Below are 119,648 nucleotides of genomic sequence, written 5' to 3'. Positions count from 1 at the left end.
GGTTTAGACTGGATATTAGGAAAAATTTCTTTACTGAAAGAGTGGTCAGGCCTTGGAACAGGTTGCCCAGGGAAGTGGTGGAGTCACCATCCCTGGAAGTATTTAAAAGACGTGTAGATGAGGTGCTTAGGGATGGCGTTTAGTGGGCATGGTGGTGTTGGGTTGACCGTTGGACTGGATGACCTTAGAGGTCTTTTCCAACCTTAATGATTCTATGATTCTATGACATCTATAAAATCCAGCAGCACAGTAGCTGCGTATGGATCAATTGCTTACTTACTCTTCCAATAAGAGAAGCGTCATTTGAAGCCACGTTCAAAATGAAAAAGGTGACTTCTCATGCAACAGCCGATAGACCTGTGCAGTTCACTGCTAGATGATGGGTCCAGGGGAAGACTGGACAAGTATCATGAGGAGAAATCCACTGTCTTACTGAACAGGCAGAAAACCATATGCCATCAGCTGCAGATGGCTGGGGAATGCGAGAGCATTAGGAGGCATTCTCACACATGTCTAGCCTTACCTGCTGGTGGCTGCTCCTGGGGGCTGCAGGGTATCCGGCTTGGATATTATAAAAGAACAGCCATCTTGTTCTCATACAAAAGTATTCTCTGCATTTCACTTGAAATGTAGTATTGTTTTCTTAAGAAAAGGAGTATAATAATTCCCAAAATATTTCGCAATGCACAATTCAACTTTTATTCACTCAGCATTTGGCTGTTGCTAAACAATTTGTGTTGAAAGATCTTTATTTTACTGCATTTTCAGTTTTGAAATATGAAGGTGATGTAGCGTCCTAATTGCAGACGCAGTTACACCCACACGGGTGCTAGAACTGGTGTAATATTTCCCTGTATTTCTAAAGTATTTCATTACCGTAGCAATAGATATATACAAGTCCTGACTAATGACGGCATTTTATATTTTTGGTTATATCAGATGTAAGATGCTGCATGATTCAGGATACAATTAAGTTTAAGATTTTTTTTGTAAGTGGATGGAATTTGTTGTTGGATGGTAATTGTGCTACTGTCACCTGAATGGTCAGTCCTTCTGCCTCCAAACTCCCCTTTGCGTATTTCCTACATGAAATGTCTTAAAAATCCTGAGAACATCTTGCATCCTCATGAGGCTGTATAGCCTTGTTACCCAAAATGTATTGATGCAAACGGAATGAGACAGCACAGCAGACGAACCGCACAGCACATCATGCATTGAACGTAGCTAATGTAAAGCCCAGTATCCCAGCTTGTCAAAAGCAAACACCTTGCAGAAGGCCTAAAAGCAGGGCAGGCATGTATGCTGCACTTCTTTCTAATACTCTCCCAGTGTCCAGTAGGCAGGCTAGCAGGTAAGAAGAGATCACAAAGTCCATAATTATTATCTGAGAAATTCTGTCACAGTTATGTCTAGGAAGGCTTTGTATAATGGTCTTCAGAGAGACCTGGATTTCATGCATTTTACAGATACAGTCTGAATAATCTAAGTAGAGCTGAATAGTCCATCGCTCAGTGTTTTATGTAGAAAATCTCTCAAACCTTGTGCATCACCATATAAAGTCTCTGCAGTGGAGGCAAGGATAAAATCTGATTCTGCAGGGCAGCATCCCGTGGTCTGCTCAACATTGCACTTCCCTTTCTCTCCTACCAACCTCCTTTTCTAAACACCTTCCAGCTCTCACAACAGGTCAGCAGATCTCCCAAATTGTTGTTTCACTCCACAACGATGTTTTCCCAGGTTATATCTGATCCGGTGCCTGAAGCAGGACTCCACAGGACAGAACTCTCTCAGCACAACACAGTTACCTGTATCACTGCACCGTACCACACACGGCTGCTTCCCAATGCTTCCCTCCCTCCCCACCCAAACCCTGCCTCCAGCGCCTCACTCCGACCTTGCCGCCTCGCCCAGGCCCCTTTGCTCCACAGGCTTTGTTTTCGACTCCTTCTGTCCGCCCTGTCCCCATTCTCTCCTCATTTTAAGCTCTCCGGTTACTTCTGCTCCAGTCACTACACCAAGGCGCTTTGCTCAGGCTTTCCACTCCTGTTTCCCACTCCCGGTTTCGCCAGATTTTTGCTGCAATATCTTTTGTTGCAGATTTTTGTTGCCATGTCCTTTCCTCCCCTCCTTTCTCCCCACGCTCAATACCATCAAAATGCAAATATTCCTCGCAGGGAGTCACTGAAAGCACAAGAAGTGACATAACGGCGGCTGCCCTTACACAGGCGTCCCCAGCTGCAGCCCTCAAAAGTCCAGCTGCTCTGCGGCTGGGTCGCTTGGCACGCCGACAGGCAAAGCAGGGTGCTAAAACCTGAACCCCCAAGTCGGACGCAGCGGCTGCTCCATGAGCGGAGCCCCCGCCACCGCCGCGGCGGCCGCCCCCCCCCCGGGGCAGCTCAGCTCGGCTCGGCTCGGCTCGGCTCGGGCCGCCCCCTCGGCCGCAGCCGGGCGGGCCCGGGGCGGGCTCGGCGCTTACGACAGTTCCGGCGGAAGGCGGGCGGCAGGGCCGGGTCGCGGCGTGGGTCTTCCCGCAGGCATGGTGGAGGACCCGCGGGGACGGCTGGTGGCGGAGCTGCTGCTGCGGGCGGGGGCGGCCCGCAGCATCCTCTGCCTCTGCTCCCGCACCTTCGTCGAGTGAGTAGCGGCCTCGCCGCCGCCACCGGGCGGGCGTCCCCCGCGTGTCCGCGTCCCCCGCGTGTCCGCGTCCCCCGCGTGTCCGCGTCCCCCGTGGCCGGGGGAGGTTTCCGCTGGGGGGGGAGCGCGGAGCAGGGCCGTGCTGCTGCGGCCGCAAGTAGGGAGAGGTGCACGGAAGGGTGCCTGGAGGTTGTGTTTACTAAACGATATCAGCTATAGAAGGGGAAAGAAGGGGGAGGGCGCCCACCCAAACGCCGGTTCCCGCGGGGGCCCTTACCGGGGCGGGCGCAGGGGCGGCCCGGCGAGCAGCAGCGGCCGCGCCGGTGGGAGCCCGCGCCCTCCCGCGGAGCGCGGGCCGCGCTGCGTTGTCCCCGGCCGGGGCGGCGGCTGTGCGGGGCTCGGCCCGCAGCGCTCCCTCTCCCCCGCGCCGGGGCTCCGACGGGCGCCCCCCGTCCCCTTCCCCGAAGTGGTGCGGAGGGACCTGGAGCCTCCCCGAGCCAGAGAGGAGGAACGGGGCGGGAAAGGGAGATGCTGCTCACGGGCTGTCTGTCGCGGGTGCGTGATTTGGGAGAAGAAGTCGTGGCCGTTACCGGAGCTTTTGATGTTAAACACACTCAGCGCATAGCTGAGGCACTTGCAGAGATGAGGTGCCTTCAGCGCTGGGTGGTGGCTGAACTGTTTGCGGTTTTGGACTGAAGACACTAAATTCCACCTACTTAAGCAGAATGTTTTGTGGGCCAAAAATTTAGTTCCTGGGTATTCTTTGTCGCAGCAATGTTTTCTGAACATCTCTCGTGTAGGCTTTTCACATCAGGCTTTTAAGTGCTGCCGTTTTCATATTTTTCTTTGCTTCGTGTGTTTAGAATCACAGAGCAGCCCAGGTGAGAAGGGACCTCGAAAGATCATCTGGGCCAGCATTTCATGGCAAAGGGAGCCTAGATGAGGTTATCTAGCACCCTGTCCAATCGCATCTTGAAATCTCCAGCGATGGGGACTCTACCACATTCTTGGGGAGGTTGTTCCACTGAACTTGTTTTTATTGTAAAAAAATTCGTTTTAATTATGACCTTCTGTGTCAATGTCTCTCTTCATTTTTACAGAGATCGAAAATTATATAAACTGGGATTAAAAGGATTTTATGTCAAAGATGACAATGACAGTACAGGTAAGGTGATAAAATGTACTGTGCAATATGACGTGCAGTTATACTTAAAGTGAGTTATGTGTGGTTATTTAAGGTACAGTAGGACTGTATAACTGCTAACCCATAGTTTTGTTCTTATTTCTGGCTTGTTTTTCAGTACTTTTGTTATGGGGATGGATGTGAATAATAACTTAGCACTTGCATAACTTTCAAGTTACTATAATCGTGATGTGGAAGTTTGTGTCAAATCAGGTGCAATGCTTACTTCTGTTTGCACAGATTTACCAGCTCACATAATCTCCACCTGGTGCACAGAGCAGATTAGCTCACAAGTGCCTGACCTGCTCTCAAATCATAATTTCAATTTCCCTAGCTCAACATTAATTATATAACGGAGGTCTGCAAATCCTAGATGTTTGCCTGGGAGTAATACTGTCCTGCTGCCTCTACCCCAGTCTAGGACATTAGCTGTTGTTGATTCATCTGCTGGGCCAGAATTAGAGAAGAAGCGATAGCCCCTATGGGGGAAATTATGATTTGCATGTACATGAGGAATCGTATGAGGAGGACCGGAGGAGTAAGTCTCTCCCTACTTGCTTGTATTTTAGGAATAATCGTGGTGCATGCTCTGGTAAATTCAACACCAATCCCTTGCTCCATCCTCCTGAATTCCTCACACATGCCTATCTGAACATAATTCATTTGGTATCTGATTTTTCCATTGCTGTCTTGCTAGCTCCAGCATCATATAATAGCTTGATTTGAAAGGAAGGAGTCTGAATAGAAAGGAATGTCCATAGAAGCTGAGAATTAATAGCACCGGTTAGATGGAGGCAGTGTGAATGGAGTGAAGAAGGAGAATGTAAACCATGTTTTTGTGCATATATGACTGAATTGTGGTGAGAGTAATCAGTTAAAAACAGAAGTGTCTTGTGCTGTGTAATAATTTGGCAGTAAATACATCCTGACCAAAAAAAAAAATCTTTCCGTTTTATCAACTGTGTCAAGAGCTTATGTATTTCATAAGTTTCATCAATATACAGTTCCTACTTTCTCAGTGGTATTTGTCATTTTATACACATATGATGTTGCTTAAAAAATTGATAGATGTGCAAGCAGTGTTTTGATAGTTAATCAGTTATTTCTGAGATAATTATGTTCTGTAGTTCACACATTACATTTTTGTAAAATCGTATTATCTTTGTGAGTGTGTTTTTGAAAGATTTGTAACAAAACCAGCAGTTTCTTGTAATTTAAGCTTGCTCTGATACATGCCAAAATAACTCCTGTAAAGAATTTTCTTTTCCTAATACTAATTTTTCTATTGTTTGCTAGGTGTTATTGTAGTTTGCTCTGCAAGTTACTGAGGTGAATGTTTGTGGTGGGTTGACCCCAAGCACCCACGTCCTCTACCCCACTTTTTATTGCTGAGCATCACATTATACGGTATTGACTATCCCTTCAGCCAGTTTGGGTCAGCGGTCCCAGCTGTGTCCCCTCCCCATCTCTTGACCACCCCAGCCTACTTGCTGGGGAGGGCAGAGTGGGGAAAAGAGAAGGTTACCGTGCTGTGCAAGCACTGCTCAGCAATAGCCAAAACATCGGTGTGTTATCCACACTGTTTTAGCCGCAGATCCAAAACACAGCACCGTACAGACTGATATGAGGAAAGTTAACTCCATCCCAGCCAGACCCAGTGCAACGTTTTGGCTGCCGAAGTTAGATTTTGGTTCCTAGTGATAGTTATGCAGCAAATAGATGCTTATGACAAAAATTTTAAATGGGAAAGGAAGCTTAAGAGGCAGTTCTGCTAATTTTTGTAGGCCATGCTATTGCATTGAGGTATCAGAACCAGATGATATTCACTTAATATAATTTGTTGATAGGGGAGGAACAAGCGTCTGAGGAGGAGAACCGTTGTCCCAATGTGACATTAAAGGTGGATACTAATCATGCTCTCGACCTGGAAGAAGTTGAACTAGACTCGGAGGCTGAGCTTATGAAGAGTATGGGATTGCCTCTTCAGTTTGGTGGGCAGTCAGCCCACAGGGACTTTGTGGTAAATCTTTATTTCCTTTATTTGTTCTGTTTACCATGTTTCCAGAGGTAGGGGCATGTCTGCTCCTCAGTTATTTTTGAGACTGCAGTTCATGGAAATATATCCGAGCTGGCTTTAAGCTGCCTGCCTCGCATACTTGTAACAACATACAGCACCGTGGTCTGTGCAGTTTGTAAAGTCCACCTGCCAGTTTGACTAAACAGGGTCAGGCTGTGCTCTATGCTTCCATACCTGTATTTCTCTTACTACTAGAGAGAGCTAGTTTAAAACAGCCATGGTAACGTTGATGCTCTGCATCCGGACAACTAGTGTGCTCCAGTCTGAGCATGTGTGTTCTCACAGTCTGCTTTAACCATTTAGCTTTAGATACTAATATAAAAAGCTAGTTTCTCAGATCCCACTTGCAGCTGATAAAGCCAGGCTGTTCTGAAGGGCAGGAGTGAAGCTTGGGTGCTCTGCTTCCCATAGGGAGCATTTGGGCTTTAGAGGAAGACTGAAGTTGTTCACAGATGAGAAAAAGACAGTGGGATATCCACATTGTCCACTTTTTGGAATACAGACCTCCCTGACAGTGAGAGAGTACTTTTGTGCAGAGCATTCCATGGTTCTGACCTGATTAATTTGTAAATAAATAGGAGAAACTTGTACGTGATTTTAGTTGATGGCATGTAAATAGACCCTACAGGCATCCAACTTCAAGCCCACCGCATACTGCAATTTTTGTTGCTATGTAGTAATACTGCAAGTAAGTTGAATGAGAAAATAATGTATGTTTTTACTAGATTACTACTAAGCATTGTATTTGGCACTGTGTGTATTAACATGACATTATGAGTGATGTGGGTGAAAGATTAATGCCTGAACATAACTTCTTTGTAGTCCACCTTATGCGTTTGTCAATGCCACGAAACTAGGGATTGCAGTTGATGGGACATTTGGAGTAATATCTGTATGTTTGCAGTCTTTTGCCGGTGTGAGTTGTAGTCCCTCATCACCGCTGCCTTTTTACCTGCCAAACTTAATTTGGCAGTTTATGAAAAAAAATGGCAGATTTATCTGATAGAAAAACTTGCTTTTCTTGGATGTTTTTATCTTGTTTATATCTGTAAGCACAGGAAGCCCCACTGAAACAAGTGGAGTTGTATTTGATGAAACCAACAAGTTACCTTAGTGTTTCCTTTCAGTAACAGGTTTTTGTCTTCTGTTCCACTAGACAACTGTAGTAGTCTTGAGTTTGTTGTAACAAGTGAAATGGTTGTATTGCACAAATGAAAGGGCCACCTGTTTGGAGAGGAGGCTGTCTCCTTGTGTTTCTGTTAGCCAGCGTGGAGGTCAGTATAGGATGGGAAGAATATTACACCCCTCTTTTGGGTCAGTGTCTTCAGACATACAGAGATTCAGCTGCAGGAGTTACAGAGCTCACGAGTATAAAGCAATGATTTTTTGCTTAAAGCACCCAAAGATAGCAAGGATTTTACATTCTATTAGGCTGAGCGTTTTATGTCCGCTACCCTAATAAGACACCTGAACAGTGTTTGCTGGACAGGCAGATACCAGGCGACAGTAAGGGTCAGCCTCCACGGCCCCCTAAAACAGGTCCTTGATGTTACTGAGATACTGTTTTACTGTTGAGCTCAACCCAGTGACCCCTCAATTCCTGACCAACCTCCCTTAAGGATTTTATAGTGTTTCATGTTGATGTCTTTCCTTCTGAATCCTTGAGCTACTGATGACTTCCCTCTCAGCAGCCCCACTTCTGGCTGTAATTCTGCCTTTTTTTCTGTCTGTCTTTCTGTAGACTTTCTCACAACTCTTTCTCACAACTTCCTCAGAAATGTCAGCCAAGGTTATGCAGCGGGGCCCTGTCAGGCCCATAAACCCTACAACCTTTTGCAGGGAGAAAGCTAACAGCAGGGTTGAAGTGACAGGGAGGGTGACAACGGAAACAGAAATGTGCTTGGGGAGAGGAAAAGAAAAGACTGCATATGCGTTGTGGACTTCTAAGTATGTTTTTCCATTACGTTTTAGGCAACAGAAAATTACAGAAAGAGAAGTAACATGAAGATTATGAAAAAGAAAAAGAAGAAGAAAAAAGAGTTACAGCAAAAACACGAGGATAAAATGGGGCAGGAATGCCAAGATCGAGCTTGTGGTGGTCATATCCAGTCTGTTGCTGATGAGCTGGCCCTAGCTACAGAGCAATGTGAGAAGAGCAGCAAACCTCAGGCTGTAAGTGAAGGGAACTGTGAAAGTTCAGAAAGTCTTGCAAATGAGGCTTTACCCAACGAACTTAAAGAAAAATGGGAGAAGTACTGGAGTGAGTACGGAGAGGGCCTTCTTTGGCAAAGTTGGTTGGAGAAGCATCAAGAGGTCTCATCGTCTGAGGCCACCACAGCCTCTGAGCCTTGGAATAGTCCAGACACCAGGGAAGAGTGGGAGCAGCATTATAGCGAGCTGTACTGGTATTACTGGGAACAGTTTCAGTACTGGACAAGTCAAGGATGGACTACTGAGAGCTCACACGGGGGCAATGTGGAAGCTAATGGGGTTACCCAGGAGATGGGTGTTTCGGGAAGAATGGACTTGGTTAGCCCAGGGGCTGAATGCAGTGAAGTGCTGAGCTTGGAGCTGTCTCCCTCTAACACCAGAAGTGAGGAAACACTCCCTTCAAGTGCTGAGCCCCACACTGAAATAACCTCTGGGATTTGTAATTTAAATCTGAATTTGGAGGAAGCGGAGCAGAGCAGTGCAGCTCTAACGGTAGCTCACCAAAGTCCTCAAGAGCGTGGTTCGTCTGACAGTGAAAGCCAGAAGGAGCCCTGTGATGGAGGAACCAGGAAAAGGAGTGCATCTAGTGAAAATAAAAATATTAATCAGTCAGGTAATACAGAATCGGCTAAAATTGATTCTACCAGAATTTCTGTAGGTGGTTATATATAAGAAACAAGGGCATGTCTGTATTATGCCATTTTAAAAAAGTCAATCAAGTATTTTGTGGAATGGTTGTGTACTTGATACCTTTTTCTTCCCGCTGCTTCTCTGGACGATCTCTGTCCTCTCTAACCTGTATATTGAATGTGTTCTTCAGACAGAAGTGATTTTAACAGAACATATACTTCATAAATCTTCAAATGTACTACAGAAAGTGATGAGAGAGCACTGTTAGTGCGTATTTATTTATTTATCTTAATATTGGTATTGCAGCTGTGTCATTCAGCTGATGTGTCTTTTCTCACCAATAGTCTAAAATGAATGAAAACTCAGGTTGATGTTGTCATGAATCTGACAAATTTTAAGAACAGCTTTTTGAGGAAGAAAAATAGTTCTCCAGTTCTGGAGTTGGGGTTTTTTTTTGCCTTCTGTCTAAAAATATCATACTTGAAAATAAATTCTTGTTTTGTTGTACTGTATTACTGTGGACCAGATGTCTTCCAGAGGTCCTTCCCAGCATTAAGTTATCAGTTAGGCAGTGAGCTGCAGTCATCTTTACAACCCCAAATTCATACGTTCACAGCTAGTGCTAACAAGTGAAAGTGCCAGGTAATGTAGTAGCGTGGTGAAAGCCAGTGGCTGTGCCTTACGCTACTGGAAGAGCTTCTGTGAGGGAGGTACAAGAGTGGGCTGGAGATGTTTTTGCCAGCCAGTTCAGCATGCGGAGAAAGCAGACAGCCATCGCGTTTGCCTGCCGGTTCTTCCTGCCAGCATTCGCTGTAAGCAGCAGTGTATCGTCTTTCCTGACCGTTGTATGGTTTCTCCTGCTGAAGAGGAGGGATGAAGCACACGAGTTAAGCGTCAGCAGCTCGGGATGTCGGTTTGGTGGGAAACCTCTGAGTCCGCTGCTAGTGACTTTCTAAGGAAGGAAGAAGCAGGTGTAGTCGCATCTTGATCCTACAGTAGAGTTGGAATGGGAGAGGTGAAAGGAAAATCTCCTTTCCAACAAGAAATGAGTGTTGGAATCATCTCATTAAACGTATGTAAATATCTTTGCATAGCTAATGAAATGGAAACAAAATTTACACAGAAGGAAGAAACTGTTTTGAATTTATACCTTGTCGGCATTTTATTTTTCTTGGAGAGCTGAGATAATTTGAAGTTGGTCCTGCTTAAGATTATTAACTCTACAGTGTAACTAATACTGGAAGCTTGTATTGGTATGTTGTCCCTCAAACAAAGACAGGTAAAGATACATGTGTTTGGCACTTGTGCCTTATTTGTCAGATTCGGGTATGTATGGCAACCTAACTGTAGCTGCAGACTTACTTTGGGGACAGGAAGATAAGGAATTAATTTATGCAGAAGGAAAATATGATCTCATCTGTCTTTTTTAGGTTCAGAGGGGTCATGTAGCTCAAATTCAAATGACAAAGAACAGTTGCTGCTTCGTGACCAAGGTGAAGATGAGGATGAAGAGCCTCCTGAATACAGACATGCCAAAGTCAAGAGAAGGCGAGTCATGAAATTTAGACGAGCTTTTTTTTCAAGAAGCCCAGGTCCAAAAGACTCCTGATTTATAGTAACTATATGTTTGATTGAGATTGTGAGTTAAAACTTAAGTACAAAACCACATAGTCTTCCAGCACTGCTTATCTCTTTACCTGGCAACAAGCAGTGGATATTTCTTCTCTTCCGTTGCTTTATGAAAACAATGTATGGCCTCGATGACTGTGCAAGGTGACAGTACTATTCTTGTGCCACTGAAGCGTACAAGATTGTTAAATTGGATAGGACAACTTGCTTATCTAGGTCTAATTAGTGTAGACGATACAAGAACGATAGTAAATACTTTGTACTGTTTAACTGAATTCTGTGCTGCCACTAAAGTGCTCGGTGCTATGGCAATCATAAAATAGCTGATCCCTGCCTTGTCACAGTCTTTTTCTTTCTTCTCTAAAAATTTATAGCCTCAAAGATGATGAGATGGATCTTCCTCTCTAACAAATTGACAAACTCAAAGGTGAAAGGATGGATGGAATTATTATCTGCTAATCGTGTAGCTTTGGTTTTGTTCTAATATTTTGCTGTTGCCATAGCATTAATAATGGATAATAATATAAATAACATAACAGATGATGAAGGTAATTTGGAAATAGTGTGAAAAAACACTGTCTTCATCAGTTCCATGTAGGGCTTGATATTAAATATTTTAAGAGATCATTTGGAATAGTTGGAATATTATAGTCCCAATAGAAGGACATACGTCCCTAGAATTGTGTTAAAAAAAAATAGTAGTATGTGCTCATGCATATGAATAAGCTGATGTTATCTGTCTTGTTTGGTTTCACAGTATGTGGAAGAACTTACTGAAGCCCACATTTAAATGTTTTCAATATGTGAGTTTCTTACTGGTATATCTGTAAAATAAGAGTGTTTTCTGCAGTAACTAACTTTGTCATCTGCATTTTTTCCTAGCCATGAACTGGATGTGGATGAGAACCCAGTGGAAGATCCTGAGGAAACCTGCTCTGTTTTGGGTTTCAAGTGTGGCACAGGACAAAAGTAATTGCCTATGAGGAGCTCAGGGTTTCTTCATAGCAAGTCAGCTCTCTTGTTATTATTCAAATAGGCCATTCATCTCCATTCCCATTTTGTTAAACTTTTGAAGATGATTGCTTAAGTTAGTCTCTGCTCTTAATAAAACTGTCATTCTTTCGCTAGAGAGAGAGATGCAAAGTTACAGAGACTAATTAAAGAACAAGAGAAGTGCTTTGAAACAGAAGCGTAACTTGTAAGGTACTTGCAGTTGTGTAAATGTTAAATGGCTGGTCGGCTACTTAAATTAGAGCTTAAAAGGCTCTGACAGTAAGCGGTCCTCTCAGTTTGGAGTCCTGTAAGCTTAGGTCATAATTTATAGCTGTTTCATATTGGAATGAGGTTGCTTTATACTAGTAAAATGTTGCTATACTAATGAAGTAGTGCCAGGGTGTTGACCAGTGAAATTTCTTTTTTGGTGGTATGACCTAAAGATACGGTGGTCAGTGCTGCAGAAGTAACATCATAGGGCACAGGTGGACTGTAGCTTAGGTGTAGCGCTTCTGCAAGATGCAAATTGTTTCGTACATATGTGTGTGTGTGTATATATATATATGTCTCAAAGAGGAGCATGTTTTGTAGTTGACAATCTCTGTTCTACTTCATAAAAATTATTTAAGTGAATTGCCCATATTTCCCTTTTTTTTTTTTTTTTTTTTTTTTTAAATTGCCTTTGCCAGGAGACAAAAGTAGCTATTTTGGAGGTTCTTTACAGTCACCAAAAAGATGTTTCATTCTACTAATCAAGATATTTTTTCATTTCCTATTCTTCCAGCTGGTCTGGGAAATTATTTCCACCTAAAGTTATTTCTAGGAAAAAAAAAATTTAAAAATTTAAAACCAATTTGGGTAAACATTTTCAAATAAAAATATTCAAAAGTTTCATGAAGATACATTTTTTTGCAGCTACATCTAGTGACATATATTTTAAGAGTGGAGCAAATGTCTCATAAAGAAACAATTTAGTCTAAATCATTTTCTGTAGACATCAACATTCATGTTAAAGCTTCCAGATTGGAAACTAAGTCCTTTCCTTTTCTTCCCCTCCCCCCCCCCCCCTTTTTTTTTTTTATTTCAGGTATGGTGGAATTCCAGATTTCACCCACCGAAGTGTGCAGTACTTGGAGAAAAAAGCAAAACTCAAGTCCAAATTCTTGGATATGCGTAAACCAAGGAAGAGCAAAAACACACACATCTTCTTTACAGAGGAATCTGAAATGTCTTGCACAAAAAATAAAACGCTGAAGAAGGTAGGTTTAATTTTTAGTGTTGCTGTAATTCATAGATTTATCTGCTCCCTTAGCTGTTGTTGAATTATGAAAATTAAAAAAAAATTAATTGCCCAGAGTAGGTGGCATTTTTTAAGTGGCAGTCCACTGCTCTTTATTCTTCTTCCCCCGCCCCACCCCTGCTTAGGTGAAGAGTAGTTAGGTTAGGGTGGATATGGAAAGCATTGGTGGACTCTTGGCCATCTATTAAGAGGAATGTGAGCTTAATGACAAAGTTATGTGAAAGTCATTCCTAACATCTGGATGCATCATTCCTTTAGAGCTGTGTGTAGGTTTCTATAATTACTAAAAGTATCCTTGATTTTAAAATGCATGTGAGGGCATTGGTTTGTGCTGGCATTTCAGTAGTGAGAGAAAAATGTTCGTATAGGTTAGTGCATTTCATGTAACTCCATGTTCGTAGTGATTTGTATCAACATTTTTGCTTACAACTCTACCTGCATTTATTTTCCTTATGCTTCTATAACTTTATGCTTAATTTTTTTTAACTCAGAAATTAGTAACGAAAAACTTGTTCACTGTAGATTTTTCTTAGTTGAGTCTCTTTAAAATCTGTTACTCGGATTTTCAATGTTACTTTGCCTTCTTCTGGGATGCTTGGCATTCCCTAACACCCAAGTGCAAAACACTGTTTTCTGGTGGGGACAGCCCATATTGTATTGAACTCCAGTCCCATTGCTGTAATTTTTGATCAAAGGCTTGACCATTGCCATCTTCTACCTGAGGCCAGTATAGTTCAAGGGCAACTTTTAATTGTGTGAAGAAAAAAAAAGTTATAAATTTCCTCAGACTTTCTGGTAAGGAACTGTCCCGGGCCTGGTGCCACTCGGAGCAACCGTAAGGTAAAGGTGAGCATCCGCGTATGCCTTTGAAGAGTTTGGACTAGCCTCTGCACGTTGGTCAGGGGGTAATGCTGAGCTCTACTGTGCAGCAGAACCCTTTAGCACATGCACCGTTCGGTGCGTCTTGGAGATGAGGCAACTAAAGTATGAAGGTAATTTTACCTGTTTATGCTAACTTGAAGGGCAGAGTACAGCTTCTCTGAATGCAGATCAGAGAAAAGATAATTAATTAAAAAGTAGTAGTCTTGGTCACCTCTGCTGTGGCAAGTCTTGACTATTTGTATTTCAGATACTACTTGAGAATGATTTACTGTATTTATCAGTCAATTTTGTGGGGTTTCTCTTTTGCAAGTAGCTGGTGTCTAGTCCCCAAAGACAACTTGTTTCCAAATGTTGTAAAACGGGAGCACAGTTAAGGACTTCCTGAATGTTTTGACTCTGGGTATTTTACTTTTTTCAAAATACGTGCGGTAGAGAGCGCATGCGTGGCAGGTGCTTTTGAACTGTAAGGCTTTTAAGCTGTGCTCTTGGTAGCTGGCTAACAGCACCGTCTGATCGTCTGTGATCCTTGACAATTGCAGGTGGAAGAGTTCCTAAAGCGGGCTAATAAACCTGGGGAGGAGGCTGCCTCCCAGGCAGCCTCCCCCCGGGGCGGAGCGGAGGCATTGGCCGCGAGCTGCAACTCGGAGGATCAGGAAAGCGTGGCTGCCACGCAGACTGCGACGCTGAGCGCTGAAAACCAAAAGCCGCCGCCTTCCAGCGCGACCTTTGCAGAACCCGGAGGGAGAAACCCTGGGGAGGAGGCGGTGGCGAGCAGCTCCGAGGGCCAGGGTGCGGGGAGGCAGGAGCCTGGCTGCGGGCGGCAGCTCCTATCTCTGGATATTCCCGATTATCTCCGGGCAGAGACAGAGGATGTCAGCCAAGGTACATGAAGTTTCCTACAAACTGGAAATGAATTGGCAGTGGACTTAATACTGCCTTCCCAAATTACAGCTTTGTGTGGTATTTATTTATTCTGTTTATTCAAAGGGACTCGTTAGGTCCAAGGGGTAACGAGGCCGATTGAGAGCTGTGCTAGTGGAAGTAGCTTATTCCTAGAGCGCCAGAATCCCAGGTCTTGTCTTTAATATTGGCAGTATTTCCTTATAGATAAACAGTCATTGTTCATCCTAGACGTGATCTAACAGTCTAACAGTTCACACCCTTTTTCCCCTATAAGGATGAGGTAGATGTAACTTCAGGTAGATGCACAGACTGTCAGGTTTTGGGTTCTTAGATGCACATTGCTGAGCTTTGGGGAGCATGCGTTGTGAAAATTATTTTTCGGGGGGGGGGGGGGGGGAGCGGGGAGGGGAGGGGGATCTATATATCTATATTATGAACTTCTCTATTTAACACTGCAAACAAGGAGAACAGGATTATTCAGGTTTCTACATATAGTTTAATCCTCCCTACAGTAATTCAATTATGTTAGATTTCTACTGTAAAACTCATGTCTAGATTGGTTCTTATTCCTTATTTGTGTAAGGGAATTAAATTGGTCTCTGATCCACTTGTTTGCTCACTATGTAGAATTCATTGCCATCAGTTGAAGATGATGGCTAGCCTGTTAAGGCTTTTAAATAATGGATGAAGTGTTTATGATTTTTAGGACTGTGACTGATACCTGTCAGGTAACACTATTCCCTTGAAATATAGGACGCTCTTCTTTAACTTAAACCACTAATCTGCATAATCTGGCAAACAGTAATAGAGGACATTTAGCAGTGTTGTTAAACATGAGCATCTTATATCTTAACTCTCACCCACCTACCGATTACATTCCTAGCCTACAAGAACAGTGATTGTTAACTTTCGCAGTGTCTTCCAGCTGTAGATGAAAAAACTACCGCAAAGAAGAAGGAGAAAAAAAGGAGAAGGCGGCATAAAATTGCGCTGGGAGCTATACCTGCCGAGATTGCTGCTGATCCGGAGCTGGCCAAGTACTGGGCACAACGCTACCGGCTGTTCTCTCGGTTTGACGAGGGAATTAAACTAGACAGAGGTGTGTTTAGTGCAAAGCGCACTGACTTGGTTGTGTAAGATGTATCCAAACCCGTGCCCCTTCTCACAGTTTATTAGTGATTTTCTTGTATGAGGAGCATTACTGAGTGTGCGTTTGCACCTCTGGATAAATTCTATCCCCCAGCAGGCAGGCGAACAGAAGTCTTGGACTTCGGAAGAGCTTCTAGCGTGGGACACCCCTGTTTGCATTAGTCCTGATGTTTGCCAACAATCATATTGTACCCAAACCATGCTTGGTCAGGACTTTTTCAGAAACTCGATGACATTTTTCTATTTCTATATTTTATAAAATAATTTTGTGAAACTTCCATATACGCTGATGGATCTAGTTTTGATCTGTTTTGTTCTGACTTTCAGCAGTCACTTTCAAAGTTACTTTTTTCTATGTTTACATGGAAACAACTTCCAAATCATAAATTTATATGTAAATAAGGAATTAGGATTACTGCTTTTTTGTATCTTGGGTTTGTTGGTTTTGTAAGCCTTTGACTTTTAATGCTCTCCCACATAAACACGTAGATTATTTGGCAGACCAGACATTGCTATAAAGAAAATAACACGTCAAACAAGAGAGAATATATTTCTGGTTTTATTTGTTACAGAGCGTAATCATGATGTATAAAGTTTTTCGTGCTGTCTCTCAGTGGACTTGTCCTTGATAAGCCAGAATCCTCAGCACCAAGTTCAACAAAGCATTTACCGAGATTCAGGCATATCTGTTTGCTTCAGTGAGACTTTGTTTGCATAGCAGATCACCGGACTGACCAGAGTTTATCATCTTCAAAGCCTATATTTCCTGGTTGAATGTGCTAAGCCAAAATTGTTGGGATTAACGCTAAACCTTCACTTGTTGCAGGGGGTTGGTTGGTTGTTTTTAATTTAGGTGACCTTGAAATAAGAGGCGAAAATACACTTCTTCCCTTTCCTTTGCAGAGGGTTGGTTTTCTGTTACTCCTGAGAAAATAGCTGAGCATATTGCTGTCCGCGTTAGTCAGTCATTCAACTGCGATATCATAGTGGATGCGTTCTGTGGCGTTGGAGGAAACGCTATTCAGTTTGCATTGACCTCAAAAAGAGGTAAGCAGGTATTGTATATAGCACATTATTTTATTTCTTCAATCTTTTTCCCTAAAAATTTGGGTATGCACTTTGTTTGCTGATTTTTATTACTTTTTTTTCAGTGCTTCTGAAGCAACCAAATCTTTTTTGCTTCATCAGGCTCACAATATGAGCTTTCTGTTTTTAAAAAGGACCTATAAAACTGCTTTTTTATTTTAAGTCAGAGTTGGGTTTGTGTTGTACTAGTCAAAGTTATTGTTACGTGGCATAGTAACTAGCCTGTCGGATGCTCTGAAGATTGCTGGTGAAGGTTGAGTTCTGTTTGCAGTGCCGATCTGCAGAGACGCCACAAAGCTGCTGCTTTTCCCAATTGTTACGCCAAGTCTGCGTACTCAAAAGCGGGTTACGTGCAAATAGTACTTAAAACGCTTGAATGGGATCACCTGCAGGTGCAACAACCAAATACAGAAAACTGATGATAACTTAATATCAGTCTAAGTTCCTGTTACCAGCTAATGAAATTGCAGTGAAACATTGAGAATGCAATGACGTGAAGCTACAGTTCCTCAGAGGGGGAGGACCTACCCTTGTGTGACAGGTTCCACCAAGAGTGGAACATTGACTGCTTGTTATTCCTCTACTCATCAAACACTCTGGTAAAATACCGGTTCATCTAACGCTTCCGAGTAATTTCTGAGCAAGACAAATGGTGTTTTCTACTGCATTAGATTTGGTAGACTATGATCCATTCCATAAATATTTTCTAAATTTCACTTAGCTTTTAGTATTTCCTGGCTAAATTTTTATTTCTATGATTATGTACTGCCCTTGTATCCTTTCTTGTGCCGTGCTGGGTGGTTTTTTTAAACTCAATTTTCAGTACGATGTGATCAGCCACAGATGAATATTTACCTTTAACAAAGGAGAAGAGTAAATTTCTAACTGACACCGTTTAAGCTGTCAGGCTCCTGCCAAGATTGAAGCGAGGAGGACTTCCTCTCTTAGGCGGACAGCCTTACCTGTCCACTACTTGAGCTGAGATTGTCATGGTAGTAGATGTATGACTGCCAAAAGCTAAAGCTTCCCAGTTTTGCAACAGCAGCTGAGCCTTCCCAATCTTGGCTGCGTGGCTTCCCGTGCTGGTTTGTAAATGCAGCGGTTCTGCTCTTGGTGGAACCTCTGCTCCTGCCACGCAAGGGCAGGTCCTTTACCTCTGAGGAACTGTAGCTTCATGTCTACTATGACTGAAGTAGTTACTCACCACACAACAGTAGATTATAGATGTGACTTGTAGCTGGTGGCTGCAGAAGAACACCTTCCTTCTGAAACATCCTTTTGGTGGTCAGGTGGCATTCACAGTTCACATGGTGCGTTTGCTCTCTCTTTTGTTTGCAGTGATTGCTATTGATATTGATCCCGAGAAGCTCAGTCTCGCGCGCAACAACGCTGAGGTGTACGGCGTGGCGGATCAGATAGAATTTGTGTGCGGAGACTTCATGGTGCTGGCTGCCGACCTGCAAGCAGATGTTGTGTTCCTCAGCCCACCCTGGGGGGGGCCTGACTATGCTACTGCTGAAATCTTCGATATCCAAACCATGATTTGCCCAGACGGATATCCTTTCAAAGTTACGCATTGTTGTGATTTTCAGTCGTTTACGAGTGGTTTTCTCTCTTTCTTCTCCTCCCTCTCTTGACATGGGCTTTGCATGTCCAGTTGGCTGGCTGGGAATGGTATGACCAGCAGCTGAAGTCCCAGATGTGCCACATTTGTTTAGTCCTCCTCCTCCAACCTCAGCTATATGACTTTGACCACCTAAAATTAAATATTTTTATTATAATTGTTTATTTAAAAAAAAAAAGTCATAAAGAGTTATTCTTAAAAGTAAAAAATCCTTTAGAGAATTGTAGTAGCTTCTTAACTTAAAGCATTAATTCAGCAGTTTTAACACCTTTATATTATTTTATTAAAATACCCTGAAGTAATCAAGTAGTCATGTGGTGTGTATATATAGGCAATAATTAGTTATGTGAGCTATGACTTTTTCATTAATTCCACTTTTTAATTGATTTCTAAAAGGTATATCTTATTTAAAATATCTTACTGAAACTATTCTCAATCATAGCACCTGCCTATGACTTGGAAAATCACAGAAGAGTACAAGCAAAATATTAACCCTTTTAATTAATGTATAAAATTCCATGCTAACTTATTAACAGTGGTATTGAGCACTCACTCATCTGGGAAGGTAGTAGCATAATAGTTTCATCAAATATGAAGTGTGGTGGGTTTTTTTCCCCCAAAATAATCTCAGTTGCTTCCTTTTTGGCTAAAATGTAGCCATATTTTTAAGAGTAAGACAATCTTTGTATGCATGCATGAGAGAGATTCCACGAAATGGATTAGAAAACAAATATCAAACCAATGTACTAGCTATAAACTACACTCAAATTTCTCAAATACTTCTCTGTAGTTCAGTTAAATTTTCTTAAAAAGTGAGGTGTTGGGGTTTTTTTCTACTTTCTAGGGCAATGGTGAAATAGAGTTTCTGCCTTTCAGAAGACTACCTAACTCACACCCAGAAGACTAACTATAATTCAATTGCATAATAACTGAATTTGGGATATACTTTCAAAATGAATGAATATAAAGCAACTTCTCCTTCCCTATTCTTGTTTTTTTCCTTTACTGGCTTCTACATTTGAAATTTTCAGGCTTTCCAAGAAGATCACCAACAATATTGTGTATTTTCTACCTCGGAATGCAGACATTGACCAGGTGTGTTACTGGATAAGGGCTTGGTAATTACAAAAAGCTCAGCTGGCTTAAAACATAGGTGTTATAAGCACAAACTTAAGACTTTTAAGTCTGTTCAGCTGAATGTGGGGTTTTTTTTTTTTGTTTTAAGTTTGAACCTTATGTTAAGTGATTTCTGTGTTTGCAATACTTTTGATATATTTAGAAATGGGAGTAGTAGATTATTTCTGTGATTTTGATACTGTTCCTTCATAAAGCAACAGATTGGAGGTTCTTCTAGAAGATCCAAAGCCAGTAGATTTCTTGAGTGCCAGACAGATACATCATTATAAAAGAAAAAAAAAAAGATTTTAACCAGTTCTTACTATCTGATAAGTTGCTGAATCCTAAACTTTCATGGCTTTCAGTTTATGAAGGAGTTGCAGGAAATCACCGTACAGCCTGCCATCACTACTATCACTGATCAGCAGGTCAGAGACAAATGTCATGCCACCAGAGGTGGTACTGATGCTGTCCACGCAAGTGTGTGGTTCCGTATGGGCTGCTTGCATTGCAGTGATTAGATAGTTAGATGCACCACTGACTTGATAAACACAGAATTTGTTTCACTGGTGTGGGTTTTCTTCTATTAGAGATTTTTGTTAGAATTTTTTTTTTTAAGTAGTTAGATGACTGCAACAATTCCCCTGAGTGTCTGGTTTAGTTTCCTCTGTGTATTTTCTATGTTAATTATGCCTTGTAGCTTTTTGCAAAGAAGGGAGCATTGAGGCGTTCTCCCCACCTGCAACATGCCGCAGAACTTCCCAGGATTATTTCCTGCTTTTCCAAAAGCTGTGTCTGACTTAGAGCAGGCAAGGTCTCAAGCCACATGCTGGCTTGCAGAATCGTTGGTGGCAAACAGCTGGCTTGAGGAACAGGCTGAAATTCGCAGGGCCTGAGTATTAGCACCCTACGAGCCTGCGCTATGCACAGCACCATTTGTACGGGACGTGATGATTCAGTTGCGTTTTGCATTTCAGGCTGGTATAATGTCAAAGTGGCTTTTGAATCTTTGAACAGGGACCTTAATTTTAGGCACAGTTTCTCTAGTTTCAATTTCTAAACCACTGCATTTTATCAAATGTTTCATTCCCATGATGAAGAATGACCTTACCAGGTTTCTGCTCTGCTCATGAGCACTTTTTACCAGATTTATAAATGGGCAAAGGCATCTACATTTCACTTAAGTTCCCACAAAAGCATCTAAGAGTACTATCCACAGGCTTGCACCTATTCCTACAGAAAAGCTCGGCACCTCTACATGGTTGGGTTAGGTGTCTTGCCACCTCTACATCTTGGTCCAGTTGGCTCTGAATGTTGTCAATGTGCTCTGAGTGTTCCTTGATGTACATCCATGGGTTTGCCTTCACACAAATGGCTGAAGAGCAACTGCTGTTGCTCAAAAACATGGTTTTGTGGTCACAGCTTAGTTGTTAAAAGCATGTGGCTGGAGGCCGAGTTCAGTCATCCAGGCTATGGGCTGCTCTCAGGAAGAGAAATCGGCTCCTCATGCCTTTCTCTAGAGATTGTGCCAGTATAAGAAAAAAAACCTAAAGGTCGATGATCTGAGAGTGGGGAAAGAGAACGTGAATCTAGCCCATTTCCCTGTTTAGGGAAATGTAGTCTTAATCCTGTGTGGACGGAGGCGTGTCAAACATAACCATCCCAAACGTGACCTTAGTGGATGCTCTGGTCCATAGGAGACTGGTTATGGGTTTGGCTGCCATCATCTCTGACTGTATTTAAGAATGAAGTTTCTGAATTTACTGCCACTACACTTCCAGGGCAGTGAATCTCCAGAAAAAACAATTTATCGTTGAAGTTCCTTAATGGTTACTGTAGACAGTTGTCTTCTCAGTTTGGTTGTGGTTTTGCCCACAGTTCTGATCCATCTTACTTTCCTCATGGACCAGATAGGGTGACTTCTGCTGCAACAACTGCCTTGGCAAGGGCCTGGAGACACAGCTGCTGGGGTGTAGTGATGTAGCTTGTCTTGTGAATGTAGCCCATAAACTCTAGGGGCCTATAAAAGCTTGATGAAGTAAATCTTAAACATTTTTTGCAGGAGATTAATACCTGAAAACTGAATAATTTGGATAAGGCAATACTTGCTGAATACTATCTGATCCCTTAGATTTGAATGGAAATTTAACCTAAGTTTGATTTGTGATGATATTGCTCAGGCATGTAAGATTTGCCTCTTCTGTGTCCTCAAAAATTAACTCTGTGTGCTCATACACATATGTAGGAGATCGCTAAGCTCCTAGAATAGGTGGTCTAACATGCTTAATATGTAAGGTGGCCGTTGTTAAAACTTGAGTACTCTGCCTCTTGTCTCTCGTTGACTGGCTTGAATCTACAACCGAGGTGTGCTTGAGTGCTTTGTAAATTAAAATTTATTTAGAAGCTGACTTAATTGCCATTGCAAACCTCCATGAAGATGTTTATACTGACTGTAAGCCAGTGTATCAGTGCAGGTTTGCTTGTCTGACAGTGGATCTTAAGCAAAAATGGAAATAAATGCCCAGCAATTAAAAGCAACTTGACAATAAAAATACTGTTTAACCTTCAGTTAAGGTGGTGCAAATTTAGTGGAAAATACGTGCTTTTCTTTTATAGTTGGCTAGCTAACACAGAATAGGGATCCTGCCGCTGGTGTGAAAGGAGGTGGTAGCTGACCTAGCTGTGACTGAGGACTTGGTATTCATTGCCTTATTGGTAGACAAGACATCCAACCTTGTTCCACATGATTTTATTGCAAAAACAGTTCTTATTATGTCTGCAGGCATGGTCTTTTCTGTGTAGAGTTAGTCTTGTAGAGAGAGATGGGGTTCTCTGAATTCCCTTACAAAATTCACTGAGTTTAGGTGGAAGAGGAGAAATGAACTTCTGTACTTCTGCCTCGAGAGGGAGCAGCGAACCAGTGGAATATGGTTGGTGTGTTTACAAGAAATGTGAAACATTTCCCTTAATTGCATCAAATCTCCTTGTTTACAAGCATGTACTTGTTACAAAATTTGTAATGTATACAGTCCGTTTTTAGGTCGAATCAATCTTTCAAAATATTCCTTCTAGTTAAGGAATAATCAGGAATTATTATATATGTGTGTATGCATATATTTATAATATAATATTTATACATTAAAAATATATTTTTTTATTAATAGTGCCTATTATGTAGCTCATGTGTGACAATCTTGTTGATACCCATCTCTTTGCAGCATCTTTACTTTTGAGTCTTCTTTCTTTAAGTTTTTTTCACATCCCTTACGAAAAAAGAAAAAAGAGGGGGAGTTGTGGAAACTACCAGTCAGAAGTATATTAATATTGCTTCAGTTCTGGGGGGCTAAACTTGTATTTGGCTGCCAGTGGTGTTTTTGAAAAGCAAAACAAAAAGTTTGACCTACTTAGAATTCCCACAAAGTAGGAAAGAATTAGAAATCACTGTTTCAGATAGGCTTGCGTTTTTAAATCAAAATTAGACCCCAGCAAAGTGAAGTGAAAACACTTGATAAATACTTGGGTAGTTGAAAACTTTTCTTGCCTTGTATGAGAAGAATTCATGGTACTAATTTAAGTTGATATTATTTAAAAAAAAACAAAAGAGAGTGAATATGCATGCCTTGGCAAAATTTGGATGAAAATAAATTTCTTCCCCTTGCTCTGTTGTTGATTGGCTCTAGTGGCAGCAGGGAGCCTGCAGTCAGGGAATGCTCAACCTCCCCCAACATCCTTCCCCTTCTTGGCTGGTTCATTTCCACCAGATCAAGGGGAGGAAGGGTGATATCTGCAGGAGACCCTACATTTAGGTCTTAATACTCCAGCAAAATGTTACAGAAACTTCCACAAGTGACTTGAGAAGCAAGCTTGTTGAGACAGAATGATTAAATGTTGTTTATGAAGTGTTTAGCAAGCTGTGCTCTACCTCATTGTGCAGAGTGGGAAGTGTGTACTCGCCTCAGGGACCAGGACTTGCATCCAAGTAGCCCGATCTCTTGCACGGACTGTTTTCTATACCAGATAATACTTCTGTATCTTAATATTTGCAGCAAAGGAGGAGGAACCTGGGATTTGTTGCTGTAGGACCTTCTTCCTAATGGTGGGATAGCTTCTTTCCACCTCGTTGCAGAAGGCATACTTAGGTACATAAGATACCAAGATACATACTAACGTAGTGATGCTCCTGACCCTTCTTGTAAGCCGTGTGAGTGCTGCTGTTGAGGTATTCTTCTCTCACTGGTGGTCAGAACGGAGTCAGGCTACATGATGGCTCCCCCCAATAAACTGAGGAGCCTAAAATGTTGGTGACTTGGTATGTTGTGGGACAGATGACCACATCAGCATCTTTACCAGCCTAGCCAAGTTTGAGAGACGGAGTACTGAGGAATTGGGAGTTTGTTACTTATCCTGACGGTGGATGGTGAACTGCTCAGTTACTGCATTGTGCCTTAGTGATTATGCTAAACTTCTTCACTGTTCTTTGAAGACAGTCATATTGTACAAATTTACAGATGGTTTAATTCAGAAACAGATTTTTCACTTTTAGCAAAAAGACAATCTTACGCATTTATACGTTATTTACCATGGGATTATCTTTAAGTCTTTCTGATTTTTAGCTGCTGGAAATGTTGCATATTTAACATCTTAAGCATACAGTAGTGCAAGTTTTAATTTTCGGTTGCATGTTAGTGTATCAAAACAGCAGGATAATTGAGGCTAATTTTCAGATAATGTTTCAATCTTTGTGACCTTTATAGCGGAGCAAGCAAATTGATTAGAATAATACTGGTCTGCTCTTAAGACAGAATACAAGTGACTTTGCTAATTGAAAATGATTCTGAGAGTAAAATGCCTGATTATTATTCAGCTTGAGAGCTGTCTTTTTGAGTTAGAAAAGTTTTGGTCTATCCAAGATCCAGCCTGTCACAAAAGAAAAAACAACACAATTTGAGAAAGATTTGCCAGTGTCCAGAAGCCTTTCTCTCTGTGTAGGTGAGTTGAAGCTTAAATATAGATCCCTAGAAGGGATATGGCACTGTGGCTCTGCTCAGAGGGTTATAGCCACCATGTTGGGAAGTCACATTGTGGACCTTATTAACTTGCTCTACAGTTTTTGCACTATCAGGCTTCTTGGTGGTATGGGGTATGAGAAAAGATCTAATTTTTTTTAAAAAAAAAAAGGTGTCAAGAACTTTTTAGAAGTGGAATGACTGAAAAAGCAGCCCCTCTTCAAAATTTGAGTCTACTTCACAATCCAATGTTAATACCCAGTTTCATAAAAAGGAACTGTTTTCTTTATTGAAAATTATGCTTTCTCCTGTTAGAGTTGCTATTAAACTTCTGCAAAACGTCCCCTTTTTCAGCGAGCTATTTTTGGCCCTTACAATAGTGTAGGGTAACAGAGGGAGAGGAGCAATGCTGCTTTTTGGGTAATATATGTCAAATAATAATATTATTCTTTCTTTTAACCATTTTTGAGTAGTATTTCTTCATCAAACGATATACGAACTCTTACACTTCATAAAGTATTGGAGTAAATTCCTAACATAAACTTTATGATTAAGAGAACTGTTAATTGTTGATTGCTGTCCATGTCAACCATAATTCTGTAAATTTGACAGACCAAACAAGATACTTGTGTTTAAAAATATGAGTAGAAATGAATGACAGGCAAAACATTGTCAGGTTGATGGGGTTTTTTTTAGATGGCTGCAGATAACTCACTGCTCAGTATCTGCAGGAGGAGTTTTTCCCTGTCCTTAAAACTTTAGAGAGCACCTCAAGGATTTTAACGTAAGCCTGTGCAAAGGAAAATCCAGTTCTGTCTTTTAACTTTCAGTCAAGACTGGGTTTTTTCGAACATTAGTCAAGACCATAGCACTGCAGCCTACGTTCTCCATGACCACATCACTCTGATGGATGAAAGAGTTTTCAAGAATGTGTGTGTTCTTTGAACCTTGCTGAGAGGGGAAGCCGATCCAGCTTTTGAGGCGCACGGGCCCGTTGCAGGAGCACGGGAGAGTGGGTGCACTACTTGGGGACGCAACAGCAGCGGCACTGGGAGGAAGCGCTTCACGAGAGCAGCTGTGTGGTGGACGCGGTGCGACATTTCACAGATGTGTGGGAGATCCGGTGGGAAGTGATGAATGCTGTGCATTAGCAAGGTGTGTTCATAGGCGTATGCTCTCCTATCTATATTATTTATGGTATGCTCCTACGTGATTCCTACTGGCTGACTGAAACTATATAAACTGGGATCATAATGCAAATTGGCAGCCTCTCTCCACTTAAACTGGAGAGACTAGTGATTTATTTGTTACCAGCCGGTTGTAGTTCCGTCCATCATGAGCTTGACCGACCGGCAGTCTGCTTGCTGTTGCATAGGTTTGTAACACAGTCCCCGCTAGGAAGATCTTACGGGCTGCATTTATTCGCTCAAGATACTGTGTTTTTAAAAACTGAAGCAGGGTGGGAGGCAGGGAAAGGTTTATGTTAGTCTTTATGCACTGTTGATAATTCTCTTTTTTTTTTTTTTTTTTTTTTAAAACCAGTCACTTTTCAGACCTCTTCCTGTTTCTGTATTGAAAATTTTGTGTGCGTTTTTACTATTTGAAGATTTGATGACTGGTGCAAAAGTTTATAAATTGGGTAGATTCCTGGGTTTGGGATTTTTTGGCTTTTGGAGGCGGGTGTTTGGTTTTTTGTTGTTTGTGATAGCTATGCCTAATTTGGTGAAATTTCACTGTTGTTGGAACTTTTGCTGTCCTAAGTGTTAGTGTCTCAGACCTGGCTTATATTCCAAATACTGCCAGAAGATACGAATTACCTTTTGTTCCTTGGCTAGTGTATAGGGTGATTCCCTGAGCCCAGAATTAAGCAAAGTGCTCTTGACCTTGATAGTCATACAAAGAATACACATCATGCAGGTACTTTTCTTTTTTTCTTGGCTTTGTTCCCACCTCATCTTCATCATCCATTTTGAGAGAATCTAGAGTTAGACACCGAAGCCTTATTCTGTCTGCAAGTCTAGTGCTTGGACGAGAAGATGTTTGCTGTGTTTCTGGTTTTGAAAGTCCACTTGTTACAAATGACTGGTCAACGGAGGGAGTCTAAAGATGGGTAAAACTCATTTATTTATTTATCTCAATTATATCTTGTGTCATTCAGAGAACAGAAGATCATACCAGAGTGATCAGTTTAATAAAAGAATATATTCACATCTATGAATTAAGAAATTTGATGGGTGGCTGACTAGTAAAACTACCACTGGCCCCGTTCATTTAGCTATGATTTTAGACTGGAGACCTAGCCAAATGGGACCTGCCAAGCAATGTCACGGTTGTGTACGAATAAATATAACACAGAGCAAAGCAGGGAGTGAGAGGCCAGGAGATGAACTCAGATTAATTTGATTGTATTTTTAAAATGCTCAGGTATTAGGGGAGTTGGCAGGTAAAAGACTGTGGGTTGATGTGTTTTGCAGGCTGATCGTTTCTAAGTGAACGTAATTGCGTACAGTTCAGCTGTGACTATCATGTTAATAACGGCAGCTTTTGAGCAGCCCACTTTAAACTCACATCTGTTCTCTGTCCCTGATAAAAGATAAAGCCAGAAGATACTCCTAGCATACACCAAGCCAGAGTGGCACTTCTGGACTTCAATCTTCCTAAAGCTCATAGCACTTGAATACTGAATTGTAGTTTGCCCACTCAAGTTTAAAAAAAAAAAAAAAATCTGTGGCCTCTCAAAGGGTGGCAGCACCACTGTGGCAGTGGCATAATTCACCTGCAGACCTGTACCTTTTGAAAAGTGCTGCCTGAGAGCATTTTGTTTTATTACGTTCAGTGTAAAGAATACCATTGCCTTTTTTTTCCAGGTGGGTTGGTATTTTTTTTCCCCTAGCCTTTAGGTTGGTTGCAGGGGGAGGGGGTTCCTCTTTTTACTAGTGTTCTGTAAAATGAAATGAATCACAGTGTCCTTGTGTGACTGCCTATCAAGCCAAAAAGCTTGTATTTCTCATACCCCAGAAAAGTTTCTGGGGAGAGGGGAAATGACAATAAACTTTTTATCCACAGTTACCTTAGTTGGTGGCCGGAAGAGATAGAAGTTACTTTCCTAAAGGAATGATAAAAAAGAAACCTGCAAGGCCAGCAGGAAAACCTTTGAGTTCAAAAGTACATCTGAACAATATAAAGCAAGTTTGCACCTCAAGCAACTTGTCCTCCTGAAGTAATCTTCCATGATCGTTTCCCTTTTCATATTTCTTTTCTGATGTTTCCTATTTTAAACTTGAGACCAAACCTGCTGGCTACCTTTTTAATGCTCTGTAGCTGTGTCTGTAGCTGAGGACTATTTCCATCAGCAGTGGCTGAACTGAAGGATGAAGCATCCAGGTGAGAGGGATGCAGGGAGGTGTTAACCGAAGCTGCATCCTTTGCCTCTGCCGGGGGAGAGGCACGTGGCACGTGCAGAATTACCCAGCACAGCAGAAGAGGCAATACCTGCCCCCCCGAGTACGTGGGTTTGGGCTAAAGAACAAAGGAGGAGAGTTGCCAGCAGGGAATTGTCGTATTTGCACAGGAAAATGCAAAATAAACAAACTGTGGACTAGTCCAATTTTTAAAAGAAATTAAGAAGCCTTTCGGTACTCACCGTTGTAGTTCACTGCAAAAACAGGAGGTGCATGTCGGTATTTCTAAAAATAGGTGAGCATCTTTGTTTTCTCAAAGCATCGTTCCTCAATCTGCTGTTATTTTTAGAGAGTGTCCCTCAGCCAAGCTGGCACCTTTCTGAAGCTTGGTGTGTGGCAGCTTTCCCTCATTACGCCGTCAGGGTTGACTGAGCCCTTCCGAGGAAAACTTGGCAACTCCTACGTAATTAAATTTGCAACCTCCAGCAATTTACAAATAAGCTTCGTCGCAGAGGATTTGCGTTTCCCTCCTCTGAATATCAGGGGGGGTTGAGGAGCGTGCGGTGCCAGATCCGTCCCTGCGGAGCTTACGCCCATGTGCTTATTTAGATTTTTGTCACCTTTGGGTTTATCGAATACTTTTAGCAGTCGTTTGAAATTAGTCTTAGTTATCCTGGATTTAACACTTAGAGACTAGACACAGCGTATGTAACTTCTCGGGTGTCCTTCGGTGGATGCCACCCCTCAGTGGAGGAGCAGCATTTGCCTGTGTTACCGATGAAGCATTTTGCTTTACTTGGACTTCTAAGAGAAATATTTAGTAAACACTTGTGTTTAATATCAATGCATTAGTCATACTTAGATATGCTAGTGACACAAATTGTGCCCTGAAAGCAGGAGCACGTAACCCCGAGACAGTAATTTCAATATTCTTATATTAAGTTGACTAATCCAATTAATATTTTAGAATACTTAAGCAACATTAGCTATAAAGTGCAAAGACTCTAACGCTTTTTGGAAGGGAATTCCAGCTTTTGTTCGTAATAAATTAGAAGTACAAACTTAACGTCTTCCTAGAAAAAAAAAACGTGGATTGCCCCACAATGTTAACTGCTTTTAGGATTTCAAGTAAGAAAAGATAAGTCGTAAAATTAACATTCCTGATCGCTTGCCAATTTCAGATTCTTGTGCTATTTATAAGTCAGCCAGCTTCTGCTTTTTTACTTAAGTGGCAGGTTCCTTTTTGACAAGAACGTGGAGGTTTTTTTCCTATTACCATTAAATTGAAGGATGAAGAAACCGCTTATGCTTTTGTTTTTGTCTGCAGAAACAAAAAAAAAAAAAGAAAAGGGGGGAAAAAAACAAAACAGAAAAGTAAATGCTTGGTTTAGATAAATGTGGTAATTTTCTGGGCAAGTCAATAAAGGTTCAAAGTATAATTTAGATTAATCTGTTATTTCCTCCTGATAGTAGACTGTTTTTTAACTTACAGTAAAATAGAGGAAGTTCAGCATGTTTATATTTAAACCTGCACTACAGAGTCAAGTCTCAAAGGAGTTTACAAGTGTTAATAATGCAACCTGAACTTTAAGTTTCAGCTGCTAACATCACAAACTTCTTGATTTAAAGATCAGTTAAAATCTACTGCAGGCTTGCAGACCTTGATCACTTTATGTCTGCCCAGGAAATTTCCCTGCATAGGGAACTACAGAAATAGTTTTCCTGCAGCAGGCAGGGAAAACAGCAGCACAGAGCAGAACTGGCTGTGGAGCAGGGACCCCCACCGCAGCACGGGTCCTCGGGGTCTATGATGGGGGGCAAAAAAAAACAGTCAACGCTCAATTTTGGTCTTCTCTTCCTTCTGTCTGGGCAGTCTGTCCTGGTGAGAAATCAGTAGCCTGCATGGCTGCTGTCCCTCAAAGAAGTGGTACTAGGCATCATGAGTAGGAACAGGAGAGGACATAGTATTGCATGCTCCAGTCCAAAATGCAAAGTCCGCTGCAAAACGTTGTCTGTCTGTAATTGTTAAGCATTAAAGGTGTGCACCGGGCTCAGTCAGCAGAGCACGAACGGTGAAATTCTCACTCCAGTGATCGTAAACACGAGAGCTGGGACCAGCGCTGCCTGACGGGCTCTCCCTGCCTGCAGTTACTCAGCTGCCTGCAGCCTTTCCCTCAACGCTGCCTGAGACCCCCAGTGCACCCAACAGCATTTTTTTTGGTTGCAATAGCAACAACAAATACCTGTAACTGTTTTTTGTGAGATTCTCTGCCTGTTTGAGGTCTTGGGGTTGCTTTTGTTTGGGTTGTTCCTTGTCCCCCGCCCCCCCCCAGTGCAACCTTTATGCTTCCCAATTCCAGGATTTGGTTTTACTCTTCCCCCAAAACTTGGGATTTTGAAGCTTCAAAGCACAGTTTACAGCTTGCTTTTTGCCGCAACTGGGTGTCTCAAATGCCAAGGACCCTGCAAACCAGAGTCTAGCATCTCTCACCTCAGCACAGCACGTGAAACGGTGGCTATTTATCTCTAGTTCTGAAGTCCCATTATTTTCATGGCTTGGCGTGAGGGGGATTTCACAGTCACAAGAAAGCCGCAAACCACTTCTCTGAGTAAAAGGAGACACTGAAAGAGGACCAGAGGCGTTAAGTGACAAGGAATATCGTCACCAGTATTAACAGAGCCAAAGATGTGTTTTACATGGTATTTGATGTGAATAAGAGGTTTAGGGTTTTGCCTCTTTGCCTGTGCATCGATTGATTTGCTTTTTGTTCGTTTGTTTTTCAGGTGGCCTCCTTAGCAGGGCCAGGAGGGAAAGTTGAAATAGAACAAAATTTTCTCAATAACAAACTGAAGACAATAACAGCTTATTTTGGTGATCTAATAAGGAATGACATCTCCTGAACTCAGTGTGGATTCTTCCAAACCCAACCTCCCTGACTGCTGCTTTGCTTAAGCCAGCTACAGCTGGCCGGTCAAAAATGACTTAAAGGCATTTTCCCCTTTAATTTCTGTTTACAAAAAAAAATTGTACTGTTTATTGCTACTGTCAATAAATGTTTTATAATAATTTTGACAAAATTCTAAACGTAGAGTAGCTGTCAATGTAGGAAAAAAGATCTGTATAAAACGTGGTCTTGCAAAGTTCAAGTCCAACCAGTTGAAGGGGGGTTCAGGATTTCTTTGCAACTCTCACATGTACTACTTCTGTACTTGCTCTGGTCTTGAGCATTCAGAGCGTCAAAAAGAATAGCTTGAAAGCCGCCGAGTGTCAAGAACTGCTGTCTGTGCTTAAGAAACGAAAGCATCTGAACACGAGGTGGAACTAGAAGGTCAGGTGCACCACCAGAGGTTAACCGCAGTTCGCCTCTCTGGCTCCATGCTCATTGGGAAACCTTTTCAGCTTTTCTTTGTAGGATGAAGGTCCACACCTTTCTTACAGCAAGTACTCCGGCTTGTTGCAGCTTGGGGAGAGAGCAGGGCACGGGCTGGCAGCAGGGCTCTACCCTCTCATGTTTGTTGTTTATTTTTTCCCTCCGTGCCAGCCCTTTTCATTACAAAGATATGTTGAAGAAACCTTCTGACTGGAGGTTTGTCTCAGTAACCAGTGGGGTATGTGTCCCTTCTCTTTTTGAGGCCTTTTGGATCCATGCACAGGCTTCAGGGAGGGCAGAGGGAGCCCAGCTCTCCCTGGTGAGGGCTCTCCGCTCCTTCTAGGAGCTTGGGGGGGAAGGGTGCCTTTTGGGCACTTCTCCAAGCAGAAGAGGAGGCAGGCGAGAAGCGTCTAGGGCATGGATATGGCGCTCTCGCTGAAATGCTCTTACAGTAAGTACCCAAGATCAATTCTGAGCCTGTTTTTGAGGTAAGAGTGTAGGAATACGGTTTCTAAGACAACAAATTATTGCTGCTTCTCCTCTGCTTGGAGTGCAGCAGGATGCTGAAGGCAGCAGAGACTAAGCATTAAACCAGCATTAGTGCTGACAAACAAAACTGTGTAGAATAACAGGATTTTTTTTTCCCCTTAAGGAATGCAATCCAACTCTTGAAATCAGTTAGGAGACCAAAGTGTGTGTGCGTGTATGTTAAAAAACACATATGCGACCTCACTCAGTACAAGTTCGCAGTGCAGTAAAATAGCACTTGGGACATCATTTTTTTCTAACTTTACTGTCCATCCAGTACCAGACAAGTGCTAAACTGTTAATGACCATTACATCCATGCTTCATGTAAGGCATTTTAGATTATTTTGAAGATAATTTGACTAATTTGCATCACTGCATTTTGCCACTGTACCACAGCAAGGAAGAAGTGCTGTGATAGTGCCAGCCTCTGTGTCAATATTTAAAGGGAATTGTAAAGGAAAGAAATTATCTGCTTTAGGAGGCAGGGGAGGTTGGCAAGAGTGCTAGTATTACAGGAGGTCCAAACCTACCGTAGCAGTGGCACGTGAATGTAATGATGCTGTTAAATTTTCACTACAAGCTACAAAAAACCCCAAGAAAGAGTCATGAGGCCAAATGAAGAATAAATTAATTTATACTGTGTCACAGTACTCTGTACACTAAATTTTTACCATATTGGGCTTATTGCTGCTCACAGAAATACTGTTGAATTATTCTTTGGTCCTCTTTTCCTCCGTAAAGTTAAGGAGTAGCTTTACAAGCATTTTGAGATCTCGGTGATGCTGCTCCTGTAAAAGGAAGCTCTATGGGAGAAATAGCAGTGAATTTACTTTTGCCTTCAGGAATGTAGTCAGATTTTGTTCAGTGCCCAGTGTGCAAAGTGTGGAAGCTGAAATATGACATAAAAGGTACAACATTTACTGTTTTAATGTTTACTTCCAATATAACGAACTTGCTGGTTAAAAGGAACAATTTATCAAAGGTCTCTGCTGAACTTTGCAAGCACATGAAGCACCAAAAGCAGAAGAATATCTTTGTTCATGGCTGTTCCTCTCTGTAACCAACAAGTACAAAAGGTCTTTTTTAAATTTTTTTTTTTGTTTAAATACAACTTGAAGTCAGAACACATTCTGCTGGGTTGTGATAAATGTTTGTGCTCAGCTTCCCCCTCGGACAAAACAGGTGAAGTTCCCCAAGGCTGTGAATCAGTCAATCTGTTAAGCCTAAAACACATCTACAAGTATTTTTACTTCGTTGTTAGTAATTTCAACCAACAAACATTTCATGGAGGACAGCTTCATTCATGATAGGAGTTTCTGTAAAACGTTATTCTGCTTTATATTGTAGAAAAAAGTTAACATGGGCTGAGACACGGTTAAATTTCTGGATATCTCATGCCCAGAGTTTTAATACCCTTTTGGGATTCGAGTAGTATTTTGCATATAATGCAAAGGCTGCAGAGAAGTTATGTTGCTACTGTAAAGTAAAAACTCATAGAGGTTTGGTCTTTTACCAATTTTAAGCCACAAAATAAGCTGTAGGAAAAATGCAGATTTTTTTTTTTTTTGGAAGTTAACTAGTATTTGGACTAAATGCAATAAATACATACTGTTTTGTACTTTCCACTGTGCTCTTGAGCTCCTAATCTCTTAGGTTTATCTTAATTAAATCCAATATTAAACCAAACCTTTTTCCGGTGCATGGTATGAAGAGAAGCGATGGAACACACAGTTGAAACAAGCACGTTCGAAAGCTGAAGCCTAATTGCAGATTCAAGGGGAGCAGAGCATCAGCGGGGCTGAGCAACCGACTCTTCATGGCAGGACAGTTAGGGTCGTGCCCCTCTCTGAAGGAGGCCCCGTTAGTGTTATGGTAAAAAAATCACTGTTCCATGAAGCTTTAATGTGCAGGTTTTAGAAAATCTTCCCCAAGTGTTGTGGTTCTGAAGTAACATCTGGGTCTATATGTGCAACTCAGGGGTTATATAAACAAATCAATGTTACACCACAGTGACCATGGTAACATTTAGAAGAGGGAAACCCCGTAAATAGCACAAGGAAAAAATTACTTGCAATAACTCATTGAACAAATCAGTAGAAAATTGGGTCGTTTTCACTTGGTTTACTCTCTCTGCTTTCATATGCCTCATACTCACTCTTTGCTTTAACTGTCCTTCCTCACCCTGCCCCAAATCTTCCCACCTCCAAATATCAAGGAAGGAGGGTAGTCCTAACACATAGCATGAACTAATCTAGCATTGCTAGTTTAACCTTTCCAACACAAAAAATCTTGATATTCCTGCCACTGGAATATCTTGGTGCGATCCAGAGTACTTAAAAAAAGTTGATTTTCAGTGGTAAGGAAGTTTTAGATTTCTGTATGAAAACAGAACAGAGATATTTTTGCAAGTGTGTGGTGCAGTGGCGAAGGAATAAATGCTCTAAAACCAGACTTGAAATCGATTCAGACCCTCTCCCGTTCCAGCTGTCAGACGGTGACGCTGTCAAGTGGTCCAGCCTGCTCCATCAGTATATTACCCATTCACACACTCCGGAGGAGTACTTGTAAGAATGATGCTGTGTTGATCCAGTTGAGTGAAGTCCCCCAAATGCCCAAAGTAATTCATACAAAACAAACAAACAAACAAAAAAAGCAGCTTGTTACTCGGCAGGAAGGGATCACTAGCTGAAAGGAAGCAACAGGAACAGCTAAAACCAGCTGGAGTGATTGGATCTAGTGAGGCTGGACATTTACCCAAGCAGGAAAAATCCTAGCTGCAACCATGAAGGGAGGAGACAGGAGAAAAGGGCTCATCTACCCCAGGGTTTGGCTTCCACCTCTACTCAGCACAGTCCTGTGGTGTCTCTTCAAGATGCCCGAGGCTTTGGTAGTGCCCGGGCAATGCTGTGAGCTGGGGTGGGGAGGGCAGCCTGGGAGCCGTGACAGCGGCTGGGCTCTGCTCGAGGGTTTCCCTGTGCCGGGGAATTCCCCAGCCGGGCTGCGCACACAGCTCTGCAAAACACCCCCTGCAACGAACAGCAGGGTCTCACCATTTACCTTCTCCTCCTCCTGCCAACCTGAGTCAGCCCTGGATTTCTCCATATAAAGACCCAAGGATCGGTGTCTTTTTAGCACATGACTCGACAGGGGTATCTCTGGGTGTCAGGGAGCGTGGTTCTGCCATCAACCCCTCGTGCACTCTTCTTCAAGTCTCATGCAAATGCATTTTCTAAGCTCTTCCTTTCCGCACGTCTCTGGGGTCTTGGCCCATCACCTCGCGACGTTCCAAAACCGGAGCGAGTTTCAAAGCGCTTCCCAGCAGCATGGGCTTCACTGAAAACCCGAAACGTCACTCCGGGTGTCTGGGTTCTCAGACCACTGAGGAAAAAAAAGTGCTGTTGGAGGCAGTCTGGGTTTGATGACAGCGCGATCCTTCCTGTCTTTCTCTGTGGCTCAACTCATTTTCTTCCTTTTTCTCAAGGCTGTGCTGCAACCTTCTTGTGAAACCCCTGTGGTTTATCAGGGGAGGGCAATGGCATCACCAGCGCTCTAGCACTCCATAACCATCAGTAAAGAGGCTCACATCGTGCCCTTGTTGCGTTGGGAGTAATGAAATACCTTCCCCCAATCTTTTATCCTAAAAATGTGGCCAAAGAATGGGCATCAGGGAGGATATTCCTCTGTATAGTTATTGCAGGTTAAATAAATACATTTATGATATCAGTGCACCGCTACCTAGAGCTCTGGGGGTTCATCACACTGTCACAGCGTCAGACGCAGCGATGGTGACAGTGGCAAGAGCTTTTGTGAAAGGCGGTATTATGATCTGACACCAAAACCCATCCTAAGGTATTCATTAAATTGTTCCAGGCACCAGGACAGCCTATGATTATGTCAAACAGGGGAGCAAATTGTATGTTCTGCTTTCCCGGTATACGCCAACTTAATCTGAAAGTCTGCCTAGGAAGGTTAAACACAGACAGCTTTGCCCACGAAAACTCCAAACTGGCAGAGCCCATCGCCCCGGAGGGTCACTCCAGGGGGGACTGCCCGTGCCAAACATCCGTGCTGGCGCAGGAATGATTTCCGTGGATGCGGGTTGCAGCTGGGCTTATCCAAGGGGTTCTCTCAGACCGCAGAGCTGGATATTCCCAGCAGATGCAATATTATCTGCAGCTCAGGCTGAGACCTGTCCTTCTGGAAAGCGACAAAGGGGAAGCTGGAGTTCCCCAGGGAGCGGCTGTGCCGGGAACCCCAGGCTGCGGCTCCTGCTGCGGGAGAAACTGCCCTCCGGGAAGTCCTTTTAGTGCTGGGTTTTGACACTGAGAAGCCCAGTTCTCCCAAGAAAAGCGAGTCTCATGGAGGTCCTTCACCTAATACAGAAATTACCAGCCAGGGTATTCAGTAACCCTGTCTAGAAGAGGTGCTGTTAAGAGTCAGGCTTGAGAACAACCTTTGTGGTCATGTAACGTAGAGCGGGACGTCTCCTACAAGCAAGGGTTCCTGATGGCTCAGGAACGAGCCAAGTGCTGGGAGCAGGACAGAGCACAGGGCCCATGGAGCCGCGTTCAGGCTGCAGAGCTGAATGCCATGGTGCCTGGATTGTAGCTTCTGTAAGAGACACTGCTTGTGTCCACTTTTGCTCTTGCTGCCAAGTTTTGTGACTTTACTGGCAGTCTTTTGATTTTTTATGGAGCTTGTAAAGAGCATTGTCTGAAAAAAAAAGAAGCGCTTTCATCTAAAAATAAATCTGTAGTCATTGCTGTTAAAATAAAACAAACAAAACCAGCTGACACAAAAACAAGACCTGGATGCATTATAATCGTTCAGAAATCAGATAAGAATGTCTGCAATGTAACTATTTTGCAACTGCTTGGTAGGCAGGGCCGCCTCATGTTTTGGCCTGAGGCACAGAGATGGAGAGAGGCTGACATGGTTTTTCAGCATTTGGGATTGACCATGCTGCTTGTCTCTGCTGCTGCTCTGATTTATCAGCTTTGTTTAAAGAACTGGGGGCATATATTATAAATAAGTTGAAGTATGAAACAGTCTGACTTCTTGCACGTTTGTTTTCTCTGTTAATGAGAAGAGTGACTTAATCCAAAATTGTTGTCACTTGTTATAAAAATTCAAAGTGGAGAAATCATTTAATCTCTTTGCAAGTAGAAAACCAGTTCACAAATGGATGTGGTGGCTGCAGAATCAAGGTTTGCCAAGAAGAAATCCAGTTTGGCCTATTTGGCAAAATTAACACTGTCCAGTTAACTAAAAAAATGAGCTATGCCAGCACAGAAGACTCAGAAAACCCTAGAAGATTTATGATCTCAACTCAGCCCAAGGAGGAACCAGTGATGAACAGCTGTTTGACAGCTATGAACCATGACAGAAGTGAACCTGAGTACGTGGCCAGCTCAGAGCATGTGGACAGACATGGTAAGTGGTGGGGATTTGGCACCTGGGAAAACTGCCAGGAGAAGAAATTCCAAGGAGCAGGGGGTTCCAGCTTGGAAGTCAACTGCTTGGGTGAGAAATAAAGAGCCAGAATGTATAGATCATGGTTTATAGGTATGCAGTCTTGCAGAAAGTTCATGAGTTTTAGGAGAGAAAGAAAAAGCAGATGGTCATGCCCAGGCCAGTGCAGGCATTCGAGGGAATGCCTGGGAGCAGACCTGGATGACTGCACAGGTTTGACGATGCTAAAGATTATGCTGCCTTGCACAGCAGGACCATTATGAGCAAAAAGGAATGGCAAAATCCATGGCAATTTGCAATAACCTAGGTAAAGGAACATTAAGAGAAAAGATCAAATTCCTGCTGGAGTCCAGGTTGTGTTAAGCAAACGCTGCCTCTTCCTTTCCTCTCTTCATCTGCAATATGAGTTTTGTATTACCTTTCGGGCCATGCAGGGAACTTCATTTTTCATTTCCATGAGAAGAGCGATCAGATTACCTTGGTGACAGGTGTCAAGTCATGTTTTTGAGGCTACACGCCGAGCAGCAACGCTAGGATCCCCACCAGCAGTATCATTTTCCACAGCTTGTGGCAGAGGAAGTAAATACACGAGCTGCTCCATGCTGGCCGCAGCAGGACTCCCAAGCGCTGTAGCGCACCAGGGAAGCTGCATTTTAGGGGAAAATACCACAAATGCTTCAGCTGGTAGGCCTGGGAACCAGCTGTCCTGTGCTGGGGGAAAAGAATAACTGGCCAATGTGACCAGGGTGGTACCAGGTATCCTCTTCACAGCATCTGAAACACTTCAGGCTCCCCATGGGTCTCTGAAGAAAGCCGGGGGAAGGAGGCAGTGCAGCCGGTGGCCAGCCCCCATCTATGCAGGCTAGCACCTGTGCTGTCCTTTCCTGGTTAGTTTTTCATTAAAAACAGGTCAAAATGAGTCAGTGGCCTGAGGCGGTGACGCTTAGCTGCTGAGGTGTGATAACAGTTAGTTTTCTGGTCGTAAGAGAAAATAGCAATGCTGCAGTTTGCTGCTTGCACTATAAAATGTATTTGCTAAGACCATTGGGGGCTAACACAAAGAACTGTGAATAAACAATATATGTAAGAGTATACAGTAGAAGTTTTGAAGTCATGACTTCTTGCTGATGCCTGGTTATTCCAGCTGAACGCTTACTTAGTACCACGGACGGCATGAGCCCCAAATCCCTTCCGTGTAGCTGAAGAGAGATTCTCAGGTTTCTTTCTGTCATGTTGCCTTCCTGCCAGGACAACCCAGATTCCAATCCCAAAATCAGCCCTGGAGAGGTTACTATAGCTGGGTCCACACGGGCAATGCAGCACCCTAGGAAGGGAGCTACGAGGCAAACAGCCCGCGCAGAGGCCCCATGCAGCACACGTCGCTGGGATTTTTATCACAGAGCAGCTCTAACCCGGTCCTGCGGGCTGAGCGTGCACTGGTGGTCAAACTGATCTTCTGACTATGTCTCCCCTGGCAGGAACGCAGCTTGCACACTCCAAGACTACGCTGCAATGTGAGCCACAGTAAGGAGGGCAACCACGAAATTAGTTTAAAAAATGTGTTCTTGATCCAAATTAAACTACCAGTCTAGAGATACCTAGAGATAACGGGTGCCTTACCCAGGGACTGAACTCCAGCTCAGCAACCCAATGCTCTCTAGCTGGAAGAACTGAAGGGCCAACTGGAGCAAAAAAAAAAAAAAAATCACTGCTAGTCATCTGTGATTCTTCTCCTTATTTCTGTGTCTGTCTGTCTCTACAGACAGCAACTGAACGCTTCTACTTTGCATGTCAATAAAATTTCACTTTGCCTTCACTTAAAATTCATTTCAATTTGAGCTGAGTGATTTCAGGCTGGCTGGCAAACTACCAGTATCTCATTCTCTAGGGAACAGCAGTCCCAGCTGGGACTGTGAAAGCAGTGCCCACCAGCTGCAGGCAATACAATCCCTGTGAACGTGGGGGGCACAGAGCTGTTCCTCCACCAAGCCGTGAGGGCTGCGAGGCAGCAAAGCAGTGAAAGGCAGCAGGGAACTGGAGTATCACTGGCATAGCACAGGACAGGGAACACCCAAATCCTGGCTGCCTCTCCAAAATTATCATTCTTTCCCTTCCATGGCGTTTTCTATGGACTAAAGCTGTATGTCTCCTCATGTGAGAGCTGCACCCTTACAGGTGTTGGCTCAGAGATTAATTTAATAATAAATATTATTCTGTTAATTATCTCTCTACCGTGGGTTTTCTTAAAATATCAGATGCTGCTATGTAAACACCACAGTTATCTAGATAGGTTATCTCACACACTACCTCCACCTCTCTCCCATTCGTCTCGATCTTGTGAGGCACCAAGCGCGCAGGGATGCTGTCCATCCTTACGCCCTCGGGACGGTGCGGCTCTGGAGCTGCGATGCAGAAGTGGAGCTGCTGGGTGTAACTCCGAAAAGAAATTATGCAACTCAGTCTAAGAAATTAATGAAGTGGTAGCAAGTAGGGCAAGATTGTTTTGAAATAAGAATGAATTATTATTGTATACTAAGCTGATTATGCATCCGGGTTGAGATGTACAGAATGGGTGGGCTACGCTATAGCTGGGAAAAGCCAGGCACGCAGCCAGCCCCGTACAATGTGTGTGTTTGTGCGGCTGGTGGCAAGCAAATCCGTCACCCTCTTCGGAGAGTACTGTAAATGTGAGCGGGGTCTGCCAGATGGCAGACATCCGGAAAGACACAAGGAGAGAGCAAAGCGTAACCGCATTGTGTGTGGCAGTAAGCAGGCTGGGTTTGTCCACAGATGTAGACTTGCAAATCACTGCCCTGGTGCAAGCTCACGGGAAAATGCTGACTACGTCAGACCCCAATTCCCCAGCCTCCCCTGTAACTGAAAAATCAGGATGAGGGTCCGGATGGATCCCATCTTCTAAGGTTGCACAGATCTGGAGGAAACGGCAAGCCTGGACGTGGCTGAGCTGCTCTTGGTGTAGGGCACGCAGAAGGGCTGTAGGAAGGCAAACTGACTTAGAGTGCTCTTGCAGCTCCTTAGCTCTGGGCCTAATTAAAGACTGGATCATCCTGTAGATTATATCAGATTAAAATTCCAAAATCAGAAAGTGCAAGGAATGCAAATATGTTCCCTCTTCCTCCCTCCGTTTCCTTTGCTTGTCACTCTCCATGGGCAGCCACAGGATAAGGTATCCTAGAGCTGCTGAATGCCAATGTGGAATAGGGAGGGCGAATTTTTATGTAGCTGTTTTCTCAGTTGCGTTATGCTACTACTTCCAAAAATTGAATTCCATGAAATGAAGACAAGAATGGCTGGAAGAAAAGAAAGCGTTTTTTTCTTTTTTTTCTCCTACCACGTCCAGTCTGTATTTGACTAAGTTTCTTGCTTCTTTGCAAAACTTTTTGTCTTTTTTCCCTTTCAAAGCAAGCTGAGAGCAACGTGGGACTCACGTCCTCCTCCCTCGCCTCGCCTGCCTCGACTCAGGAGACATGCAGGCAAGGATGAACTGCTCCCTGGGGGAAGGGTGCTTACCTGAGACTTCTGGCTCAACCAACGAGTCTCTGTGCAACACACTTTCTGAATCGCTCCTCTGTGTAATAAATAGGGCCAGTCTTTTAGCTTCTGGTATCCTTAAGTTTTATTCTTATCCCATATGAGCCCAAATAACAGAAGTCTGAGACCACTGTCTGGGTCCAAGTGAAAACAGGTAGATCAGAAAAGTTAATTTGATTTACACCAAGGGACAAACCTGTTTGGACAAACCAGTATGTCTTTTTGAAGCCAGCTACGATATGTTTTTTTGAGTTCCACCTTACTCCAGTAACAAAAAGACCTAGCAGACACACCACAATTTGGGTGTTGGGCTATGACATATTTTAACATCTTCTGTGAGCAGCTCTTTAGACCACGTTGGGGTGTGTATATTTGTCAAGGATTGACAGAAGGGTGCTTTGTAAAGATACGAGGCTCTTCCACACTGCTGTGATATAATGGGTTGTTAGTGACTTGTCAGTTCATGTTTTCAATTACTGTTATTACTATTATTTTAAAACTGTGGGTGTTTCTAAAATTGCTTTATATCAGATAATAAGTATACTCATTCTTCTGTTACAGTAATTAGCATTCTCAGTTTGATTCTGCCACCTCGCTGGCTCCAAGAGCTGGGACTGGTTACCACATACACAAAGCTCTTAGCTCTTTTCCATAAATAGATTACAACCTCCTAGTTTTAACTCCTGAGGTCCCAAAGACCATCCTTCCTGCCTCTGTCTCCTCTGTGGCTCATTCCTGTCATTTCTTCAGAGTTTCTCTCCCACCAAAGGATATGTCTTGCAAAGGAGTGCCCCTTTTTGGCCGAAATAAAGAAGCAGTCCCTAAGCAATTCCCGTCCCTCGGCATGTTGCCGTAGAGCACATTTACTTGAAGCGGCCCTAATGAACAGCTTCTGTATTAGCCCCTCCTGGGCCACTCTTGCATTTCACACCCATTGTGCGCGCATTCCCCGGCCCCGGGAGGGGACACTTCAGATGATTGCCAGGCTACGGCATGGAGCAGCCTGAAAATGCCGTGCGTGCCCATCTAGCTGAAAACAAAGCTAGTGAGCCGTGGGTAGAGCAGAGCAAAGTCTTGCTTTTAAAAACTGCCTTAAAAAAAAAATCTGAGTCTGAGCTAAAAAGAAGCAAAGTAGCAGAGCAAGTCAATAAAAGCAAAGAGAGGGGAGAATTCGAGTGTGGCACTGCAGTATGTTATTAAACCAGAAAAATATTTTCCTGAAAAATTTATGGTATTTCACTGGAGAAAGCTCTAAAGAGACATTTCAAAGGAAGAACAAACCAATGAAAGAAAAAAAAAATCCAGACCAGCTGAAACTTTGGAAGCTGGACCACAAGGACTTGCATTAAACCGAGGAAAAGAGACTGGATAATCTAATAGAAGTGACAAAATTATTTTCCTTTAAAGCCTTGTTAGGAGGCTCCATATGCATTTTATGGTCCGTTTCCTGGCTGGGGAATATAATTTTCTCAGAGAGAATCAAGGTCTGCCTTTGTAATGATTGGGAGATACCTAGAGCCCTCAAACTGTGGTACAGTCAACTGTATTTCATTAGGTAAACTGTTGTCCTCCTCACCAGACTACACATGCATATCATTCAGAAGCTAAAGCCTGTTTACCTTGTTACCTACCCAGAAGTTTGCTGCTCTCCTATTGCCGGACAAAGCATCTCAGCTGGTTTTCTTACAGCATGAAAGTAAAGGAGCTGCTGGCACATATTCATTATGACAAGTCACCAGGTTTGAAACTCGCTTCACACCTTGGGTTTGCCATCAGCCAAGTCCCTTCACCTTTCAGGCCCACTACAAAGGCTGGGTTTTTCTCACAGCTGATATGGGGTTTTCTATCTGTGCAATAGCTCAAATTGCTCAAATAGCAAACACATCCTCCATTTAACTGCCAACGTGGGGAGAGATGAAATGGCCATACCGGAGCTCAGGACAGAACCAGGTTTGTTGATCGCTGCCTGGGTGTATTTGCACACAGGACATCTCGCTCCATCTGCAAGATGAAGCTGTGGACTGCTACGTGGCTTTACTGAAGGTGCAGAAAGAGCCAAATTGACTTTTTGTTAAACGAGACAAGGTTAGAACATACTGGGGTTTTTTTTAAGGAAAAAATACACAAATGTGCCTATTTCTAGCACATTTATTTGATTTCTAGCAAGTCTATTTGTAGCAAGTGGTTCCACCAACACTAGGAGACAGCTCCCTAACCTAATCTACCAATGGTCCACTTACTGCATACAACCAACACACCCTCCTTTCTGTGGTAGTTGGGTGTATTAACAAAGCAAACAACAGCCAAATAATAACGCTGAGCTCAAAACCCTGCTCCTGGCTTGGCTGCTGCCAGGGGCCATGTTGTACATGTGCTGAACTCAGACACTTCCCCTTGTTTTTTATGTGCTGGGGACACCTGTCTTGGGGTGCCAGAAATGCCACTGAAGCCATTTAGCTCTTCCCTGAAGGTTCCATCCCCCAAAAAAACCCTATCTTCAGGAGAACAGCGCCAACCCGTTATACACTGCTGATGATGGAGATTGTAGCTCGTTAAGATGCAATGAGTAATATGTTTGAAAATGTAATTAAAATGTTTTTCAATCATTCATGAAAACTCTTTTAATGCAGTGTAAAGCTTGATAATATCTGTGGTTGTACTTTGACCTGATGAAAGCTCTGAATGGAAACTTATACAGTAGGTAATATTTACTCTGGCAGTGTGTCAGTAGGCAATGTCTACTGCTTTTATTGCTCTGTGGAATACAAGTTCTGAATTTTGCTCTGTACTGAACCATTTATTGTCTTGAAATTGGCAGCAGTAACACCCAGCTGGATGCCGGTATGTTTTGTGTTTGCGAACAGGCTGATCCATGGGAAACAATCTAGCAGACAAATCAACTTCTTTATGAATTAAACAAAATCTTTACTTGGGTATGAGGCATTTAAGCCTGAGGGAGCTATTATTTTGGAAAAGGCCCATAAAAGGACTTTTTAAGACCCGGACTTTGTGAGTTTTAAGCATGATATTCTTAGACTGCCTTTAGTTATGCCTTGCTTTGCATAACCCAGTGGACTTTTATAAAACAATATCTTCTATGTAAATGGTGCTGGGGTCCAAAGCTCTGAATTGAAAGTCAGAACAGAGCTCGGTGACTGGCCAAGCTGTTGAGCTGCTTAAATTGTTCTTCTTCTGCCTCCCACCTTTTTTTCTGCCTTGTCCCTGGGACAGGAACTGCCATTTCCTATCTGTTTCTCTATTGCATAGCACTGAAAAATTCTTTCTTATAAGCAAGAGAGGTAGAAAGCTTACCCAGAAATAGCTGACTGCTCAGTACCAAAAATAAGCTTAGCATGTAGAGATGATTCTGTGTGCTTAGAGCCAGTCCTATCAAGTCTCACAATCTCGTGAATGTCATGGGATCTGATGTTTTCTTAATTCTTCGGCTGATGGTAATCAAGGAACCACATGATAATCTTGACTTCATTAACACAATTAAAAAATCACATGTAAATTTCTTGCTTTGTGGTTGCTGAGAAAATATGAAGCAAGACAGTCTTAAACCCTGAAGATAAAGAAAATCATCAGATGGTCATTCTGACCCTCTATTCACTCCTCCTGGGTTAACATGCCCAATGTTTCTTGGCTTCTTCTTAGACATGACCACACAAAAAATTGGTTCCTAGAGAAAAATCCTCCAACAGTCTTTGCTCTCATCCCCAGTCAGCCACGTTTATGATTTTTTTTTCCTTTACAGGTCCAAAAGTATGATCTGATAGTCAGCCTGCAGCAATATGTGTTGGATATTGTCACAATTTACATACAGCTTGTTCTCTCTGTACCTTTAATAAAGGGCTCGTAGGCTCTTCATCTTCCTCAAACGCTGAGCGCTCAGGCTATTATACCAGTACTCAGTGGAAGTAGGCTCCATTCTCACAGACTTCCCGCATGGCTTTGGGAAAGTCACTGTAACAGTTCCTCCGTTTTTTCTGTATGAAATGAGGGTAATTGTATTTCCTCTCCTGGTCTGTGTTGGACTGCCGACTCTTTTGGATGGGTATGTACAGGGCCATGCACAACCAGGCTTTATAACTGATCTCCATTTGGTTTATACGTCCTTTGGAGCATGGACCAGGATTCAGGTTTCTCCTCTCCCAGGCTGGTCCAGAGGAGATGTGACAAAGGGAGGAAGCAGACACCGAGTGTCCCCACAGCTGTGCACGGGCCCCACGCCAGCCATCTACAGCCTGGACACTCACAGGTGAGTGACCTTGCACTGGGTTCCATAAAACATGCACTGGGAACAGTTTACGGTTGTTAAAAAGATCAGGGTAATAAACTCAGTATACAATCCCTGTCAAAGAATACGCTCTGGGCAGGACTTTTTCCAGTGATCTGGGTGATACCATTTGCTTTCTTGTAACACAGCTTTCAGAGATGGGCAGGCACATTTTTGTCACATGATTTTTTTCTGGACTATGATATGCTTTCAAAGACAGTTTCCTTATTCTGTCCTTGAATTCATATAGCTTTAAGATGTCGCCTTTAACCATGTGTCAGAGTTTGAATGCTTGATATTTTCAGGAAGAAATGTGAGAAAGAAAGAAAAACATAATAGTTTCCGATCATCAAATATTTTGGGTGAGTCATTCGCCTGCATCGCTAGATAAATGCAACAGGACATCCTGTAACCGTTCTGCAGTTTCTTTAACTTCTACTTTTTTTTCCCTACAACATAAATAGTGAAGTAGGGAAGAAAGTGGCAGTGGAGTCCTGTCGGGGCACTCCTCTATGCTTGGATCCTCTCCTGCATCAGGAGAGGTAACTCACAAGTCGGCTCTTGGGGTGACTACCCACCTCGCTACTGAGATATACAGACAGATTGTGGTCTCCTTCTGGCCAGCAGCAGGGGATTCAAAGACAAAGCCTCCTGAGGGAGGTTAGAGAAGCCAATGTTATTTTTCTGAGCCTTTTGCTTCGTGGAGAAGTTTCAGGAGTTACTAGCATCAGAGGGAGAGCGTGGCTATGAGTCTTCACCAGAGCTTTCCTGAAAAGACCTGGAAGGGGGTTTCTGTGCCAGCAGTCCTTTCTCTCACCCACAGTTTTGAGACTAATATCCCCCAATCATTTTAGCTCTTGCATGCCAGTAGAAGAATTTCTAAGAGATTTATCGTCTTTCTTTTGGATGCTGATAAAGGGATATGGATGACCATAATACCAGTAAGAGTAGCATAACTGAAGCCAAACAAATCCTGCTCCCAACAAAAGAAAACAATAAATCAGAATAATAATTCTGGTCATAGAGTTGGCATATTTAAAGGTAACAGAGAAAGAAGGAAAAGTTGAAAAACTGGCAAAAAAAAAGCTTTCCTCTTTCTACTCTATCTGCGGGTACAAACAGAGCTTTGAACCTTAGATCTATCAAAAGTCGATCTGATCTTACCCAAAGGTCTTGGAAAAAAAAATCTGATATCAGGTAGATAAACATCTAGTCAGAAATCTTAAAGTAAGCCTGAGAGACAGTTTGAGTGTGTGTGTGTATACATACATAATCAGCAAAAATTAAACAGACAGGTTTATGATGACAGACCAAGTGAAAGGGAATTACTGGAGAGATAACAAATGAATAAAGTCTAACTTTCAGTAATAATTCCTGACAGAATTTCAGAGGCATGACTTCACATTAAATAACTGGAATCTCCCGAAATTCATCTTCCTCCTCAAAATCCCTTTTCAAGACTTGTCCCTACTGTGACACTCAGAAGCAGCTAGCTGATGAAACTTGAATGGTCATGTGTTACTGAGGTACAGAGGATTTTATGTCATTTTTAATTGCCACTTACTATATTTATTATTATTATTATTATTGCTCTTTACTTGGTGTTGGGAAATGCCTTTCTGTGTTTACACAGTATGTAGCACAGTGGTCTTCAGTTGTGGTGGTGGTGGTTTCAATAAACCCCATCAATAATTACCAGGAACCAAACCTGTCAATAAATAAGCCTCATAACTTCATGATTTGACAGTGAAATGAGGAAAAGTCAGTGTCTAACTGCTATCATGCATGTTTAATTCTGGCACTGTTCTCTCTCTCCCATACAGATACAGCCTCAGGAGGCAGAACAATAAAGGTGAGGCTCTGTGGTTTCGTTTGCTATTTACATCAACATTTTCTCCAGGGTGAGAAGTTCCCTGTAGTTCTTTTACACATCTCTCATACACTCATCTCCCATTCCCTCATCCTTTGAGTCTTTTCCTGATCTGGTCACAGGTATATTGGCAGCAGGCATTTTGTTCTTTATATTGGCAAATTTTTTTTTCCACTTTTCAATCACCAATTCTCCTGCCCTCTCCCAGTGCCATCTATTTCACAACTGTTTTTGTCAACAAAACATCTTCCACTCCTTATCTGCTTTCACATCAGGATTCATGCTCTATGTCTAGACTGGGAAGTCTCTGGGGCAGTCTCTGGATTGATATGTATGTATGTTTACTTATCCTGAAAAAGCCCCAGCTCCAAACCTCAAAGTCCTATTACAGTAACTAATGCTGGTGTGGGTGAAAAAGCTTTAACCTATTAATTCCAGGCACCACTCGAAACACTACTTTCTAGCCTTGACCAAAAGGTAAAGGTTACTATCAATTTCTTCATGGCCCTTCTAACCCCTGAGCTCTTCTTTCATCCAGCTTCAGACTCTGCACTTCTCTTGAGCCTGTTCGAGACTAGTAGTGTGAAGCCTTTTCTTTTTCTCCCTTTTAATTGCGATAGCCTTCCTGAATAACTTGGGTTTTCCCTGCTTTTCTTCAAATATTACCTGAACCTTATCATCCTCTCCTAATTGTTCTCACACAATTGTTTTCTAAAACCTTTGATTTAGCTGGCTTAGTAAAACATGCTGTGAAAAATGCCACAGGCAATTGTCGCTTTGTTCCAGATGGTATTTTTATTTCTGTAATAGCTGGGAGCTCTCTTTAGTTTACCTACTAACCTGCTTTCAGTGTTTGTTGTTGGTGATTGTGGTATCAATTTTCACCCAGTCTGGTGTAATCGCTGTAATCCTTGACTTCTCTTCGTTCATCAGAGCACACCTAATATACCAGTTTAGGTTTGTACTTGTTCCCTTTATCTTTGATGCCTGACACAGTTGAGCCGGTTCACAAAAATAGTGAGTATTTTCTGAGTAGTTAATTGAAAAGGTTTTTTAAATTGACACAGAAAACAAACAATGAAGCTGGGAAGGGAAAGAGAGTTTGTGTTATGCTGCTGTTAGTTTTTACACTTATCATTTTACCTATTTATTTTTGTAAAGCCAGTTTCAGTGGAACCCACGTACTGGATAATGTCAAGAAGCGTCAAGAAGTGTAATACTCACAAAGCCTACACAGCAGCCTATTCAGAAGCAGCATGCTATTTTTTGCACAAGAGAGCGCCTAATTCTCCACCAGCTGTCCATATCTAGCCTACTTCAGTCTAGCCAAAATGCATCACTGTCAGAGAACTTGTGGATGGCTTATATAGAGGTCACCACTCTCCCCTTCCCTAAATACAGCACAAACCATCCTCAGGGTTCACATCGTTGTTTATAGGCTAAGTAGGAGAATGATAAGGAAACAAAGGAAACTGTCCTTTCACAGCTTGGCTTCACCCCAGTCTCCTGGGGTTGGGCAGTCCTGGTGAGGGAGCCTGGAGCTGCAGAGCGGCAGCACTTAGGAGGTGAAGTGTTGCCTCCAGCCATGGCCGGTGCCTGCGCTTGCACGAGGCTCTGGCAGACGCCGCATGACTCCTCTGCACAGGAGTTTGATCCTGGCTGATGCGCTCAGCCTCAGAGGGCCGCAGGCAGCTGCTGGCAGAGGTAGGTGCACAGCGTGGCTGTCCTGTGCAGGTGCTTCCTGACCGCCCTGGAACCAAGGCTGGGTTGAACACCCCTCCTCTGCATAGCCTTCCTTTCACCCGCACAGCCAGCTGAACGATAATCATCAGACTGTCCTACAGATGTCTTTGTGCCTCTGCCTTTCTTTGCCTTCACGTCCTGCCACGGTACAGTGTGGCAGACATACACCCCCTCACGAGTGTGACACCCAGAGAAGCTGTCCTGGGAACCTGGCTGAAGCTTCCTCCCATAGCTGGGGGCTCTGGCTTCTCCCCAGATCTCATCACATTCACATGCTCCCCATCTGAGGGTCCACAAAGTCTTGGGAGATCCTTTCAGCTCCCTCCTGGCATATGTCATCGAAGTAGCTGCTCAGTGGAGAAGTCCTCTACACCACTGAGTCTCTCTTTCCTCTCCCTGTCTCATTCAACCTGACAGTTTCTTTGAGCAGTGGGAGTCCCATGGGGCTCCTTCACAGAGATTTTTGGTGTTTCTCTTTTTAAAGAAGTAGCCCATGCTGGTTCCTGCTTATCTTCATTCGTATTCTCCACCGCATAGATGAGGGGGAAGCCACGAGGTCAAAAGTAAATGGGCTACTTAGTCCTTGAACACTTTATCTGCCATGCTGAGGGATCTGTCTGGCCAACGACATTTCTAAGTGCTATAATTTAATATTTTTATCATTCTAAGCAGTTTCTGTTCTGGGCTAAAACTCTTTCAGGAAGCATCAGCTTGTTAGGTTTCTCTGTGTGCTTACAATTAGCAAATAGCCTTAACTTCGTCCTGTGTGCCATAATAGCAAGTTAATATCATTGTTGTTAGTCAAAACCAGACTCTTGCCAAAACTGCTATTCATAACTCACCTTTCAAGAAACAATATACTACTGACTACAGCTACCATGCAGTTGTCAGATATTTGCTACTTTGATTTTTGATTTTTAAATGCCATTCCGTCTTTAAATGGAGCACAGAAATTTTGCTCTGGCAGGCAAGGTTAAGCCTATGCAATTAATAGTCTTTTTTTTGTACACTTTGCCTTAGTCATATATTTTGATGAGAACCAATGTGTCTTAATACCCTTGGGAGACAGTCCTGAAGGGCAAAGGGGTCCAGGAAGGCTGGACGTTCTTCAAGAAGGAAGTCTTAAAGGCGCAGGAGCGGGCTGTCCCCATGTGCCGTATGAAGAACGGGCAGGGAAGACGTCTGGCCTGGCTGAATGGGGAGCTCTGGCTGGGACGCAGGAAAAAAAGGAGAGTTTACCACCTTTGGAAGAAGGGGCAGGCAACTCAAGAAGAGAACAGGGATCTCGTTAGGTTGTGCAGAGTGGAAATTAGAAAGGCAAAAGCCCAGCTAGAACTCAACCTGGTCACTGTCGTGACAGACAACAAAAAATGTTTTTACAAGTATATTAATGACAAAAGGAGAGCCAAGGAGAATCTCCATCCCTTATTGGATGTGGGGGGGAACATTGCCACCAAGGATGAGGATAAGGCGGAGGTACTTAACGCCTTCTTTGCCTCAGTCTTTAATATTCAGAGCAGTTATCCTCAGGGTACTCAGCCCCCTGAGCTGGAAGATAGGGACAGCGAGCAGGATAAACCCCCCATAATCCAAGAGGAAGCAGTTAACGACCTGCTACACCACCTGGACGCTCACAAGTCTATGGGGCCGGATGGGATCCACCCGAGGGTACTGAGGGAGCTGGCGGAGGAGCTTGCCAAGCCACTCTCCATCATTTACCAGCAGTCCTGGTTAACTGGGGAGGTCCCGGATGACTGGAGGCTTGCCAATGTGACGCCCATCTACAAGAAGGGCCAGAAGGAGGATGCGGGGAACTACAGGCCGGTCAGCCTGACCTCGGTGCTGGGGAAGGTTATGGAGCGGTTGGTTTTGAGGGCGCTCACGAGCCATGTCCGGGACAACCAGGGGATCAGGCCCAGCCAGCATGGGTTCATGGAAGGCAGGTCCTGCTGGACCAACCTGATCTCCTTCTATGACCAGGTGACCCGCCCAGTGGATGAGGGAAAGGCTGTAGACGTGGTCTACCTGGACTTCAGGAAAGCCTTTGACACTGTCTCCCACAGCATTCTCCTAGAGAAGCTGGCGGCTCACGGCTTAGACAGGTGCACTCTTTGCTGGGTAAAAAACTGGCTGGACGGCCGAGCCCAGAGAGTTGTGGTCAACGGAGTTAAATCCAGTTGGCGGCCGGTCACGAGCGGTGTTCCCCAGGGCTCAGTTTTGGGGCCGGTCCTGTTCAATATCTTTATCAACGATCTGGACGAGGGGATCGAGTGCTCCCTCAGTAAGTTTGCAGATGACACCAAGTTGGGCGGGAGTGTTGATCTGCTCGAGGGTAGGAAGGCTCTGCAGAGGGACCTGGACAGGCTGGATCGATGGGCCAAGGCCAAGTGCCGGGTCCTGCACTTTGGCCACAACAACCCCATGCAACACTACAGGCTTGGGGAAGAGTGGCTGGAAAGCTGCCCAGAGGAAAAGGACCTGGGGGTGATGGTTGACAGCCGGCTGAACATGAGCCGGCAGTGTGCCCAGGTGGCCAAGAAGGCCAATGGCATCCTGGCCTGTATCAGAACTAGTGTGGCCAGCAGGAGTAAGGAGGTGATCGTGCCCCTGTACTTGGCACTGGTGAGGCCGCACCTCGAATCCTGTGTTCAGTTTTGGGCCCCTCACTACAAGAAGGACATGGAGGTGCTGGAGCGTGTCCAGAGAAGGGCAACGAAGCTGGTGAAGGGCCTGGAGCACAAGTCTTATGAGGAGCGGCTGAGGGAACTGGGGTTGTTTAGCCTGGAGAAGAGGAAGCTGAGGGGAGACCTCATCGCGCTCTACAACTACCTGAAAGGAGGTTGTAGCGAGGTGGGTGTTGGTCTCTTCTCCCAAGTAACCAGCGATAGGATGAGAGGAAATGGCCTCAAGTTGCACCAAGGGAGGTTTAGATTGGACATTACGAAAAATTTCTTTACTGAAAGAGTGGTCAGGCCTTGGAACAGGCTGCCCAGGGAAGTGGTGGAGTCACCATCCCTGGAAGTATTTAAAAGACGTGTAGATGAGGCGCTTAGGGACGTGGTTTAGTGGGTATGGCGGTGTTGGGTTGACGGTTGGACTCGATGATCTTAGAGATCTTTTCCAACCTTAATGATTCTATGATTCTATGATTCTAATGAAGTGGCATATTAGCATTACATGTTCATGTTTTCTTAATCAGGATTTTGCTATTCTTGTCATTATATTAAATTGGGTTATAAGAGTCATATTTCTAAATATGTCTTTCAAATATCAAGCAGTGAAATAGATGCAACCTGGATGGGTGGGCTCAACCTCATACGCAACAAGCTGGGTGTGACTCTCTCAGCAGCTTTCTTATTGCTCAGTAGATTTTTTCCAGCCGCTACCTACAGAGCAGCTGAAAGCTAAAGTAACTTCTTCCTATTCAAAGACAACTGGGTGTGGGAGAGCATGATGAAAAATTGCAGAGAGGAAAGGCTGCACATAAATCAAAAGCATGGTCTCACTTTGGGACCACTGTTGCTGATGACTGACCAGGTAGGGCAGAAGGCTTGAGTGGCGCAGGTTAAAGGGAAGCTTATTTGAGAAGAAGGCCTTAAGAAAATGGAGATTAGCAGACCAAAGAGATTTGAAGACAGAATCACAGAATAATTTAGGTTGGAGTCCAACTTCCCACTCAAATCAGGGCGGGCTTCAAAGATAGATCAGGTTGCTGAGGGCCCTATCTGGTAGTTTTGAGTATCTCCAAGAATGGAGACCCTACGGGTTCTCTAGGCACCTATTGCAGGTTTAACCACTCTCATGGTGAAAAAATTTTTCCTTAGATCCATCTGGAATTTTTATTGCTGTAACTTTGGCCACTGCCTCTTGTCATTTCACTTCCAAGAATCTGGCACCTTCGTCTCTATAACACATCTTCAAGTAGCTGAAAACTATAATTACACCTCCATCAAGCCCTCTCTTCTCCATGATGAACACAGGTCTCAGCTTCTCCTCATACATCATGCGATCCAGTTCTCTAATCATCTTTGTGGCCCTCTGCTGAACCTGCTCCAATTTGCAAACTGATCCCTGATAAGGAAGGGGTAAAAGATAATAGGATAGGAGAAGAAGTAGGAGCAAAGCCCAGAGCAATTAGGACACTATGCAAAAGAAAATGGAAGATGGGAAGGTAGAAAAATTGCACAAGGAAAGTGGCCACGTAGTTCCAGCTGTGCCCTGTGCCTTGAGATGTTACTAGAGCATCTCAAGAATTTGGCCCAAAAAGTTTTTATCTGAGAGCGCTGTTGTTCCACTGATTCATTTTAAAAGTTAGTGTTGATGTGGATTTCTTTCAAAAATGTCTTACTAAAAATCTGATTTTGCAGTAGTGTGTATGAATTTTGGAGAGTATGAAATTGGAGGTTATTCACATAAGACAGTTACCAGGAAAAGTGAGTGATACTGGCTTTTGCGTTAGGTTTATTCTCCCATGAACATGGATGTCTAAGTAAGACAACTCAGACAGAGATGTGGGGGTGGCGGATAGTGATGCCCAGGTTCCAATTCCTTGATTTTCTTTATTGCAGCAGGCATGAGCGTGAGCTTTCTGTGCAGCCACATTCCTGTTTGTTTTGAAGCATCCTCATCTGCTGGAAGCCGCTCTCTAGCTTAGTGGCGTAATAGTCACTTGGCAGTTTTTGCTCAAAATGGTCATCAGGGCTGTAGCTGTCACTGATAGAAATTTCTTCTACGGCTTTGGGACTGCTGTGATACGTTCCTCTGATCATGAGCTTGACAGATCAACTGGCTGTTGCTCGATGACCCCAGCACCGTGCTTGGCAGACACTGATTTGACACATCGGGGCAGGCAGCTACTTTGGAGGCCGGGTAATGTCAGTCCCTAACAATGCACTACATTTGTGCAGAGGTGATGGCAAAGCAGAGCATTTTGAGTAATGTCACCGAGCAATGGGACAACAGCTACCATGTTTTAAAATGTGTGCATATTATTCATTCTAAAAAAGCACATTTGCCTTTTTGTAGAAAACATTTGTGTAATTATCTACAAATCTAATCCCATATATGGTTTTAGGGATTGTCTGATAGTTTATTCCCATTTAGTGTATTACTTGGTCAAGTAGGTGTTTTACATTTTCAGCTGTACCTGCAAATTATGGAGCATATACCTCTCTCTGCTGTGGGTGGGATTTCTTCCATTTTTAAAATCTTTTTTATGACTAATCAATTTGCTTAATCATCTAAATAAACGTGAACTGTTATCCAAAACTGTGATCTATACTGAAATAATAATCTTATCAATAAAAAGCATTAGAAAATTTACAGAAAGAGCTAAAATCTTCATAGCTCTGTATACTCTTATTAAGTCTAAATGCCAAATTGAAGAGGAAATCAGAAGTCAGAAGAGTAGGAGAATATGCAGGGTCAGATATGGTCATCTGTGTCCCATTTGAGCCCATTTAAGAGCCTGAAAGAGATGGAATCCAGTTGAGCTCTTTTGGCGATGATATCCAAAGTGCTGGGAGTCCCTTACTTTCTTCTGGATGGTTCAGATACCCTCCACTCTACTTGTAGCTCCCTCTTTGGTGGCCTTCCTGGGAGGTGAAAGACTTGGAAAAGACGTATCATCCTTTTGATTTCTCAGCATGTAAGAGATATTCAAGTCCAAAATAATATTTTTTTCTATCTACTTTCATCAGCTTTATTTAGCACAAATCATAAGGTTGGAAAAACTGTCTCTACAGTAATTTAGGTAGTAGATTAGAATTAAATTAGAATCTACCGCATATCACATATTTTAGTTAAGAATGTTAAAGATTGGGTTCATTCAGTTTATCCCTGAGCTTGCACATTTCACAAGCACTCTCACAGCTGCACCTGAAGAAATGCTGATATATACATACAAATAGCAAATTAGCCACACTTATAATTAGGCAATTTGCATGCCTAATGTAATGTATGCATTTCTATGCATTAGGGACTACATAGCGCACTTCTGTGTTTCTTTTTGTGAGCAAACTTGATTTAATTCTGAGTACCAGCTCACTTAAATTTAACCCTTCATGAGCAAGAGGGCGGCCTTAGTGACAGCAATGTGTGCTCGTGTGGATGCTAGTTGCAGGTTGCGCTAATAACCTCGTGTTAGTAGTGTGAACTATTTGACTTGTTCATGGAAGCTGTTTAATAAAGTTTTATATTACAGTACAGACCACAGAAAAAAATGTCCATATGCTTGCCATTTTACTTCATATGGATGAAAATTAACTTTGTCAATCAGACATCTCTTAATACGTATGCCATGTGCAAGATTAGCCTAATTCCCCCAAAGCTCAGCCTTAAATTGCTTTTGACATTTGAGTTGTATTTATAGGGCCACCCTTGCCTCTAAGGCTGTGGTCCAATACAACAGTACACCTCATTTTGAATAGTACCGGACCAAAATTCCAGTGGCCATCTAATACAAAGCACTGCCCTGATACAAATAGTAGAAAGTTTTTATGAAATTGTATGAATGAATTTTAAGCTGGCTTTTTAGTATAAATTCAGTGGCGCTCTCACAGCTAGCGCCATCCCAAGAGTCTGCTCCAATGCCCTCTTGCCTCTGCCCTGCTCATTCTGTTCAAACGTAACGATCCTTGGATGTCACCTGCAAGCTTGCAATCTTACATGTGTTGGCCATCTCTAATGGACACGCACCAGTCAGGGTTCTTTGTCATAGATCTTATCCTAGATTCCTGCCTCGCATCAGATCTCTTCATCAGATCTTTTCCTTAACCTTTGCCTTTGCCTCAGCATTCGCACAACCAGTCTGCCAATACAGCACTGTCATTGACTCACAGCCAGGCTAACTGAAGTCAAGCCATAAATCTATGCAAGCCATAAATATAGCTGATGTTCCTCAGAAACCACCCCTTACACCGCATCACGCTGCAGACCTTTGTTGGCAATACATATCAAGATACAGTTCACCATTTCCTACAGGTGCTTCAGTGGGGACATCAAAGGGACTTGGGAAAGTTAAGGGCAAAAGACATGCCACTGAAAAGTTCTGCAAGGTGGTTAGGTAGTTAGGGGCAACAGTGGAAAGGAAAGGACAGGTGAGATGGTGCTGACAAGTGTACTGTCATTACAGTGGTGGACCATACCCTGAGTGGGGACATACACATACTCTCAGGGAAGAAAAGGGACTCCATGGCAAAGAATCTAGAGTTTCCCTTTGTTGCACTTGAGGTCACTTCCTTTAAGGTAGAGGACAAGTTTGAGCACAAAAACCTGCCCACATGGAAAAGATAGCCAAGGAGAAATTAAATACTCTTGGTAGCCAAAAGCACCATCTATCCCAAATACTCCAAGAAGGCTTTTTTTTCTTGTCCTGGGTTATCTTAGCATTTTTAAGGCATTCATTCTGGTCCCAAGTGCTTTACTGACAAACTAACTAGTACGTGAGGAATGATGCTCCCTAACTCTTGCATGCCCCTAAGTTTGTGCCAGAGGCTTCCTCCTTGGTTTGTCCCAGGCTTGTGCCATATGGTACCTCCCCATTACCACCTAGGGTGTCCCTCTGACCCCGGCACCACTGTACTTTGTGTCAGGTTGAATTGCATGTCATACTCCTGCAAGCCTTCCAGGTCTGTGAGCCCAGTATGTCCCAGTATTGCTCTCTTATCCCTAGCAGTCCCCTCCCTTGGAAAAGAGCCACTTTCCACATTATTAAGAGATAGGCTTGTCTGTAAAGAAGAAGAGGTTTCACCAGTGGAGAAACCTACCTTCATTGCTGTCCACCTTGTTGCAAGTCCACATATTTTCTATCTCAAAGGCAGTAGATCATGCCATGCATCCTTCAGAAATGTACATGCTTCCACCCACCCTAGGAGGTCTCCTTTCCCCCAAGCCTAACACTAACATAGGTTTGCCATCCCTCACTGACTCCAATCCACAGCCCTTCATGGCTTAGGAGCAACCTACCCAAAGAATATGCACATGGAAGCTGCCAATGGTTGAGCTGATCCAGGCAGGGCAGAAGCTGCTGGTGTAGACCTTCAGATAACCTTTGGAAATGTTAACAACCTGTTTACCTAAGGAAAGAACAAGGATTACTTTTATTTTCTTACTAAACCAATTCTGCTGACTGTGGCAGAAAACAGAACAGCAAGTACAGGGTGTACACGACAGCCAAGAGGCTGGGCAGTTCTGTGGCAGCAAATGTGTAAATGCAGGAAAGAGGTAGTCGTGATGATAAGAAAGAACAAGCTCTGTCCCAGACTAAATAAAGTATCCTAGGACATCCAAAAAGAGGAGCCAGGTGACAAACACAGCTGCTGTTGAGATCACAAGCGCTAATATAGACTCAGAGGAGGTCGGTAGTGGCCATAATGAACATAAGTAATTCCTACTCCCTCAGAAGCTCCTGCTACCTCAGACTTAGCCTTCCTGACCCCTTCATATCCTATCCTAAACACCTCCACACCAGAAAACATACCCAAGGCTCAGCAGCTGCTAACGAACAACTCCTAATAGAGCAGGCATTGCCAGCAGGAGACACTCTGTGAGATTCTTGCTATAACCTGATCCCAGACAAGAACTCGGGCAGTGCCCATCTTCCACACTTCTATTCAATTATATCTGGAAATAGCTGCTGTGTCCAGTTTTGTCCAAGATTTGATTTTCTTTTTGCCTTTTTTTTCAATCACTTCCTACTTTTCATTTGTTTCCAGCTGAGAGATTTATTTGCAGGCTTTCGCAGCAGGGCTGGATGGCATCAGAGATGTTAAGGGTTGAAATTTCAAACATTTCAAAGCCTGGGGCAAAGAGCCGCAGAGCTGCAACGGATGGGACGGCGCAGCTGGGATTTCAAAGCCAGTAGGGCCTGGCTCCAAGAACGGGATACAAAGGGCTTCAGGGGGAAACAGCAACTGGGAACAGGGAAGTCAGAGAAAAGCTGATTTACTGCTCATGTCCAATATATACATGATTCCAAGTTACAGCAAACAGCTGTCAACCACTCAGCAGAAAACAATTAGTCAGGTTGTCCCTGACAATGTGACCCTCCCAGTTTTCACAGGAAACGAGGGAGCTGCAGCTGGTGGAGGGACTGGCTGTAGTTCCACTTGTTATACTCCTACCCAGCCACCATCTGCTCTTTTGGCTCTCCAGGTTTTTGTGAAGGACACAGCATGCAAACAGGAGCCTGGTCCAGAGGGCAGTTTAGTAGCCTCCAGCATCCTTTTAGACACATTGCACAGCCATTTTGAAGCCCTACCTGAGGTGATAATACAAGAGATTCTAGCAACAGCTAGGTTGCTACCAAATGCAGGATGAGGTAAGCAGGCTTATCCAGTGTGAGGGTGATTCAGCAACTCCATCGCTGCAAATGGGCTCAGCAGCAGGTTTGTACTTGGCATGGCTGCACAGCATCAGACGGGCAGGAGATATGAAAGATGTGAGTGCCGTATGCCTTGCCAGACCAGCCAGCCTGAGCTGACAGCGGTAAAGTAACTGCAATGATCCACGATGGCTCCTCTCGGGATTCCTGCTGATGGAAAATTGTGCCAGGTCAGGAGACAGGGAATAAAGACATCACCCTACCATGTTGCTGTTACAGGTAGCACAGCCTTCTAACACCTCCTCCACGTCCACAGAGGGTGCAGGCCGAGAACTTTATGGGTGGCAGGTGTCACCTCCTAACTCATACCGGTAGCTGTCACCCTCCCAAGCTCAGGCTGATGGGTAAAGCACCAGCAAAAGTTAGGTGCTCCCAGGTTTCATATAACCGAGGCAGCTGCCTTCTTGATGCTCAGTGGCACTCCGGTGATAACTATCTTCTGTCCCAGATAAAAGCTACTTCTCACAAACCCTGTGCAACAAGGGGAGGGGGTAGATGACTTTAATTGGTACCAAATGTTTTCATCAATGCTACCAGCTCTAACTTCATTAACTCAATGTCCACATATGTTGCCTGATGCTCTGTGCTGTCCCAGAGGAAAATGAAAGCTGCACTTGATGCAGGGATGCCTCATACTGCTGTATGACTGTGACCGGGAACAGGACTGCCTTCCTACTGCTACTGCAGCTGTTCAAAAGCAGCTTGAACACTGCGTTGCTCTTGCACAGCTGAGATGCTAATGATGGTCCAGTGCCTCTCTGTGAGGAAATTTTCTGTAGCAAAATTGGCTGATCTTGGAAAGGGAAAGCTACACTTCGACAGCAGCCCACTCTGGAAGCTGCCTCCAGAAACACCATGTTGAAGATCACGCTTCCTGAAGGCTTCAATCCACTCCAGGCCCTGGAAGAACTGGAGAAATTGGACAACACCATGTTGCTTCTGAACTAACAATTCATGTGGTGCAGGACAGGGAAGTTGCAGGCTGGACACCCATCCAGGCTGATGATATTAGGTGTAATGCCCACAGTACAAGGCAGCAAACAAACAAACAAACAAACAAATATATCACATGATCATACACCTGCTCCTGAATTAGCTCAAATCTATTCTTTCTGGTAATTAAATATTAGTTTCAGATATTCAGATATTCAAATATTCACAGAACTGTGTACTAAATTAAGCATAAATTAAACACATTCTTTAAAAGTGTGGGCAGCCTCTTCAGACCAATAAGAATATCTGCAAATGGCCACAAATCTTTGAAAGCAAAGGGCTCCTGGAACCACTTGTTTGCCAGCTCACCCTTACTATTGTCTACCTGAATGAGCTGTGAAGAACCCATCTGTTTGGCTGCTTTTCTTGGCTCTCTGAGTAACATGATATTCATGAGAACCAAGACGACCCTTTATATGAGCTGTCATTTCTACAAAAAGGCAATCGGGATATTCTGTAGCACCCACGTAGGCCATTTTCAGGATATGCACCAGTGCCGTGCCACCAACACAACCTGGCTCATTGCAACCGGTTCTCAAACTGTCTTCCAGTGTTGGACACCGTTTTGATTCGCCAACTACCAATTTTTCTGCTCACAGCCATGAAACAAGTGGAAACAAAATGAGAAGGATTTCTGTGTATAAAAACAGGTAATGCCAGGTGAATAAAATATTTAAAATCAGCAAAGAGACAGAAGAAGCAGCTTTTCCTTAACTTTCAGAATTAGAGTACCTCAAGACAAACACTTTTTCTATGTGCTGTACTATTATGGCCCATTCATGGGAATTAAAATTAACAAGATGAAATAAAAAAGGGCGAATTTAGGATTTATGGCCAGAAAATATTTGTGTAATAAAATGTAAGCAGCTGTGCATTAGGCAGACCACTCTCTACAGGAGAGATGCCAGATTTCCCTCATTTAACCTACTAAGTATGTGTAGTGTTAGTTTAAATGACAGGTCAAATGCAAGTTGAGTCAATATAGGGATCTGTGCATTATTCCCCAAAGTGTTTTTAAATAATTTCCCAAATTTTAGCCATAAAATTAGTCAAGATTGTAAATTAATGTGTGATACATTTCAAATAATCCCAGTGGAATAACAATTAACAATTAAGATTTTTTTTCATTTTCATTTCTCTTTAGTGTCACAAAACTTATTTTCCCAGGCTCCAAACTGGAAACAAGAATAGGAACTGATGAATATCCACACATAAGAGTGTATTAACTTGTTGCTTCATATTGAAAGTAACATTTTTTCCTGTATTCTTTTTGTTTGAACAAATAAGCAAAAGCAAACTGTCTTTATTACATGAAAAGCACATTTCTTAGAATAAAATTTGTAAATATTCTTCTTACATAGGTCAATATGGCTTTCTCTAAAATTGTAGGTTACAATAAGAAAGGAAGAGATGCAAAATGAATGCTAAAACATACTGCTTTTATTTTGGATTTTGGGTTTTTTTTTTTCTCCAACAACATTGTGTGAAGAACAAGCATGTGACTTGGATCTCATTTTTTATAATCCACCCTTCACTACTTGTTTAAAAATTGCTACATTATTACAAAGCAGGTTAACAATTTGGACTTTAACTACTTTATGATAATCCCTTGAGGAAGAAATAAAATACAGAAAAACAATGCAAGCAGTGACCATGTAAATGCTGGAATTTCTAGAGAAAAGGCACTTTGCTGTGTCAACAAATTGAGAATAGTTTCCAAAACACTGGCTTATTCAAAAAAGCCAGATGTCTTAATGTTTTAGTTTTACATGTATCTTTGCTCTCTCTTTCCCTGTTCTTCTATGAAGAATTTAAATACTTGTAAACCTATTTTTGAATAAAGTGATCTTTTCCCCGCTTTATTTTTATTGAATGGACCCAAGCGTTACTTGGGATCTCTCTCAAATTACTGCTCTGGCTGTGCCACTTACGCTTTCATGACTAACTAGTATTCTTCTATTACTGCTCTGCTTTTGGATTCAAGCATACTGTAGAAAGTATGATGCAACGATGAGATTAAGGAATATATAAAAACAGAGGGTGAAGTCTGTCTGTCTGTTTTCACTGTCCGTGATAAAGTTTGATTTACTGCTCAGAGCCACTGTCCCCTACAGTTTGTGCCACTTCATACTCCCGGACACAATCCAAACAATGATCAGCAGCTACCTACACAGGCGTGTAGCTGGATTGGTCTGGAGTCTATAGGACTACGTATAGGATAGTAATTAACGGTGCCCCAGGAAACTTTCCTGGACATTCCTCTGAGTCTACTGACAAATTGCTGGATTGATCCCTGGCCCCGGCCCTTATCACTCTCAAAAAAATTCCAGAGATGATCTGGAAGTTAACCTGGGCCAGGGACTACTCAAACACCAATTTGGTGTAGTCCCCGTGTTCTGGATGCCAAGAGAATTTAACAGCACGGACATGGGCTCTTACAGCGCCAGTTGGCCTCAGTACTGGAGCACTGGAGTCTTGCAGCCATGCTTCATTCAGCAGTAGAGACATAGTCTGGGAATCAAGCCGGCCCAAATTGCTGAGCATGAACGCTAGCTGGCTAACATGGCTCACAGTCCTTCGCACAAGGACTTCCACTTCAGTGACAGGTTTGAAGTTTCTTTCTTGAGCTATACAACATGTGACTAAAAAAAAACATTTAAAAATTTAAAACTTAAATTTAAAATTGTGACTAACCTGTTTAAAATATGTGACTAAGTTTTAGAACTGTTTAAAACATGTGGCTAACAGTAGATCTAGAGACATAGGGAGGCTGAAACCAGCTTTTTTTTTCCCTCTTGGTGAACATATAATGAGAGAGTGAGTTCCGTTCCTGCTTATGCTTTCTAAGGTAGGTTTTGTACATATTCCTCTCATCAGTGGGAATGAAGATGCACAAAACCGTGATTTATTTTAAATGTTACTAACAACCTGTCTTTGTTTTTTCTTCTTATAAAGCAGAGTGTATTTATCCTACTCTGACCCTTCTTCATATTAGTTCTTTCGGGGCAGAACGGATCAGTTTGTGCTCAATCTAATATTGCATAGCAGCCTATTAAGGGTAATTCAGCACTTCTTTATTTTTCCAAATTATTTACATTATAGGCAAAATTGTATTTTACTAGAATGCTAGACTCTATTATGCATTTATAAAACTAAATTTTGTTTTATTTACACTAATGCTTTGACAGGAGGAGGTGAATTTTAAACCCACCAGAATACTTGATAATGGAAAGAAGAAATAGGGAGGAAAGGAGGGAGGCCAAGACAGATGTGAGATCTGTGCACCATTTCTCCTCTCCAGGAAGAAAGATACAAGATGGAGGTACTTATCTTATACAGGAAAGTGGAAACATGAGGCATTACCAGTACATTCTCTTGACCCTCTGTGACAGCACTCCCAAACAGAAATAGCTCATTTTGCATAAACTTTGGGAATCCAAATTTCCAACAGAAAAAAAATCCCCAAACCCAAAGACAATGTAAATTGAATCAGATGCTTCCTTTTTGTATAAACTTTTCATAGGGGAAAAGGTTGTTTTGTGGGTTTTTTTTTCCTTTCTTTTTAAATACCTTTTAATAAGTTGGGGGATGGGAGAAAACATTTATCAGAAAACTTTTTATTAATAGAACTTGAAGGAATTCCTTATTGTCTCACCCTACAATATTTTTAGAGGCTGGTCTTATATTGAGCATCTACATGACATCATGTGAATCATTGATGATATAATTCAAAAAAGACAAGCAGCTATTGCCCTCCACTTTTCAGAGCTCTACAGATGCCCAGAGACATCTGTGACTGATTTAGAAATGTGGCAGATTATGGTCTGACTGCTTCTACGGACTGACTTCTGCGGGATCAAGCCTGGAGTGACAGCCTCGAGACAGGACTGCAGCTCATACTACAGTGAAGTGATTGTGCCAGTTGCACGTGGCCGTGTGTGGCAGGCCTTCACATCAGTGCCAAAGATCTGTAAGTCCTACTGACATGAATCAGGTTTTTCTCTTAAACCCATAGGGTGTGAGCTGCATTGAGCCATTTCCAGCTGTTTGGATGGTCTGCTGGAAGTCCTCGCCAGCCCCTCAGTCTGCTCCAACTCATAGTTTGTTAGGCCTTGTGGGTGGACTTCAAGAAAGGGTACAGAGATACCTTTGAGCATCTTGTACCACTCTGACTCTTCCCCAAACTTGTTCCACTGTCTTCAACACTTTACGTGGAAAGCTTAAATGTCTTTTTTTTTAAATTCTGCCTTTGAAATCTCCATGACCTCGTCCAAAACTCGTCCAGGTGGTCTGGCAGTACACATATGACACCTTGACTCCGGTTCTCATGGAGCTTTTCAGCTGCATCCTCTGGGTGTTATGTCCACGCATTCATATTTCCTGTTTTGCTGACCTATGAGATCTTATTTCACTTTTCAACAAGCTAGTAAAAAAATTCTTAAAAAAAAACTGTACAAAAAGAAAAGATAGCCTTACTTGTTCTTTGTTTTCTTCCAACCCAGCCTCCAACGGACCTTAGAAGTTGCTATATTTGAGCTTTGGAGAAGTTCATGATGTTTTTTCAGGCTGTTGGTGGAACACGACAGCCTTTTCTGTTTTGCCCCTCAGACCAACACGGTTTTATTTAGTTATAACTTTTAAGGGAGGCTAGCTCGCCTGATGAAGCTTGTTCTGGGGCACAGGGGCACTCGCTCCCCGGGCGCAGCAGCAGCCCCGCCGTGCCCGAGGCCGCCCGGCAGACGCATACCCCCCGCACCCCTTTCACACCTCTTGCCCCACCTCGTCCCTGCCGCAGCCGCCCTCCGCTCAGCCTCCCGCGGTGCAGCCGGAGGAGCTGCTCCTCCCCGCCCAGAGCCGCCGGGGCCGCTGGCAGGGGCCGCCCGCGCCCCGCCGCCAGCCTTCCCTCCCTCGCCCCGCTCTCCCCTCGCAGCCCCGCATGCAAATCGAACCCGGCACCAGGAAGTAAGCCCAGAGGCTGCGAGCCAACCGCCGACGGCCGGGCGAGGTTCCTCCGCCGGCTGCCCCCCTCTCCCGGCCGGCGGGACAGCAGCGCCGCGCCCCGCAGGCACAGCGAGACCGGCCCAGCCGCCCCCGGGACACCCCTCTCGGCGCCCCGGCGGTAACCGTGGAGTTCCCTCGCTGCCGCTCAACTTTCGCACCCGGGAAAGTAAGTGCCTTGGCCCGTCGCCCCGCCGGGCGGGAGCGGCCGGCGGCGGGGGGGAGGCAGCCCCGGCTCTCCACGCTTCTCCCGCGGGGCTGCAGCGGGCGGGAGCGGGGGGTGCCCGGCCGGGCCGGCTCCGTGCCCCCGCCCCGGCACGGTACGGCTGGTACAAGGTGCTTTCCGGGGAGGTTTGCCCTCGCTTCTGCCTCCCGGAGGAGGTGCTGCTGCCGCCCGACCTTCCCGGTAGGACTGGATGGGGTCTTAAAGGAAATACGGCGTTAGGAAAAAAGTAATCCTTCTCGAAAGCGTGATTTACCTCTTGCCGCTTTGCCCGGCTTCTGCTATGATCTTGAGGGCTCGGGTGCCTTCTGGCTGTTTCGTGCCGGAAAGTGTGTAAAATTAGCTGATCAAAGCCTGCAGTCGGTGTTTCAAGCCAAGGAGATAGCCGTGACTTGAGAGAGACAATGTGGTATTCCTTCTTACACAGCTTTTTTCTAGGAGAGCAGTTCCTGGAGTGTCTTCCAAGTTAAAGCTGCTTCCTCTTAACTGTATGTTCAAATGTGCTTTAGCTTAAAAGAAAGACAAGAAAATGGTATTGTGATGTTTGGTGCATGGTGTTTCTTGCTGACTACTATTGTAATGGTACTGTATGCCTAAGGAATGGTGTTGAGGGGTTTTCTCCTTCCAATTTTAGTTTAGGATCTGCAAGTCAAACTAGTTGGTTGATGCCCTACCTTCAGTAAAGCAGTTAAGAGTTTCTGCTGAAATTGCATCTTTTATGTGTTTGCAGTGCATGGGTTTGAAATTGCATCTTTTATGTGTTTGCAGTGCATGGGTTTGCAAGAACTCATCTTGGTGCTTCGCTCCCCTTCTGTTGGCACTAAAGACCAAAGAGATTAACACTTAAAACTTGTTTAGCCAGATTATATTTCTGTGGGTATACGTAGGGAGCACAAAGGCTGAGTTCTTATTCTGTTGTTTCATCTGAAACCCCAAATCAATACCCCATTCTTGCCTTTCATTCCCACCTTTGGAAAAAAGAAACAATCTGACCAATCTTAACTTATTTTAGCTCATGGTAATACAAATTGGAAATTACATTTTTTTAGCCTGATCCCATAAAGTACCTGGAAGACTTTTGTAATTTAGAAATCTTAATGATAGTTGCAAGTATCTGTAAAGTATGAGTGCCAGGTAGATAAGTCTGCACCCATCATAGTATCACTATCACAATACCACTGAAGAGTTATTTAAAAAAAAAAAAAAAGAGGAAGATGATTGTTGGGAAGTTGCAAAGCTATGTTAGGAAAATGTAGCTCAGTTTTACCAAAGGGATAGTCAAATTGTGTTTGTGTGAATTGTTTCCAACCCAGTATTGAATGCAGAGTGGGTGTTACTCATCTTTTATGTGTTGGGACTTTGTATCTTTATAATAGGTACCATCAACAGTACTGAAAGTGTGGAAGAGAAAAAATCAAATAGTTTTCTCTGAAAAAGTAGCAACAGGCTAGAAATCAGTTAGATACTGTTAATAGGACGTTCTGAAATCTTGGGCAAGGATTAAAACTAATGAGCTCTCAGATCAACAGATGTCTCATTCTATGTCTCTCTTCTGAGATTTATAGCTTTTTTCTTTCTCCATTTCAGCTTTGTGAGCTACAGACTAGTTAGAAAAGAATTCTTGATTTAATAACATAAAGATCTATTTTAATTGTGTGCTGTTGAGATATATTTTTTTAACTGTAATGGTATAGAACAGTATAGATCTTTGTTTGTACAGTAGCTGGCTGACTTTAAGTTATTCTGCTTTTCTCCTGTAGTTTTTTTGAGTAAATAAGTTTTTTTTTTCTCTATATATATATACAGAAGACAAGGTAAGACTTAGGCCTTTCCTCTTAAGTTCCTTGACCAGTGGAGTTGCGCAATGACTTTTTGTGACAATGCAATGAATTATGAAACTTTCGCATATAAAGTCAAACCCCATTGCCTTTAAGATGTTTAATATTCCAGTTTTTAATGTCACCCTTTCAAGAGAGTTTCCATAAATGTGAAATTCTTTCTTGCATGTATTTATGAATGTATAAGTAACTCTTTCATAAGACTTTCCCCCCCATTTTATCTGTGTAATTGAAGCGAGCTATCTTCCTATGGCCTTGTTGGCTCTTGTAAGATAAATGGCATCACTTGGCAGTGCTAGGTCAACAGCTGGACTTGGTGATCTTAAGGGTCTTTTCCAACCTAAATGATTCTATGATCACAGAACAGCAGGTGTTGCGGGAAGCAGTTCCTAAAATGGGTAATGAAAAAGTCCAAGGTCCTCCTGGCTCTGCTTAGTATCTGATCTCCAGTGGGGTGCTCACAAGACCAGAGACACGACATCTGGCCCTTCTTGTGCACATCAGAGAGCAGCATTTGACCTCTCTGTAGCTATACAGAAAGTTTAAGAACTGCAATATTTAATCTCAGATGTGATTCCATTTCTGTCACAAAAAGGAGATGTTTTCCTATCTGTACTTTGCATGCTATTTGGAATCTTAATGGGCATCTTTGAGGTTTTTGGGTGGAAACAAGTTGACCATGAACCAATTTTTATTTTTCTCAAAGGGCTAGGTGATCTGGGGAGGGGGTGAGGTCTTTCCTCCTTTCCATATGCGCATATTCTGAGTGACTGAGTAACATTATTTCTTGTGTCAGGGAATTGTAGAGCCAGTTTTACTCTTGGGGTTCAGGGAGCTCTTTGCAGAACTGAATGAACACAGAAAAACAAGCAGATGAGGAATAAATAAATAAATAAAGGCATGGGGTGGGCATTAGGTGTGGGCTAGGATTCCTAGCACTCTGCTCTGGGAGGATGGCTGTACACAGAGGTGTATTTCTGCAGCACCAGTGATCCCTGAAGGATGTGAGCTGTCACGTGCTAATGCAAGGGATGGGAGGAGAATCCGTTGGCCGGGGATCCTGAGGGTTGCGTGAGCTTTGTGTGCAGTAGGTGATACTTCCTTCTGAAGCTATGGAGCCGAGTGTATAAATAATTACACCAAACCACATGATTCTCTTAAGTAGTATTTATTGATATTTTACCCCTATAGGATTACTATCTCTAAGAAGAACAGCTTCATTCTGTAGAAGAACCAGTTGCCCAGCTGAGAATTAGGATTTTTCTCCTGCTGATCATATTCCTACTTCCTATTTCTCCCATTTATTTGTGTCCCCTCTTTCATGAGAGTGTAGGAGTGCTAGAGATGGTATAAAGAGAAAGGCTTCCAGCCTTGCCGAGCCATGCCACAGGAGACTATGTAGATAAAAAATGTAAAATTACATTCATATGAAAACAGTCTTTAGTGAAGCATACAAGAAGGAGGAGACTGCCATACTGCAAACAGTAATGGTACCTTCTCAAAGAAATCAGCTTCTACTAATAAAAGGCAAATACAATGTAACTGTCCATAATGTGACGGTTCCTAGTTTAAACTTAATTGTACTTCAGGGAAGGATGGAAAGGTCTCTGCTTTCATATTTATTTTTGCCTGATTCAAATACGTTTCCTGTTGACATTGTCATTAAATGCTGTAATTTCCGAGGCTGAATCATTCACGGTCGTGTTCGGCATCTTTCCTGAAAATGTGGGCTCATGGAACAAAATGCAAAGGCAGAATTCATCTTGTGTTGGAAGCATTTCCTCCAAATATTTATGAGATGCTTGTATTTGTTGTGTGCCCTAAAGAACTACTCATAGAGGTAAATAGATTAGTTATTTTTGTCAGCCGAACGTCAGAAGAGAGGCCGTATTTTGACAGTAACACTTTGCTGGGGAGAGAAGGAGGAGACCAGGGGAAGGTGGAGGGGGGAATGGGTAGATCTCATTTCTCTGGGGGGGAAAAGGGTAGACTAGCACCGTTCAGGCCAGTATTTGCTATCCCTTAGGTCAGCATTGTCTATCTTTTTCAAACTGCTGGCATCATAAGTATCTACAATTGGTTGCTGTGTTTGCGCAGCATACTATCTTACTTCTTCAGTTCAAAGGACTCAAATGATAAACAGTCTGAACAATGTGTCCTTCTTCCTCTATGGTCTCTGCTGCGTGCAGCGTGAGGCTACTTCTTCCTGTCTAAATTGTGGTTGATATGTTGTAGAATTTGCTACTTTAACTTGCAAAGGCCTGCTTTTTACTGTGCACGTTCTTGTGACCAAGCCATTTCTTGAAAGTGCCTGTGATAGCAAACTGTGCGATCTTAAACTGGAAAATGTGATAGCTCACCACAGGGGTTGAAGTATGGGATGCAGCTACTCTTCCTGAATGGCGATTTCTGCAGTTTGCTCTATTTTAGAGGGCTACTGGAAGTCTGCACATGATAAAAGTTTGGAGGGAATGGACTCCCTCTGGGATGTGTTCTTAACTGCTCCTTTGTTGGTTTAACAGAAAGCCATTTCAGGAAGTTCATGAACAAAAACGTAGTCTGTTAAGTGGGCTTTCTGATGTGGCATTTATAATATATTGCTTTGCTTTTCATGTTTCCTTCATTAGTTTGTGCAGATAGGTGTACGCAAACCTGTTTGATCAATTTTTTGATGAAATCTTATTCAAGCTTTTTCTTGGGCATAAACTGAAACAATATGGTATTACAGGAGTGAGTGCAGAAGTATATTTGGCTGCTAAGCAAGTTTGTTCTTTCCATGTATGACTGTACTAGGGGCTTAGAACAAAATTAATATTAAAAGGTAAAGAGTATGTTTGAGTGAATTCCTACATAATGATAATGTGTTTATAAATCAGTAGGTCTGACCGATGATTAAGTTTTACTCTATTCAGACAAAGAAAATATTTCCCAGTGGTATCAACTGAGTAGGAAAAGATCTGGATAGTAGTGCATCTATTGCATTTATTGAAATTGCCTGCTCAAGCATCTCATGCCAGCGTCATGAGGCTTACATTCTTTAGATCCAGTGGACAGAAAATGGTTTCCTCCAGGGCAACCCCAGCCTTACCATGTGTTTTGATGGGATTTCTAAAACCCGTCAGTAAGTGCTGAATGCCCTAGGATAGCCATGATTCAGGTGTGAGCGGACGAGAGCTGGAGGACAGGGTTAAGTGATCGCCAGAGCTGGTGTCAGTGCCACTGAGGAAGTGAAAGTTTTTGGTAAACACACAGGAAGGGGATGGGCAGGAGAAAGAGGAAATCCTATGTTGGATGTTCTGGGTTCAACTTGTTCAGAATACATTGCAAGAGTCATTTGAATGTGCTGTTATGGCGTAGCAGAGCATGCAAATAGGATTCAAAGTACATTTTTGTAACTACAGACCTACATTGCAAAAGATCTGCTGAACTATGCAAAGGCTAGAGAGGAGCATTGCAGCCCATGAGGGGTGTGGGAAAACTTGCCTTTTAAGCAACTCTCCTGCTGTATTGCTGGTGTGGCACTTTGTCTTCCTTTTTCTGTCTGGCGAGGGAGATCTTTGCTCTGTCACTGATTTCCAGCTGTACTTGCACTGGCTGCGAGAGAGATTGCAGCAGCTGCCCTGGCACCAGTGGAGGAGCACCGGGCCACACTGAGGTGAACGCTAAGCCAGTTTCTCTTGGGATGTAGATGGCCTGATTGATGTTTTCTGCTAGGCAGGCAGTGGACAGCAGTACTGCCACTAGGCCTGACCAGGAGAGCTACCTCTTCTGAAAATCTCCCACTAAATTTCCTTAGTAGCAGTTCCCATCCCTCTGCCATGACACTTACCAGTGTGTCTGAAAAAGTCTTAGAGCCACACTGCTTCAAATGTCTTTATTAGTGTTGTGGTTTAACCCCAGTTGGCAACCAAGCCCCACACAGCCATCGCTCACCCTCCCCCCCGGTGGGATGGGGGAGGGGATTGGAAGAGCAAAAGTAAGAAAACTCGTGGGTTGAGATAAGAACAGTTTAATAATTGAAATAAAATAATAATAGTAACAATAATAATAAATTGTAATGAAAAGGAAAACAATGAGAGAGAAAGAGAGGAATAAAACCCAGGAAAAACAAGTGATGCAACTGCTCACCACCCACCAACGGATGCCCGGCCAGTCCCCAAACAGCGATTGCTGCCCCCCGACCAACTCCCCCCAGTTTATATATTGAGCATGACATCATATGGTGTGGAATATCCCTTTGGCCAGTTCGGATCAGCTGTCTTGGCTGTGCCCCCTCCCAGCTTCTTGTGCACCTGGCAGAGCATGGGAAGCTGAAAAGTCCTTGACTTAGTGTAAGCACTACTTAGCAACAACTAAAACATCAGTGTGTTATCAACATTCTTCTCATGCTAAATCCAAAACACAGCACTATACCAGCTGCTAGGAAGAAAGTTTCCCAGCTGAAACCAGGACAATTAGTAATAATGTGCTGTTTGTTTGGGGCTTTTTCTCCCCAATTTCTTGGAAAAAGCCATGTTTCAGTCTTTATTCTGCTGTAGCAGTACTCCCTTCCTACCTCCGTTTCCTTTTTTGTTCTCCCATCGTTCTTTTATTTCCCCAACATCATTCTTTCTCTCCAGCTTTGTCTTCAGCACTGACAGTGGTAAAAGCTGTTTATTTCATCTCTTGATTTAGATCTCTGTGCAGCAACTTTTCTTTTCCCCCTTCCAGAAAAATAAGTCTCAGCACCTTTCATAATGTAATTATCATTTGTAATCTACTTGTGCTACCTCATCAGGGAATATGCACCCAGAAGTATGTACCCCCAGCCTCTTGACGAGGTGTGAGGGTGTGAAGTCCAATGGAGTACCAACCTGGCAGTACTGACATGGTCTTCACAGTGTTTTAAGACGCCCGTGCCTCCTTAAAGGGCAGCTTTGTACTTCTATAGATGGCCAGCAAGACTCTTCTATCTAGAGCATGTATTATGTGTAGGTGTGATCTATCTTTAGAGCCAACTACCACTGTTTACCACATCTGATTTAAAATGGTGACCTCAACCTGATTTGAAACAGGTTAGTTTCTATCTTGAAGATGGTCAGCGTGGATTGTCTGCTACCCCCTTGATGCCATTCTGCGATGTTTCTTCGACTTCTCTGGTCAAGTTTCATTTCTGTTGTGTGCAGGAGGTTTTTCTGTGTTGTGTAGTGGCACATGTAAAAGGTTTTTGAGCCAGCGTTGACTCTCCTTGTAAATCCACCTGGTTCAGGGAAGCAGAGCGTGGATTTATTGGCATGTGTGCTGGCCTGTGAAGAAGAAACCAAGGTTTGGTATTGGGGGGTGTGGTGCCAAGGCAACAGCTCTTGTTCCAGGATTTCCGTGCTGTGCTCCTTGGTGTCGACATGCCCCATATGCTCTCTCCCCACAGAAAGTGAAACTTAAGAATTTTAGCTTTGGGAAGGCAGTGCAAGTTTTGAAGAACCAACTTCAGCTGGCATCAGCAGAAAAGAAATTTGGCTGGTGGAGTGAACAAGTGGGAAAAAGGTGCTTCAGGTGAGATGTTTCTGTTCTCAATGAAGCATTTGAGCAAGTCTGAGGGCATTGGATACAAGTGTTGGAAAATTCAGCATTTGAATAGGTTATTTGAATCAGAGATCAGAACAGTATTGTCTTCTGTAATGTATTTGACTATGTACAATGGCAGTCTTCTCCTGCTAGGCTTAGATGGGTGAAAAGTCCTTTTCCTTGCTCCTGCAATAAAAAACAAAAATACCAAGATGCTTGGTATGGTATGACATAGGAAAGTAATTTCTCCTTTGAGTGCAAAATACAGTTTCAGTGATATGACTATATTATGTTTATTACATGTTCTGTATCTTGTCATACTGATTGAGATTATGTGCTTTCCTATGCACTGCAATTGTCTCTAGCCCGTTAGTTATCATCCTTTGCATTCTCTTTTTATCTCTCTGCTTCTGCAGTCTTCCCTCTTCATTTATTTCTCAGCATCAACCCCAATTTTGACTTCTCAGGGATTTCAGCCCTCTCCTACACCTTTTCTCATATGGTTTGTGTTGTCCTGAGACCTTCCCATGCATGCCTAACAATGAAGCAGTCTTACTGGTTTTTAAAGCATCTCCTTCGCACAATGCTTAATTCTATGGAATTCAAATGTAAGTTCATTGTGGACTCATTACAGTTCTCCTGAAACAAACTTGGGTAACCATCGTGAACACTGATTTATTCTTACTCCTTGCTTGGAAAGTTAGCTGCATGGGCCGTGAATGCTAAAGTCACATATAAACAATGTCTAAGATGTTTTTCTTAGGTACAGTGTAATCACGTGGCCTGCTTATGAGCTCTCTGTTTGATATTTGAAGTTACAAAGATTATAAACTGTAATGAGCCGCCAGTATGGTCGTAATAAGAGTGCTGTAAAATTCTTGCAGTCTCCAGTATGAATGTGAAAATAATTCTTGTTATGGACCTCCAGTCTAAATCTGCCAAAATTATCATGCATGCTGTCCTACTCAGTAAGATCCATGTCCTGCACTTTGTTTAGAAAGTCCTGGCCTGAGTCTCTCAAAGTCTGTAGAGCTCCTGCAAGTTGTGGGCTGTCACTTACAGGATCAGAGCCTGGTTCAGTAACTGCTAGGTCTTCATCTGCTATCTATTGCAAGGCTTTTGAAAACAAGAAATGTCAAGGCAAAGTCAAAGTAGTAGCAGCAGTCAAAGTAAAATGCATTAAAGTATTAAAATGCAATAAATTAACATGTTGAGCAAATGCAACATGCTTCTTCAAGTCAGTCCTCCACTCAGAACTTCTATTTAGTGTAGAATAACTTCTCTCAAATATAAAAGAACTTTAATCAAGTTAATAGCTGCTCTCCCGGTGATTTGGAGAACTCTGTGTGTTCATTCTTGCCTTTGAGAAAGATCATCTGCAAAGACATACACGTGTTTAAAATCCAAGGTCTCCAGTTCTTCCTTAAAACGTTTGAAGTAGGAACAATCAAGTGAACTGTCACACTAGCGATTCACAACCCTCCCTCAAAAGAGAGTTTCCAGCTTCCCACTCTCACTCCTCTCTGAAAATGGAAAGAACGTAAAATATTTTTCATTTTGGTTAACTTTAGAGAAACTTCTTATTCATGCTCATGTGTGCAACAAATGTGAAAAGCATGCTTAGAAACTTGGATGTGAATTCTTACTCCATGTTCATTCAGTGACATATTTCCTTTTACACTCTTACTGTCACTCCAGCTTGAGCATGTAGTTTCAGAAGACTTTAGTTAAAGTGTGCTTCTGTCTTTACATGCCAGGCTTTCAGACCTGAATCAGCAGCAATTTGCAGTCCTACAGGATATGTTTGGTAGGTTTACGCAGAGTGTACTCCTATCTATTGAAAAAACCCTGATCTCAAGGACTTCATCTAAAAACCTCCAAAAATTGCTCATGATATAGGTCTTTTAGTTCTATTTATCATATTTGCAGCAAACTGTTCGTTCAGGTGGTATCCTTTGGTGCCCCTGAACGTATCCCAAATTGCAACAGTTGCTTACAACAGTTTACTAAGCTGGGTGAGAAATCAACTGGAACGTGCCTGGTTTAGATTCATGCCCTCAAAAGACTATAATTAACACAGAGTTTAAAACAAAGTAAAATAAACGAGTTATAAATAGACCTCAGTGAAGTGCCAGAACCTGGAATACAATCTTACACCCTTGAAGTTAAGGGAGGTTCTGCTACTTACATCAGCGAGAACAAGACAAGGTGGTTCCTCACAGGAACACTTACACAGTTAGTGCTGAATGTTCTTCTAGTATTCCTGTAAAGATTAAATAGCACAAAACTTCATTTCTGCTAGTGTAATTTACTGGCACCAGATTTGACACTGTCTGATTTTTTTTCGAGAACTCTTGCAACTTCCTCTTGCGACTTAAGAAAACTTCCAAGGTTTGCAAACTTCCAGGAGGAACTGGACTCTGAGTAAGAGTGTTAGCCCACATCAGCATGAATGATTTAACCCCAAATTTTAATCTGAGCTCAGAGTTTATTCTTAAAACCAATATTACATACCCCAGTACAATCGTCTGTGTTTCAAGAGGGTTCCTCTGTATATATCTAACGCTGTACAGCTAATGAAATACAAAACAGTCTGCTAGAGAAGTAGCTCTTTTTTTGCAACTGAACGATATGCTGGCATTTGAAGAAGGTGAAAAAAAAAATCTGTTTTTCTTTTGTGAAATTCAGTGCTTTAGACAGCTGCCCAAGGCATAATATGATGCTATTATAACAAGAATGCTATGTTTAAGTTGCAAGTTTGGTCATGAGTACGTGTCAGCGTTTAAACATGGAGGTGACAGCAGATGAAGAAACCCTCTGACCAATGACGCAGGATGGTAAATGCAGCATGGTGCAAAGTAATGAGAGTTACAAAATGACCAGGCTAGTGCAGAGTTAGGATCCATTGACACAGAAGTCATTCTGCACTAATTTAGTCATAACTATCTTAATCCATGTTGAAAGAGGATTGTAGAATGCATAAAACCAGGTAAGGTTTATAATAATTGATTTATTCCATGGGGATATGGTTACCTGAATTTGAGAGAACAAAAGCTAATACGCACTAATGATCTGCTCCCCCTTTCCCCCTTTTCTTAAACACACTGAAAACAGAAGATAAACCCAAAGGAGAAGTGGTATACTTTTTATGAGGCCACCCTCAAAACCTTCATCAGAGCTTGTGGGCTGTGAATTAGCTGTCCTCTATCATGTTTTCATTGACATGTTGTGATAATTTCATGATCTTTGAGTTCTCTTTACAGTATAGCAATGGGTTTGAATTACAGGCACATCTCAAAGCAAGGGATCACATCTGCAAAAGACTCTTTATTGCCAACAACGTCTTTAACTAGTTGAAGGCCATGTTCGTAAATAACCATCTTCTCCCCTTAGTCATAGCAGCTATTAATGATTTTCCCTAACAAATACATTCGTCTGGGCATGTGGAGGTTGAGCATTAGGCTGCCTTACTTGAATGAGATGAAGGTTTCAAGTATCAGCTGCTACCTGCAAATATACCTTCCTACGTGCCTTCTGGAGGGGGCAGACAGAGTGACAAATTTCAGTTGAAGAGCTAGTTGCGGTACAGCCTGGTGATGATATTAAAGAGACACCTTAATTTTCCCCAAACTCACTAAATGTTAGCGAGCTGCTCACTTCATCCCATGTTGTTTTCTGAGGCTCAGTGAAACAGGGAAAAGCTAACTCTCATTTCTCCTTCATGTATCACGTAGTAAATTCAGACATTGGGTACTGCACAGTGGCTCATGCAGGGCCACTTGTTACTCAGTGTAATTTGTTTGTGTGGCCTTTGGTTTCAAGTACGTTTATGGGTATGTTGAAATCAATACCTGAGTTGTGTGAACATCATGTGTATGAACTAGGCCTTTTGGACTGATGTAGAAACCCTTGTTGCACATCCCTCAACTACACCTTGTTTTGGGAGGCAAAGTGTGTGTGCGTGAAGGAGAAGAGGAGAGCGAGGTGCTAGGTAAGTACTGCTGGGAGTGAAGAAGAATAGGTCCCAGATCTGTGTTCTCCGAAGAAACTGTGTGAAGCTTGTCCTTCTGCCCTTCTGTTGCGTCACTTGTTATGAGGATGATGTCATTTGGGCTACTCCTGGACCTCACTCCAACACCCTGTCGTTTTTATGGGTAGTTTCTCATTTGCCTATGCCACAGTGATTGTAGTCATTAAAAAAGGAGGGGAGAAGGATCCTTATACTACTGGTAGACATGGACATCTATAAAACTCAGGGCAAATATTAGACTACTGAAACTTTAGCACACTGCCATATTGGCCAAAGTCATCAATTTAAAGCTGAAAAAATTGTATGTGAGTCATAGATACACTCAGCTTGGAAAGTAGACATAGTCCTTGGGGTTTGCTAGCTGGAGTGGGACACTTCCTAATACTTAGGAAAATTGTTGATCCTCTTCAATGTAGTGGTTTGGCCAATTTTTCATCTGGAAATAGCAATTTGGTTATATGGAGCTGCTGTTTGTCATTACTGAGGTTTTTTACCAGTAAAGAAAATGACGTTTTTACTTATAGTTTGCATGACACTTTTAAGTCTGTGAAGTATTTTGGGAACCTTCCCTTTAAGTTGGTTAACATGTTGGTACAGTTTTTCTCTGTTCCATTTCATAAGATCCTTTTGAAGAACTTGATAGAAGTATTTATTCTGTTATGTCAAATTAAGATGTTATTTGACCTTTCCCCCTATCTTCAAAAGATATAGTACAGTGGAAAAAAGTTGAGGAAATGGAAGATGCGGTTGCCTGAGGGCTGGCAAAGTGAATTAATTCATTGTTGATATTGATTCAAAATTCTGGAGGATGCAGTTGAGGCAAATGATTGTAATAAAATGAAGCGAGTGTTATAAGGTCAGAAAACAGATGTTAGCTTAATGTAAGACTTGGTTTAAAATTAGTGCCAAAAATACTGACTACATGAATCTGGAACATTTTCATAATATATAGAGTCTATTATGCAATGTTAACAAAATTACAATCTTGTGTGTATTAACTTTCTTGTGTTTTGGTATTTTTCTTCAATTGAATAAACAAGGATCAGTAGTATTTATAAATTACATTCCGCTTCATTTCAATGTAATTTTTGTTTCTGAATTTTATTTTCATCCTTTTGCAAGCATTATAACATTATTATACTACCACGATGACATTAGTTATTTTCAGTGTTTCTTTTTGATTATTTTAATTTTTAAATTAAATTTAATTTTTTTTTTACCACTGCCAAAATTCCTGCATGAAACCAAGCTTTTAACAAATCTAGGCAAAAACTGTGGTGGATTTATAGAAAAATAGAAGATGGTTCTTTCTTGGTCAAGGCCCCCTACCCCTGTTAGAGCTGCCTTTCATGTCATCAACTATGATGATATTTATTATATATGTTATGCTATCATTTGAGTTCCAACAAAGATCGTGTATCATTTAGCTGAGCACTGAATAAACTTATCCTCTCCCCAGAGGCTTAAAGGCAAGACAGGCAAAGGTTGGACTGTGGATTAGTATCATCTGAATATAGAAAACAGTTTACCTGAACTGTTTTACCAAAGCAGTCCTATTTCAGAGGCTGCGGAGGGAAGTACATAATCCTCAAACCTCGCCTCACCACACCTGATTTCTATATAACTGTATTGGATCACTTCATACTTGGAAGCTTGAGATGTGGTAACTTAAGTCACTTATTTTCCATTTAGTATAGCAATGTGTTAATTAATGTTGGTTATTGCATAATAATCAGAGATAATAATAATCAGAGATAGCATGGACAAAGTAGAATTTCTCTTGGTCGCAATTGCTAAGGAAGGAATTGTGAAAGCAGCTGAAGGGGGTGGTGGTGCCTGTCTGCTGCACTTCCCCAAACTCTCGGCAAGACCACTCTCTGTTGCCTAATGTTACGTTAGCATTACATTGAGACTTTTTTTCTTAATACTTTCATTTGCAATGAAAAAATAGGAGTCCCCTTGTGATATTAGGAGTAATTAGAAACACACAGGGGGGCTAAGAATGTCATGCAGAAAGAATGGTCTGGCAAAATAATGGGGAGAAATTTAATATCAGGGTGTAAGGTCATGCCACTGGAGATATGAAAGTCTGCTGTGACAACAGTTTGTCATTATGAAAAATGAGACAAATTTGGATGTCCTAACAGATTATAGGCTAGTGTGATGAAAGTGTGACAATAATACATTAATTTCTGGAATTTATTGGGTGACATATTTCTGTAGATGGAAGAAATATTAATACTAGTTGCTGCAAGGCATTGCTGAAAGTCGTCTTGGAACACCTGACCAACTCCAGCCTCCTGTCCTTAAGAGGGATGAGTTCAAACTGAAACAGATGTGGGGAAGAGCTCTTAGGATACCCAGTGGAAATAGAAAAGACTGAGAGTCTGAAAGAGGTGTGACTTCTTCCTAATCACCCGAGAGGATGAAGGGCTAAATGCCATTATTGTCCCCAAAACATGCTTAAGACTGGAAATTACAAGACAGCTTCTAAGCCAAGTGCAGTGAGGTTCTGCAACCTTACAGCAATAATGTTTTGTTCTTCCACACCATCACGCATTAACCTCTCTAAAACTGGAGCATGGCAAACTCGCAGCCTTGGAAAATCTGAGGGTTTGACTTAAATGAGAATGAGTTTGAAGAAATCTCACAGTAACATGCTTGTTGCATGCTTTTCCACTACAGTAATGTTTGGGTTTTGATGGTTACGCTGGGGATTAACTTGTTTCTCTTCTTTGCCTGTTTATATAGATATGCATGTCAAAATATTATTTTAGCTTTGTCTCACCTTTTCCCAAAAAAAGATTGAAGCAGCTAAAGAATTCCCCAAATTTTCTCCTTTTTTAAAAATGCTGTCAGCTGGACTACTGCTTCTCACATCACAGGAACAACTACACTGGGAGTCTACACTGGGCAAGTGTGTCATAGTTAAACACTGAGTAGATTTAGGCTATCCATGCTCCTTTTTATATGCATTGCAGGGAGCATATGGTGATTTGTGCCCATGTGTGTATATATAGATATATGCCCATGTTTATGTGTATCGTATAAAGGATAACTTCAGTTTGGGAGGCACAGAGATGATGTAATCTGGACCTACAGAAATAAGCTAAATTAAAAAAGAGATTAAAATACATGAGGCGAGGAGTGACTGAGACATACATAACCATTTCGGCAGAAAGGCAAGGGAAGAACAAACTGCTTAAGTTCCCCTAGTTGGTCTCCAGTGCAAAAACAAGATGTAGGAAGTGAAACAAGCCCAAGATGAAAGCTAACCCAGGATTTCTGTGTTTGCCAGAGTCCAGTTTGATGAAAGTTACCAGGCAGTCAGGATTTACAGTAAAATTTAAATGTGTGTATATAGATAACATTATATTATATATATTATATTATTAAAAATGTATGTACATGTTTTTATATTTTTATATATATATGTGATGAGTTGCAGCTATAAGAACAAGGCTGAGCAAAACCAAAACTGATCATTTTTGAGACAGGCAAGGAATAGGAATCCACTTCCGTTCAGTTGCTCTCCAGTTTAATTCTTTCACATTACTCCCAACCACAGATAATTTATTTTTGTCACTCTTATTCTCACTCTGATCTAGTAGCACATCTTCACTGGCATAAATATGTATAGATCAGTACAGATGAGGCTTTGCTGAGCTCTACCACCTCAAATTAAACTCCTCTGTGTTCCTTGGAGGTTGCTTTGCCATTCTGGACCGTGTGATGATGGGTCAGAAATGAACCCAGGTTTCCCAGGCCCCTCAGAGATGGTCCTCCTCCTAGTCCCAATAACAGAGGTACAGAAGATCGTTGCAACACTCAGGTACCACAGATGATGTGGAAGCAGATCAACATAGAGTGGCAGTCAGCAATAAAGGTTAAGATAAACTAATTCCTTAAATTTAAGATTTTTCCCATTTTTTTCATGGAATGGGAAACTTGAGCAGTTGATTGAAGTGATGTGGAAAGTTGGATGGGGTACTGAGAAAGCAGTTGTTTGTGTCCTTGGGCAAAGTGGGCTTACGATTCTTCCTCCCCAGCAATTTTAGATCTAAGTTGATCACTCTGAATTTGTTTGTTTTTTGAGACACTTCTGCCTTGACCTTGAGGGTAATGTAGAGAAGTCTCATATTCTCGATTATTCAGGAGATCTGATGAAGGCAACACTCTGGCTTTATTACTCTTGAAGTAGCAGCAAACCAGCTGGCATTAAAGGCCAGAATGAAACGTCTAAAACAGAGGAGGGAAAAGATATTCTTTTCAATTTTTGAAAGAGGTGTTAAAAAATAAAATTATTTACCCCTTTGCTCTCTAAGCTGCTTTAAAGCTCCAGGTTTAAAACCAGTTGGGGTTTTTTTATATATAGGTGTAAACAATTGCTTCCTGTTCTTTGGTTCAGAAGCTTAAATACAGAGCAACATTCAAGACTCAGAATAATTTGGGGGTCTTGATTGTTTAAATTTTTTTTTTTCTTTATACTTCTTAATGCACTGTCTCTCTCTCATTTGTACTGCTAAGGAATATCTTTTATATGCGTAAGATATTTTGTGGCTTAAATGAAGAGTTTACTGCTTATAAACCTTGTAATTGAATACAAATTTATCTTATTTATGTACCTGCTAAAATACATATGTATATATATGTTAAAAGCCTAAGCCACCCACAGAATTGGTGTTTATATAAGTGATTACTGACCTTTTGAACAACAGATATTTATTTGATAAAATAGAGTTGCTTGTATACTCAATGTAGTTCTAATGCTTTTAAAAGTTACTTTATTTTTGGAAAAGCCAAAGTATAATCTATTTTAGTTGTTTTTTAAAAGTCTGCATTTTCTGCAAAGATTAAAATGAAGCCACTCTAAACTGTTGAAAAATCTGTGGGGATTTGAGAATTATTTTCATGAAGACATGACTTTGATCAAGAAAAGCCCAGGTGGATTTTTAGGAGATGGTTTCTAATGTGCACTGTAAATACCGTATGTAACAGAATCACAAGGAGGAGAATATTTGCGACCATGAGCAAAGCGAAAAAATGAGATCGGCTTTGGAGAGGATGCAAAGGATAAGCACTGGGAGGAAATGAAGCCTCAAATGCTGCTGATGGTGGCTGGACAGGCAATGGTCACACGAACTTTGACTGCTTGCAGGAGGAAGTATTGTGGCTTTAGACGCATTACTCTGCTGGTAATGTAGCAAAGGGCAGGTAAAGCAATAGTATTTTGGGGATAGACAGCAGCTTTTAACCCTGGAAAAATGTTGCACTAGTTTCTGACCCCCAACCCCCCGCCCAGTCCTTTCTGGAATTAAGACCCAAGTGCTACTGTAGCAAGACGAAATAGGGGATTCAGAGGGAAGATTCAAGGCAAATGCTTCTGTAGGCGTCAAAATCAGTGTCTGTGGAACAGCCTGCTACAGAGGCTCTGGGTGATGGTTCTTATGGATACTCCTGTAGCTTTTTGAAGGGTGCCTGAACTTAGATTCTTGTCGCCACGCTGCAGATGTTAACTCAAGTACCTGTCTTTACCTTTTAGCCATGAAATACGATATGCTCTTTGTTAAAAGAGAAGTCGTTACTTTTTTAGATATCTGTTTATAAAAGTTAGCAGCTATGTTATATAGAGCTTCTTTTACTTGAATGTTTCTCTTTCATGTCTAGAGGTGTGGACAGGACAATAAATGAAAAGCATGGATGAAAAGTAGTGTCTGCTGCATTGCTAAACTGTTGGAATGGGAAACGTCTGAGTAGGGGCTGACAACATTTCCTCTGATGTCTAAATTAGATTTATCTCTGATGAACAATAATATAGTTTCATTTGTAACGATGCTGCGCTCTCTGGATTGCTCTTTTCTTACCATATTCTCTTTCTGCACAAAACGCTTCCTTGATGCTCCTTGTGATATGGCAACAGAGAGCTATGCAAATAAATATTTTACACTGAGTAAAATATTTTATTTATGCATGAATGAACTTCCCCCCTTCAGATTTTCCTTATGACTACTAGATAAACTAAGCAAGATGTACACTGCATACACATTTTGTATTTCAAAGCTGCATTTTTGTACGGGTAATTTGCTAGGGTCGAACGTTTGTTCAAAGTTAACTTTGGTAACGGTGCAGCATTTTGTATTTTGAAATCCGTTACAATGTGTGTTGATTGAAACTCTCTCGTCAGTGCCTGCTGTTTTTACTGGCCCTGTGAATCTTTACTTTGATACCACTCTCAAAACCCTGGGAAAGACCCAGGTCAGATTTCAGTAAAAATGTATAAAACTATGCTGGAAACAAATACGCCTGGCATTGTATGCCAGTCACTGAGCAGAAGCTTTGGAAACCAAGACAGTTACGTTTGCTTTGGGCATAGGACTGATCTCATGGAATTTTAAATGTCGGTCCAGAACCTAGTGCACACAACTTTCTTTGTGCTTCGTCTCTATTGTCTGCCTATATTTGTTTAGAAATAACATAAGGACAGAAAATTAAATATTAAATTATATATCATATACTTAACTATATTGATATATATTGTGCTAAAAGTTCATTTTATATTATTGCGTATTTTTCATGTTTCTTTTGCAAGATTTAAGGGGCTTGTTTTATGAAGAAGCTAAAAGTCTCAGGATGTGTCTACGTTAGCATTTTAGTTAGATCGGGATCCCACTCCTGAAGCAGTTGCCCCCACTTGCTAGGCTGTAGTTCGTGTTGTGGAGGAGAGTTGGAGTGCAAGAACGGGACTGCTCTAGGAAGATGCATTGCGGGGCTTACCTTTAAATAAACCTTTGCTATGGTCTTGCTCCTGCTGAATGTTCAGTCCTTGGGGCTACACTGGAGTGAACAGGGCAATACCCCCCCCCCCCTTGAAGCAGGTATGGGCTTCAGCACCAACTGTTGGGGCTATTTACTAATGTAGACCTAGCTAAGTCCTGTGAGGACTACGGGCTTTCATCTCCATGAGGAAAAAAGAAAACCAACAGTGCTTCATGATGAGGCTCAGGATCTTCTCTTTGTTTGGTGCCATCACATGTGTTACCTCACGTACTGTATTTGTGTGATTTCACACGACATGGAGTGGACTTCTGTGGGATTACGGAGCACCTGCACATTGGCATTGCTGATCCATTGTTGTTACTGTCACGAACAAATGCTAACCTTGAGCTTACCAGCACAATCTCACAGCAGGCTTAAGTTACAGCTGTTCTTGTGCTTTAAGCTGCAGAAGAAAATCTGAGTAAAAATGCTTTTCTCTGAGTTTACACCGGCACTGGGCAAGCTGCAGTCTCTAAAGATACCCTCAGCTTTCTTACAGCAATAGGGAAAGGGATTTTTGGCTGACAACTTAGATCAAATTACCTTATGTCTTCCACCTCAGCTCTTTGTTCTATAGAAGCAGAACTATTCAAGAGCAAAAGGTTAGCACTTAGGTGGCTAAATACCTGATCTTGCAGATACAGCAGGTAATTAAACACTGGGCTTCCTGATGTCTAGGGTGAGCATGCAAACACCAGCTTGCCTGTGGGTGTACAGAAATTTCCTATGAACCAATTTGCTACGGAACAAGAGTCATCCATATATCCACAATTATAAATAAATAAATAAAAATCTTCTCAGTATTTCAAAACAACTAGTACATAACCCACGTAGAGCTGAAAATTTGGAAAAATCTTCTAATGGATGTTCTCACAAACTAAAATCAAGCATTAAAGATACTTGCTTCTAAGGGAAGATCCTGGCTGAAGGTGCCCCCCAGTGCCTTCAAACGAGTACGGGAACACTGAAATGTTGATACACAAGAAGAGAAAACTGTATTCTCTGCCTCTGTGGGATGGTGATGCCTGGTCAGCGCCTATTGATTTTCTGTATGATTCCTTTTATTTTTAATTCAAGAAAAGACGAGAAGGGGAGCAATGAGTTCTCATGCTGCTTTTAAACGAGTATCACAGTTTACTGCATCACTGCTTAAATTTTATGGACACAAAAGATTTGTTGACAATAGGTGACAGATAATTTGCAGAAAGGGAGGGAGACGAGATACCCTCCTCTCATGTTTAAAAGAAAATGTTCAGCCTGTGGATAGGACAGTTCATCTGTCATTATGTGGTGCTTCCTCCACGGCAGGATGGGAGATTAAATGAAGACAATGTGGGAAGTTGAGGCCTGCGGCGTGAGAGTGCTTGTGGCCTTGTTTTTTTGTTATTGTCAGTTAAGGTTATGATTTTTGTCGGTATTGTTCCAAACGTAAAAGTCTTAATATGGACCCAGACCACTCTGGCTAATTCTCCTCCCTACAAGGGTCGGCTGTGTAAGGTGCCATCCTGCTGAAACAGTTGTGTCCACAAGTGGGACACGGCTACTACTTTAACTGTTTACTATGGTGACCTTTTCTGTCCTAGAGATGAAGGTAAAAGTGAGATGTAGGATAGAGTGTTACAATCTGCTTTAGATTCTCCAGCGGTGTTTTAGTCAGTGCTGGCTTACTTGAGCCTGCACTGAGCTCTTATTTTAGGATTTACATTGTTCTTCAAAAAACTGGCTTTAAAGATTAATTAGGGCAGGGGGGGAGTGAGAGTATCTGCCTGCAAGGGAAAATGTGACTCTGAACCTAGCATTAGAGCACTGACCTGAAAGGAGGGAGAGAGGAAGGAAGAAGAGGTTTGAAAAGCATTCATAGTGGATTCTTTGAAGAGTAAGTATAATTACTCTCCTCTGAGGGAGGAATATAGAGATAATGTTGTTGTGCTTGCTGAAGTACTATATAATTACATCATGGGATTAGCAGTCAGGTTCCAGTCGTGTAGATGCTAACAGCTGTATCTCATCTGATTTAGCATGGATGCACATCCTGGGAGAAGGATTATCCTTCTAAATTGTGTCGAAGAAGAAATACTTGTGTGGTGATTAGCCGTCACTGATACACACATCGGCTATTTTAGACTGCTGTAACAGGCCTGTTTGAACAAGGAGATTCATTACTGAAGGTCACAGTAGCAGCATATCTGCCACGGAGCTGGGACTGCACAAGTCATCAGCCTCATGTGAGACAGCTGGATCAAACCGAGCTCCCTGTTAGACTGGCATATGCAAAATGAAGTGGGGAGATACAGGCGTTGCTAACTCCAGCTGCAGTTCTCATCATTTGGACTGGAATTTTTTCCTACATCTTCCAAAGCAGTCTCTTCTCTAAAACACACAGAAATAAGTTGTCACTACAGTAATTATATTTTTCTTATATCTATTCTGAAGCTCACAGTAGTATCAGAAAGATGTAAGAGGTTTCGGGCGGGGAGGGTATTGCGGAGAAAAAATGATAAATCTGAAAATGTTGAAATGGGAAATAACTATTTTGAAATATTTACTTCATCTGTGGATTGAGACAAGAAGTCATTTCTTTTCTTTGCAGCAGAAAAGAGCTTTCAGCGTGTGTTCCTAACCTTCAGTTGTTCTCCCTGTGAACTATTGTGTGTGAAAAGGAAGCATGTTTTTGCTGCATAGCCCAGATGATTGCATGGGAAACGGCTTGGTTTATGGCATAATGTTTTTTGTTTAATACCTTTTTTATTCCAACAGGAAATATGGGATGTATAAAATCAAAAAGGAAAGAGAATCTGCATGGAGATGGGCTAGATTTGAAGAATCAACCAGTACGTAAAACTGAACGAACTATTTATGTGAGGGATCCAACGTCCAATAAACAGCAAAGGCCAGTAAGTAGATAGTCTCAGGGGAGAATTCCAGTAGCAAGATCAAAGCATGACTGGCATAACTTAAATTTCAATCCAAAGCACATGCATGAAGAAATTCAAATGATCATTAGTCCACAATTGGGCTTTTAGTGTTGTGCAGTTCACCCTCAATGAATAAGTACTTAAAAAAAAAAAACTAAAAGTTTGTTACTGAATTACTTTATGTTTGTCATAGTTTTCTGCATGAAAACAGTAATCCTTGGCAAAGCTTGATCTAGATACAGCTACGTCTGTAGAAGGATGCTAGGTGACTTTAGAAAACCTGAAGCAGTTTAGAACTGTTTTTAAAAGCATCGGCGTTGAGTTTTTAATATCTGTGGGATCCAGGTGTTGATTATTCTCTTTAAAAAGGCTGAGGTAATCAGGGGCGATTCTTTACCAGCTCTAGTCAACTTTCCTTTTACTCACTGAAGGCCGCTACTGGACCTTGCAGAGATGCGTAGGTAAGGACGGGAGGGGAGCGGAGGGTGCAGCGGTGAAGGCAGCAGCGCTGTGCTGCAGTTCCGTGTCTGCTGCCTGGCATTCGAAAGGAAGGGTGCTGGGATGGGGAATCCCGTCGGGTACCAAGTGGGTTGGCTATTTTGCAGATTGACTGGTACCTTTCCCCCCCTCCCGCCTCTACTGTGCTGAGGAAACCCTGTTCCCTGACTGCCCTTAATGAGGGGCCGTGCTCTCTGCGGGTGTGAATGACACCCTTCTCTCCCCTCTCACCAGCTGACGCAGTGGACTCAGCGTGCTCTCAGTCAACGTACACACATCACAAACTACTATTATTTTTTTTTTCTTGCACAATCTTAGCAACATAACCGTGCTTGTAGTTCTTTAGCATGACAGCTACATGTTAATAACTGTCCTGTGAAAGTGCCCTGCCTAAAGGCTCTTCAGCAGAAGTCACAAAGCTGTGAACTGCCTCCCCACAGCTTCTGTCACACCTTCCTGAGGTGTGAGCTGCTCAGTTCAAAATGTAGTGGGGAGTTACTATATTTTTATGTTGTAATTCGCTTTTGAAGAATGCTGGGAAAAGATTGGAGCATTTCCTTTTAAGACATATAAGATGATACCAAAGCAACTGAATTATATGTAATTGTAATGTAAGATTGTCACAAAGATCTAAAACTGCTTAATTAAAGACATATTTTATTGTAGGCAAATACAGAAGCACAGCTCTTACCAGGACAGAGGTTTGTCAGTGAAGGTACGTTTTCATAGGAATCTTACTGCTGTGTGCTATGCCCATGTCAGCGTGCAAAATAATGCAAACGTGCCTTTGGCTTTCTACCTTTGTAGAAACAGAGGAGCATGGAGTCATTGTGGTAGCTTTGTATCCCTATGATGGCATTCATGAAGATGACTTGTCCTTCAAAAAAGGAGAAAAATTGAAAGTTATTGAGGAGTAAGTATGGCAGTACTGATTGTATCGTAGTTTTTCTTTGGATTCATCTAATTCCCTTTATAATTTTTTTATATCCTACTCATAACATGAGTGTATTAATGATAAGAGAGCTCCCTTATATGTGAAAATACAAATGCATGTGAAGCTGTTGGTAGGACTTGGCAGCTGCCCTTGGTAATAGTGACCAAACATTGATCCGATGGAGCCAATGGCTTCTCAGGGGGCTTGAGTTCAGAGAAAAGATGCTGCTTCTCTCTCCAGCGTGGGCAAAGCTCTCAGCACAGTAGAACCCAAATATCACTTTATAGTTTTCCTTTCCTGTGAATACTACTGTTGTTTCTGTTTTTCAGGCTGGGAGAATGGTGGAGAGCAAAATCTCTCACGACGAGGAAGGAAGGCTTCATTCCCAGCAACTACGTAGCAAAAGTAAACACCTTGGAAACAGAAGAGTAAGTTCTCCCAGGCTCTAAATACTGGCAAACTACTTCTTCACCCTAGTGGTGTATCCTTTGTGGGTGGGGGAAAGAAAGGGTTCTAACTCTGAAATATTTTTCAGATGGTTCTTCAAAGACATAACCCGAAAAGATGCTGAAAGACAACTCCTGGCTCCTGGAAATAGTCCTGGAGCTTTCCTTATCAGGGAAAGTGAAACATTAAAAGGTAGGCTTTGGGGTGGGTTACTTTGGAATTGATAGTAGAGTTAAAAACATACAATCTGTCTTCACAAAAATTGGCACTAAGTGGCACTGGGTGTGGAGTAGTCCTAGTGATTCCTATTGTGTGAATTTTCTGCAGTTCTGTAGGAGTGAGAAGGATGAGAAAATCACCAGGAAAAGAGGGAAGAGATTTACAGGTTAACACCCAAAGTTGAGATAGGAAAAAAAAGTGTGTGTATGTGCATGTGTGTGATTACACTGACAAGAAGCAGGATGAATGGAGAGATCTCTTCCCTTCCTATCATTTGTGATTCCGTTATTGAAGGACACTTTTCATTGTAAACAGTAAATGTTGCATTTTACAGTCTTCTGTTATTGGGTCTGTATCCATTGCTACAAGTTTTAAAATGTAGTTAGTGTATAATGAGGGTTTACACTTCTGCACTGCAGTGGGATTTTTTTTCGAAAGCTTTTTGGTAAAGGTTTCTGCTGTAGACGGAGCTCTTTGTACCGAAAAGCTTAGTGAACTCTCCAGACTCTTTGGCTAGGACTTTCAGAAAAGCGTGGGAGGTTCTGCCCCAGCGTCTGGACTCTGACAGCAGCCTGACTGGATTCTCCAGCCGGATACTCTAACACTGCATCCTCCAGAGGAAGATGCATGAATCCCTTCAGCGGATTGTATGTCTATCCTCTCCACAGGGGTGGTTTTTCTGTCCCTAACGCTGCAGATTCTTGATTAGGTAGTTCTCTGTAACGGGCCCATATCGCTGTTTCTGTGCTCTCAGATGAAGACAGAGATCTAAATTCAACATACGCTGCTGGGAGTAAGGCAAAGTATCCCCAAAATCTTTCTGTCACTGCATCTGTGTGGGGGGAGAGGGAAGGGGATGAGGTGGTTTCTTAACCTTGAAAATGGACAACAGAAGTTGGATGAGTGGAAGAAACGAAGAGCTCTGTGGTTTAGGGTAGATGCTCTGCTGCCCCATCTTAAATCCCAGCTGAGATTAGGCTCCCTGGGACTAACAGATCTGCCCTCCCTCCTGTGTGCCTCAAGCCATCTCCAAGCTATCCTTTTGCTAGTTGGCCCACGACATCCAGCGTGTTCCTTTTCCGAAACGCTGATGTCCGAATTTCAGCCTCTGCCTGAGGAATGTGTCAGCCCTGGCCTTGCTTTCCCAGCAGGTTCCACTCGAGCCGGGGGGGACTTTCTGCAGAAGTGGGTGTTGGATGTAGAGCTGTCTGGATTATGGCACTCCTAACTTTGTTGAATAAGATTGAAAAAGAAAGTGTGACTGTAAGCATTTTGGTGACCAGTTCAGGACTGGCTATTGGTTAACTTCCTCATGTTGATTGCAAAATGCTTTTTGAGGAAATAAGGGAGCAAAAAGAAAAACAGACAAAAAGGTGATTTTGTTAGGCTCAACGGTATATGCGTGGACACTGTAGACTTTTGCTATCTGTTAATGACCATTCTTTCTTTATCCACAGGCAGCTATTCTCTCTCCATAAGAGACTACGATCCACAGCACGGCGATGTTATTAAGCACTACAAAATTAGGAGTCTAGACAATGGAGGATTTTACATCTCTCCAAGAATAACTTTTCCCGACATCAATGATATGATCAAACATTATCAAAGTAAGTTAAATCGGTTAGTGGACTACTTAATAGAATACAGCCATTATTTCCTGTGAAGGAAAATAAATGCTTTCTAGTTTTGTTTCAAACCTTTTCATTCCCCGCCCCCTCCCCCCCCAAATAACCCAGGCATGCATGTTATCAAAGATAAAGTAAAACTGGTTGGAACCCAAGTAATGTTGTTATCATAATCAGACCTAATGCTGCTCGCTCTGTGTCATACCATTGTGAAATAAAGAACAGCTTTATAAAACACCACAGTTATGATGATGTGAAACTACAGTAAGAATTGACTGCATTGTAAATAAATAAATTCTGTATTTGAAAGTAAATTTGTATTCACAATTAGCAGAAACACATATAGACTTGTGAATGTCTTCTTGCAGTGTTGAATGTGGAATTGTTTTTATTTTTCCTATACAATTATTTATTTGTTTGTTTATTATGAATGGTGTTTTGAAGGAAGTAAAAGTCCATTGACTTCAAAGAAAGAAAATTGCACCCACATAGAATGTATACATTTATTATTAAAAAAAAAGCGGGGGGGAGGTGAAGGGGGGAGGAAGGAACAAGTTTCTACCTATGTTTTAGCTACAAAAGTGACTTTTCAATCTGCGTAACTTCCTGGTGGATAGCTCCAAAATACGCAGGTTTTAGTCTTGTAACTGGGAAGACAGAGAGGACAAAAAATGTAGGACAGAAAATCACGTAGTGATTTTTCAAAGCCACACTGAGGACTTGGCCATGAGATTTCTCTGAGTTGTTAGACATGTGTGGTAATTCTTTGGCACAGCTGGAAAACCTGAGAATTATTCTACCTCTGTATTAAAGTTGTAGCTGGTCAGTGTCTGGAGAAAAAAAATAATGGTGACCTACTTAGGCTCGCATGCACATGTGTCTGAAACAATGCTACAAGAAAATTTAATGACAAATTCAGAATGCAGGTTCCAAGCCTGACTCCAGTGTGCATCTTCATCAACATACTGTCAGTAAGCAGATCTTATATTTTATTTAGTTGGTACGAATTGTACTAAAAGAACCTTAATAATCTGATGGTAACAAGATGCATGTGACAGTTCTTTACTAAATTTGTCTCTGAATACCAAATTTCAGTTCAGAGGTGCTTAAAGTTATGTGAAAGCACCAGAAAGGTTACATTTTCATCAAAACACCTGATTATTTTGAAAATTATTTTGAGCTGGTTAGTGCACACCTGTAATTAAGTAACGTTTGTCTCAAGTCGTGAGGTACAGAAGTGTAACAGATTTTGTATTTTGTTTTTCCTTTGAAAACCAGAGCAATCAGATGGCTTATGCAGAAAGTTGGAAAAAGCTTGTATTAGTCCCAAGCCTCAAAAACCATGGGATAAAGATGCGTGGGAAATTCCACGGGAATCGATTAAATTAGTGAAGAAACTTGGAGCTGGTCAGTTTGGAGAAGTGTGGATGGGTAAGTTTATTCCTTTGGAAAGAGTATTTAAATCTGCTGAAAGAAGTGTCATTTCAGAGTCATTCAGAATAATAGTGGACATGAACCTGGTCCGCTTTACTTGTAAAACAGCACAGTCAGGCCCAGAATATACCTTCTGGTGAGGAGAGAGGATTTACGAAGGGCGGAGATATCTGATATCATGGAACAAATCCTTTGGTGTCTTTTAAAGGAAAAAAAAAATAGTGAGTAAGCACTGTAATTTAGAGGGTTGAAGACAATAGGGTTTTTTTTGGTTGTGTTTTCTGGGGAAAGTAGAAGGTTATAGTAAGATGTGACTCCTGATTCTCAAAAGCAGTGGGCATCTCAGAACTTTGTTTCAAATCAGAAAATGGTGAAGAACCTGAAATAGAAAGAAATCATGTCTTTTAGTGAATTATGTATGGAGTTTTCATTGTCTCATGGTAAAGAACAGGCTGCAATATAATGCATGGGACTGCCATACTGCGTGAAAAAGGAGAATATTTAATCCAAGATTATTGCCTCCCAGATTGCTGCTGAGAAAGCAGGTGACTTATGTAGTAAGAAGATTAGAGATTGAACTATCATGCAGGTCCCCAAAAATGAAAGTGTCATAAGACTTACAAGTTGTAAATGTTACTATATATCTGGCAAAAAATTACAGCGTTAATTATTATAACCGTAATTAGCTTTGTTTGCTTATAAACAATCTTATTTTATCAGCCTCAGTGACTGCCTGTGGCAAGGGGCTACGACAGCTGTCTAATCACATTCTGCAAAAATATTTAATCCTCTTGCTTTTGAAATGCTGTCTATTCAGGGATCTGAGTATTCTTTTGGGTTCCATATTGCATGTTCTGTGTGCTATTCATTACTTACACACTTGTTACTGGTTACCATCTTATTTGAGATAAACGATACCTTTCTCCCAAAGGCTTCATTATGGTGTTTTTTCAGGCCAGATTATTGTCTCAACCCTTCCCTGAATCTCCTTTTTGGAGGTTATATTTAAATAGTAATAAAATTGCTATTATAATAATAGAACGGGTTTTGTTGTGGTTTTGTTTTTGTTTTTTTAACAAGATTCTATAGGCAGGGCATTTCTGAGCAACTTAAAAGTATATCCCAAAACTTATTAGAAGACATAAAGCTATGAAGGGGTCTCTGATGACCCATGGGAGTGTGGCAGGCTAACAGGAATGTCATTGCTTGGAAGAGATGTTCTCATTTAGAAAAGTAAAGCGCAGAGTGGTGCTGTTTGAGTGGCAAATTCCACACACAACTACAGTGTCAATCAGAAAGATCTAATTCAGTCATAGGAGCAATCTTTTGATATAAATCATGTAAAAAATGCAAGCAACGCATCTCTATAATATAATATAGCCAAATTCAGCCTTTTATCTGCCTTCATGAGAAAAGGCTTAAGAAACCCTCTAGCTATGGTATACATGAGTGACAATTTACATACTAGTTAAGACAAACGTCAGCCATTGTGCAGTTTTTTCCTGTCTCATAAACCAGGGCAAAAAAATGTTTAACTGACACTGAAATACTATGAAAAGCTTTATAGCAGAAGGTAATCACCTGCTTGAAAATGTAGATAATTTTGGGAAGTGACTACTTCTGCACATACACGCACAAAGGCATAAAACTTTAAAAGGGTGTTTCTGGTTCAAGATGTTTCCTCTTGTTTGTGTCATTATTTTAACATCTAAATTGGGCCTAACCCCTGCATCTGAATTGCTGCACTGTGAGAAAAATTAATGTACTGTGAAAGCAATCGCTGTGTTTCCTCTTCTCTGCTTCGTTTCTGAAGCAAGAGAAGCTGATTTGCATGGCGCAGGTCCTCTCGAATCAGGAGCGTGGTTAATCTTAGAACCAAGGAAGTTCAAGCTGGAAAAGACGTATCAGGTCAGCTGTGCAGGCTATCAACAAACACCGTGTGTTGTAATGATCAACCAGGGGCATCAGGAGTCATGTGGAGGTACTGAGAAATAACCTAGTTGTTACGCTCTCCCGATTAGAGAGCTAGTTGTTACGCTCTCTCCTCATACAGAACAAAATTATTTTTCAGCCATAGTGTGAATTAGAAAGAAATATTGTCCCATGGTTTACTTACTAAATAAATTTCTTCTGATAAAGGGTACTTAGAATTGTGGTTTCAGAGGGAATAGTGTCCCATTCAGAGGAACTGGGCTTCCCCGTAAAGAGAGATACAGAGCTACTGGAGAGAGTCCAGAGAAGGGCCAGAAAGATGGTTAAGGGACTGGAGCATCTCCCCTATGAGGAAAGGCTGAGAGAGCTGGGACTGTTCAGCCTGGAAAAGAGCAGGCTCAGGAGGATCTCATCAATGTATATAAATACCTGAAGGGAGGGTGCAAAGAGGACAGTGACAGGACCAGAGGCAATGGGCACAAACTGAAACACAGGAGGTTCCCTCTGGACATCAGGAAACACTTTTTCACTGTGTGAGTGACCGAGCCCTGGCACAGGTTGCCCAGAGAGGTTGTGGAGTCTCCATCCTTGGAGATACTCAAAAGCCAGCTGGACACAGTCCTGGGCAACTGGCTCTAGGTGGCCCTGCTTGATCAGGAGGGTTGGACCAGAGGTCCCTTCCAACCTCAACCCTTCTGTGATTCTGTGATATAAGGGGAGATAATGCTGTTACTTCAGTGTGAAGTTATGCCAGTATCTTTTATAGTCTTTTATTTTTAGTTTGTCCATAAGTACTCTTTGGGCTTCCAAGTTGACGTTTTCCTCTTGCACATTTTGGAGGGAGTTAGCTTATGTTATGGGAGGACTAAGAAAACCCTAGGAACAAAAAGCAGGCCCCCATATCCCCCAAGCACTCGGCTGTGCTCCTGTGTGACCTATGCAGAGAATCTTTGTCACTCACGAAGTGGGCAGGTGAATCTCCTCCAACTCTGAAGAGTTTCTTTTACACAGAGAAAACTTGCTATAATGGACCATCCATTTCCCAGTTTTGTCTATCACTGCAAGTGCATTTAATTTCTTTCTTCATTACAGCTATGTGTAATTTTATACATTTTATAAAGACTTTCTGTTTTTAGGCTACCAAGTTAGTGTTTATGTGTGTGTTTTGGACATCAGCTGTGCTGACACGATAGATGAAAACAGCACGGCAGAGTTGTGTTCACATTTTATGCACTGCACCGTGGAAGCGGTTAGAAAGCTGCAGCCTGTGCTTTCTGCCTTCACATTTAATAGGCCGTTTGGAGATGGGCTGGAGACGGAGCTAGTGTTGCATTCCTCTGCTCTTCAGCTGAGTGATGGCTGTAGTTGGTGAAGGAGTGATGTGCTGACATGCAATAGGATGCAGAGAAGCTGCTGTTCCTCAGTCTCTTCCCCAGTACCTCCTGCAACCGTAACGGCCTGAGACATTATCTGGCTTCTAATAGTGTCATACATCCATAGCTCAAACAAGTTTTTCCCAGTATAACGTTGCAGGGAATTACTGTGAAAGTAGAGGAAGGAGAAAGCTGCATCTTGTAGGCTTGTTCATCTTCAGTCCTGGAGATCTGGTCAGAAATGGTAGGCTCAACCTCATTATTGTCTGTTATAAATTCATATCACAGCTTGGCCTGATTGAGCCCGTGCAAGAATCTGGGGGCAACCTGGCTGTCCAAGATACTACTCTGTCAAAATAATCATAATCAACTCCAAAATAAATACCTGAAACACTAACAGTTTTTGGAGGATTCCATTCTAACATGTAGAGAAGAACATGGCTCTCTGTGTAAGACATCATCACATTCCTCAGACTTGCGTGCTATTCCTTACGTCACATTTAATTTTTAACAGAAGTCTAAACTGCAGAGAGACTTGCTTCCTGCCATGGTATGAAAGGTTTTTTTGACCGTGGAGTTCAGTGCATCTGGGCAGCTTCTTCAGTGATGTGATGAACCAGAGTAGCACTGCAAGAGCAGGGTCTATGTTTCATGCATTTTTGTTCCTAGTATGCACTGATATGATGCGAACCATGATGCTCTGTGGTATTAATAATCCATGAAGAGAATTCTCAAGCAGGGCTAAGAGAAAAGTTAACAAGCCAAATGGAGCCACTATAGTGTATTTTATTGATGAGACACATTTTGCTTCCGTCTCAGGTGTAAAAGTTTCTCTCATTTGGTAACCCCCAAATTAGAATATAAGTAATATGCATTTGGATATGTATTTCCTTATGTAGCTGTTAGAAAAATGAGAGTGAATCATACCGCAGAAGTACTGTTATTAAAATAAAAGGCATCTAAAATGAACCAAGAAAACTTGCTGGTACATCTCATCAGTATCAAAAATGGATTTTTACAGTACATACATGTATTGAGCTGAATGTTAGTTGCAAAGAATCTGAATTTTATGTCAGGTGTTCTAGATGTAAGCAAGAGTTTCATTGAAACCTTGAATTTTCCCAGTATCTTTTTGAATTCATGTTTAGGCAGCAAACTGACTGTTCATGTCATATGGCAAGGAATACCGTGACACAGCAAGTGCTGGGTTGACACCTGGAGCCAGGTTCAGTTCCGCCAAGGCAGATGTTAGTGAAGGGTTCAGAGCTGCAGGTACTGTACGAAGCGGGAGTGATGCGGTGCTGTAGCAACCCCTTCCCACAGCTCCCTCTGCGTCACTGGAATCCTTCTGTGATGCAGACTGAACATTAAATTTGCTGTCACCAGCTGAAGCGCTTTGAGGTCACCAATTTTCCCTCCGCCTGCACCAAGGCTGCAGTTTCTTACCTGTACAGTAAGAGTGTGCCTGCAAAGCGGACGATCTTTTTGGAAACTACCACAGAGGTTCTCACGGTAATGATAAGTGACCTGACATCAGCACTAGGACCTTGTTAAACTGGGGTGGTACAGACACATACTAAAACGATGCTGCCTGCTCCAGGTCTGATGTGGTCCTCAGCCCAAATCAAGCTAGTGCTGGTTTTGCTGATAACGGGTGGGCGAGAGACGCGACAAATTCCAGTTTTGCCAAACTGCCAAGAATCCATTTTTTACAGATGCCGTTGTGTGTGCTCATAGAGTTCATGACCACCTTTCCTCAGTGTTTTGGTGTCCCATCCCTCCCAATACCTGAGAGAGAGCAGGATCAATTCTCTCTAGTGCTCTCATCAGCTAATTCGCTTTGAGTGTTACCAGCAGAGGGTCAGGGTAGACCGTATTCCTGCAGAAAACATCAGTGTGGGTGAGGTGCTGTAGTAATGTAAACTTTCTGTAAGTAGAACCCTAGTTTGATGGATCTCTTTAGTGAATGTAAAATACTGTTACATCGTTAATGTTAAATGTGTTGGTCACGATTGCTTCACAGACATTAATTAGTATGTTCAGCAGAGTATTCAAAAAATTGGGAGTGAAGCTAGTGCTCTGCTTTAGGGTATGGGATGGAATAGTAGAAACGATACAAATGAGCTTTCTGCTTCTTAAGCAGGAAGAAATATATTTTTAACATCTGTTTTTCTGATAGATATAAATTGTATACCTGAGCTTTAACAGCAGATTTGACCTGTAGTTGTAATTTCTTATTATTAGATCATTTAGAGGCATATCTTTGTTGTGCTTTGACCTTACTGTGTTTGGAAAAATATATTTAATAATCATGCAGGTGAATATTTTGTGATAGACATAGTGGCTTTTCTCAGGTGATGATCCTTCTTTAAAAAAAGATGATAGAAGATGCAGTGGTTAGAGCAATCCCTTAAGAACTGGAAATTAGTTCCTTGCTTTGCCACTGATTTCTTACGTTAGGATGATAAATAGTATAAGGAAATTGTGGACTCCAATTTAGAGGTGTATCCATTGTGGTAATACTGTCTGGATTGTTGCTGAATAAGGAAATGAGGCTATTTCACTGAGTCATGAAAGTTTTATGTCTTCCGAGAAATATTTTTGCAATGTTGAAATGGGTATGGTGGGGGACGAGAGTTGCATCTCTCTTTCTTTCTCTCTCTCTTTTTTCTTTTATTTCTTTCATTTTTCAAATTAAATGACTTCACAGGATAAACTTTAGGATCAGTGCTTGCTACTCTATTTTTTTTAATGCTATTTTAACATTTATTTTATGTTTGAAAAACATTAAAGCAGAAAATAATTCACTGCTTTTCTCTTTACTGATAGTTGCTTTTTATATAATTAGAATATTACATTAGAAGGTTTGATAATGTTGTATCAGTTGCAAAATAAAAAGGAATTCTAGCATAAATATTTGTGCTACATCTGGCACTTGCTCTCAGGCTGTTAACTATGACTGGAATCCAATCTCACCTGCTTTGCAAATTCCTACTTGTCGGGGCGCTGTGCCGCGCGGAGTGACTTCAAGTGCACTGATTGTATTCCCTCCTTTTAGGTTACTATCATAACAGTACGAAAGTGGCTGTGAAGACTCTGAAGCCTGGAACGATGTCTGTGCAAGCCTTTCTGGAGGAAGCCAACCTCATGAAAACACTTCAGCATGATAAGCTCGTTAGGCTTTATGCTGTAGTGACCAAAGAAGAACCTATTTATATTATAACAGAATTCATGGCTAAAGGTGAGAACAACATTGGATCTGCAAGCAATATTTTAGTAAACTCTTCTGCTTCTTATAAATCAGTCCCCTTTCTTTAAAAAGGAAGGAATAAAAAGAAGGAAAACTTGGGATTTTAGTATTATTCTTTTGAATGCTCTGATATAAAGTGAAGGAGCAGCTATCCTAGAGGAGGGCTGAGGCTTTAATTTTATGATTCATTGCTGCATTTGTGAAATAAACTATTTTTATAGTTTTCTTAAATGTAGCATTTTTAATTGTTTCAGATGCAGAGGATAACCCCCAAAATAGCTCTGGTTCCTTTGGGCTCCCTGTCTAATTTTGTGTCTGGTGTCATAGCAAGGCCATTAAAACAAACCTTAGAAATTGCCTTATGTGGCCCTTGAATTGATAAATACGTGTGTCATAAGGTGCGTGATGAGTGGTCCTGCAAGGATGGCTGCACTACTAGAAAAGGACAACCTTTATTAGAGCATTACTACACAGAATAAGTGAGGTTTCCTTCTCAGATTGTCTTGGGTGGTAGTTTTTCTTGTTTTGTTCTGTTTTCAAGTAATTCTGCTGGTAACTTCATAAACAAGTGTTGAGCCACTTATTCTTTATGACTTGGAAAGGATTGATATGTGTGGTTCTCCTAGACAGCTTTCCTAATAGTCTGCAAACGAGGGTACTTATTGAACTCAACACCACTGAACTAAGGTATGGTCTGATGGGAGTTTTCGACACCCAGGAAAATGGCAAAACTTGGATGCCTGACATGCTGACTTGGATGTTACTGTTGTTAAATCATGTAAAGAGACTGCTTTACTGTAGTCAACTTGAAAATACATCAAAACACTTCACTGCAAAAATTTTGTGATCCAGAAAATTGGGGACCTGGCGTGACCCTTATTTTGGGGATAAGCTGCACTGACTTAATCTTTCTCTGTTGTAACAGGAAGTTTGCTGGATTTTCTGAAGAGTGATGAAGGAAGTAAATTGTTGCTTCCAAAACTAATCGACTTCTCTGCTCAGGTAAATTTTAAGAAATATGCTCAAAATTAATGGGGTTTATGGTCTGTCGTGGTTTAACCTGGCAGGCAGCCAAATACCACGCAGCCGCTCACTCACTCCCCCCCCTCAGCAGGGCGGGGAGAGAATCGGAAGGGTGAGAGTGAGGAAACAAACTCGTGGGTTGAGATAAAGATAGTTTAATAGAACAGAAAAGAGAAAATAATAATAATAAATAATATATATAAAATGAGTGACGCACAATGCAATTGCTCACCACCTGTGCTGACCGATAACCAAGTAGCGATCGCTACTTCCTGGATCACGCCTACCATTCATATACTGAGCATGACGTCACACGGTATGGAATACCCCGTTGGCAAGCTGGGCTCGCAGTCCTGGCTGTGTTCCCTCCTCCCAGTCTTGGCGGGGTAGTAGCTTGGTAGCTTCCTGGAGGGTAGTTGTCCTTGACAAGATACCTAGCAACAACTGAAAACATCAGTGTGTTATTAACATTCTTCTCATACTAAATCCAAAACACAGCACTAGGAAGAAATTTTAACTCTATCCCAGTCGAAACCAAGACATGGTCTGAAACTCATGCTGGGCAACTTTATCCTAAGTTTTTTTGCATTAAAAAAGAATTTAATTTTCAAATAAGTTTTGATCTGAGTAAATAAGGCTACTTGAAAGAAGGGAATAGATAAAAGAGGTTTCAAAGAGAATATGTGAAGTTAGGCTTACCTCTTAAGATACTGCTGGTGACCTGCTTAGATGGCAGCGGTACGCAGCCGCTTTCCTTTGTGGAGGGGCTGCTTTCAATTTGAGCGGCTGTAAGTTGAAAGTGTAAGTACAAGTTTGTGAGTTTGTGCTTATGAGATTTCTTCAGTGTTCATAAATGTGTCATTTTTACTTCTTCAGTTAGGTCAATTGGCCAAACTTCTCTTAACCTCAAGGGACTGTTGTTGGTTTCAAATTCTTATGTAAATTACTGTGAAATAAATGAAATCTAATCAAATGATGTTTCAGGTACTAGTCTCTGATTTATGAACCAAAATGATAGTTTCAAAATGTACAAGTTATCCCATGTCATAAACGAAATCTGTAGAGAGAGACCCCAAGAGTGATTTGTGTGTCAAAGCCTGGATCAAAGGTGCCTGGAGCCCAATGTTTTGCCTCAGACAGTTACCAGCATTAGATGTCCAGGGAGGCGTATAGAAAATAGAGTAGAAATTGTACTTTTGCAAGTTTTAATTCATGTTAGTAGTAGGTAATGAATGCATTTCTGATAGGTTATTGTTTCACCAACCTTTCGGGGTTTTCAATATGCATTAGAGTTTGCAGACTGTTGTACTCTATTAAACTAACTTGTTACAATTCATGAGGAAAGATGAGAAAGCTTTAAAAAGATGTAATAAAACATTAGTGATTTATATAAAAAATTCATAAGAATATTATATAATTGTTTTATATAAATATTGCTATATAAATAAATGTAAGATTAGATATTAGGAAACATTTCTTTACTGAGAGGGTGGTCAAACACTGGAACAGGCTTCCTAGAGAGGTGGTCGATGCCCCAAGCCTGTCAGTGTTTAAGAGACATTTGGACGATGCCCTTAACAACATGCTTTAACTTTTGGTTAAAGTGGCCTGAAGTGGTCAAGCAGTTGGACTGCAGTTGGATCGTTGGAGGGCCTTTCCGTCTGGAACTATACTATTCTGTGGTATATTATATATGACATATTGTTATACAGATGTTCAATATATCAAACATAGATTTTTATGTAACATAGATGCAATGCAGGAGCTGTTTTTGCTAGAATTGTTGGTCCAGTGTAGCTATAGGCTTTCTAAGTTTTCTGAACTCTTTGGGTAAGTCATCCTTGAGAATTTAGTAGGGCAAAAGCTTTGTAGATGTGGAAAACCTGCTGGATTCCAGGTCATGGTCTGGAGAGATGAAGAACAGTGGGCAGAAAAAAAAATGTAGCTTTGAAAACAGTGTGTAAAATTCAAAGGAGAGAAGAATGTCTGTGAGCACTGATATGAAAGGAGACCCAGGATGTAGAGAGGAAAGCATATGTGGTTTTATAGCAGACCTTTTTATTGGAGTTAGGGATGTTGTGTTCATTTTAAATGAATATTGTGTTTTCAGAAATGTAAGGCTTAAAAAGTTTAATGAACTAGACAGCAACTCTAACTGGGTATAACTTGGGTATATCACTTTCAAGATGACAGGGGTCTGCGATTGTCATTTACAAAGCTTTGAATGTCGGGTCACTTGAAATGGACATCGGTTGTCACCCCAATTTGACAGCAACCTCTCAGAGCCAGTTCCTGCACTTGGCCTCAGAGGACCTTGTGCAGCACAGGTGATATGAGAAGTCCTTCTCTTCACGTAAGATTTAGACTATCGACAGAAATTCCTGAGAGTGAGCCATGCATTGGGTTGCAGAGTGATCTTAAAGGGATGTTCAAGAAGGCCTCTCTGAGGATTTCTAGTTGCAGCCCAAACAAAACTTTGGAACAAAGATACCGGGATTTTTCTTATGGAAAGAATTTGTAGGTTTTTTGAGCACATTTGTGAAGAGCCCTTAATGCCACTGAATAATAACAGGACTGTGTGGAATAAACTTGCAGGCTGCGTGTGGTTCTCAGACCAGAGATTTCCCACTGACCAACACAGATGTTCCACTGGTCTTCTCTAACTCTGACTGTCTGAATGTTAACTGATGGGTCTTTAGGGCAAAAGACAGACAAAAATATTTTCAAACTCTGTTGACCCTATTGCTAAGGTAATGGTAATTTTACTGCAGACTTGTGGATCACACTTTTCCAGAATGTGGGCTGTATATAAAGAACATAAAATGTGTCTAGTATTTTTGGTACGACTCTGGTTTGCACAAATGGAACACTAATTTATTCTTACAGCAGTGATGTTAACATCTCTGTACAGCCTAAGGGGAAAGAAATTTGAAGAGCTATGTTTCAGAAGAGGGGAAAAAAAAAGTATGGAAGGAAGCTCATGGTGAACTACTTAAATAAGATCAGGCATATTTTTCTGCCTTGGTGGACACACGCTTGAGCTCTTCATGACTGTCCAATCACACCATTCTGGCAAGGCAGTTTACCAGACTATGCCAGCTTCTCAGAAAGACTCAAAATGCAACAAATGGTAACTGAGGGTCGGCTTATTTTTTCCCTCGTGCATCTGCAATGTTGCACAAGGCTGGCCTGCTCCCAACCATGCCACGTAGCTGGCTGGCTCGCATCCACGTGTGCGTATGCACACAAGACTTCTGTTGCAACAAAAATTGCTGAAAGACCCTGACCTATTGCAGAAGGGTAGGTTAGCAATGGACTTGTGATACAGCAGGAAGAAAGTGGGCAAGAAGAGGTTCCATGCAGTATGTTGCCTTTTTATCAGAGGAATGTCCTTTGCCACCTTGCAATAGCCTTGTCAGATAAGGAGGGACTGGGAATGGGAGAAAGGGAGGGGAGGATGTGGTCTCTGTGACTATCAGATAGCTGAAGAATGTAGTGCAGGTAGTTGAATATGAACCCCCAGCTGAAGCCCATTTTCCAAGTGTGTTGAAGAGCGCAGTGGGTTGGTGTTCCCATTGCCAGACTGCTGTTAGTGCTCCACTCGCTGACTTCGTAATGCCTTTGCCTTGAACAGTCTTGAAAGAAATCTGCATTTACAAGGGGTGAAACGTTCTGACTGTGCAAAAACAAAAGTAAGGACTGCTCCCCCAGGTGAAATAAACACCTTTTAAAAAGATAGCATTTTTCAAGCAATTCAGGAAATATACTCCTGCTCTGCTATACTGATTTTGCTGTTTTGTTAGCTTAACACCCACACTCACTGATTGCCATTTTTGACAGCAATAGCTGAGTACTGGCGACGAAGTTTTTAATAGGGCCTGTAACAATAGGACAAGGGCTAATGGTTGTAAACTAAAAGATTCGGACTAGATATAAGGAAGAAATTTTTTACGATGAGGGTGGTGAAACACTGGAACAAGTTGCCCGGAGAGGTGGTAGATGCCCCATCCCTGGAAACATTCAAGGTCAGGTTGGATGGGGCTCTGAGCAACCTGATCTAGTTGAAGATGTCCCTGCCCACGGCGGGGGGGTTGGACTAGATGACCTTTGAAGGTCCTTTCCAACCCAACCCATTCTATGATTCTGTGATTCTACTTAGATTTACATCTAGTGACTACTTTAGCATACAGCTGTGGATTCAGGATTTTTATGGGTTTTTTTGCTGTATTAGCGATCAGAATTTATGAAATTAGGCTTATGGAAAACATGGCAAGAAAATGCTTGCTAGGAAGGTGGTCCAGCTCAGTTTCTAAAGCAATCTGCCCTCTGAAAGAGCTGAAGTTTCTCTGTTGTGTTTTAATTAGTACGTATGAGTAGGGGCTGTGGAAATCTAATGTTACCTATGCCCTGGCAGAGATGATTTTGGCCACTAGAGATGAATGCCAGAAGTCTCTGAAAGGAGCGTGTTTTAAAGGAAGCTGAGTTTTGCAAACGTATCTTCACGCACACACTACCTGCAGAACAGAGCAGAGCTTCGGCATCTCCCGTAGAAGTCAGCAGAATTGTCAGTATGTCAGACATGCCAGAAACAGCCAGGAATACGGAGAAATCAAAATCTGAGCCCGTTTTCCTGCCTGCGTGACCACTGCTGGTGCGTGGGTCAGCAGCACGGCAACCTCATCGGCTGGTCTCACAACTGCCGTACGTCTGGCAGGCAGTAGCTGCCACGGTTGACCAGCAGTTCCCCTTCCTGGGGCTTCTGCCCGTTTCAGCTCAGCCAGCGGGATCAGGGAACCCCAAGGTGCTGCTGGTTCCCAGATACGAGTTGGAGGGTAAGCAAATTTCATCGCTTTGTCCACGAGCTATGCTGCCAAATCTTGCTAATGCAGCAGGCCAAGACAGTCCCCGTGGACATTGCCCATATTCCCCTTGGTTGTCTACAGGCAACAGCCTAGCTCCTTCAGCAGTAAAGCGACTGGCAAACTCTGGATTTTACTAGTTGGATTTTGTCTTGCCCCAGAGGTAATTTACCTAAAGAGCTCCCGATTCTTTATTTCACAGTTCTGCTGAAAACATACAACGCAAATTTTGCATGTGTAAACTCTTCCTGCTCCTTACACAAATCCCTTATCTACCATCTAGCACACACATGCATGGTGGCTGTGGTTAGGAAAATGACATCAGTTGTCACTGAACATATTCACGTCATACCTTTCAAACTGGTCAAAGCTTTGTCACAAAAACAGTCTTTCCTCTGCAGCGCTCATACTTTCATTAATTCTTCTGTGATCTACAACTTCATTGGCAACTCTTATCCTCTTCTTTCTGCCTTCTAAGTCTACAAATTAAAATTACAAAAAACTTAGAATAAAATTAGTAGAGATTTTTGATGCTATGCTTTAATCCCTCTCTCTCCTCTCCTTTTTTAGGAGAAGTCCTAAATCAGAATTAATTTTAACTCTTATTTGGCATTGGGAGATTTCCACTGCAGTCTCGCCATATTCCTTTTCAGGTTTCTTTCATTTTTAATGATACCCTGTAATGTTCCAATGCATAATTATATACATTACTTTAATAAGCCTTTTTTTCTCTGTGGATCTGCTTTGACTACATAGCTGCTTGACTGGAGCAAGAGGAGCACGTTTTTGCAGTCTTTCCTGACTTCACCTTTAGGATAAGCACTGCTGCAAACTGAAAATTGGTATTACACTGATATATCATTTGAAGATTAAAATGTGACTATTTCGCAACAGTTTTCAATTGCCAGATACAAAGGGTCTACACCCTCTTCATAGACAGAGAGTCGCGTGAAGATGAACTCTCTTTTTGAAAACTCTGTGATCAAGAAGTACATTTTATTTTATTATGTGTCTGGACATTATTGAAAGGAACCTCATTTTGCTTAATCCTGGACCAAAGACATTCTTGTCCAGATCAATAACACGTGTTTGCTTCAAACCTTTCAAAACTGCAGACTGTTTTTAGTAAGGCTTTTCCCTAGGAACTGAGAATTACCAAATTTAAGGCAGTGTGAACCTCAGGATATGCTCCGTTATTTCCTCTGCTTAAACTTCATTAGCAGGATGCTCTTTCCCACCCTAAGTGCTTTGGACTCGTTTCCAGCCTGGTTTTTGGGCTACTTTACCTGTTTTGGCAGGAGCACCCCGCCGAGCCCTGGGCTGAGCTGGTGGGCAGCCAAGAGCAGCTCGAAGGCCACCGTCCCCCACCCGCCGAGCAAACGACGAGGGATGTGGCCGGGATGTCCTGCTCATGGCTGGACCCCCAGGGGCAGCATCCCAGCCCCAGGGAGCGAGCACAGCCCTTCAGCCCCGCTTGTCTCGCAGGCAGCAGCAATACAGAGGGAATTTTGAAGCTGCCTTTATGCTCGAATCCCTGCTTTCTACCGCCTGTGGTTTCACCTGTAGTTTTATAGTACGGATCCTGAAAAGAGTAAAAAGCCACATCTGTCAACACAAAGGGAAATCTTTTAAAAGTATACCTAAACCATCTCTAAGTAATCATTTCTATGTGATTTTAGTTTAAAATCGTAGATAAAATAGGGCTGGAGAGGATTGGGGAAGTTCTGAGCCTAGTTGTTTCTCATTATTTTGGAAATTGTAGGTCACACCCTTTTGGTTTTTTTCTCCAGAGTTGACTTCATTTGTAACCAAATAGAAACTAGGCTCAACTTTGAATACTGATTCATCACTTATATTTGTTCCCCATTTTGCTTGGTGACTTTGCAGGCAAGTGAGGATGTGTGAGTTTGGATTTATTGATAGTTTTCAGGTGTCTCATAATCCACCTATATCCATGAAAACTGTCCTAATCCAGTTCTTTCCCTTTTCCACCCTTTGTCATTCATGTTAACCACGTGTGCATCCTTGGCCCTTTCAGTGGAAACTGAAGCAAAAGCAGGCGTTTAAAAACTTTTCTGTAGCATTTGCATGTGGTCTTCTCCATCGTTTAACTTAATCATTCATTTAATGTGAATGTTTTCCTTGGTCTTGTCCTATTACCAATGCACCTCTAGTTTCCCTGCTTATACTTACTATTTGTAGCACTTTTTGTGGGTAGGCTCTTCTGATTTTTGTCATATTGGGTTTTTTTTTTATGTTTTGTAATTTGAGTTATAATTTTCAGGTGTTTCTGACCATGTAAGATTTGGCCAAATCAATCATCTACCAAAGGTCTTGGGAGTCTGGGGCGGTCCCTGCTGACTGGAAGCTAGCCAATGTTATTCCAATCTACAGAAAGGGCGTGAGGGAAGACCCAGGGAACTACAGACCTGTTAGTTAATCTCAGTTCCTGGAAAAATTATCGAGAAGTTTATACTGGGTACTATTGAAAGGCATTTACAGAACAATGCAATCATCAGGCACAGTCAACATGGGTTCACAAAGGGAAAGTCCTGTTTAACTAATTTGATATCCTTCTATGACAAGGTCACCTGCCTGGTGGATGAAGGGAAGGTGTGGATGTAGGTTTTTTGGATTTTAGTAAGGCTTTTGATACTGTCCCTCACAGCATCCTTCTGGACAAGTTGTCCAACTGGGATGAGTGGGTTCACGGTGCACTGGGTGAAGAACTGGCTGAAGGGCAGAGATCAAAGGGTTGTAGTGAATGGGGCTACATCTGGCTGGTGACCGGTCACCAGCAGTGTTCCTCGGGGCTCAATCCTAGGGCCAGCACTGTTCAATACATTTACCAACGATCTGGATGCAGGAGTTGAATGCACCGTTAGCAAGTTTGCCGATGATACCAAACTGGGAGGTGCTGTTTACTGTTTGAGGGACAAGAGGCCTTGCAGAGGGATCTATATAGATTGGAGCATTAGGCTATGATTAATGGGATGAAATTTAACAAGTCTAAATGCCGGATCCTGCACCTAGGATGGAGTAACGCCAGGCACAGGTATAAATTGGGAGAGGAGTGGCTGGAGAGCAGCCCTGCAGAAAGGGATCTGGGGGTGCTGGTCGACAGCAGGCTCTCTGTGGGTCAGCAGTGTGCCCTGGCAACCAGGAGGGCAAACCGCATCCTGGGGTGCATCAAACACAGCATAACAAGCCGGTCAAAGAGGTGATTATCCCGCTGTATGCAGCGTTGGTGCGGCCTCACCTTGAGCACTGTGTGCAGTTCTGGGCCCCACAATTGAAGAAGGATGGGAAGGTCCTTGAATGCATCGAGAGGAGGATGTCGTGGTTTAACCTGGCAGGCAGCCAAATACCACGCAGCCGCTCGCTCACTCCCCCTCCCCGGTGGGATGGGGAGAGAATTGGAAGGTAAGAGTGAGAAAAACTTGTGGGCTGAGATAAAGACAGTTTAATAGAACAGAAAAGGGAAAATAATAATAATAATAATAATCATGATAATGATAGAATATACAAAACGAATGATGCACAATGCAATTGCTCACCACCCGTGCTGACCAATAACCAAGCAGCGATCGGTACTTCCTGGATCACGCCTACCGTTCATATACTGAGCATGACGTCACATGGTATGGAATACCCCGTTGGCCAGCTGGGCTGGCTGTCCTGATTATGTTCCCTCCCACCTTGTGTACCTAGCTCAGTCAGTAGGCACGGGAGCTGTCCTTGGACTAGGAGGGCACTTAGCAACAACTGAAAACATCAGTGTGTTATCAGCATTCTCCTCGTACTAAATCCAAAACACAGCACTAGGAAGAAATTTAACCCTATCCCAGCCGAAACGAGGACAGAGGGCAACAAAGCTGGTGGAGGGGCTGGAAGGCATGTCCTATGTGGAGCAGCTAAGGCCTTTGGGTTTGTCTAGTTTGGAGAAAAGGAGGCTGAGGGGCGACCTCATTGCTCTCTACAGCTTCCTGAGGAGGGGTCATGGAGAGGGAGGTGCTGAGCTCTTCTCCCTGGGATCCAGTGATCGGATGTGTGGGAATGGTTCAAAGCTGCGCCAGGGGAGGTTTAGACTGGACATTAGGAAGCATTTCTTTACCGAGATGGTGATCAAACACTGGAAGAGGCTTCCTAGCGAGGTGGTCGATGCCCCAAGCCTGTCAGTGTTTGAGAGGCATTTGGGCAATGCCCTTAATAACATGCTTTAACTTTTGGTCAGCCCTGAAGTGGTCAGGCAGTTGGACTAGATGATCACTGTAGGTGCCTTCCAACTGAAATAGTCTATTCTATTCTAAATTTTTCTCGTCAGGCACTGTCTTTACAATAAGTGTGATTTGCCGTTGCACTTGTAATTGCTGGGGTTTTTTGATGGTGTGGTTGTTCCTGAGACTTTTTTCCCATGAGGTTGTACCTGTCAGCCCTCCAGAGCTTTAAACTTGCTTTCCTAATAAAAAAACCTTCATACTTTTGTTATTCTTTCATTCCCTTTCATATTCATTCCACTTTGTTTCATGACCCCTATCACTTAATTTTCCTTCTCAACATGATATAATGCATTCTCAGCATGATGTAAAAACATCCTATCAGGCTGACCCTAAGCAAACCCATCTGGCCTGTTTAGTATTCCGCATTTTTACATACAGCCTAGAAATGCACAAGCGGAATCCATTACACTTGTTGCCGTAATGCCCTCTCTGCATGAAGAAACAGCATTGCAAACTACGTGTAAAACATGCCTTGTTTGAAATAATTCTTCTAAAAGAGGATCACAGACTTTTGGAATGGAAGTTGAAATCAAACATGTCTTCGAGTTGAAAAACGGAGCATTGAAGGAATCCAGTAGTTCTCTGGTTTTGCAGCAAAAAAAAAAAAAAAAAAAAAAAAGCTGAGTTTCACCTTTTGGAAAAAAGCATAGAACCGCCCATCCCTCTACGTGCTGTTTAATGTCAGCCGTGATGTTTCACCAAGGAAGTCTTTGAGTTGAGACCAAGAGCTTTTGCTTTTCAGAAGGTGTAGCTCTTCTGTGACAGTAGGCTCTCCCCTCCCTACTTCAAAGTCCTCTGCTGCTTTTGCCTCTTTCCCCGAACACCTTCGGAAGCTAAAAGAATGGGTCAGAAAGTAGGGTATGTTTTCAAAGCAACATCCTATGTGCCACGCTTTTGCTACCATTTTCTTTCAGGATTTTGAAAGAGTTTTACACCTATTTGTGAAATGACCCACAAGAGTTCCGGAAAGTTAAGTAATTACCCTGTTTTACAGGTAGAAAGAGCGGAAACAGAGAGGAAAGAGCACCGCCACCTGAAATCATGCCCCAAATGGGTGATAGAGCTGTCTGCAGAACTGCGGCTCCAAGTCATTCCTTTATTGCGTGACTTTCAGCTGAAGATTTACAGTACAGAGGCTGTCTTGTGGAGTGATTTATTTCCTCCAGAAGACTTTTCTTCCATTCTTACCCTGAGTGCATAGTTCCTAGTATTTAGAGATTTGTTGGTTGGTTGTTTTTAAAAGGGTTTAACTTGGGTGTTTCTAGAAGCGTGTCAGTAGTTCATTAAAGGTGAAGGAAAAACTGCTCCCTTCTTGGTAGTAACACTTGTGCAGTGTCGGCAGACAGAGTCCTCCCTTGAAGGCCACCAAACGTATCCCAGAAGCTCAAATTAGCTTTCCCATCCTGCTCCTGAGTAGTAGTTACACGTAGCCGAACAGTCTTAACAGGTACCAATGATCATTAAAAGAGGGGGAAAAAGGCTTTAATTTTCTTTGTTGCCATGCATTTCTCTACCTTTAACATATCATTTGGCAATGAAAACCCAACAATTATCATAAAGTTATCACATGGGCTCTGGCACCTATTCCCTTGATCAAAAAATCCTCTTTTTTTTTTTTTTTTTATTTTCCCACAAGCAAAGGTTTAACATGACCACACGTGTGAATTCAGCTGTCCAGTTGCCGTGTTTCGCCTCCTTCTCCCATTCAAAATTCCTTTCCCATTATTCTCTTCCTACTTGGGAATTTTTTGCATGCCCAAATGCTTGCACATACATGGCTTCTTTGAACTTCTCTGATTCAATGAAGTCAAAACCATTGTCCTGGAATTTCACGGAAATGTAGTTTGTATTTGCTGAAAACATAATGGATCGTTTGATGCCACGTTCTTTGTTTGTGACTAATCAGATGGTGACTTCAGTGAGTCTGGCACAAATAAGAGGAAATAAAATGGTCTTTCCAATGGCTTTGCTTGGTTGGGCTTGGAACCTAAATATTGCCATCACGAATGTCTCTTTCGTGAGGTGGTTCTTCATTCCCCAGCCAGCACTTTGCCCAAATGTTAAATCTGTGCAGGGAAGTAGGAGGAAAGTTGATTCCTTTGTGATGGTTGATGTATTTTTGGTGACGTTAGTGGACCTGTCTGCATTTTGGTCGTATCTGCCAAGCTGGCCGGTCCAATCTCAGCACTGATCTTACAGCAAAACCTTCCCTTTCATCTCTCATTCCTCCCCAAACCCAAGTAATCGCATGGGGAGGAGAGAGAGGCAGAGCAGGCTCTAATCAAATACTACTCTTCTATTTTGTCTGCAAGTCTCTAGTAAGACTCTCTGTGGCAATTATTCACTAGTAGCTGCTTCCTTCATTATAAAACATCTTACTTATTTCTAGAAAATGCGAAATGCAGGTGTCCTTCATTCTTTTCATCACCGGAGTTTCTTTCTGGTTTAGTGTGAGAACCCCGCTGCATTGTACGAGGGCAGTGTAACACTCTGCTCTGAAGAATATATCGGTTTGTAAGAAGAGGTTTGCAGTGGGAGGGCAAGTGGCTCTATTTTTCCATGGCCTAAACCAAAAAAGAGGAACGAAGACCGTGTGGTTTTGTGTTGTAAAGTGATGGCGTGTGTGCCTTCGCAGTACCCCTCCGGGACTTTTTAAAAATGGATAAGCAGAAGTGATGTTAATGTTTTCTTAAAATTTGGTTAGGTGCTCTTGTCCGCTTTACTGCAGGGCTGAAATGAGCACCTCTGGCACCGGGAAGGGATCCGTGCCCTTGTCTTCTCCCGAGGTGGAGAGGAAAGAGCCCATGTATGAGCGTGGCCCTGGAGAAGGACCCTTACTGCTTTACTGCTGCTTCGTTAGCAAATCTGAGAGCTTGTGCGTTCCCCAAGCCATGTGGCCGAGAGCGAGCTGTCTGTCGCCCACCCACAGACATCCTGGAGAGGTGCCTGTGGCACAGGTTGGACCGTGGGAATGCCTGGGAATGACCCATCACTAGAGTCTTACAAGGGAGAGAAAAATTGACAGCTCACAAGCACAGGGTTTATTTTTCTTTTTTTCCTAGCTCCTCTTAAAACTTTTGGACAGAATACGATCTACGCATCAGTTTTATTGCTCCGACTTTAGAAACTATTCTTTCAGTTTCTTTTTTTCTGAAAAAATAAAATGTCTTTCCGCAGGGAAAAAAAAAGGTAGTCTGGGCAAATACTGAAAAAATCATCCCCAGTGCATATTTTGAGGACATTAATCATCTTTAATTTGGTTTGGAAATTAATTTGGGCTGCTGAAATACAAATTAAATTTACTTATGATAGCATCTGAGAGTTGGCTGTTGCCAAACACTCCTCGTGTATGAACAGGTACATGTTGTTGTAGAAGAAAATAAAGATAAAGTTGTTTGCCCTATCTTAGTAACTGTTTCCTGATTGTCCAGGCCTATACTGGGTAAATAGAAAGTTGGGTTTTTTTTAACTCTATCTGCACTATTGCTTCATCAGTCCTTAAAAGAGCATCTGTATCTTTTTTAACTTACTAATTCCCTTCTATTTTCTTAGTATTTGGAAAATAAACTGGTTAATAATTTGGGGAAGAGAATATTTTAGTAGAAATCTTAGGAACATTTTAATTAAGATTTTGTTTCAGGAAATGTCTCTGATACATATCTCTAATCCTGCCAGCTCTTAGTCACCCAAACAATTCTTTTGAAGCTACTACTGTAAGTATAGTTTTGCAGGACTGGATCTACACGTAAGTTTTCCATGGCAATCACCCTTTCCTTGCTTACATCTAGAAATTGCTCCAAAGATACTGGTAATGAATAAATGGATGTGGCTTTGCTGATACATTGAAAGAACAGAGAGCTCAGACCTGTTGATGGTCTTGTGTGGTGTTGAAATATCAAAATAGTTGTTTCTTTTGTTACAGATTGCAGAAGGGATGGCATACATAGAAAGAAAAAATTATATCCATCGAGATTTGAGAGCAGCAAATGTTCTGGTTTCGGACTTACTGATGTGCAAAATTGCTGATTTTGGACTAGCAAGAGTCATCGAAGACAACGAATATACAGCAAGGGAAGGTATGTATTTTTATTCTTGTCTTTAAAACTTCAGCCTCTGGGAGGCAGTGAGGCTGTATCTAATGATAATATGGTCACCAAGGACAGAAAATGCCGTAACAACTTCCCAGAGGCAGCATTCTAATGCCAACAGCTTTTAAAAAGAATAAGGAAACAAATAACCTTTCTGTGCTCCCCAGGCTTTTTGAAAAGTTTATTTTAAATAAATTTGAAGAACAAAGAAAATTAGAGTACTTAACTGCACAGAAATTTTTCTAAATTGAACAAATTAATTGCGCGCCCACAGCTTCCATCCCATTGAATCCCAAAGAAAATGTGATCTTATTTTCTCTTCACATCATTAAGTGCCATATGCACCTCCTTTCACTTAGGGAGAGGAAGGAGCCCTAGCACGTGTAATTGCTGGTAACAAGAAAACCTTTAGCAGAACTGTTATCTTTTGAAGCTGCTTTAGGAACTGCAGCATCGATTTGCGTGTTCAGCAGCATTGCTGCTACATGTAGGGACACTGGGTCATGTCCCTGTTCAGCGCACGGGTGGGAGGTAACATCGCAGCAGGGTCAGGACTACAAGAGGAGAAATCACACCATTAAAGATATTTGTCTGCGTTTTGCCATGGGTGTTTTGCTCATGTTGTCACTTTTAAGAAGCGTGTAGTCAATTTGTTGTAGTGAATAGTTTTTATTTATGCTTCCATGCACAGATTGCATTAGGGTAACTTTTCGGAGCAGGTTTGTTGGCTGGCTTTCCCCCTCTCGTTTTAAAGACACTACCGCATATTTTCACACAGTCTGGATGGAAACTGTGGTAATGTAGAACGAGAGGGCAAGAACTAAGGTATGAGGAAGAAAGAGAACAATGCACTACAGTTGAGATTAAAGGAAGATGAGCTATTCAGCAGTCACTGGGTAACAGTAATTCAATAGATCAGAGGGAAGGGTCCGATTAAGCAGTTTTCAGAGGTACAGAACCCATATCTGAGTTTTTTAGCTAGCTCTGGACATTGTATATTGATTAAATGAACGTTTCAGGTTATAAATTCTTTATGCCGAATTTCTTTGATGTGTTTTTTGCCATTCAGAAAAGTTTCCTAGCTTATCTGGTATTTTGTGCCAGAATGATAGAGCAGGCTAAAAAGGGCATGGAGAGAATCTGCTTGTATTACTCTTCATTGTCTGAAGAGCTAATGTGATATTCCCCAACAAAGGCTGCTTGAATTTTTCTTATTTAACTGGAAGGAGTTTGCTTTTATATGGGATTTTCTGGAATCAGTTAATTAGACATGACAGACAGTATTTTAAGATATGACTGTTTAAGATGACTTGCTGCTGCTTTTGCATCTATGGCTGAATGTGAAATGCCTTAAAGTGTATGTTGAAGCTAGACTGACTTTCTTTAAAATAGGAAAAGTTAGTTAAAGTCTTGCGAAGTTCAGGTGATGGGAATTGTAAGATTGTTGCCTGACCACTGGGCAAAAGGGAAAATGGTGACTGTAATTTTAGCAAAAATACAGCATACCTAGGAGTCAAAAGGTGCAATGTAACTTTTGGCATCTTATTTGCACCTCTGACACAGGACATGCAGCGTGGCAGCATGCATCCTGCAGCACATCCCTGCTGGTAACTCTTGGACAGAAGGAGTTGCTGGTAACTTTGCTAATTTAGGGGTATCATAGGCAAGTCGTTTAAGACCTTTTGGTGACTTGATAGTGAGTGTTTAAATTTGACTTTGACTGATTGAGACTGTACTTTTTTGTAGGTGCAAAATTCCCTATTAAATGGACAGCACCAGAGGCAATTAACTATGGATCTTTCACTATTAAATCTGATGTGTGGTCATTTGGGATTCTCCTGTATGAAATTGTTACATATGGAAAGATTCCTTATCCAGGTATGGGCGTGTGTTTATACCGTTACTCTGTATTTATATTTTGGTGTTAAAAAGCAAAGAAAATAGGCAGGGAAAGAGCTGGCATCTGACAGTAGCGACAGCAGTGATTTGGAAAATGTCTGGCAGATAATCTTATTGCTTTGAAAACTTACAGTCACCGTATCTGTAAACCACGTGCCTCTCTGGGGTAAATTTTAGCAAACAGACTAATGGCACCATGAGCAAATAGTCATTTTTATATATTCAAAAAGTGTTACAACTGCAGCAAACGCTGAATTGTCACAGATCCCGGCTTCATGGTCAGCAGCGCAGTCTCTAGTGGTGCTGTGTAAGCTGCTGGGTTTTTTTAGTCTTGTAATATGTGAAAGTACTAAGAAAGTGTGTTTTCACAAGCAAATAGGCTGTAATAATTTGTCAGTGTTAGCTAATCTAAAGAAATATGAAAGCAGACCCTAAAGCAGCGTTGATGTACTGCTAGGAATATTTACTCTTCATTGTTCCATACGGTTCGGGTACGAGACCACAGAGGAGTACATCAATCATAACTGTATTAAGTAGCTGTGAAAGGGTGATGTGCTTTATGTTTTGGTTTTCTTTCTGTTAAACAAAATAGATATTAATGTTTCCAGCGCACAGAAGCAACTTGTATGAAGGATATTTTTGCACACAAAATTGTCACATCTCGGGCATAGCTGATTAACTCGGGGTAGCAGACTGCATTCATTTAAGCTTACTGAAGTTATGGAAAATTAAACCTAAATTCTTTTATCTTGTGGGCAAATGGGGAAAGTACAGCCACATTCACCTGTACTGCACATCTCATAGATGGAGTGACTTGGGAAAAGAACCCTTAGGATCCTGCAGTTTACAGGCAGTAAAGGGAGAGCAAAGCTTTCCCAGTGCTTCCAGTGCAGCAGCTCTTGCAGTTTAAACAGTGAAAACATTTTTCACCACCACTTCCTGAGCAGCTGGAATTCTGCATCCTGAACTGCTGAAGATGTCAAAGGGGCAGACCCGGGTGACCTGAGTCCCAGGTCCTGAAATGACAGTAGGCTCAACATCTCTGGGCACAGGGAGACTGGACTCCTGTGAGACTCGAGGAGTGCGGAATGGGTGATGGTGGCCAACTTTACACTATGTTATGGAAGAACACATCAACTTCCCATACAGAAGGTAGAGTCAAACCAGACATTCTCATTGCTTGGTAAGGCTCCAGTCCGGGAAAGCACTTAAGCTCAAGAGTAGCCCCCTTAAACTTCAAGAGATGATAGGGCTGCTTGCACAGCTAAGTGTTTAAACATATGCTCTGGGTTGGTTTTCAGGTAAGGGCTATAAAATATGTGACTGAGTAGCAGGTCCTCCCAAGGCTGTTCTAAACACTGCTCATGTCCCCAGGAAGGATCAGACGGGAGTTGTATGCAGCCGAGTAATGCATGGTTCTTCCCAGAGTTGGGATACCTTTTTTTCCCCGTTAGCACATGCCTATGTATCCAGGCAGCGGCCTATGCTGAGCTGGGCTCACAAGGTTATTTCTAGATGCCTTGAAAATTGTCCTTCCCTGAGCAAACCTACAAGCTCACCTGGAAACCAGCACTACAAAAACACAAAACCCAATCCAATACTTAATTCTGCAGCTAGGTCTGCTCTCTCTTTGCCTCTGTAAAACATATCATATTTTTATTTTAAGAAAAAAATCAATCTGTACAGCAGACACTGTATTGCTGTACTACTGTGGGAAAACATCTCTTCTAGGGGAAGTCTGGGCAATATTTTTTTTTTAATATGGGAGCATTTTTATGAGTACCATAAATAGGCCATACACCGTGGATTCATTTGTCAACCAGCAATTAGAAGCAGAAGCCTCTTGACTGCATACCACTGCGTTCACATAATTTCCCAGGCTCTGACATAAGCAAATATGTCTTTATCTATGACACTTAACAGGTACCACAGTGTAAATTAACAGACATGTACCAAACCTTTAGAGCTAATGTCCTTTGCTAGCATTTAAGAGGGTGTAAAAGTGTAACAAATATGTATGTGGAATATATTTCTTTTACTGATTAGGATGTAGTTTTGATGAGACAGGTAATTCTCTAGCCAGAAAAAAAAAAAAAGAAATAGTTCAACAAGTAGCTATTTTGAGAAAACTGCATGGTCTGTGGGGTATACATGTAAGCCTTTTTTTTAAATAAAACCCGAAACATATGCAAGTATGTTCATGACATGGTATTTACTATAGAATACTGATAAAAGTCTTCATTTTTGTCTCGTGAACATAAATAGTTATTTAACAGATAGATAGTTTTCTTGATAGTTAGCTGAAACACAGGCTTTGTCCTTGGCATTCAGAATGTAACAATATCAGTCCTGCAGACACTAGATCTAAGCACAATCCTATAAAGTACTTAAACCCACAGAATCAGCCCCGTTCTGTGCAAAACCCAGTAGCAGCAGTCCTCATGCAGTACACACAGTTGACTAAGCCTTTGCGTAGTATGAATAACTGTTTTACTGCAGTTTATTTACATTAAATACAATCCATTTCTTTAAGCTCAAGCAGTCAGATTACTGTTCTCTACAAAATGCTTTATTGACTTTCTTCCTACATTTATTTTGTCTTTATATAGCAGTAATTCCTTATTCTGTGACAACATGCCATTCCACTGCTACGTTCAAAATACTGTTTTGCCACACCTGTGTGTAATGTTAGCTCAGAAAAACTTCACTTCTCCTTCCAAAGCAGAACTGAAAATACAAAAGATGTGCCCAAAGTAAGCACTCTGATCCAGACCCAGATTTCATGGCTGACAGTATTTCTACAATAGGTTAAAGCCAAAAGGCTTGAACTGAAGTCAATTATATGAACGATAATAATCTTGAATAATCAAAATAGTTATACCGGATAAAGTTGTCATTTAGTTGTAATTCAAATGCATCCTTACCTGCCAAGTGGCTTAAATCATAGCTTTAGTAGTCAGATATAACACGTACAAAGATCCACAGAGTCTGCAGCAACAGAGCTGTACAGTGACCAAGTACTCAGGGGAGCACCACATCTGCTGCCGACCTTGCTCGGAGCAGGACCTGTCCTGCCTCCTCTCAGCAGAGCGTAGCTGCTCTCCCCGCACCTCTGGGGCACTGGCGTAAGCAGGAGCAGTGAACGTCACGCATGCACCTGACCGGAGGCCGAGCTGCCTCGAGAAACTGTCGTCTTAGGCAGAACTGCACCACGTGGAGCATTTAGCCTGAGGAGCAGCCAGTGGCTGTGCGGTCTGGAATACTCTTCTCGATAGAGGGAGCCTTCACTGGAGGTAGCAAATATCTAGGCTGAAGCACAGGTGCTTCGGGCATGCCCAGTCATCGGGAGAAACAGCATTCACTGGAGCACAGAAAGCGTAGAGTCTGTGTCCTGGAGAAGGTAATCCTGGCACCATTACTCCACGGGGTTGCATAAGATTTGCAGAGGAAGGGACAAGCTGAAAGGCAGGTTTCTGGGTAGGAAGTGGTGAGCCTTTTTGTTGGCCTTGCCATAGCTGACCTTCTGAGAGCAGGTGTTGAAATTGTTCCGTGAACCAGGCTCTCACGGATTTAAAAAAAGGGAGGGGCGGGGGGGAAGAGAGGAGGAGGATGGAGTCCAGGGCAGGCCTCTCTCCTGTGACGTTAGTTGGCATGTGAGGCTCAGGATGCACTTCTGGTAGTTAGCGTTCTTATCCTCTGAAAGAAAACCCTAATGGGGAAACAAAGCAAAGCTCAGCACAGCTGGCAAGATGATTTTGCACAATAGGATGCGAAAGAAGGGAGGGGAAATCGCCTGTTACAAGTAACAATTATCACGAGTGACAACGTTCAGCATCTTGCAATCAGCAGCACTTACACAAAAGCTGATGTAGAAGAAAATCTGAAAGTGTGTTACTACATGGGGCAGGGTGACCGGGAGCAGGGCAGGCTGCTCTCTGTCTTAGTATGGATGGGGTCTACAGCAAGCAGGTTAGAAGCTCTGCAGCCAAGAGACAAAGGCTGATGCCAGGGTGGGCTTTTGCTGTGAACTCACCACTGCCGGAAGCAGAACAAACGGTGGCAGGACTGGGGAAAGGAACAGAACGGAGCTGGTTCTGGAGACAAGAATCATGATCTCCCCCAGAGTCTTGTTTGTTAGACTTGGCACTAAAGAGGTCGCTACACTCAACTGGGGAAATGGAAATCTTCCCCCAGGATTTTCAAAGCAAGTCCCTCGGTTCTGGAACACACCTCAGCCTTGTTTATTGATCTCATATTAGTAGCTACCTTTAATAAGTAATAATAGCCTTGTTTTATTGGGTGAAGATCTTCAGAGTGAAGTAAATAATAAAAAAGAAAAAATCGTTTCTTTGGGAATTGAGATCATTTGATGAAAACTTTCTTTTTCTGTTGAAGGTATGAGCAATTCAGATGTGATGGTTGCTCTTCAGCGCGGGTACCGAATGCCACGCATGGAAACCTGTCCAGCTGAGCTTTACGATATCATGAAAACATGCTGGAAAGACAAAGCAGAAGAGAGGCCAACATTTGATTATCTACAGAGTGTGCTTGATGACTTCTACACTGCAACAGAAGGGCAGTATCAACAACAGCCATAGAACAAAGAACACTTTTTCTGTTGACGTGGCTCATTGGCACAGACTATTTTTTGGACAGACTGCTCAAATCAATTACTTCACGAGTTTGGATGTCTTAACCGAGTGTGGAAGCTGAAATGCTGAAGGAAAGAGTAATTCTGCAGAGAAATAATAATGTTTTTATTTGGTTAAAAACAGTTCCTCTAAAGATTGAAGTTCTCCTTAAATGCTCTGGGTTTTGCATCAACAGAAACATCCCAAACGAAGCAGGCTTTTTGGGGCGGGGAGGGAGAAGGAAGGAAAGCGATCACGCACCGGTACAGTTTGACAACGCCTTCTTAGGATCTAAGTCATGGAATACATTAGGAGGAGACCTTTATAAAAGGGGTGAGAAGATGCATGAACAGCTGTTTTCAAAAGAAAAAGTCATGAAGGAGAACTTACAGATTTAAGACATGGTGATGTTCTTAAATTATCTTTTTTGAAATACAGCATATTGTGAAAATTATTTTTATATCCTTGTTATTTCACATTAGTAGTTGGAGTACTGTCACCTCTTGTAAGACTTTCTGAACAGTGTCATGGTTTCCCTTAAGGAAGGGTTATGTATGTAATTATTTACACTGAAGATGATTCTGTTTTACTGCTGTATTACTCAAATCTTTTAAAATCCTTTTCAAGGCATCACACAGCCATCACAGATGCAGAAGTGCAATAGGAACACACATGACAGCAGAAGCAGCAGCACACCTAGCTCTGTATTCAACCTTCACTTTCCCGCAAGGCCAAAATCATCATGTGAAGTCCATGGGAAAGCACAGGATTTTGAAGGAAGTTAATACTTTCATTGCAGTCGCTGAGACTGTTACCAGCGATCCATCCAGAGTGTTACCATTTTAATCTTAACTTTTAATCCTCTGTGATTATTCAAGAATATTCCTTATATTTTTGCTGCTTTAATCAACTAACCTCAAATCTGTTTTAAAGCTAAAACTAGCCCTAGCACTATCAAAAACAATTTGTGGGAAATACGCAATAGGATATCAAGTTACATTGCAGGGACACTATAGGTTTGTTGCTCAGTATATAAATCTAATTCATGAAAGTGAACGCAGTTTGCTAAGCTCTACATATGGAATTGTTCTATCAAATTACTTACCAAAACAGCTGAGCTAGTGCAGTTGCAATGTAACTACAGCATAGGTTACTTTTTTTTTCCCTCTCCAAAGTGACACTGGTTCTTACAACTGAAACCCAGTACATCTTTGCCACCCCTCAGCCCAATTATTTAGGCAGTGGTACTTTGCAGAAGCTTAAAACCCTTTTGATAAAGCTTCAGTGTGCCTGCAGTTGAAGTTCAACAGCATAAATATTCATTGCTTTTCTCTTCCATTGGCTTCCTTCAAACTGTGCAGTTTAAGCAGACTATCAGTTAAATGTAAATAGTTTCTATTGTATGGTGATTTTTAATTTTAATAAACACTTAATCTGAAGCAAGTTGTATGGTAGTAATTTGAGATAAAACAAATGGCTGATGCTCTATGCAGAGTGGTAGCTTCATGGGGAACAAGGGAACATCTGTTCATCACCACTAACAAGATTATTTTGCAATGGTAAACATTAATGGATTCTGCTTTCTTTACATCCATTGAGCTTTGAGAAGCTGAAAAGGACTGAACCAGCATTTCTGCATCCTTGTTAGGGTTTCTTTTTGGTGTGGAGACCAGGAAGAGAAGTCAGTCCCCAGCTGTCCTTTAAAACAGCTTCTCGGAAGCCTTTAATGTAATAGCAACACAGTCCATTGCAACTCTTTGGAAAACATTACAGTTAA

The 119,648-nt window shown here is 42.2% G+C and overlaps 2 protein-coding genes across 6 annotated transcripts; both read left to right on the top strand.

Annotated features, from left to right (window-relative positions):
- The first annotated feature begins 2,476 nt into the window (after window positions 1–2,476).
- TGS1 (trimethylguanosine synthase 1) lies at window positions 2,477–33,838 on the top strand. 3 transcript variants are annotated; one of them, XM_075141836.1, is made up of 14 exons: window positions 2,477–2,634; window positions 3,735–3,799; window positions 5,665–5,837; window positions 7,866–8,718; window positions 10,166–10,283; window positions 11,247–11,333; window positions 12,445–12,616; window positions 14,079–14,421; window positions 15,368–15,541; window positions 16,495–16,638; window positions 18,016–18,234; window positions 19,320–19,396; window positions 25,424–25,578; window positions 30,609–33,838. In XM_075141836.1, exons 1-14 carry the CDS (start codon window positions 2,537–2,539, stop codon window positions 30,619–30,621), a joined length of 2,691 nt encoding a protein of 896 aa, XP_074997937.1. In that variant the 5' UTR covers window positions 2,477–2,536; the 3' UTR covers window positions 30,622–33,838. The 3 variants fall into 3 exon arrangements, with proteins under 3 accessions (XP_074997937.1, XP_074997938.1, XP_074997939.1); XM_075141837.1 differs by lacking the exon at window positions 25,424–25,578 and having other exon boundaries at window positions 18,016–18,232; window positions 19,318–19,396; XM_075141838.1 differs by lacking the exons at window positions 19,320–19,396; window positions 25,424–25,578; window positions 30,609–33,838 and having other exon boundaries at window positions 16,495–16,646; window positions 18,016–18,087.
- Window positions 33,839–63,864: 30,026 nt separating this feature from the next.
- Window positions 63,865–119,310, top strand: LYN (LYN proto-oncogene, Src family tyrosine kinase). Of its 3 annotated transcripts, none has more exons than XM_075141839.1 (13): window positions 63,865–64,182; window positions 85,222–85,358; window positions 86,544–86,592; window positions 86,685–86,790; window positions 87,141–87,239; window positions 87,347–87,450; window positions 88,935–89,084; window positions 90,381–90,533; window positions 96,900–97,082; window positions 98,017–98,093; window positions 111,176–111,329; window positions 113,088–113,219; window positions 117,636–119,310. In XM_075141839.1, the coding sequence occupies exons 2-13, from the start codon at window positions 85,227–85,229 to the stop codon at window positions 117,836–117,838; spliced, it is 1,542 nt and encodes a 513-aa protein (XP_074997940.1). In that variant the 5' UTR covers window positions 63,865–64,182; window positions 85,222–85,226; the 3' UTR covers window positions 117,839–119,310. The 3 variants fall into 3 exon arrangements, with proteins under 3 accessions (XP_074997940.1, XP_074997942.1, XP_074997941.1); XM_075141841.1 differs by having other exon boundaries at window positions 63,872–64,182; window positions 85,222–85,295; XM_075141840.1 differs by lacking the exon at window positions 63,865–64,182 and adding an exon at window positions 71,239–71,606.
- Window positions 119,311–119,648: the final 338 nt, after the last annotated feature.

The sequence above is a fragment of the Calonectris borealis genome, chromosome 2, assembly GCF_964195595.1.
Source record: "Calonectris borealis chromosome 2, bCalBor7.hap1.2, whole genome shotgun sequence".
Classification (NCBI taxonomy): Eukaryota; Metazoa; Chordata; class Aves; order Procellariiformes; family Procellariidae; genus Calonectris; species Calonectris borealis.
This window is presented reverse-complemented; position numbering and strand designations above follow the sequence as displayed.

Excerpts from the sequence above, each read along its gene's own strand:
- LYN (XM_075141839.1), top strand. The coding sequence starts at position 85,227 with ATGGGATGTATAAAATCAAAAAGGAAAGAGAATCTGCATGGAGATGGG. Across the intron at positions 85,359-86,543 it reads CCAATAAACAGCAAAGGCCA|GCAAATACAGAAGCACAGCT; the intron begins GTAAGTAGATAG and ends ATTTTATTGTAG. Across the intron at positions 113,220-117,635 it reads TGGAAAGATTCCTTATCCAG|GTATGAGCAATTCAGATGTG; the intron begins GTATGGGCGTGT and ends TTTCTGTTGAAG.
- TGS1 (XM_075141836.1), top strand. The coding sequence starts at position 2,537 with ATGGTGGAGGACCCGCGGGGACGGCTGGTGGCGGAGCTGCTGCTGCGG. Across the intron at positions 2,635-3,734 it reads TGCTCCCGCACCTTCGTCGA|AGATCGAAAATTATATAAAC; the intron begins GTGAGTAGCGGC and ends TCATTTTTACAG. Across the intron at positions 8,719-10,165 it reads TAAAAATATTAATCAGTCAG|GTTCAGAGGGGTCATGTAGC; the intron begins GTAATACAGAAT and ends TGTCTTTTTTAG.